General features: G+C 38.6%; 1 protein-coding gene and 1 non-coding gene across 5 annotated transcripts; both read right to left on the bottom strand.

Moving 5' to 3' along the window:
- Window positions 1–10,926: 10,926 nt before the first annotated feature.
- On the bottom strand, window positions 10,927–70,377 carry FOXN2 (forkhead box N2). 4 transcript variants are annotated; one of them, XM_027555205.1, is made up of 7 exons: window positions 70,028–70,196; window positions 66,190–66,240; window positions 36,970–37,520; window positions 27,756–27,880; window positions 25,483–25,547; window positions 16,985–17,053; window positions 10,927–15,542 (listed from the first exon to the last, which is right to left on the bottom strand). In XM_027555205.1, exons 3-7 carry the CDS (start codon window positions 37,504–37,506, stop codon window positions 15,019–15,021), a joined length of 1,320 nt encoding a protein of 439 aa, XP_027411006.1. In that variant the 5' UTR covers window positions 37,507–37,520; window positions 66,190–66,240; window positions 70,028–70,196; the 3' UTR covers window positions 10,927–15,018. The 4 variants fall into 4 exon arrangements, with proteins under 4 accessions (XP_027411006.1, XP_027411007.1, XP_027411004.1 ...); XM_027555206.1 differs by lacking the exons at window positions 66,190–66,240; window positions 70,028–70,196 and adding an exon at window positions 70,353–70,377; XM_027555203.1 differs by lacking the exon at window positions 66,190–66,240 and having other exon boundaries at window positions 70,028–70,228.
- A 48,881-nt stretch (window positions 70,378–119,258) lies between these two features.
- Window positions 119,259–119,330, bottom strand: TRNAC-GCA. Its single transcript has one exon. It is a non-coding gene; the product is annotated as a tRNA-Cys (tRNA).
- Between the last annotated feature and the right edge of the window lie 11,933 nt (window positions 119,331–131,263).

Below are 131,263 nucleotides of genomic sequence, written 5' to 3'. Positions count from 1 at the left end.
CAATGAAGTTAGAACACACCCTCAGAGCATACACAAAAATAAATTCCAAATGGCTTAAAAGTTTAAATGTAAGACATGACACCATAATGCTCCTAGAAGAGAACGCAGGCAAAAAATTCTCTGATATAAATTATATAAAGGTTTTCTTAGTTCAAGACAATAGAAATAAAAGCAAAAATAAACAAATGGGACCTAATCAAACCTATAAGCATTTGTATTTTTGTTTTGTTTATGGTTTCCTTTGCTACCATAAACAAAACAAAAATACAGCATATGGACTAGGAGAAAATACTTGCAAATGATGTGACTGACAAGGGATCAATTTACAAAATATACAAACAGCTCATATAACTCAATAACAAAAACCACAAACAACCCAATCGAAAAATGGACAGAAGACCTAAATAGACATTTCTCCAGAGAAGACAGGAGACGGGTGGCCCATAGGCCCATGAAAAGATGCACAGAATCACTAATTATTAGAGAAATGCAAATCAAGACTACAATGAAGTACCACCTCATACCAATCAGAATGGCCAACATGAAAAAGTCTGCAAATGACAAATACAGGAGAAAATATGGAGAAAAGGGAATCCTCCGACACTGTTGGTGGGAATGCAAATTGGTGCAGCCACTATGGAAAACAGTATGGAGGTTTCTCAAAAAACTAGAAAATAGAGCTACCATATGATCCAGCAATCCCACTCCTGGGCATATATCTGGACAAAACTATAATTCAAAATATGTTCACAGAAATACCATTTGCAATAGCCAAGACACGGGAACGTCTCAAACAACCTAAACGTCCATCGACAGATAAAGAAGATGGTGTGTGTGTGTGTGTGTGTGTATACACACACAACGGAATATATTTACTAAGCCATAAAAAAGAATGGAAAAAATGCCATTTACAGCTACATGGATGAACCCAAAGATTATCATACTAAGTGAAGTAAGTCAGAAAGAAAAAGAGAAAGGCCATGTGATGTCACTTATCTGTGGAATCTAAAAGACAATACAAATGAACTTATCTATGAAACAAAAATAGACTCAGAGACATAGAGAACAGCCCAGGGGGAAGCGGGTAGGGGAGGGTTGGATTGGGAGTTTAGAATTAGCAGATGCAAACTATTACATATAGAATGAATAAACAACAAAGTCCTATTGCACAGTGCAGGAAACTATTAATGTATTCAATATCCTGTAATAAACCATAATGAAAAAGTATATATATATATGTATAACTGAATCACTTTACTGTATAGTAGAAATGATAACACTGTAAATCATACAACACTGTAAATCAACTCTGCTGCTGCTGCTGCTAAGTCGCTTCAGTCGTGTCCGACTCTGTGCGACCCCACAGACGGCAGCCCACCAGGCTCTCCTGTCCCTGGGATTCTCCAGGCAAGAACACTGGAGTGGGTTGCCATTTCCTTCTCCAAAAAGATTTCTCTTCCTAAGGAAATCATTATACTGTATAAAGGGGGCGGGGTGGGGGGGCAGAAAAAATGTTAAACAACTAGAGCTCTCAAATTAACAAAAGATTAGTTTCATGAGAGAAATTAAAAAAGAATTTGCTTGTCTGGGAAGCAGTCTGAACAAGATGATTCTGGAAATCTAGTTTGGAAGCAATACCACCAGTTCACATGTGGGTCTGTCAAGCCCTATGCTGAATTCTCTAGCAGAGTCAAGTGCAAAAGAGGAGCGACAGTCTTGAAGAACTTTCTGTTTGGAGAAATAAGATATACTTGCAAAGTCCCCCACCCAAGAACTCAGAGAGCAACTCTGTGCACATCAGGAAAAAGTACCACTCCAGGCAGACAAATTACAAAATGGCTCCCCTACAGGGCAACAAATCAGATAAAGACTCATTTCTTGAGAATACTTCAACAAGAGTGTGTGCGGACACATGGAGGCTAGGCTGATTTTAGCTCCACTCATTCCCTGGGTTTTGTGTTGGGCACTGACCACACACCTGTGTGACAGCCTGGCTTACAGTGAGCAAGAGAGTATAAAGTCTGAAGACACCAAGGAGATAATCATATGAGTTAAATCATGACCCCTGGGGAAAAAATTCCAAATTTACCAGTCTTTTTAAACCAAGTAAGGTCCTTGGTCTAAATAGGAAGTTTCCTCTCATTGCCCTTAGAGACACAGCTTTTAAAAAAAAGCTGTCATATTCTTATTAGGCCTTTTGTCCAGAGATCATTGCCATATCAGCAACAAGAAGCCCTGACAGCGTGAGGGTTAAGTGTTTGAAAATTCTCTTCCACTGAAGGCTGATCTTGTTGCCTAGTGACTGCTGCGTTGCTTGCTGCTGTCACTCACCTTGTCTCCAGAGAATTATCCCCCACTCTCATAAGGAAGGTTATGATTGGACAAAGCTGACATCATAGCCCAGAGAGGAACGGCGTCTCTTTGTCAAGACAGCACCAATGAGATGACTCAAGAGTTGGTGGCCAAGGGTTTTGGTTCCTTTGTTTTGTTTCTTTAATATAGAGCCAACAAATTGGATGAAACATTTTCCTCTTTTCTTGCCGAGCCAATTTTGCAGGTGTTAGTAGTGAATTTTTACCCATAAAGATATTCCTTGATAGTGTATAGATTATCTTCCCATCCATTTAACCAACACTGTCCCCCCATGAAGTCTTTTCTCCCCCATGCACTTGGTCAGCACTTGAAAAGCTGAACAGATTACAGGCAGAAAATGAGTACCCGGGAGCTCATTATCACACCATTGGTTGCAGTGTGGAATTTCACACAAGGCAGAGTCTTCTGGGTGCTTATCTGAAAAGTACCTGAAGAAGTTTCAAAGCATCAGTTTCAAGGACAGCCCTGTAATACTCCTTCAGCGCACATACACCAGACACCAAAAAAGTTTTTGGAAAGTCGATTAAACTTGAAAGCACACCTACTTTTAAAATCAAGCAGTTGGAAAACTCTCACACATTTTAGATAATAAACAAACATAAGTTCTTTGATCACTTTTAAAAATTTACATCACGCATTTGCACTGCTTTGAAAATCAAGCTTGATAAGTCTTTGTTTTTTGCACTGACTTGAGCTATGTGTGTACTCCTGAATATTTCAGCCATTGAAGACATTAGCTATATGACTGGAGTGTCGGTTGCAGATTCATTATGCCAGACTGCTATATTAAATCATCTGTTAAATGTGTTCTTTTCTTGGTAAATATTTGGTATATAGCATAGTCACAGCTGTTATAATTGGATAATTACTTCCAATTAATGCTCTATTTCGAAAGTTGCAATTCCATATAAAGCTTAGAGTTAAGCTGTAACAAAGGCAAGCCTCTCCTGGGGAAACAGAGAGTGAGAATTCCTTTCTGTAATTCTCCTGGAAAGCAATTAGAGAGAGAGTACTAATAAATTATATATGGTCCTGCTTTTACCTGCGCTGATAAAGAATCTGTAGTGTGTCAGCTAAAATGTGTAAATACACGACTGCCTCTCCCAAGAGCTGTCTGCAAGTATTTGAAGATTGCAATTTCTTATTTGAATAATCAACATTTTTCTTAGAGTGAATTAAAGCTGACCATACATTCCTGGGGAGAATTTATTTAAAAGAAGGGAGAGAGAGTATTTACACAGAATCAGGTTACAAGGAAACACTTCATCTCAGAATTATCATCAAACAATATAAATTCAGGAAAAACCAATTTCATTTGTAATATAATTTTCTCTAAGAATTCAGATTGGTGTGTAAGTGCAAGCAGAAAGTGGGTGGGAGTTCTTGTAAGTGAAATCTTAACAGATCTGAGGAGCAGAGTCTGCTGCAACACAGTTCTTGCTCATTTGACCAGAAAGATACCAAATGTCTGGGTTCTTAGAGTGTTAATTAATGTCTTAGTTCTTAGAGTTTCTTTGCTTGGAAACAATAGTGAGTTAGGTGTTGCAAAAACCCCTCAGACAGGCTGATTCTAAGATTATTCTTCTCTATTCCCTTAATGCCATAAAAAATGTGGATGGTTTAGAACCAATTACACTTAAATCTAGTAAATATATATTTTAATAGACTTTGCAGTAATGTAGCCTGACCTTTATACTAATGAGAAGAAGTAATATTTTTACCCATGAAACTTATTCATAAGATACTGTAATATATGTAGCAGTTTAGAGAAATACCACTTCTTTCTTAACTGCGTAGATTTTATACCCCCTGAATATTCATTGGAAGGACTGATGCTGAAGCTGAAGCTCCTATACTTTGGCCACTTGATGCAAACAGCCAACTCACTGGAAAAGACCCTGATGCTGTGCAAGACTGAAGGCAGGAGGAGAAGGGGATGACAGAGAATGAAATGGTTGGATGGCATCACTGACTCAATGGACATGAATTTGAGCAAACTCCAGCAGATGTGGCAGACAGGGAAGCCTGGCATGCTGCAGTCCATGGGGTCACAAAGAGTCAGGAGCAACTGAACAATAAGGTTATGTACATTTCTTGGTTTTGGAGTTACTTTAGCTGGAAGGGTAACTGTAAAGGGTGATAGTGTAGAGATGTCCTGTTTGTCAGAGATATTTGATTAATAATTTTTTAATTTGTATTGTATTAAAAATTTGCTATGGACACTCTCCAAATCTCAAGGTGTGGTAGCCATCCTTAGAAAATGCAATTTGATTCCACTGCTTCTAGATCTTGGATTCTAAGTTCTTACCATGGTAGCCCCAGAACTCTGTTAAGACCTGGCCCCTGGGACCTAAATACTTTGCAGGCCTCACCTCCTACCAGTCTTTCCTTTGTAAGGGACGCTCCAGGCAAATAGCTATTCTTCTTGCTAATGCTGTAAAAACATCAAAGAGCTGCAGCCTCTAATTTAGCCTTCACTGTTCCTTTCCTCCGGAGACTTGTGTGTGTCACTCCTGCACAGCGTTCTAATCTCTGCTTAGAGCCACCTAGGTAAGAGGTCCTCCCCATCTAAAAGGTGGCCTGCAAGTCCTGGACTTGCCTAGCTTCAAGACTGAAGAGCTCTGAGTCAGCAACAGATACCACTGGTTTAATAGATGGGGAGGTTACCTGTCTGAAACAAGGTCCTGGAGCGACTTCCCACTGTGTGCGGCAGGTGACTAGCTGGACATGGTGGAATTCTTCGCTCCCGGTGGAAGGGTGAGGTTACCAGTTACGGGGTAACTGACATCATGTTGACGCACTGGTTACCAGGGAAACTAGCCAAGGGGCATGCTCCTCTTGCCCCTTTGATAAGCTATCCTAGTGGAGATAATCTGATCTGATGGTTAGAACAATCACTAGCCGTGATTGCACGGGCCGGGGGCAAGTATGTAGGAAGGTCAGTCATGTGACTGGGGCAGGTGAAGCAGGCACTAGTCAAGCAGCAGGATGTACAAGGGAGCAGGAGAATAGCCATCTTAAGGGGCCTGATCATACAGCAATTGTCACCTTGCCCCTTCCTTACCTGTTTTTCTTCATAGCACTTATCACTTTCAGTATTTTATTTCAAGTTTTTATTTTGCTAGTCTCCTCCCACTAGAATGTAAGCTCCATGAGGGCAGAGAGACTTTCATCTGTTTTGCTTACTGCCAAACCATGAGGCCTAGGCAAAGGTTTGTTGAATAAATGAAGAAAAGGCCAAGCATTCTTCTTGTGTGTGATTAGTTCTGTAAACTGGAGGCGGTAAAACCTGCCAGTTAAAGCACAAGTTTAGGAACTACTGCTGCTACTAAGTTGCTTCAGTTGTGTCCGACTCTGTGTGACGCCATAGACGGCAGCCCACCAGGCTCCCCCGTCCCTGGGATTCTCCAGATTCAGTCGTGAATCCCCGTCCCTGGGATTCTCCACTGGAGTGGGGTGTCATTTCCTTCTCCAGTTCATGAAAGTGAAAAGTGAAAGTGAAGTCGCTCAGTCATGTCCAACTCTTTGCGACCCCATGGGCTGTAGCCCACCAGGCTCCTTGTCTTCCCAGGTGGCTCTGTTGTAAAGAATCTGCCTGCCAATGCAGAAGATACAGGAAATACAGGTTCGATCCCTAAGTCGGGAAGATCCCCTGGAGGAGGAAATGGAAACCCACTCCAGTATTCTTGCCTGGAGAATCACACTGGACAGAGCCTGGCGGGCTACAGTTCATGGGGTCACAGAAGAGTTGGATGCAACTTAGCGACTGAACACAGCAACAACAACATTAATCTCATGATGTGATGTAAGAATTAAATGAAATAAGCTATCTAAATGTTTGATTTAGTACTTGCCAAGTCTGTCAAGCAGAAAATAGTAAGTAGTTGTAACATTTCAGGTAATACCCTTCATAGATTACTAAATCAGATTCAGGTAGCTCTTAAAAAAAATTAAAAAGCCATTGAACTCCCAGCAAGTGATTTTCCATACCCACCCAACCCTCCCCAGAGAATATCTTTCTCTCCAATCTATCTCATATTCTGTAGGGGACCCACCTGTCTGATTTGAAGGGTTTTTATTCAACTCTCAGCTCTGAAGCTGTTGAATTTAACTTCTCATTTGCTCCTTACTAACAAATTTTTATTAGCTCCCTTACTCTGCAGTTCAAATAGGACAACTTATTTTTGGTTTGCAAAAAAGAAATTAGAATGTCAAGGAGCTTTTCTCTTGAAACTGTATGTTTCTTAGCTCTCACTCCACCCACCCTGCCTGCCTGCCAGTCGGAGGTATATGGATCTACTTTCTGTCACTATAGATTCCATTGCTATTGTTCAGTCGTGAAGTCGTGTCTGACTCTTTGGCACTCCATGGACTGTAGCCCACCAGGCTTCTCTGTCCATGGAGTTCTGCAGGAAAGAACACTGGAATGGGTTGCATTTCTTTCTCCAGGGGGTCTTCCTGGACCAGAGACTGAAGTCACATCTCCTGTGTTGGCAGGTGGATTCTTTACCACTGAGCCACCAAGGAAGCCAATTACTTTTTTCTAAAGTTCCATGTAAATGGAATCACATAGTGTGTATTCTTTTGAGACTATTTTCATCTACACTGTTACTAGTATCAGCAGTTTGTTTCTTTTTATTTCTGGGTAGTGCTCTATTGCAGGAACTCATACTATATAAATATTTACCTATTGATGGACATTTGCATTGTTTCCCATTTTTGGAGCTATTTTGAATATGACTGCTATGCAAGCTTACTGCCATGAATATTTAGGAAAAAATCTTTTATTTCTCTTGGGGGTAACACCTAAGAACAAAATTTCTGAGTGTTACAGGCTAAACTGGGCCCCCCTCCCAAATTCTTATCTTGAAGCACTAACCCCTAGTACCTCAGAATGACTGTATTTGGACATAGGGTCTTTACAAAGGGAATTAACCTAAAACGAGACCATTGGAGATGGGTCCTAACCCAATCTGACTGGTGTCCTTGTGAGATGAAATTTGGACAAAAAGGGAGAGCCAGGGATTCAAGTGCAAGGAGGAAAGTCCACGTGGGGTACAGTGAGAAGGCAGCATCTGCAGGCCAAGGAGAGGGGCCTCAAAAGGAACCACACCTTGCTCTTGGACTTCCTGCCCACACCTTGATCTTGGACTTCCTGCCTCCAGAATTGTAAGAAAATAAAATTTTGTTTCTAAGCCATCCAGTCAGTGGCATTTTATTGTAGCAAACAGCCCTAGCCGACTAGTACATTGGGCTATATAAGTGTATATTGAACTTTATGAGAAACTGCCAAACTGTTTTTCAAAGTGTTTGTGCCATTTTATACTCCTGCCAGCAACTACGAAGTTTATACTGGTTTTGTATTTTTAAATACACTTGGTGTTGTCCATCCTTCTAATTTTAGACCTTCTATTGGATGTGTAGCAGTATCTCATTGGGGTTTTAGTATGCATTTCTCTTATAGCTAATGATGTTGAGCATGTTTCCATGGTCTTATTGGCTGTTCATATGTATCTTTGGTTAACAGTCTGTTCAAATCTTTACCCATTCTTTACTCTATGTCTCTTTATTTTTCTTCTTCTTTTTTTTTCTCTATGTCTCTTTAATATTAGGTTGTAGGAACTTCTTATATATCCTGAATACAATCCTTTGTCAGATATGCTTGTTGTATCTTCTCCCAGTGTGTTGTTTGCCGTTCCATTTCCTTAATGGTGTCTTTTGGAGAGCAAGTTTTCACTTTTGATGATCAGCCGACTTAGCAGAGCAGAGCAGCAGAGTTTATAAACCTTTCGTCCTCTTGTGGTTTGTATGTTCTAAATCTTTGCTTGTTCTGAGAGGTCAAAAAAGTTTTCTGTTTTAAAAAAAAACACTTCTAAATTTTACACTGTTAGCTTTAACATTTAGGTCAGTAATACTGATTTTAATAGATTTTCATGTATGGTGAGAGATGAGTTGAGATTCACCATTTTCTACGTGTATATCCAACTGTCCAGCACGATTTGTTAAAAAACAATTATCCTTAGTCCTTTCAGCACCTTTGTCAAAAATCAACTGCCCCCTGGATGGGAAGGGAGTCTGGGGGAGAATGGATACGTGTGTAAGTACAGCTGAGTCCCTCCACCGTTGACGTGAAACTATCACAGCATTGTTAATCGGCTTTCCTTGTTTCGCTCAGTCGTGTCCGACTCTCTGTGACCCCATGGACTGTAGCCCGCCATGCCCCCGTCCATGGGATTCTCCGGACAAGAATACTGGAATGGGTATACCCCAATACAAAATAAAATGTTTTTATAAAAAAACCAACTGCCTCTATATATGTGGATTTTGTTTCTGGACTATCCTGTTTCACTGAAATATATTAAAGCATACTCTTTATTATCATACCTTTAAAATCAGGTAGTATAAGCCATTCAACTTTTTAAAATGCATTTGGCTATTCTAAGTTATTTACATTTCCATATATTTTTATAATCAGCTTTCCATTTGCCTCAAAAAAGCCTACTAGATTTTGACTGGTATTGAATTGAATGTATATTGAATGTATAGGTGAATTTGGAGAGAACTGACATCGTAACAATATTTAAGTCTTTGGATCCATAAACACAGTGTATCTATCCACTTATTTAGATGTCCTTAGCTCTCTCAACTTGGCTTTATAGTTTTTATTGCACAGGTGTTGCACATTTCATTACATTTGCTCCTTCATTTCTTGCATACTAATGTAAATAGTATTTTTAAAAACTTCATTTTCCAAAATTTTGTTGCTACTATATTGAAATACAATTGATTTTTATCAATCACTGGACCTAGTATCCTGAGAGCTTGCTCAATTATTAGTTCTAGTAGCCTTTTGCAGATTCTTTAGGAATTTTTACATCTACAATCATGTCTGTACAAAGCTGGCTTCATTTCTTCCTTTCCAAACACTATGCCCTTTATCCCACCTTCTTCTTCCTCCCCCTTATTTCCTCACCTTACCAAATTGGCAGAGGTCCAGTAAAATATAGTAGTAATGAGAGGGGGACGTGCTTGGCTTATGCATAATTAGAGGGGACATGGTTAGCCTCTCACCGTTCAATATGATGTTTGCGGTAAATTTTTCACAGATGCCTTTTATCAGACCCAAGAATGTCAAGAACTGTTAAGGATGGGACTTTCATGGTGATCCAGGGGTTGAGTCCACCTGCCAATGCAGGGGACATGGGTTCCATCCCTGGTCCAGGAAGATTCCAAATACTGCAGGGCAACTAAGCTCGTGTGCCACAGCTATCGAGTCCGTGACCTGCAACTACTGAACCTGCGGGACCTGTAGCCCGTGCTTCCAGAGAAGCCCGTGCACTGCAACTAGAGTAGACCCCACTCGTTGCAACTAGCCCACGCACAGCAATCAAGACCTAGCACAACCAAAAATAAATAAATGGAAAAAAAAAGAATGGATTATTAAAAAAAAAAAAACACAACTGTGAAGGATGTGAGCTTTTACAGTACTTTCATGCCAACAAGCTTGTTTGCTACAGTTTCATGGAAGCTTGCAGAAAACATGACTCCTGGGTTAGAGACAAAGGAATTTATTACTCACAGCAAGCAACATGAGCTTCACACTCAGGGTTTGGGTCTGTTTTCCCATGGGGATGTGCAGAGCAGCCCAGTTGAATGCTGCTTAGGAAACCCTAATATTTTATAAAGGCTGCAAGCAAATGTGTCTGACTTTGCCCCAGAGGGAGCCATTATCTTTATTATACTGGACTGCAAACAAACCTGTCCTCCATTCTGAAGAAAGACACTTTATTTTCCACAGTTATTTACCATACATATATTCTTGAAAATAAAGTCTACAAGAAAATACTGCAATGCCTCTGCTTGCAAGACATGCAAAAGTGTGACACACCCTACTTCACCCCCATTAGGATGATTTAGGATGACTATTATAAAGGGAGAGAGGGAGAAAGGAAGAAAAGAACAAGTGCTGGAAAGGATATGGAGAAATTGGAACATTTGTACATTGCTGTGGCAATGTGCAGCTGCTTTAGAAAACTTTATTGTGGTTCCACAAACACACAAAAAAACCCCAAAACTGAACACAGAATTATCGTTATCATCTGGTAATTTTACTTCTAGGTGTCTACCCAAAAGAACTGAAAGTAGGGATTTAAACAGATACTTGTACACCAATGTTCACAGCACCGTTATGTACAAGACCCAAAGGACAGAAACAACTGAAATGTTTATCAATAGATGAATAGGTAAGCAAAAGAAAAAAAGAAGAACAAACAAAACCCAAAGTCAGTAGAAAAAAAGAAATAAAGATCATAGCACAAATAAATGAAACAGAGACTAAAAAACAATAGAAAAGATCTAAAACTAAGATCTGGTTCTTTGGAAAACAATACTTTCAAAAAATAGCCTTTAAAAACATTCTGAAATTAAAACTTTTATCCTTCATCGGTATGATTCCAGCTTTGTAACACTGGAGGGGAAAGTGTATGTGTGTAGGAGTATGAAACCACCTACATCTGTATTACCAACCCCCAAAAGACAGAGAAAGCACAAAAATGTTATAAAACAACATTTATTCTGTAATACTTTATCAGAGTGAATTGCATCTCTTTGGTAAAAATAAACTTTATAAACAATTTAATAATCAGAGATTAGATACAAAAACTAAACGTTTGTTAAGTTGTTTTTAATATGAGCAAAGACTGGCAACTAAGAAGTGGTTCACATGGACTTGTCATCTACTTACTGGCAGTTATAACTCAAACTCAGGGTGATTTTTATGCTACATTAGAAAAAAGGATAAGGACACAATTTAATAACTCAAATTTCTTAAATCAGAAACCTTCTTACACTTTCACTTAAAAATAAATAATAGTTACAATGAATTGGCAATTACACATTTTTATACACTATTTAATGGCAACATAATACTTTAAAATTAAGCACTTAATAAGAAATGTACAACAATTTTGACATTGGCACTGGCAGTCAGAAGCAAAAAAAATTGTGTGATTTAAGAAAAAATGGCAGGTATAACATCAAAATACTTTGTTTTTCAGAAAATAAATATTCTGACATCATTAACATATTGAAGCAAACTGTTTAAATCAAAGCTATATAACATTTCAAACCAAAAAAAAACTATAATATATATATATATGTAAACCAGAAAGCCTCAAAGTTTCTTAATTAAAAGCTATGGTCTTCACAAAAGGTTGTTAAGCTACTGTAGTATTTAAGACAATAGTCTTTACAGCTTTGTGAAGTATTCACAACCATTGCTTAAATTGCTGAGAAAGGCCTCCTGGTCTACCAAGACACACACACACACACACACACACACACACACACACACACTCTCTCTCTCTCTCTCTCACACTCCCCGCTTAACACTTTTCTCTAGCTTTGAATTTGTGCTAACATATATTTAACTGACCACCTAGTATGATCCTTTACACAATGCCTCAGAGAATAGGAAAAGAAAGAAACATGTATATTCTAAACTTTACTATATACAAAGAAATCAAAGTTAAGAGACGCCATGTTGGTTATAAGGAGGATAGGAAAGGCTCAAGGGTGGAAAAAAGGAGGTGATCCATCAATTCATTTTCCATGTAATATTTTCTTTCTCTGAATTTGAAAAGTAAAATAAAACATGAACTAATTGAGTTATATATTGCACAAATAAATTTCAAAAATATATATTCATGAAACACTGATTATATTTGGGATGGGAAAGATGAAGATAAATTGTTAAAACTTCTACTAGGGATCTGTCATAAACTGAGATTGGCTGTTAACAATTTATATTGATGCAAGGCAAATTATACGTTAGCTTAAGTCACAATTTTAAAAGACAGAACCTTTCCAGGATTTCCAAGTTGTTTTTTATTACAGTAAAATTTGCTAGTAATATATTCTTAGAAATACAATTTCCAGTCCATAGGACTAGAAATGACTTCCCTTAATTGGGTGGTTATTAGCCATGTTTTTATCTCAATACACCTGAGGAATAGGATTATGTCTATGGAAGTAATTAAGGGGGATGGTAATTAAAAAGGTTCTTCCCCTTAAAAATAACTGCCTGGGTAAGTCAGCACATGGAAAGTGATACAGTGAATTCTATATAAGAATTCAATAAAGCATCCTGTAACTTATTCCTGTTAGCATTTAGTGTGAAAGTTCATTGACTTTGCTAGTGATGAATATAACTTTTAAATTTGTGGTAAGAGTACATGAAGAGGGAAAGAAAATCAAGTTTAAAAGTTATTGCTATTTATATTGACAAAAATAACTTTAAAGATCTTTATTTGAACTGAGAATGACTTTCTCCCTTCCTTATATCTTAGATCATTTTCCTTTACTTACAAAGACTAATGATCTAATGGACAAGAACCAGAGAGAACATTTGTAGTACAGAATTTCAGTTAACAAAATAAATTGGAACCAGATCATTAAAACACTGTTAATAAGGTCTATCCAGAGGACCACAGTAAACAGCTTAAAAATATTTTGTTATTAAATGATTTTTATAATCTGTGTACTATTTGTGTGTATGTGTATGTGTCTGTGTGCTAGTCTCTCAGTCGTATTTGACTCTGCAACCCCATGGGCTGTAGCCCACCGGGCTCTTCTGTCCATAGAATTACCCAGGCAAAAATAATGGAGTGGGTAGTCATTCCCTTCTCCAAAGGATTTTCCCAACCCAGGGAGTGAAGCTGGGCCTCCTGCATAGAAGGCAGATTCTTTACCACTGAGCCACCAGGGAAGCCCCGTGTACTATTTATACTGTGATAAAACAATTTAACAATTTTTGGTGTTATATTCACTGTGTATAGTAAAAGATGTTAACTTAGGTTAGCAATTTTATGCAGCAGATGTGATACATATGAAGAACAAAAAATTCAATACCTCATCCTGCATACATATTATCAACAAATTGGAAGATTATTATTTTCAACAGCAGCAATTCTATCATTGTGGCTATCCAGGTTCAACTACAGTTAACATGGAAACAGGACAGATAAAGTTGTTATCCCTGGCTTAATGTCTTGACAACTGAAAAAGACATTTTCATTAGGCTTCTCATTTGACAGTTTTGCTCAAATAAACTCTACAAGTTAAAAGAAAAATGTCTTTTTTTTTTAAATGCTTTATCATCATAGAAACAGCTGAAAGTAACAAACCAAAATCATAAGCTTATGTGTATATGTATATATGAAATCATCAGAAAATAAAAACAAGGTCATTGTCTATGAAACAAGATGCAGCATGAGCTAAGACTGAACTTTTAGAAAGCTGCTTTTGCCATTGTAAAAAATACATTATGAATAAGTTTAACTTTATTAGTATCCTTTGTCCTTTTTGAATGATATAGTCAAGCTATACAAATGATATGAAAAAATGTGTATCATATAAGCAGATTTGTTCAAATACTGAAAAAGGCCTTGGGCAATACACATTTGGAAGAGTAACAAAATCTTTTAGGATGGATTTAATGGCACGTAATTACACTGCCTCCTTAAAAGGATTTATAAAATTTTATACAAATTTTAAAATTCATGAAGGCATTTTGTCTCTATAATTTTGTTAAATCCTTTAACTTAATTGGGTGCACATACAATTTAATTCATACAAAGCTTGAATAGAAGTTTTTTCCTAAATGATCTACCTTTATTTATGATGACATAAATAACACATATTCAAATGTTTATATTAGATTACACTCCATTCATGTAATTTTCAGAATGCAGTACATTTAACAAGCCAATGAAAGATCCTCTTATTGCAAAAGTGTGCCTAAATGGGACTCCATGGCTATATCCTTTCATTGGATACTTTCTCCTCAGCAAAGACAGCTAGTGGCTAAAATCAAAATAATGGTTGCAAAGCACTTTGGCTGCAATAAATGGCTCCAATCAACACTATGGAATATCTCGGAAGTTAAAAAATTTGAAAAAAATAATATTGTAACAAACTGAAGTTCTTAGAATAAATTACATCACAAAATTGCCTTTTCTAAATCTTAGAACTTTTTGCTATCTCTTTGCCGATTATGCAAAAGGAACTTTCTGGACATTTAGGATCTTTTCGAACTTACATTCAACTTTGTTCATGTGTCAACAAAAAATAATTAAAAACAAAAATTAAGACAAAATAAAATATTCAAATCTCATCCTACTGGATTACACGTGTCAAGAGAGGAGTATGGGAGAAAGAAAGCAGCAAAATTTCTAGCTGGATCGGCAACTATAGTTAATTACAGATAGGAAAAGAAAATGAAAAAAAAGTTAGAGTTGCCAGTTCTTGCACTTGGACATATTAACAGAACAAAAGACTTCCCTACAAGTTTAAGACAGAGGCTTGGGACTTTTTTTTTTTTTTTTTAACATAAAATTTCCAATCTTGAAGACACTTATCACAAAAATTATGCATTTAGGATTTCACATCATATTGATGATTGGGCATGATCCTAACAGCAACTATTTAATAAAAATTCAAAAAACAAAAATATTTTGAAATAAACAATTAGCACCCCTCCCCCACCCTAAACCAAAAGAAGTCCATTATGGCTTTGATATCCCTTGTAAAGAATTAAGTAGAAGAGTATTGCCACATTTAAAAATAATTTCACACTAGTAAGTATTTCTATTTTTTCCACTGCTTTTGATTCTGTGTCTTTGCAGTACTTATTAGAGAACCTAGACATGTACGAATACCAGCAAGGTGAAGCAGAGATCCAGCTGCCTCTTTGAGCTCCTCATCAATTTCTTGACATGCTTGTTTTCGCATCTTTTTGTCTGGCTGCCCCTTTTCAGTGGTATCTGCACAAGCCTGCGATGCATAGCCACTGTCTCCAAGTGGATCATCTTCATAATCAACGTCTGTGTCTTCTTCACTGCGAAATCCTTCACTGCCATCACTTCCTACATGGCTACTCTTTGGGATAAATTCATACACCTCATCCACAGAAGACAGAGAAGACACACTAGATCTGGACGCACAACGCTGTGCTGCCATGCTACTTGCACTGTAATTGTGGTCTTCTTTTGGGTCAATGCTGGTGGCTAAAGAATCACTCTCATGTAATCGCATAGCACTGGAATGATTGAATGCATTGCTATAACTCCTCTTTTTTTGCATTGCTGTTTTAAGAGGCAGAGGCTTCTCACCTGTGGAAAATAAAGCTTCCATCAGTAAATCAAATGCATCTGACTGCAGAAACAGGCCATTTAAAACTATTATATCACTCCTGAATAAGTGCTTTAGACTGGTGATGTTTCGTGGGTCTTTAAATTTTATGCAGACCATCATCCTGTAGGAATCAATCTAAAATATTTTTAAACCATTTAATGGTATGTCTTGACCTTCCCATGGAAAATACAATTATTTCAAGCTGCTTGTAGAAAATGCCTCAATATTAATGTGTCACTGGTTAGCTAACAATTTACTTGTTGATATTTAGGTTGTTGCCAGTTTTTAACTATTACAAGTAATACTGCAATGAAAATCCTCTACATGCTTTTTCTTACACATATGGAATTTTTCTAGGAGAGATAAAAAGAAACAGAATTACTAAGTAAAAAATATATACATTTTAAATTTTAGTTGGTGTTTCCAAATTACCTTCCAAAATAGTTGTATTAATTTATATCCTTTGTGTGACAACACCCAGTTCCTATACTTAACCTCTAATATTATCAATCGTTTTAATTTTTCATAATCTCATGACAAAAAGATATTATCTCAATATTGTTTCATTTTGCATCTCCTTGATTTCTAGAGAAGCTGTATCTTTTCAAATGTGTGCTATCCATCTGTATATTTCCTCCTCTGAGGCCTAGCTATTCATATATTTTATTGAACCGTTTCCTTATTTCTTACCTACAGAATCTTTTTATGTTGTGCACATATGTATACTCAACATTATTCCTTTGTCTGCTATATACAGTGAAGAAATATGTCATCCCAGTACTATGCTTGTGTTACTTTTCTTACAGGTATCTGCTGTCGTCAGAACTCTAAATAAGAGTTTGATGTCTAATTAAATTTACACAAGCTTTTATGGATTTTGCACTTTGTATGTCAAAGATAGCTTTTCTCATTTCAAGGTTATAAGCATACTATGTTTTCTTATTCATAGCTTTCATTTTTACTTTTATTCATTTCTTAAAAATATTTATTATTATGTATTTATTTGGCTGCACCAGGTCTTAGCTGCAGAATGTGGGATCTTCAGCCTTTCGTTGTGGCATGTGAGATCTTTTGTTGCAGCATATGGGATCTAGTTCCCTAACCAGGGATTGAACCTGGGTCCCCTGCATTGGGAGCAGAGTCTTGTCCACTGGACCACCAGGGACATCTCCATCTTCACTTTTAAATCTTTAAGCTTAATTTCTAAACATGATATTTATTTCTTCATTTCTTGGTCAATGTAACAAGAAGTATCATAGCATTAACCTCAATTTCACAACTGCTCACATAAATTAAAAGAAAATAAAACAGAAACTAAGTTATTCAGATGAAAATACAACCTAGTTAGAAAGAAGTAATTTTGCCTGTCCTAAATGACATGTGAAAGGTGCTCACAAAAAAGAAAAGCATGATTTCTTACATTCCAAAATTCCTTGTTCTATAGAAGTATTTAAAAGCATCATTGCAGTGGCAGCATCAATATCAGATTCTAAAAAAGGAAAAGAGTGATAATATTAATGTTCTTTATAAAAAAGAGGCTATTATAGTATATGCATGTACCCAAAGGTAACCAACATTAAGGTTTTGGTGTATTTTCTACTTACAAAAAAATGCATAATGTATATAACATATGTAAATTATACACACACATATATATAGATATCATATATATACAAAGACACAAACACATACAAATAAATGTACAAAACAAGACTTATTATTTTGTTATCTACTTTTGTTCATTTAAAATTATGAACAATATTTTATAAAGGAGAATTGAAAGGCACTAGAGATAATGAGAAGGCGATGGCACCCCACTCCAGTACTCTTTCCTGGAAAATCCCATGGACGGAGGAGCCTGGTAGGCTGCAGTCCATGGGGTCGCTAAGACTTGGACACGACTGAGCGACTTCACTTTCACTTTTCACTTTCCTGTATTGGAGAAGGAAATGGCAACCCACTCCAGTGTTCTTGCCTGGAGAATCCCAGGGACAGAGGAGCCTGGTAGGCTGCCATCTCTGGGGTCGCACAGAGTCAGACACGACTGAAGCGACTTAGCAGCAGCAGCAGCAGCAGCAGAGATAATGAAAGTTTTCCTCTTTAATTATTCACAATGAAAATAAGAACCCGACCTGCATTTCAATAAGGACTGCCCTTAAACAGATTAAATTAGCTAAGAACACACATAAATATTAGCACTGTCTTTAGTCATAATCACATGCAAGCCTATAAGTACTACAATTATGGATATTCCATTAGAAAAATGGATTTTAATAGGCTGGTAAAACCAGCAGGTTCTATTCCAGAGGTCATTACACTCTCATATCTACTTTTGCACTAGCAGTTCCTCTACATCCTGGCAATCTGTTAGCCTTTATAACCGTAATCGAATAAAAGTAAAATGGTACAATCTAAAATGTGAAGGAAAAGTTAGAAAATGTTTACAAATTTTAAAAGATAGGTTATAAAGGATAATTTATATAATTTATATATCCTTTAATTATAAAGGATAAGTTTAACACAAGACTCAAAAACATTCCATTTCTGCCTCAAAGTTGGAAAATTTTTATTATCCCCAAATCTTATTTTATTTATAATATCTAATTATAAAATTGTCTTAGATAATAAAGCCATATGGATAGTGACTTGTTTCCTCCTCATCTTGACCACAAACTCTGTAAAGGCAGGAAATGTTATGACCTTAAAAAATAGGTTTAAGTAAATCAGAAGATTGTTGCTATGAGAAAGCACATATTCTTCTCCCTTGAATAAAGTGCAATCTCATTATTCAGAGTTTCTATATGAATTATTTCCAATTAGACTGTCAGCTCCCTTAAGGTAAGAATCATGTCTTATTCTCTATATTCCATAATACCTGGAACAAACAGTAGTTCCCTGATAAATGAGTGAAGAATATATTGTATCTCTGCCAAATCTCCTTTCTTTAGATTAAGCTGATTATCACCAAATTACCAAACCCTTGACATGTTCTAAGTATTATTAACTCATCTCACTCTCATAAGTTTATGATGTGGTACTATTAGTATTTCCATCTTAAAGATGAGAAAATGGACAAAGAGGGATCTCTAGGAACGATAGAGATGGGATTTAAACCTGTGCAGTCTACCTCCAGAATCTAGGCCTTCGATTTGTAATCTCATCATCCCTCAAAATTTACCAAGTATCTATAATTAGAGTAGGAAATTTTGCAGGAAATTATTGAGTATAACGGAAATTCTCTATTTTGTTACTCATTCAATAAATTGAGTGTCCTATCTCACACTCCAGGCTGAAAACAAAACAGGAAAATCCCTGACTCTCAGAACACAAAGAAATACAACTTCTGAGAGATAAACACTAGGGAGAAGAAAATTGGAGGGAAGGAAGACAGAGAATGTGGGGAAAGGTAGTTGCAACTTTAAATACAGAGGTTAGGGAAGGCCTCAAGGAAAGGTAATAGTTGAGCAAAAACCTCAGGAAGGTGAAAGAAAGGAAACCATGAAGATATTCAAAGATAAAGCATTTCAGGCAGAAAAAAAAAAAAAAAAGAAATCAAGTTAAGAAGAACTTGAATCAATTATTCCCACATGCCACAGCCATAGACGCTAATAAAACGAAGACCTCTCCAATTCCCATCTTTTAGAATGAGACTTGATTATGATAGAGTTCAGTATTCTAACATGTCTTTAAAGAAAAAAAGCTAGTAGAGCTCTAGCCCATATTGTATCTCTGTGTGAACTGGAAAAAAAGCAACTGGCCTGCAGGTGAATGCTTCGTAAACCAGGGCACACAGCTTGAGGACTGGGTGTGGTCCAGTCCTTCCGAAATCAGCCCATCACTGTCTCAGCCGGGTGTCCTGTGTGCAGGGCGCAACCTGCCTGGCATGATACTAACAGAGAGACTTCTGCTCCATGGAATGATTTTGTTTTCTTTCAATAAAAAACAAAAAACCTTTTTTTTTTTTTTTTAAAGGGGGAATGGTGGTGAGGGAAAGAATCTAATACTGAAATGCATTATAACAAGTAAACAATTTCAGGAAATTTATTAATCTTGTAAATGAAGCACCTATAAAAGATTTTTAACTTTAAAAATTAGTATATCTTTATAGTGTGTATAGGGGCTTCTCTGGTGGCTCAGAAGGTTAAGAATCTTGCCCACAATGCAGGAGATTGGGTTTCGATCCCTGGGTTGGAAAGATCCCTTGGAGAAGGGAAAGGTAACCCACTCCATATTCTTGCCTGGAGAATTCCATGGACAGAGGAGCCTGGAGGGCGATAGTCCATGGGGTCTCAAAGAGTCAGATACAATTGAGCAACTAATACTTTCACTTTCTGTAACAGTAGAAATGACAGGAAAATTGTTCTTTGAATACAAATTCTTATAGGAATTTGTTAAGCCAAATTAGTCTGAATAGTCCAACATGAAATTACTTCTTTGCGAAAGGATTTTATCTACATCTGACTTTGTTTGATTTAGAACATTCGCTAAATATGCTTCCCACAACATCTTCTCAATTACCTCAAAAAAAGTTTAACTTCAATGTTAAAATAAGCACTAGAGAAATGATTCCATCTGGTAATCAAAAACACCTGATTATCCAACATGGTATTGGAAGTGTGAACCACTTCCAATACCATGAACCACCAGGGAAGTCTCCTATCCAACACTGTAAATCAACTATACTTCAATAAACACCACTACCACCTAATTATCAATGATTTGTCCAAAGTACATTCTTGAACTTCCTGGAACAAAAGCAACAAAACTGTGTAGATTTTACAATTCTTATTTATAGTACCAAATCAGTTTTGGTATTAAAATTAAACTTAAGACTTACTTATTGTCACAGCTGAAAACACTTTATAATGTTTTTCTTATATTGTTTATAATGTTTATGTTTATAATTTTTTTTCATTAATAAGTATAGGGTTGGTTTGTTCAGGTTTTTCCATAACATCTTACTGAAAAATCCAAAAAAACTTTTTGGTCAACTCAATACCTTTTGCGATTTTAAAGATGGCTCTGTGTTCTCAATAAACATATTATTAGCTGTATTATCTAACATATTCAGAATGAAAATTTCATTTTTTTATAAAGTCTTTTGTATATATTTTCTCTGACACTATTTAATCCAATAATTCACTTCCAGCTTAAAGTCATTTGTCATTAGAGCCATGAGAGCCATCCAAACAGTGAGTTAAATAATAACAAAAATAACCTGTTATAAGTCATATTAAACAGCATTAAATAGTTCCCTTTTTATCCTTCATAGTTCTGACTGCTGCTGCTGCTGCTGCTGCTAAGTCACTTCAGTCATGTCCGATTCTGTGCGACCCCAGAGGCGGCAACCCACCAGGCTCCCCCATCCCTGGGATTCTCCAGGCAAGAACACTGGAGTGGGATGCCATTTCCTTCTCCAATGCATGAAAGTGAAAAGTGAAAGTGAAGTTGCTCAGTCATGTCTGACTCTCAGCGACCCCATGGACTGTAGCCCACCAGGCTCCTCCATCCATGGGATTTTCCAGGCAAGAGTACTGGAGTGGGGTGCCATTGCCTTCTCCAATAGTTCTGACTAGAGTTCAAAATATGCTACTGATTTAATAACTGGTTCAAATAAATCTCTGTCAAAACTGTTAACTTGTTCTTCCTAGTTTATATTTTCTTAGCCTTGATGCTAAGAAATTATTAACAATAATTGAGAGAAAATTAAAAAGACATCAGTTTTAACTATGTGAAAGTAAGAGTTATAATAAGACAAGTTTCTATTACCTGATTCTCAGTCCATTTGCTTAAGGAACGATATAAGAACCACAGTGGCAGAATTTAAATGATTATAAGCCAAGTATCAACTACAGCAGGATTTACTGCCTTTATCAAAACCAGTATACACAATTACAGAGCATCCAAACAAGGAAGCTGTTTCTCATGATTCTTAAAAGTAGGAGAGTGATTTCAATAAATTACTAGTACCTGAAGCTATCTGAAGTACCAGTTTACTTTCACTTTAATTAAGATACAAATTGTGCAAATTTGTAAACTTAAATTTGAACTTAGATTTGCATTTAGTTCCTACCTTCATCATTAACTATCTGAATTTTATACTTGCTTGTAATACGCTACATATACTTTAGTGCTTAAGTATAAATACTAAAATTTACTAATTAGAATATGGTTCCATTTTTGTCTTCTTTGTTCACTGATGCATCCTTGGTGCCTAGAGCAGTGACTAGCACACAAGTGCACTCAATAAATATTTTTCAACACATGAATTTACTACAAACCCACACCAAATCAAAATATTGACCAAAAAAAGTTTTGTTCTGCTATCTCAGTATGAGATTTCTCTGCCTCCTGCTGCCTGTTATACAATACTGTAACATTGCTATTGGCCAGATGAGCAAAACAGAGGAGACTTTAAAAAGGATAATTCTATGAAGTGACAGATGAATTTTATATCGACTCTTGGGCTCCAAAGTCACTGTGGACAGTGACTGCAGCCAAGAAATTAAAGGACGCTTGCTCCTTGGAAGAAAAGCTATGACCAACCTAGACAGCATATTAAAAAGCAGAGATATTACTTTGTCGACAAAGGTCCATATAGTCAAAGCTATGGTTTTTCCAGTAGTCATGTACCAATGTGAGAGTTGGACCATAAAGAAGGCTGAGTGCTGAAGAACTGATGCTTTCAAACTGTGGTGTTGGAGAAGACTCTTGAGAATCCCTTGGACTGCAAGGAGATCCAACCAGTCACTCCTAAAGGAAATCAGTCCTGAATTTTCATTGGAAGGACTGACGCTGAAGCTGAAGCTCCAATACTTTGGCCACCTGATGTGAAGAACTGACTCATTTGAAAAGACTCTGATGCTGGGAAATACTGAAGGCAGGAGGAGAAGAGGATGACAGAGGATGAGATGGTTGGATGGCATCACTGACTCAATGAACATGATTTGGGCAAACTCTGAGAAATGGAGAAGGACAGGGAAGCCTAGCATGCAGCAGTCCAGGGGGTCGCAGAGTTGGATATGGCTGAGCAACTGAACAACAACAACAAAGTTAGAGCCAACAGTGAAATTTCAGTGATATTTACAAAACACAAAACTGACAATGTCACCTTATTCTTTAAAGACCTTCAGTAGTTCCCCTAACTCCTCATATCTGGTAGGAGTGCAGGCTCTGAAATCAGAGTTCCTTCTATACCATTTACTAGTTGTGTAACCTTAAGAAAGTTACTTAATCTCTCCAAAGTTCAATTTCTTTATTTGTAAAAGAGGGTAACAAAACCTCAAAGAGTTGTTGTAAGAATTAAATGAAATAATGCAAGCAAAACACCATAGTCAGGAACTCAATGTAAACTAATGTTACAGTTACAGGAAGAAGTTCCAACTCATTATACTAAAGAAGCTCTGCTTGATTTGGCTGCTGTTGCTGCTAAGTCACTTCAGTCGTGTCCGACTCTGTGCAACCCCAAAGATGGCAGCCCACCAGGCTCCGTCGTCCTTGGGATTCTCCAGGCAAGAACAGTGGAGTGGGTTGCCATTTCCTTCTCCATTGATTTGGCTAATGCCTGCTTAAACTTTTTCATTTGCCTTGCCCATGCTAAACGATCACATCTATAGCTACAGGACCAAGGCTACTTAGTCTTCTGTGCTCTTAGGTTTCAGCCATGCTTACCAACCTGCAGTTACTAGCAACTGTCCCAGACCAAACCTCTAACCAAGGTTAAGTATCTGTCCAACTTTTGAGGCCCAGAGCTCAGGCATCACACTTTCTTCTCAAAGAGGCCTTTTCCGTCCTACCTCTAAGCTTAATTTGCCACCCACTTCCTTTTCTCCCAGTGTATTCTGTACAATTCTAATCAATTAAACATGAATTAATTCTTCAATTAGACAGTATATTTTCTGAGACTAGGGCCTGGGTCTCTTTCTGCATATCCCAAGGCACCCAGAATTCAGTGATTAGCAAAATGGATGAATTCAACAAGTACTTGAAAGTTTAATCAATTTATTGCTATATTTTTTCAAACTTTTTCCCTAGAAAAAAGATATCAAGAGTTAAGAAAAAGCAAATTTCCTCAGAGTCTATGTATATGTGCTAAATCAACCTGATTTTAATATAAAATTTCTTAAAGTTTTTGTGTGGTACAGTATTTCATTTTTCTCCTAAAACATTTGTATGAGAGATGATGGATAATACATACAACTCATTAGATGAAAAAATACCTATGCTCTCCTTGTGGAAGCTGATCCCCAAAGGAAGAAGCAGAATTCGGATGGAATAGAACAAGAACCAGAAGAAATTCTAAATAAACCCCAGAATTCAAGACAGAAAATGTTCTCAAAATGTGCATATGAGCTAAAGCTTAAAAGACTAAGGGTCAGAATTTACTGAAGTAATAAAAAGAAAAAGGAAGTATCAGCAATACCAAAACATAAAGAGAGCACATTTACTCATGTAGGTAACAGGAAAATGGGTACTTGCCTTATGTTCAGTCACAATATTATCTGAAGCAGACTAATTCCATTAACTTCTCTGCAGAGTTCTCTTAAGCTTTTCACATTCTTTCCCTCCCTTATTTTTACAGACCATCATCATATGTTTCCTAGGCTTGGCTTAGTGTAGTTTTAAAGAGCCAAAATGTCTCTGATACACAGAGAGGCTTTTCATCTGATAATTTTTATTTTTATAGGTCAGAGTAACATCTGCAAGCTCCAAAGCAGCAATGTGAGGAAAACTTTTGTTAGTATATCACTAACCTATAATATTAACTTTGAGTAGAGGAAAAAACAACTAATTCAAAAGTTTTATCTACTTTTTAAATGTCAGCCAAGTTCAAAAGTTAGTTTTGAAAGCTTACTGCTTTCTTCCTAAATTATAGTTCTTTACACCTAATCTTGGAGAAGGCAATGGCACCCCACTCCAGCACTCTTGCCTGGAAAAATCCCATGGATGGAGGAGCCTGGTGGGCTGCAGTCCATGGGGTCGCTAAGAGTCGGACACGACTGAGCGACTTCACTTTCACTTTTCACTTTCCTGTATTGGAGAAGGAAATGGCAACCCACTCCAGTGTTCTTGCCTGGAGAATCCCAGGGACGGGGAAGCCTGGTGGGCTGCTGTCTCTGGGGTAGCACAGAGTTGGACACGACTGACGCAACTTAGCAGTAGCAGCAGCAGTACACCTAATCTATAAAATAATTATGTAAAGCCATCCCTAACTCCAAGGCCATAACAGAACGAGTGGCAGCCAGACTTGGCCACGGGCCATAGTCTGTCAACTATTCTAGTCCGACAGACTTGAAAAGATGATTTGGTACTTATTGCATTACTAAGAAATATTTCCCTATTTTCAAGGAAAAGTATACAATAAAAGGAAATGAAAACAGGGATATGAAATAGTATACACAGTATAATCCAAGTACCTGGAGAAAGAGTGTGTTTGGGAGGTGGTGGGTGGTATGTGCATGTATGGGCATGCATACAAACATATCTACTCTCGTGTAAGGCATAAAAAGGACCAAAGCAATCATATTAAAAATGTTAACAGCAGAGGGGCAAGATAGATAGGGTAAGAGATTAAGAGGTATAAACTACTATGTAAAAAATAACTAAGCTTCAAGAACATACTGTACAACACACGGAATACAGTCGATATTTTATAATTATAAATGGGGTATAACCTGAAAAACTGTGAATAACTATGTTGTACACCTGAAACATACAATATTGTACATCCAGTATAGCCCAATTAAAAAGTTAACAGCAGAATAAAGGGTAAGTTTTAGTTTCTTTTTTATAAATGTTTTTTATTTTCTAAACCTTCTATAATAAACAGGCAATATTTTTATAATTAAAAAATAATTAAATAAAAATTCTGATTTTAACCTGAGTTCTTATGATTTAAAATACTGATCTTTCACATACCTTTGAGAGTTCGCACCTGGTTCTGCTTGAGTACAGAGCTTAAGTAATGAGGTGATAAAGAACCACTGAAAAAAAAGACAAGCATACTTATTAAAAAAAAACTTTATTTCACATTTTATAAAACTTAGTTACAAATACAACTAGTTTGTACAATAAAAAACAGTTTTTACCTTGTTTTCTTTGCTAATACTATTCAGTTTAGCAAGAGTCTGCCAAAGCAGAAAGAGTATAAGATCCAAGTTTAAATCACAACTATTTGGGCGTTCTTAGGCAAAATAATTAACCCTTTAGTTTCTTCATCTGTAAAACAGGAATAATTAAAACTCCCACATAGGGTTGTTGTGATAATTAAATAAGAACATTAAACTTAAAATGCCCAGAACAACAGACAATACATAATAGTTACTGTTTGATTCTACACTGGATGCCTAAGTTTGATAAGATATTAATATAGGTGTTACTACAGAAATGAAAGTGTTTATCAAAACAATGTTTAAAGAAGACTGTATGGTAATGACAAAAAAAAAAAAGTTCCTGATTTAATTAAAAATATCAATTACAAATCAAAATTTCTATATTTATGAAAAAGAGACCAGCAGTTTCTTTTTTTTAATTTCAAAAATTTTTAAATATTTTTGGAACAAACTTTCCTCTTCTTTGGAATTTGTGATAGTATTTAAAAAAAAAAAAATCTGTTTGGCTAACTAAATTAGTCTATTTCTTAGTCACAGTTTCATATACACTATATAGTTCATTCTCTTCCTCAGACTTAACCAATTATGGCATGAAAGGGCTACACAAAGGCATGTCAGATGGAACTGTCATTCTGTCCAACAATAATAAAGAGAAAATATTTCTAAAAATATTTTAAAGTCAAAGATTACAACCTCTATGCTGCTGTTTACCTGTTTTTAAACCACAAAATCATCTTTAACATTTAAACATATAAAAAATGAAAACATGAAAATATATCATATCAAAGGCACAGAAAAGTGTATTTTTGATGGTATACAAAAAAAGTGTGCCAATTCTCCCATTTAATTTTTAATAAAAAATAGCATTGCTAAATAAAACATAAAAGCAGTATCAACAGAACTTACCATTAATTTCCCAACTACTGTTCTTTTAAACTAGGACATCTCATAAGCACCAATACTAAAGAAAGTATCAACTCCCAAACAATGAGAATATAAACTCTGATAACATCTTTTCAGAGTTTCATTTCATAAGGATAAACTAGTTCTTGTCACAATGATCCTTCTAATCTACTAATATGGTAAATAAGCTTAAATCTCAATAAGTATGTATGTATATATATTGCTGAAATTTCAACTTTAGGCTAATTTTTAAAACTTATCAGCTACAAACACTCCTCTAAAAGTTATATAATTTAATTCCTTAAACACTACATGAAATGTTAGTAACTGCTGCAAATGGGAGTTCACTCTTCTACTTTTGTGAATGTTTCAAATTTTTCAATTATTTTACTAAAAAGCTTTAAAAAACTTTTTATAGACTACCCTTAAAAGTATTTTGACAAAACTGTCATTTTCAACTCAAATGAATATATATAATAGAATTTAAAAATAAAGATTCTAAAGGCTTCTTTCAAAGGCAATAGTCAGATTTAAAGTCATCATTTTCAGATTTGACTTAAAATGGGAAAGCTTTAAGATCAATTTAATGATGACTGAGAAAACAAAAGGCCAAGGAAAAGTATATTTGCCAACAGAAACAAATCAAATAAAAATCCAAAGCATTATTTTACTTGACATTTAAAAATTTGAGACTTGAACATAATTTTCAAATATTAAACATGCTATGAAGGGAAAAAATCTTAAAATAGAAAAATGAATATAAGTGTATATATAAATGCTGCAAACAAACTACCTTATTTTAAAAATTTTAAATATACTTCTATTTTCTTGTGTCTTTAGGTCAGTATTAGTACTGCAGACAATGTAAATGATCTGATCTTTCCAAAAAGGTTTCAGGTTATACCTGAATTCATATTATCACTATCTTCAGAGTTTAGTTAGAATACATTATTAATTATTAATACATTTTGCAGAATTTATGCTCTCAATTACCCAACATCTTGGTTCCTAATAAGTAAAAATGCCCTAGTCTAATGTCTTATCAGTAAATAATTCTCTATGTAATTCGGAAAAAAAAAAAAAAAGATGAAAAAAACCCCACAACTTTAAGTTATTCCATCTCATATAATGAAATCTTACATATTGCCACTGACATTTACATCTTAGATCTTGTACCTTTGTGGTGATGCAGGAGGGCTGTAAAATGTGGATTTTGAGGAGAAAGGTTGCTTCTTCAGTGCCTGCATAAGGTTGGGTTTATATTCTGGATCAACACACCATAAGGAACCTTTTCCATTAACCTAAAATAAATTACATAAGAATTAGTAATCTGGAATCAGACACAAAAAGTGTCTGAATGTCTTTCATAAATGTGTGGGGACACAAAACCCAATAGCACCTTTTGAATACAATGCAAACACTGAAGTAAACTTGCCAGCAATGAACTGTGTGATTAAAAGCCCTGGAGGCAGACAGCCTGGGTTCCTATCTCCAGCTCTGCCATTTACCCGCTGCGTAACTTTAGGAAGGTTAACTAACTTCTATTTCTCTGGGTCATTATTCCCGTATTTGGAAGGTACGGATAATAATAGTAGCTACCTCACAGGGTTGTTCCATAGATTTAATTACACGTAGAGTACTCTGCACAGTGCATGGTGCATAGGGCCACAAGACCACAACACTCTAGGACACACCATTCACATTTGCATCACAGTTTGTGAGAATGATACAACACCAAGCTATGTAGAGAACAGCATGAAGGGCTATGCATGATGGCCCTTCAATTAGGTGGTGTCATTCCCCCCAAAGTGCTAAACAATATGATACTGGGTGATGCATCCAAAAATAATTATTTTTATGGCATTAACACTAGTATTTATTTTCCCATTTAAACTGCTTAAATTCAAAGCAAACAATTTAATGAAGAGATGGCAAAAGTCTCAAAGAGTAAAATAAAAAACTGAGGGATGGAAAAGACTCTTGTAAAAGGTAAAAAAGAGGAATAAGTACCATCCCTATCCTCAATATGGTTAAGTTACAACATTTGAGGGCCTTTTGGATAATAAGGTAAAGGGTACACAAGCCCAGATTTCATGGAAATAGTCATAAGAATCTAAAAATAATAGAAATGTATGCTTATTGGAAACTAGAGAAAATATAAAGAGAAGTGCCCACTAAATGGCAAATGAGAGATGACTCAAAGAATGGCTTGCCTGCTCCACAGTTCCTCTAATATGAAGGAACAGCTCACCAGGAAGGTAAGCAGACAATATACCTGAAGAATATCACTAAAATGATCTAATGTGCAGGGGAAAGGCCAGACCAGGAGATAATTCCTTCAAAGAGGTTTGAAAAATGCTGCATGTTTTACCTCCTTTCTTCTTAGAAGGTCACACTACATATTAGCAGATCGATGGTGGTTTAGTCGCTAAGTCATGTCCGACTCTTGCGACCCCATGGACTGTAGCCTGACAGGGTCCTCTGTCCATGGGGATTCTTCAGGCCAGAACACTGGAGCGGGTTGCCATTTCCTTCTCCAGGGGATCTTCCCAACCCAGGAATCAAACCTGGGTCTCCTGCATTGCAGGCAGATTCTTTACTGATTGAGCTATGAGGGGGTTCTAAATAGTCTTGCTTTATTTAAACCTGTTTTGTATTAAAAACACTGATGTAACTGATGAATTCTTACAGAATATACTTTCCTAATGTTAACACTGAGAAATGTTTTTTTTTTTTTTGGTAGAAAAAACTACAAACATTGATTAGACCATGAAGAAAAATAAATCTTATTTAAAGGTCACTCTAGTGCAAAAAGGAAAAAAAAAAAAAACCCAACTGCAAAATTCTCTGACCACTTGGAAATTTACAAATGCTCTTGAATTTAAAAAGATATCCAAACTATAATTACAAATTGTAAAGGGCATAAGAAAAACATAAAAACTAAGTGGATGTGGTCAAATGCACAGACATTAGTTGAGCTACTTAAATGAAATAACTGAAGGATTTCAGGAGCTGTAACATCACCTGCTAACTCTTCCTTAAGGATACATCTATCCTGTTTCTTTAGCTGAACATCCATCCCTATCTACCAACCTGAACAGTTTGACTAGAAGAACATCCCTACAAATGTACCACATGGACCCACAGCTTACATATAGAAGCCCACAGTCATGCAAGGAGGAGGTTCAACTGCAAACTCATCCCACTTCCCTAGAGCTAAACACCACTTGCACAGAAGTTAAGAGTACAAGCCTTGAAGAAGAGTACAATACCTACCTTTGGAAACCTGGCTCTGTCACTTAACAGCTGTGTAACCTTTAGAAAAATATCTATGGTTCTCTGTGCATTAGTATGCTCAAAATACATATAAAACAGTACCTTCTGGACATAAGCCCTTAATACCAAATACTACTATTGTTATGTTTTATGTTCATTTTCTTTGCAGTTTTAAAAACTGTTCCTCTTTCTTCCAGTCTAATATCATTGTTTTTATTCTCCAATAATTTGTTTTTCTGCTTCTATTCCACTAGATACTGACATTAAATTTTAATAAATATTTTTGAAGATATTTAATCTTTTGAAGATATAAATACCAAAAGTTAAATATAAGGTATAACCTGAACCCTTCTCACCATGGTGTACAAAATTTCCTCACAAGATTAGTGAGATTCAAACTGCTACTAATTTTTGTTTTTACATTACATCTTTTCTATTTCAAAAACCCCTTCTGAAAATTTGAATTATACCTCACAACATTAACAATCATCTAGACAACAGTAAAACTAACCCCTGCTCCTTTCTGCTTGTATAAAATCCCATATGATGTAAGCTATTATGATTGCTGAAGATTTAATATGATGAATTCCAGGGTGCTTCCATTTCCTGAACTGTTTTCAAAGTAACATTAGTCTATTACTGAGGTTTTTTTTAATCTCTGAATATCATGTCATAACTACTATAGCAGAACAGTATAATGAAAGAATGGTTTCACAGGTTTTAAAAGTGAAATATTAAAACACTGCTTACTGACTGGCTACTGACATTGGACTAATAATTTAATCTCTATCTGTCCTCTAATTCATATTTTATCTGTAAAAAAACAGACCACTTCACTGAGTTGTGATGAGATTCAAATAAGAAAATTTTTATGTAAGTGACAGAGCTGCAAAGTAAATGAATACAAGAGGTTATACTGAAAATGGCAGAAAGTCAGTTTATGTTCCTATTCTTTTCTTCTAAGAGATGAAGGACTTTTAAAAACATAAACAATAAGAACAAAAATTAATTAATTTTGAAATGAGACAAAAGTTAGAAATAAACAAGAATTAAACTGATAAGGGAAAAACACTTTCGTGTGAGGAAAAGTATGGTAATTGAGTGTAAGGCAGTTTTTAACATCCCAGCCACTTAAATATATTGGACAAGAAAAACCATGGTGTCATATCATACTGTAATACAGAAAGTAACGTACCATACTATCAGATGAAAGTTTTTCTGGCCTGTGGCAGCAAGATATCACATGAACTACATTGAAATTTTAAGTTTTTTCCAAAGGAAGTCAAATTTCTACCCATGTATTTTAGAATTAAGTGATGGACCATCCCATCTTAAATTAGATGTAATTCCAATCACTTGGCCTAAGTGGTAAGTGTATTCTGAAGATAGAGAAATAAAACTTTAAAAGTGATAGCACCCACAACATCCTTTGTCCCCAAACCACTTCAGTTTCATATAGAAAAGAAATACATAAATTATTTTTCATATATAGACTAAGACAATTATTTTAATGATTCTAACCATGTTCTATCTTGGTATTCCTGAGATTATACTCCCAGAAGCTGTTTGGTTCATAAATCTACTTTTAAAATTCTATTGTGAGAGAACTGCAAATTGTTTTGACCACAGAAGAATTAGTATTTCCTTGAAACAGCAAATTGGAAGCACTAGTACTGAAAACTTGCAGTTCAGGGCATTTAAGTATCTTGAGTAAGGTCTCCAAATAACCGTCTGTTTTGTGTTACCATGGCAGCACTTCCGTTCACTGAGCCTGTTCACAAACTATCAGTAACAAGATAGAATTATGTATTTGCTAATCTATGTTTTAGAGTCTAAAGCAAAAAACTTATTTTTAAATCTAAGTCTCAGTTAAAAACTATGTCTCTTTATTGTTGTGCTTAGATGATAGAACACAAATACTAAAGAGTTTAAGAAGTATTATTTTAAAGTGAATATGACTATTACAAGAAATGTTTTTTTGTGCAGTGGAAACAGGAAATGTGCATTCTCTCATGTACTATTTTGCATTTTGAAACTCTAAGGCTTTTGGACATATTTGGTAAAGAACCACTGAAGGTTCTGAAGAAATAAGGAATATACTGAGACTTGAACTTTTAAGATTTATCTTAATGGAAGTTGTAAAGAACATTGGAAGAAACAAAGTTCACTATTCCTGGAATGTTTTCATGTACCTGCACTGTACATTTTAATATTCCCCCCCCTTGACTACCTTTTTCAGTGGTTTTTAGAACCACTGAATTTAAAAGGGCATTCATAATTCTTGCTCATAGTGTGAACTTTCAATGGTGGCTTGCATGACTTCATTTCTTGGGATTCAGCTATTGAAGCAAATCACACCACGAAAATGTACAGCCTGAAATTGTACAGGCAAAACTTATGATTTCACGTTCCCCAGCTAAATTCTCACATTAAATATTTTAGTCTGGCTTTTATAACAAAGTTTGAAAAGCAGATTTTAAGACTTCAATGTTAATGTTCAAAACATAAAAACAAAACAAAAACACCTTGTCTAGCTTTTCTGATTTTAAAATTCATAAATAACAAGCCAAGATTCTTAGGCCTATCTTTTGAGAGTGGTAACTACGGTATGGATGAGGGCAGGGAGCTAAGCAGCAGCCATAGCAGGTGACTAAGTATCTATATCAACCTGTGGTTTGACCTGGACCTTTGTCATCTTGCTTTCTTTTTTGAGATTATCATCTCCAGACAATTATTCATCAGAAAAAGTGCTTTTCAAGGTTGCCAAACCTAATGGAAGTGAGTATAACTTACTTGCCTTTTGCACGTTGAAAAAGGAAAAAAATCAGTATTTTGAGGTACTGATTCAAGCAGTAGTTTATTAAAAAATAAAATAAAAACGAACCACAAGCACTCCCAATCTCACTTGAATTTATCACTTTTTGTCCAAATTTTGCACTTAATGACATAATGTTGGCAGCTTGAAAATGGCCACGATAGAAATATTTATATCATGGAAATTGGCAAAAGTGATACCTTCACCCTCACCCAATTGTTAAATATTTAGCAATACACCACTGTTCATATATTTTTAATTCTAATCTTTTGGCTGCTACTTGATGCTAATCAAGTTTTTTTCTTCTTTCTTTTGGCTGTGAGATGCAGCACGTGGGATCTTAGTTCCCTGACCCATATCAGACCTGCACTCCCTGCAGTGGAAGTGTGGAGTTTTAACCCCTGGACTGCCAGGGATATCCCCATTTTCAAGTTTTTTTTTTTGCAACATTTGACACTGTTGCTCATTCACACTTAAACTTACCCTCGCTGGCTTCCATTATACCATACTTTCCCTAGACCCTTCTACTAAAAACCAATGCTGATGACTAGTTTCTTTTATATCTTGCCATAAGCATAAATACAATAGGTCTAAAACTAGAAAAGAATTAACTGATACAGTTCAAAAAATAAAATCTAATGATGCATAGTAGAAAGAATACATACAAAATTTTCAACACTTTCAGTCATTTGAAAGGAGAGTCTGACTGATAGGGGAATGCGTTTCCAAAATGACTTACTCATATGCATATTGAGTCTGATTTCCTTGCCATACGGGTCTCTCCATAGGGCTATTTAAATGTCCTTATGATATAGCAGCTGACTTCCCATATAGCTAACTGGCCAAGAACCCAAGATGGAAGCCATGTCTTTTATGACCTGGATTCAAAAGGCACACTCCATTTCCATAATATCCTCTTGGTTACACACACCAGCCAAATTCCGTAGTGAAGGGGGACTCTGCTGCTGCTGCTAAGTTGCTTCAGTCGTGTCCAACTCTGTGCGACCCCATAGACGGCAGCCCATCAGGCTCCCCTATCCCTGGGATTCTCTAGGCGAGAACACTGGAGTGGGTTGCCATTTCTTTCTCCAATGCATGACAGTAAAAAGTGAAAGTGAAATCGCTCAGTCGTGTCCGACTCTTTGCGACCCGATGGACTGCAGCCTACCAGGCTCCTCCATCTGTGGGATTTTCCAGGCAAGAGTACTGGAGTGGGGTGCCATCGCCTTCTCTGAAGGGGGACTCTACAAGGGCACAGATACTGGAAGGCAGGGCTCATTTGGGGGCTACCTTGGAGGCTAGCTATAACAGACTGATCCTTAAAAATTGCTGAGGCTTTTTAATGGCTGAGCACATAGCTGGCCTTCATAAATATTCCATGTGTAGTAAAGAATGTGTTAAATAGCAATTTATTACATAGCAGTAGATAACTAATACAATCTCCTTTAATCGTAAGAAAATGATGTGTCCAAATGCCTTGCTACCCAGGGTGTCTCATGGATTAGAGGCATCAGGATCACCTCAAAGCCTGTTAGAAATTAGAAAGCCTCAGTCTCCATCCTAGATTTGCTGAAGAAGAATGTGTATTTTAACAAGATCCCCAGATGATCAGTAGATACTTTCAAGTCTGAACAGCACTGTCCTATGAAATCCTTCAGTTATCTAAAGATTTAATTACTTGCTTTTTAAACTTTTATTCCAGAATTTTTATATCAGAACTTTCTGCTGCCACTTGGGTTATAGAAAACTACAAAAGAACAACACTCCTAGATTAACAAGAAAAAAACCAAAATAATCTACAAAACCATAATTTTTTATGAGCCTGAGAATTTAGACTGCAAGAAGAATTGATTTTGAGGTGTGACAGGATCTGTGAGGAGGGATGAAACATAAGAGCTGTTTCACTTTTGGTACAGCATGGAAAAAGTGGCAGTTACGATAAAAAGTAAGAAAACAAAATACTCAAGGAGACCTAAGGAAGACACCCTTGGAGATGGAAATAGATGTGTTGAGCCGACTATGGTCTGTGGTTAGAGCAAGGATATCAGGCATAGCTCATTCATGCTCCAGGCCCTGAGTGAGTATAAGGTAAGATCAGGTGTCCCTCTGGGAGAGGCACTAAACCTGCCTAAACCCTGGACAAAGCAAATAAGAAGCAAAAGCTGTCTGCCACTGAGAGAGAGAAAAAGTACCCTCCCTCACCCCAGTCACCAGCAAAAGACAGCTACTGTTGGAAGAAAAGTACAAAACCCAGTTATCCTCACACTTTACTGATACTAGGCAATGCAGTATACATCATGTGGAGAAAGACAGGAAATTAGCTCATGCTCAAATGCTCCAAAGATACAAAGCAGAGATCTGCTGCCACTGGGAAATGGTCACTCACTTGTACCCAGAACTTCCCACTGATATTAGGTAACATTTACTTACCATGATGGGAGTGGACAAGAAACTGGCCTGAATGCTGGAACAGTGCTGTTCAAAAGGAACTTATACAATGACAAAGTATCGTATATTTGTTCTCTCCAGTATACCAACCACTAGCCACATGGAGGTCTCTGGCTATTGATAAGTGCAGCTCTGGACTTCACTGGGTGGATGGGAGTCTGCTCATGGAAGAGACAGGGCGTCCCACACTTGAGGCACGGGCATACAATAAGCCTGCCTGACACTAAAACTGGAGAAGAACCAAGAAACCTATCCTGTTCACACCAAGAACCTTGCACCAAGTAACAAGGAAGAACGATCTACTGCTAAGGGAGGAGTAAGCGTACAGAGAGAAATATTTAACTCCCCTCCCACTTCTAAGCTAAATGTGTCACAAACTGACAGATAAAGGTGGAGCAGAAAAGCTAAGAAAAATCACCTGACATTCCCGGCCTCACACTAAATACAAAGTATCAGCAGTCTCTCCATAGTAATGTAAAGACTATGGTATATCAAAGGTAACTATGACAACCACAAAACCCACCCAACTCAACTATTAACTAGATTGATCAATACCTGTCCATACTAACAACCTGACAGAAGTAGAGTCATATCTATTTCTTGATAGAAATATTTTTTACTCCAGTTTCTACCATTTTTTAACAAGCAATGTCTGATATTTAATGCAAAATTATGTGACACACAAAAGCAGGAAACAAAACAATTAACAAAACCAGACTCAGAGATGGTCCAAATATTGAAATTATCAGACAGACACTGTGACTATGATTAATTTGTTTAACAGACCTAGTGGGAAATTTTTAGCAGAAAGTTGGAGACTTTTTAAAGGAAAATGAAAATACTTAAAAAAAAAATGAAGATTTTATTAGGCTGATCAGCAGAATGGATACAAGAAAGAAAAAAACTGTACAAAGATCAATAGAAATTATCCAAACTGAAACAAAGAAAAAAGAGTAGGAAGAGGGATAGAGCAATCAAGAGGTGAGACAACAGCAAATGGTCTAACATATTTTCATTGTAGGTGGTGAATCACAAGAAATATTTGAAGAGATAATGAGGAAACAAATTTCTAAGTTTAATGAATGACAACAAACCACAGATCCAAGAATGTCAGAATAACCAAGGCAGGATAAAATAAAGAAAAACACACTTAGGCACATCATAGTCAAATTGCTAAAAAGTAGTGATAAAGATAAAAATCTTGAGGACAGTAAGGAAAAAAAACTACAAACAAAAGAACAAAGATAAGAATGCCAACAGACTTCTCATCACAAACTATGCTACCCAGAAGACAAGAGAATAATGTCTTAAAAGTATTTAAATAGAAAACAAATAATGCAATAACAGATTTAAATCCAACTGTATCAATTACACTAATGTAAAAGATCCACATTCCAATTTTAAGGCAGACACTGTCATATTGAACAAATAAGAATTTATAAATACAGCAACAAGAACATTACAGAAACTAAAAACAGAAAGTTGGGATATTAAAAAAACTAATTAATTATAATCGAACCACTTTTTTGTATACCTGAAACTAATGCAACATTGTAAATTAACTATACTTCAATTTTTAAAAGTTAAAGAAAATAAAAAGGAAATAATAAACTCCTAATTTATACCTAATTTGTACCTTTAGTAGACTGAACATAATTCTGCTAGATTTATATCAATACTGAAGAAACTTCAAAACATCTGAGATGAAAGCAGATGGTGAATAAAATTAAGTTCAAACTGAAGTAATCTGACTTGACTATCTTTTGTCTTCCTTTGACTTCCTCATATTTTAAGATCTCCGTCCTATTTTCCCCCACCTCCCTAAATATAGCAACGTTCATAAACACTGACCTTGCCGTGGCTTCTTTCCACTTTCTGAAAACATTTATTCAGGGACAGATTATGTCGAACAGAATTCTTCCAGCCAGTTGGTGCAGTTGCAAAATATGGGAAGCGGTTCAGAATCCAGCTATAAATTTCTTTGACTGGCAAACACTTATTTGGAGAGTGTTCAATAGCCATATAAATGAGAAGACTAAAGGAGTATGGGGGCTTTGAAGTTGCTGATTTTTTTTCTTGGCTCTGATAGCACGACGGTCCAAAGGATGGCACATCATCTCCTTCTATGTCATACAATGGACTAACAATTGGAAGACCTTCGCTTCCAAAGCTGAAGTTTGTTAGGAGATTAGTACTTTCGTGAAGCCAGTTCAAGTTTGTGAGTTCATCATCTGCTGACTCATTGTCCACTAGAGTGGCCTTTGGCCTGGCAGCATCAACAGCTTCAGGCAAGCTTCCCATTTTGTAAATCTGGCTCAATCCTGCAACCTTTTCAGCTCCTGGAGTTTCAGCTCTCTTTTCTGGAGTCATTCCAATTACTGGACCCATTTACTCTTACAGTTCTGTAACAAAAGAAACAATTATCAACCAATGTTATACTTAAGATTCATAAGCACATGGAAAAAGGAAACACAAATTTAAATATCCCCAAATCAGAGAAATTTTATAATCAATATCCCATATAATATTTAAGTATATTTGCATAACAAATGCTAAAGGTTATAATACAGAATTTATTTCATGTTATTTGAAATGGCTATAAATAAAATGCCCCACTATAGCACAATATGTACAGGTGATATTAATAAAGCTGAATGTATTCTGAATACTTATTACAGTCCCTAGCCCATAATAACTGCCTAATAAGTAATGTGTGCTATTACTAAAAATGAATAATTATATCTTTGAATTCTAAAATTCTATAATCTATTCATCTATAATTTCACTATAATTACAGTGAAATTAACAGTCATACATAAGGCTCAAAATAGATAATAAATTTAAAATAAGCTCAAACAGTAATTCCAAATAAACTTTCCTCAAATATGATTATAATACTATAAAGAAATAATTTCTAATATTTTTATAGTATATCATACTAAAAAGATAACATTTCTTAATCACTAAATTCATTACTAGCAAAATCATATTTACTACAGATTTATTATTGTAAATTCCAGTATTTCAGAGAGCTGAAACTCCAGTATTTATTATTGTAAATTCCAGTATTTTAACTCTTCCTTCTATATACTATCTCATCAAGTACTGATGGTGAAAGGTTGACATTCTTAGTCAAGTTTGAACTGTCACTGTATTTTCAAGGGGAGGAAAAAAAGCTGTTTCTAAGCTATCCTTTTTTATTTCTATTCTCTCAATGATTTTTTTTTACTTCTGAAACATACTTCAATTCAAACATCTTACTACGGAAGAATAACTGACCAAAAGGGAAAGTGGCAGAACTGAAGTGCCATTTAATTCATTTTCCATGGTTCATCAAGGTAACTCACTTCCGAATTCTGTGAAAAACCCTCTACGTATACTATTATTCTAGTCAAACTTATATTTATGTAAGTGAAATAAGAGAAGCAACCCCGGGATTTTATTTTATTTAAAACATAGCTGGCAGGTTTCTCTAATTATGAAAACTGGTCAATGTTGGATATAAAACAATCTGGATTCTTGTAGCTATTAGACGTAATCTCAGAATACCCAATTATCAGTAACATCCATCAGCTAATATTTGGGGTGTAAGCCATTGTACTAAATACTACATATTGTATCTTAAATGACTATCAATTAAAATGCATAAATTTTATTTACACTATTACTTAGTTCTACATATGGTCCTTTTCCTCCCACTGTGAATCCCATGATAAGAGTCTTTAATACATCGTAACAAAACATTGGGCATAAGGAAGCACTCAAATTATAATTTCAAATTGAAATGAACTTATAAGCAACAAATACCAAGTGCTGTGCTACCTGCTTTTAAAAGTTACTTTATTTTTGAAACAAACCATTAATGCTAGGAAATATCCCCACTAGTTACAATAAGAAAGTTGAAAATCCCTGTTATGGAAGCCAAGTAAGTAAACTGCCTAATGTTCTAAAGCTAATAAAAAGTGAAGCCAAAATTACAAACTACGCTGAGTTCAAGATTCAAGCTTCTTTGTCCATTCGAGTACACTCAATTTCTTCAGGAACGTTCATTTTTAGCAACACTACTTAAAACAGATACTGTTGACAGTCTCATCAGAAACTAATTCAAATGGTTGCAAATATGTCATCCTCTGAATCACAAGTTTAGAATGAAATCCCATTACTTTAAGATGCAAGACAATACTATGGCAGCAAACGTGCCAAAGATTACATAAAGCATTGCTTGCTTGGTTACTTTGCCTCAGTTGTGTTCAACTCTTTGCCAGCCAGGACTGCACCCTGCCAAGCTCCTCTGTCCATGGGATTCTCCAGGTAAGAATACTGGAGTGGGTTGCCATTTCCTTCTCCAAGGGATCTTCCCCACCCAGGGATTGAACCTGCATTTCTTATGTCTCCTGCATTGGCAGGTCGGTTCTTTACCACTAGCACCACATATAGCCAAGCAAAGTTAAAAAATCAAGTTTAAAGACTGACATCCTCTTAGTTAGGTTTCAGTTGTTACTGTATTTTCAAGGAAAGAAAAAAAGCTGTTTTTAAACTATCCTTGACGAGTCCACCAAGTCCACCAAAATAAATAGGCAAATGATCTTTCCCTACAAATAAGTATATAAATAACAAACATATGTATTAGAAAATATTCAACTTCACTGATTATTAAAAAATACAAAACAAAAATGTGACATTAAGTATGATAATATACTTAGAGTAGTGTCTGATAAACACAAATAATTAGTAACATTATACAAGTTTTGTTGCCTAATGTCAATGGTTTCATGCTAATGCTCAGTTGTTCACTTTTTGTGAACTCGTGGACTGTAGTCCACCAGGCTCCTCTGTCCATGGGATTTTCAGGCAAGAATACTGGAGGAGGTTGCCACTTCCTTCTCCAGAGGATTTTTCCACGACCCAGGGATCAAACTTGCGTCTCCTGCATTGGCAAGTGGATTCTTTACTACTGAGCCACCTGGGAAGCCCTATCACCAACCAATTAAAAAAATTTGTAATAACACAATTTTGGGCAAGGACTTGGGGCCATTTTGAAAAACAAGATGGCAATATGCACCAAGAATCATTAAAAATGTCATATTCTTTGATTCAATGCTTCCACTTATGAGTCACTCCAGTGAAATAATCCTAAATCAGAGAAAATATTCTCTCCTTATCTTTTACACACACACAAACACACGCACGCACACAGATGTTTATCCAGGAATTATGAAAAAGAGGAAAACTATAAAGTTTATATATTTTATTACAGAGAAATAGCTAAGTAAATGAAAGCGCATCTATTTAATCTAATATTTAGCAGTCATTAAAAATGAAAATTATGAAGTAAAAATTGAAGATTGTGAAGTAAACAAAAAAGTTTACTAAAAACTGGCAAAAAAAAGTAGGAAATATACAAGAAGCTAACAGTGGTTTATACAGTGGAAGTGAGAAATAGATTTAAGGGCCTAGATCTGATAGATAGAGTACCTGATCAACTATGGAATGAGGTTTGTGACATTGTACAGGAGACAGGGATCAAGATCATCCCCATGGAAAAGAAATGCAAAAAAGCAAAATGGCTGTCTGGGGAGGCCTTACAAATAGCTGTGAAAAGAAGAGAAGCGAAAAGCAAAGGAGAAAAGGAAAGATATAAACATCTGAATGCAGAGTTCCAAAGAATAGCAAGAAACGATAAGAAAGCCTTCTTCAGTGATCAATGCAAAGAAATAGAGGAAAACAACAGAATGGGAAAGACTAGGGATCTCTTCAAGAAAATCAGAGATACCAAAGGAACATTTCATGCAAAGATGAGCTCGATAAAGGACAGAAATGGTATGGACCTAACAGAAGCAGAAGATATTAAGAAGAGATGGCAAGAATACACAGAAGAACTGTACAAAAAAGATCTTCACGACCCAGATAATCACAATGGTGTGATCACTCACCTAGAGCCAGACATCCTGGAATGTGAAGTCAAGTGGGCCTTAGAAAGCATCACTATGAACAAAGCTAGTGGAGGTGATGGAATTCCAGTTGAGCTATTCCAAATCCTGAAAGATGATGCTATAAAAGTGCTGCACTCAATATGCCAGCAAATTTGGAAAACTCAGCAGTGGCCATAGGACTGGAAAGGTCAGTTTTCATTCCAATCCCAAAGAAAGGCAATGCCAAAGAATGCTCAAACTACCACACAATTGCACTCATCTCACACGCTAGTAAAGTAATGCTCAAAATTCTCCAAGCCAGGCTTCAGCAATATGTGAACCGTGAACTTCCTGATGTTCAAGCTGGTTTTAGAAAAGGCAGAGGAACCAGAGATCAAATTGCCAACATCCACTGGATCATGGAAAAAGCAAGAGAGTTCCAGAAAAACATCTATTTCTGCTTTGACTATGCCAAAGCCTTTGACTGTGTGCATCACAATAAACTGTGGAAAATTCTGAAAGAGATGGGAATACCAGACCACCTGATCTGCCTCTTGAGAAATTTGTATGCAGGTCAGGAAGCAACAGTTAGAACTGGACCTGGAACAACAGACTGGTTCCAAATAGGAAAAGGAGTTCGTCAAGGCTGTATATTGTCACCCTGTTTATTTAACTTACATGCAGAGTACATCATGAGAAACGCTGGACTGGAAGAAACACAAGCTGGAATCAAGATTGCCTGGAGAAATATCAATAACCTCAGATATGCAGATGACACCAGCCTTATGGCAGAAAGTGAAGAGGAACTAAAAAGCCTCCTGATGAAAGTGAAAGTGGAGAGTGAAAAAGTTGGCTTAAAGCTCAACATTCAGAAAACGAAGATCATGGCATCCGGTCCCATCACTTCATTGGAAATAGATGGGGAAACAGTGGAAACAGTGTCAGACTTTATTTTTCTGGGCTCCAAAATCACTACAGATGGTGACTGCAACCATGAAATTAAAAGACACTTACTCCTTGGAAGCGGAGAAGGCAATGGCACCCCACTCCAGTACTCTTGCCTGGAAAATCCCATGGACAGAGGAGCCTGGTGGGCTGCAGTGCAGGGGGTCACTAAGAGTCGGACACGACTGAGCGACTTCACTTTCACGCACTGGAGAAGGAAATGGCAACCCACTCCAGTGTTCTTGCCTGGAGAATCCCAGGGATGGGGGAGCCTGGTGGGCTGCCGTCTATGGGGTCCCACAGAGTCGGACACGACTGAAGTGACTTAGCAGCACTCCTTGAAAGGAAAGTTATGACCAACCTAGATAGCATATTCAAAAGCAGAGACATTACTTTGCCAACAAAGGTTCGTCTAGTCAAGGCTGTGGTTTTTCCTGTGGTCATGTATGGATGTGAGAGTTGGACTGTGAAGAAGGCTGAGCACCGAAGAATTGATGCTTTTGAACTGTGGTGTTGGAGAAGACTCTTGAGAGTCCCTTGGACTGCAAGGAGATCCAACCAGTCCATTCTGAAGGAGATCAGCCCTGGGATTTCTTTGGAAGGAATGATGCTAAAGCTGAAACTCCAGTACTTTGGCCACCTCATGCGAAGAGTTGACTCACTGGAAAAGACTCTCATGCTGGGAGGGATTGGGGGCAGGAGGAGAAGGGGACAACAGAGGATGAGACGGCTGGATGGCATCACTGACTCGATGGACATGAGTCTGAGTGAACTCTGGGAGTTGGTGATGGACAGGGAGGCCTGGCGTGCTGCCATTCATGGGGTCACAAAGAGTCGGACACGACTGAGCGACTGATCTGATCTGAACAGTGGTTTATATAATAACTTGGTAATTTTTTTCTTTGTTATATTTTCCAGTGTTTAAGATGTTTATTACTTTTATAGTTTAAAATTAAAACAATATACTCAAGGCAGAAAAGGTTGTGTTAGATTATTTTTAGTTGTATTTCCATTTCACACAAAACAAAATCACAAAACAGTCAGTCTGATCAAAGGCCTCTAGTCAAAAAACAGAAGCTACCTCTCATATTCTTAGTACAGTTTACTTTGTTACTAAGCTTTTCTGTAACACAATTTAGCTCACTGGTATGTGGGTAAAAGATTTTAGTACAATGTGAGAGTCACACAGGTTTGTACATGATTTTTCTCAGCCTATGTCTTTACACTACTAACTAATAAAAGCTAAACCTGAAATAAGCTAACATAGTGGAAAGCAGTAAGCTGCTGATGATACAGAACTGTACACAATTCTCTTTCAACCCATTTTCCTCCTCTTGGCACAGCTTGGCCACATGCATTTTCTGGAAAATACTTAATGAAATCTCCTCTCCAGATCTTTATGCATTTTACTGCCTCCATAACCCTGTAGCTTCAATCTTTCCTTGCACACCCTTCAATCAGGCTATCTTAGTTTTTTTTTTTTTTTAAATCTCAGGTTGACTGTAATATTTCTTTACTTGTAATAGATTTAATGTATTTTTTAAAATATTCTAGCATTCTTATTAAGATTTACTTCTGTTAGTGTTCTGGTTACAAAGCTTTGCAAGTTTTGGGTGTGACCCATATCACCTGCCCACAGTGTTTTCAGAAATATGTAATATGTAACACTGTAACAAAAGGTCTATATATTCTACACCAAAATCAAGAAAACTTTTAGCTTTAAGTTTTTATGAAACTACTTCTTAAAATGAACTGAAAATATTCAGTAGCAGATAATAATATGCATGGAAGTTTGATTCATAAAGCAAAATAAGTACAGAAATAAAAGGAAATCTGGACTAGTGATGTAATACTTCCTTTCAGTAATCTTTTAAGAACAATACTTCAATCAACCAAATATAATTGTTATACATAATAAATGTCACTCAAAATAGGCAGTTAAGCCTAGAAAATGTGGGATTTGAAAAATATATCCTAGGCTTCCCCTGGTGGCTCAGGGAAAGAGTGGTTAACAGTCTACATGCCAGTGCAGGAGACAAGGGTTTGATCCCTGACCTGGGAGGATCCCACATGTCTTAAGGAGCAACTTAAGGCCGTATGCTGAAACTACTGAGCCTGTGCTCTGGAGTCTTGGAGCTGCCAACTACTGAGCCCATGTGCTGCAGCTACTGAAGCCTGCATGCCCTACAGCCCATGCTCAGCAACAAGAGAAGCCTCTGCAATGAGAAGCCTGCCTGCACACCACACTAGAGAGTAGTCCCTGCTTGCCAAAACTAGAGAAACCCTGCGTGCAGCAATGAAGATGCCGCACAGCCAAAAAGAAAGAAAAATGTATCCTAATTTATTAGGTGTGGAACTAACATAACTCAAATAATGAATACATTCACTATCCGATTTCTAAAACCAAGACACTGCTACAAAAAAAAAAAAAAGGAAGTAAATGTACAAGACAATTTAGCAAAATACACATTTCTGACTCAAAATCTACACTTCAGGAAAGAACAGAATTTTCTCTCACAAGGACAATTTTTAAAGTGGAGAGTTCAAATAATCCCAGTATTATTTGAGCCCCTGCCTAGAGTTTCACTGTGTATCGGTCATGCAGTATCTTGAGAAGAGGGCTCAGTATTAAAATGCACCACATTTTTTTCAACTATGCAGCTCATACATCTCTAAAGGTGTCTAACAGGGAACTGCATGTCTGCATATCGTGTTCAATGATACAGTGATACTCAACTTCAGGGCAAGAAAAATAAGATTTCATATTGAAATTCTTAGATCACATCTCAAAATGTTAGAGGAGAGCACTTTTGCTTAGGTTTGTATTATTAATAATACTTGTCTGAGAGGAAATGCTTGACAGAGAATAAATAAGGGAAACCGAGGCAGTGAATTTTCAGTGTTACAAGGTGCTGAATTAAAGGTATTAGAGATTACACTGAGAGCTTTTTTTTTGCCCAAAATAACTAAGAAACCTCCTAAACGTACAGTGTTGTTTAAAACCACGTAGACTTTTATGACTTAATCTGTTCACATTTTAATTGACTGTATCAAAGACAAAGCAAATGAAATTTTTTTCCTTTATAATTAGAATCCTTGAATATTTATTACTTAGCCCTCTAAATTTTTCACACATCTTACAAAATTGAGTTGTACTGAAGCTTGTTTTCCTGTCCACCAAATTCATTAACATTACTGCAGCAGTAATTCATTCATTTTTTTTACAGATGACTTACATTCTACTTTATGAATATACCACAATTTATTACACTCTTTAGACATTTATGTTTATGTTCGGGGCTATTACAAGTAGTATTGCTATAGACATCCTTGTTTATATCCCTTGGAACACAACTGTAAACAAGTTTTCTGAAATTCTAAAAGCACAATACATGTGAAGCAGCAGAGTCACTGGGTCAGAGTATTCTTTTCTTCAACTTTAACTGCTAAGGACAGATTACTACCAGGAATGTACAAGTATACTGTTTGCTCCATGAACCCATCAAAAAAAATTTTTGCCAACCTGATGACTGTGAATTTGTATCTCCTTGTGGTATAATTTGCATTGCCCATATTATTAATGGAGTTGACTATCTCTTCACATACAAAAGAAACCTAGAAGGCAAACGTGTGTGTGTGTGTGTGTGTGTATATATATATATATAAAATTTTTGTGTGTGTGCCCCTTTCCATTAAGTGTCTACTGAAGCCATTTGTATTGTTTGGATACTAATTTTTATATGTAATGCAAATATCTTTCCCTATTTATATGGCTTGTCTTTTTGTTGCCTATTAATGAAAAGGTTCTCAACTTTAATAGGGTGAATTAACTCTTTTCTTTATATAGTTACTATAGTGTTTCTCATTTAAGAATTTCTTCTGTATACAAAATTTATAGAAGTTTTATCCCATACTGTCTTCTATATGTATTATAGCTTTTACCTTTCACATTTAAGTCTTCAGTTTCACCCCCAAAATGTATGGATGTATTTTTTAAAATTCAATTTCATTTTTTACATATGAATACACAATTGTTCCAGCATCATTTACTAAAAATTTTGTCTTTTCTGTTGGGAGAACCAATCCATCATTGGCTCTTAGCACTCTAACATTCTCACTAGGCATGCCAAGAATGAAAGACCTTTATGTGACCCATTTCTCAGGATTGTGTTTGCCACACGCAAAATTGAGGAATGACTTAACACTTTCTAGACAAAGGGCAGCAAGAGTTCCATTAACATTTCCTTTTTCATATGTAAGTTATTTAACAGAATATATTTTAATTTCCATGGGATTTTTTTTCTTATTGATTTCTAACTTTAATGATTTATAGCATACTAACCCTCTGAAATTTGTTGAAACTTGCTTGATGGTCCAGTAGGTGTTGATTTTCATGATGATTCAGCTGATGTTTCTACAGTGATTGGATGCAATATATGTCCATTGGATCAAGCTTGTTAACTACATTAAGTTTTCTATATTCCTGATTTTTTTTGGGGGGGGGGTGGTTTGCTCTCTTTACCAATTAATGAGTTAGATATATTACAATCTCCCACTACACTGGTGAAATTTGTCAATTTTTCCTTGTGGTATTAATATATTTTATTTGTGGTTTTGAGTATTAGTTGCATACAAATTTAAAACTTCTATATATTGATGGAGAAGTGAAACATATACTGTTGTGTATCAACTCTTTTATCTCTAGTAATTCTACTTGCCTTAAAAGTCTATTTCAAATGACATCCCCGTTTTCATTTCATTAATATTTGCCTGGAGAAGGCAATGGCACCCCACTCCAGTACTCTTGCCTGGAAAATCCCATGGATGGAGGAGCCTGGTGGGCTGCAGTCCATGCGGTCGCTAAGAGTCGGACACGACTGAGCGACTTCACTTTCACTTTTCACTTTCATGCATTTGGAGAAGGAAATGACAACCCACTCCAGTGTTCTTGCCTGGAGAATCCCAGGGATGGGGGAGCCTGGTGGGCTGCCATCTATGGGGCTGCACAGAGTCGGACACGACCGAAGTGACTTAGCAGCAGCAGCAGCAATATTTGCCTGGTATATCTTTTTCCATCATTTTACCTACAACATGTTTTCCTTTTGTTTCTTTGTTGTTTAGTCACTAAGTCATGTCTGATTCTTTGCAACCCCATGGACTGTAGCCCACCAGGCTCCTCTGTCCATGTGTCTCTCCAGGCAAGAATACTGGAGTGGGTTGCCATTTCCTTCTTCATTGTTTCTTTGTAGTCTGTACTAACTCCCATATAGCTAAACATTTTAAAATGTAAGGCACTGATATGAGATTTACTTGTATCATCTTATTATTGCATTCTGTTTCCTTCTCTCTTATCCCGCTTGCCTTCTTTGGGATTATTTTTTTCTGGTTCCACCTTTTCATCATCTACTAGTTTGGAAGTTATGTATTTCTATTACTTAAGTGTTACTTAAAATTTTCTACCACACATACTTATCAAAATCCAAAGTTACTTTTAATCTTCTCCTCAGTAATAAAAAGATCTTTTGAATACTAGCTCAAATCACCTCCTCCCAGTTTATAAAATAACTGGCATTTAGTAGATAACTAAAATAACTGCTATTTTCGTTCTAGCTTTTTTTAACCCCATCAGTTCAGTTCAGTTCAGTCGCTCAGTCGTGTCGACTCTTTGCAATCCCATGAATCGCAGCACGCCAGGCCTCCCTGTCCATCACCAACTCCCGGAGTTCACTGAGACTCAACGTCCATCGAGTCCGTGATGCCATCCAGCCATCTCTTCCTCTGTCGTCCCCTTCTCCTCCTGCCCCCAATCCCTCCCAGCATCAGAGTCTTTTCCAATGAGTCAACTCTTCCCATGAGGTGGCCAAAGTACTGGAGTTTCAGCTTTAGCATCATTCCTTCCAAAGAAATCCCAGGGCTGATTTCCTTCAGAATGGACTGGTTGGATCTCCTTGCAGTCCAAGGGACTCTCAAGAGTCTTCTCCAACACCACAGTTCAAAAGCATTAATTCTTCGGCGCTCAGCCTTCTTCACAGTCCAACTCTCACATCCATACATGACCACAGGAAAAACCACAGCCTTGACTAGACGAACCTTTGTTGGCAAAGTAATGTCTCTGCTTTTGAATATGCTATTTAGGTTGGTCGTAACTTTCCTTCCAAGGAGTAAGCGTCTTTTAAGACACTATTATTGTTGTTTATACAAGTTTTGAAAATTAAATTACACTTCTTTAACATACACTTACCACTGTCCTTTGATCATCATTCCTTCCTGAATCTCAGACTTTCAATGACCATTTTCCTTCTATTTTAAATGGTCTGCTAGGGAGGTGGGGGAGGGACAGCATGAGAGTTTGGAGTTAGCAGACACAAATGATTATATACAGAATGGATAAACAAGGTCCTATTTTATCACACAGGCAACTATATTCAATATCCTTTCATAAACCATAATGGAAAAGAATATGAAAAAGAATATACATATATGTACACCTGAATCACTTTGCTAAATAGCAGAAATTAACACTGAATCAATCATACTTCAATCTAAAAAAAAAAAGCGGTCTGCTAGTGAACTTTCAAATTTCTCTGAGCATGTCTTTACTTGGCCCTTGTTCTCAAAAGTTATTTTTTTTGCTAGCTATAGAATTCTGGGTTGAATTAGAGTAGTTCAATGGCAACCCACTCCAGTATTCTTGCCTGAAGAATCCATGAACAGAGGAGCCTGGCAGGCTACAATCCATGGGGTCGCAAAGAGTTGGAAATAACTGAGGGAGTAACACTTTCACTTCAGAGTAGGTCAGTTTCTAGATTTATTTTCACTGAGTTTATTAGTTTCATGGTCTCTATTTCCATTATTGCTATCGAAAACTGATAATCCTTTCAAAGCGCTCCATGTTTTCTCTTAAATATTTCCCCTTTACTAACCTCTTTTATAATTTTCATTTTCTTGTCTCTCTGTATTTCTTCAGGTTTATCTTTTGTTATACCATTTTTTTCTCCAATGGGGTCTATTTGCTTTTATCTATCCCTTGTATTCTAATTTCAGTTACTATATATTTCCATTTCTAGAACTTCTGATTCTTTTACAAAATGTTTGCTCTTTTCCTCATTGAACATATTAGATATACTTCTTTTATATTTTATATCTGATAACCCCAAGACATGATCTAACTGTAGGTCTGAATACAGATTCTCTTACATTGTGCCCTATTTCCTTAGATGGTTTGTAAACTTTTATTTTAAGCATCTCATTTTTTCATTAAAACTTTACCAACAGGAATTCTTTCACGATTATGATTTGTGCTACTTCTGTCAGGCCCCTGGGAGTAGCAACAATCCAGGATCAGTTAAAATTCTTAGCTTTCGGTCTAATGTGAATTCAAGCTGCAAACAAGTGTCAGGGCTGGTTTGTGGTAACAAATTTTCAGTAGAGATTTATTTTTCCTGTTCACAGCAATATTCTAGAAAGATAACTTTCTTTGTTGGGAAAGAATTTCTAGATCACTCTTATACTTATGGTAAAGCGCTATTACCGGGGAAGACCTAAATGTTTTTACTTTAGCTGGCTCTGGGTTTTGATTCATGATCCCTGAGCCCCCACAAGGCCATGAAAACAGAAGCTCACTTGACTTGGTAAATACCTTCAAGGCAACAGCCAGCTTCAGTACTCAGCTTACCTCACTGGGTTTCCAATTAATATTTGGTTTAAACAGTCTTTACTTTTGGGCATGAGCACTGATGAATTTGATCCAGCATTTTAGGTTGTTTTCAGCAGAAAGGCTGCTCCAGGTACTTAGTTCGCCATGTCGCTGGAAACACATGTTAACATTAGTTTCTGATGGAAATATCTCTGAAGTAAATTATCCCATATTTCAGAGCACTGGTTCTTAAGTTTCTTCTGCTTCCCTACATTTGAGAACTTTGACTTACTATCACTAAGAGTTGCTCGTAATGACAGTGATTGCCAGCTGGTCGTAGGTAGAAGACAGTTCCCTGGAGGTGAAAGGTAGTAATTAAAAGTCAGGTGTACATTTTTTGTTCAAGAGGGTGCTTCTTCTCATCCCCTTTAAAAATCATACTTTTTAAATACAGGAAAAATATTTTGACCCCTTAACTATGATTCACGCTGGGGGCCCGATCCTCGCTGGGGCCCCCACTGGCAGGTCTTGACTCAGTCTACCTTTGTGTCCTTTCCTCTAATGTCTCTCATAGTTGAGGCAGATCTAGAAGCCTTAGGAGTCAAAGGGAAAATGTGGTTCCAAGTGGAAGGTGAGGTTTAAGCCCCACTTCAATGTTTGTATTGTTTCCATGGCAGCAGGTCACAGAACACCAAAGCGAACAGGGGCCAAGAGATATACTCCAACCCTTTCATTTTACTGTGGAAGAAATAGCCTCAGAGCCAGTGATTTTGCCAAAACCATTTCCTGTGAGGCAGTGCATCCAGGACAACACCTGCGTTTTCCGAAGCCCACTCTCTCCATCCCAACCCTGCTCCACTTTCCTCTCACCTCTTCATCCAAGTGCCAGGCTGTCTGGCACATAGCAAAAACACTCAAAGTGTTCAGAAATGCTTGGTGGCTTGCAAGAAAAATCTTAGCCTTCCCAACTCCACTAATGTTTGTGTATCTCCTAGTTGCATATATGAAGGGCTTCTCCCGTGGCTCAGCGGTAAAGAATCTGCCTGCAATGTAGGAGCCACAGAAGATGCAGGTTTGATCCCTGGGTTGGGAGACTCCCTGGAGGAGGGCATGACGACCCACTGCAGTATTTTTGCCTGGAGAATCCCATGGACAGAGGAGCCTGGTGGGCTATAGTCCATAGGGTCACAAAGACTCGGACCCAACTGAAGCTACTTAACACATACATGATTCAGGCTATTGTAAACAAAGATTTGGCAAAGAATAATACTCACAGGGATTGTTCAAGTATATAGGACTATTTGCCACTTTCTCAGTATTTCTCAATTAGTATGTGCCATTGATAAACTCTCGGGGATACAAGTTTTAAAAATTTTCATTTTGTGCTTTCATTTCAGAAGCAATATAAAGGAAAAAAAGACAAAAATAAACTTACTTCAGATACTAAAGTCAGTGATTCTAAAAATGGAATCTATAATTATTTTCTTTACAAGAGATCTATGTATTATTCCAGTTACAAACACTGCTTTACACTGAAAGGTCTCACATTTGCTATGCTTGAGTTACTGGACTAATCTTAGTTCTATATGCTAGTTCTCAGTTGTACTGTAGTCACTGTATCTGATTATACAGGTATATGATCCCTTATCTAATATCCTTGAAGGCAGATATATTTCAGAATTTATAGAGTATTTTGGATTTTAGAAAGAGACTACGATGTATATGTGATATGTTATACGACGTGTCATTGAGGTCTGAGACAGGACCCCATAAGAAAGATGTTAATATTTCTGCAGAAAAATGTATATTCACACTAAGAAGGGAGTAAATAAAGGCCATCAATAGTCTTCTATCAGTTCATATTATGTTTTACCACTCAATGGGTTAAAAGAAAATTTGGCTTTCAGAGCATTCTATTAAAAACATGGAAATACAATTATAGAAACATTATCTGCTATAGACTGGAAAGCCAGCTAAGTTTCATTAGAATTTCATACAGATTTGATAAGGGCAAAGAGTCCACATTAAGGTACATGAATTTAGTGCATAAACTTTGAAAGTTTCTTCCCAACTACTTAGGAGACCCTTTTTGTCTACTTATAATTTAACAGTTGAGGATACAGAATAAATAATCTCCTGTTAAGCAGGAAATATACTATAATATGAACTTTAAAATGCCAGAAATACCTAAATGCATATAGGAATTTTAAATATATTCCAAAGATAACATATTAGCTATATTGGATTATAAGTATAATGTCTTTACATAAAGTAATGTGATAAAAGAGAAAAAGAGAGGTATAAAAGTTATACTATTCAGAATGATCTCTCCTGGTCCTTCAAGAAGAAACCTTTTATTCCTACTACACTCACAGGTCTGTTGTCACAGTTGTTAGTTATATGGTAAAATAGTGTACAACTATACAATGAAAGGCTTCTTCCTTGAGAAAGGAATAAATGTATGTAATACTAGAAAATACTGAATAGAAACGTGAGGAGGCAGTACATTTGAAGTTAAAATTGTGAAAGATAAGACAATTTCATATTATAAGTCATAAAATAGAAATCATTATTATTAATATTAGAATCTGGTGGCAGTGAAGCAGAGGGTTTAAGAGGAAGCATGAGTTGTGAAGAGATACTCCGGGGTTCAAATCCAGCTCTGCTACTCAACAGACTAGAAGACCTATCAATGTAGAATTCTAACAGTACCTACTTTCATAAGATTGTCAGTACAAACTAAATGAGAATATAAAGGACTTAGAACAGAGGTAGAGAGTAAGGACACAATGAATACTAGCTGGTAATTAATACTAGATGCTTTACTGTCTGAGCCACCAGGAAAGTCTAATTATTATTACTATGATTAATTTTTAAACTATTATTAGCTTTCTTTCTAAAGCAGTATATGTATATATAAATGTTGTATCTCTCAAATTTAAAAAGTAGAGTATAAGATCCATAACAATATTTTATGTTCTAAAGTTTAGAAGTTTTAAAAAAGTTCTAGCATTAAGGAGGGCCTCCTTCTAAACTAATGACACCCGCTGGTATGGCACAAATTAGGACTTCTCAGAAGAGTGCTGCAATAACAGTTTCATCATGTTCTTTATGATGTGACTTTCACTTCCTTTTACTGTTTCCATGAACTCTGTTATGTCAATCTTTTACCAATCGTGCTGCATGACAGAATCTTTCTTCAAATCTTTCTAGTTTAATAATCTAAAAGAATTTAAACCATATATAAACTTTCAGAACTTTTTAAAGTTGATTGCTATTAATAGCCCCTGAAGAGTTTACGTTCCTTTATTAACAGCTCTGCCTAATGCTAACATTCTAATACACAATAATTTATATATAAAAACAAACAAACCAAGTACACTACCTATGAAATGAAGTATGCTAAGCTTTCACTAGTAACGACATTCTGAATAATAAAAGAGGCAGTGGCAATATAATGCTATAATCAAACAGGACAATAATATACATACATACATGTCGTTGTTTAGTCGGTAAGTCATGTCCAACTCTTGCGGTCCCGTGGACCATAGCCCATCAGGCTCCTCTGTCCATGGGATTTCCCAGGCAAGAATACTGGAGTGGATTGCCATTTCCTTCTTCAGGTATCTTCCTGACCCAGGGATCAAACCTGGGTCTTCGGTATTGGCAGGTGGATTCTTTATTACTGAGCCACCAGGGAAGCCCCATCTACATACATAGCTTTATTTATATCCAACTAGTTCAGAATCTACTATCCTGAATCGACAGAATTCTCACCAAGTTAAAATATACAAAATAATTTCTTTCAAAATATTACTATATTGTAAGTTTCTGGATAATATCTATAGTACCTTAAAAATATGGACTCATGTATATAAAATTAAACAACCCCCAAAATCAGGCTCTCAGTCCAGCAATTCCCATGAACATAAAAGCTTTTTCATGTATACCTTATTAAAATAAATCCATGGCAAATAAGGAATTAATTGCAATTAATTCAGTTCTATAAATGTGTTTAATAATTTTTAAAAGTCCTTTTCAAATTATTCTAGAGTTTCATGTTACATTTTTCAATTTTAATTAAGTTTTTATCTTACCTATATCATAGTTCTTAGAACCCTATATCTGTAAGTTGTTTGTAAGACAATTTTTTAATTGTAAATTTATATTTAATTCATTATATCATATAATAATTGTTTTTAGGAAATGAAGAGTAGTATTGAAAAAAGATATCAAAAAATAGCTAATTTTTGATGTGCATTTGTGTTAGTTGCTCAGCCATGTCTGACTCTTTGTGACCCCCATGTACTATGCCAGGCTCCTCTGTCCATGGAATTCTCCAGACAAGATAATTGAAGTAGGTAGTCATTCCCTTCTCCAGGGGCTCTTCCTGACCCAGGCATCAAACCTGGGTCTCCTGCATTGCAGGCAGATTCTTTACCATCTGAACCACCAGGAAGCAAATTTATTACAATTTATTTTTTTCTTATACCCCTGAACATCACTGAATATTTCTTTCCTCATTATACAGAAAGGATAAATGAGAAAAATCATTTTGCTGTTTCTAAAAAACTTTTACTACACTGGAGTGAAAAGGAACCACGCCATCTGTTATGTTCTACTAGAAATGGAAAGAAGTTGAAACCCTCTTGAGCAATCATACCGAGAGGCCCTGAAGAAGGCTTCCAGTCAGTCCCATGCTTAAAGCAAGGGATGGATAATCTCAAGCTATATGGCAGCATCTGAACTACAAACAAAGCTGTTTCTCACCATTTTCACCCTACTAGTCTAGCTTCCTATTTAAAATCAGTCTCACTATAAACATTTTAAACATCCAAATTGCTAAAACTTTTGACAAATGAGTATAATATTTGGTTATATTTAATTTTATACACGTACAATCTCTAATTATGTCTTTTTACATGCTCTTAAGACATTTGGAAACATGTCTATTGACTTGTCATTTTACCTCTCACCAAGAACTTATTGTTACCAGTAAATTAAACAATCTTAGAAGTGTCAAAAGAGCAAACAGAGAGTAGGCCCCTTCTCAGACTTGTGGCTTTTCCATCCAATCACCTTAAGGTAACCAATATAAAACATCATCTGACAGGCTATGGTAACCCTAGCAAGGGGAAACAAGCTGTCATTCACTTAGCTCAGATGACTAAACAATGCTTTCCACAGAAAACATCTACCACAGAGTTAAGGTATAACACAGAAATCCAAGATGTTTATGAATTTTATCAGAATTGCCTGGCAGTTACTTCAGTTATTTACTGTGATTTAAGCTTGGTCTCTGATTAAGATATGCTATATAATAAAAGGAATTTCCATTCAATTTCCCCTCCTTTCCTCATCTTCATCTCCTTAGGAATAAACCATTTTTATTAATTAGCTATAAAATGTACCACTACTCAAGACTGGAAGCCATAGTACTACATTTACTAGATTGACTCAGCAATACAATAAGCTTACAACAAGCTCATCATTAAATATTTTAGCAGTTTACAGATACTATTTTCAAAATCTCAAGTTCATCATTTTTAAATCACGAAAACAATTTTTTTGCTAATTTACCACACTGGTAGTAATAATACTGTAACACTTATTGAGCACATACTATTTGCAAGGCATTGTGTAACAAATACAATGCTAAAAACTTTAATATTCTACTAGCTCACAATATCTGATAACTTTGGTAACTCTTAGGTAAGAAAAAAAAATAAGCCATATTGAAGGAACTCACAACCTTTTCCTACAATACATTCTTTGTTTTAAAGGTTCTCTGTTATAAATATGGACAGGGAGGCCTGGCGTGCTGTGATTCATGGGGTCACAAAGAGTCGGATATGACTGAGCGACTGAACTGAACTGATCCTGTAAAATCCAATATTGAGAGTACAGGATAGGTTCAAATCCCTAAAGTACGACTGCAAAAAGACGCATGTTTGATTATAATGCTACGTGATGTCACATATCCAGGACAACTGAAGCATTTCGGTCTCTGAGGGATAAAACTGCCTCTTGGTCATAGATTTAGGTGACACAGCATGTGATCCATTGTCTCTAAACAAAAAATGTGTGCAGCTGCATTTTCCAGTCAAGAAAGGGAAAGGGAGGGGAGGACACAGAATACAAAAGGGTCAAACATTTGTCTCATAGGGAAACTTTTTCAAACAGGGATTAAAAAAAAAAGAAAATTGAATGAGGGAAAAACCTTTGACCAACTCATGCTAAATAAATGGCAGAAAACACTAAAATCGGGGAGGGGAGGGGGAACTGTTGTGGTAATCTTCCACCAAATCCACTTATCCCCTAAATCAACTTGCCCAGATACACTGTGTAAACCATGGTTCAAATGCCACTTCTATCTGAACAATTCTGTGCTATCTGCACACAGTATAGAGTTTCCATACACACTGTTGCAGCACTTATCTTTAAAACATTAAAAAGGGTCTCAGTTGTTCATTTCTTTCTTGGAGATGTTAAAATGAAGCAATAGCTTTATAAGTTAAAAAAAAAAAAGAAAGAAAGGTGTTAGCTTCTAACCAGTAAAGAAACATGATATTCTCTGTATAAAGACCAAATTACCCTTTTTTTTAAACGAACCCTAGCATATAACCCGCCTTTCACAGAGAAACACTGGTTTCAAAAAATAGTTCCACAATTGATCTAACTTGAGTGAAAATTTTCTCTGTTGAGAAAAATAGGTATTTCTAACCCTTGGACTGCAAGGAGATCCAACCAGTCCATTCTAAAGGAGATCAGTCCTGGGTGTTCTTTGGAAAGACTGATGCTAAAGCTGAAACTCCAATACTTTGGCCACCTCATGCGAAGAGTTGACTCAGTGGAAAAGACTCTGATGCTGGGAGGGACTGGGGGCAGGAGGAAAAGGGGACGACAGAGGATGAGATGGCTGGATGGCATCACTGACTCGATGGATATGAGTTTGAGTGAACTCTGGGAGTTGGTGATGGACAGGGAGTCCTGGCGTGCTGCAATTCACAGGGTCGCAAAGAGTCAGACACGACTGAGTGACTGAACTGAACTGAACTGAATAAATGCTTTTAAAGGCTTCCCTGGTGGCTCAGATGGTAAAGAATCTGCCTGCAATGCAGGAGGCCCGGGTTTGACCCCTCATTTGGGAAAATCCCCTGGAGAAGGGAAGGCTACCCACTCCAGAATTCTCACCTGGAGAATTCCATGGACAGTTGGAGCCTGGTGGGACTGTGAGTCCCAGTCCATGGGGTTGAAAAGAATCAGATAAGGTGATGACAAAATAATTTGTAACTTCTATTAGTATCTAAAACACAGCATGAGTGTATCTTACATGTTATGAAACATGATAGAAAAAAAGCACTACTAGCTTTTGGTGTAAATCTAGCTTGGAAGACCCATCTTCTCAACCTTTGAGATGACGATCAATGTCACGTCTGAAGAAAAGTGCATAGAAGCTGAAAAAAACAGTACAGAAAAGTAAATAAAACACAAATGGAAGGAAATACCTTTACCATGTAGAATGAGAAGTAATATCACCATATTGTAACCAGGAAGCCAACAGGCACTTCAGTTTTTCGATAGCACTATAACTGTACTTGAAAAGCTATTTTGAAAGGAACAAAGTTTCAGAAACCTGAAAAATCAACAGATCAAACATCCTAAAGTAAAAAGATAAATTTGGTTGGCATAGGAATACAAACAGGTGGTAATCTTTGTCACCAAAATTTATTTATGGGTAATATGGCTTTCAGTGCTTTGAATATAAGCCATAATTAGTCAGCCATGCAGTAAGTATACAGTAAGTTAAATTGTTCCACTGAAAATAAGCATCTTTTAAAAGCACATTCATGATCAAAATAAATTTAATAAAGGCAAACAGTGATATCTTACATTACTAATGCCCCCATAACAAATTTGGAAAGCAAAATTAGAACTTAAAGACTGTATATGGCTGATTTGATATACTGATTTTTTTATGTAATTCTAAAAACAATACAGGGGCTCCCCTGGCGGTTCAGTGGTAAAGAATTTGCCTACCAGTGCAGGAGACATAGGTTTAATCCCTGATCCAGGAAGATCCCACGCACACAACTAAGCTCGTGTACCACAACTGCCTTAGCCCGTCCTGGAGTGCTGGGAGCCTCAACTACTGAGCCCACATGCAGTAGCTGCTGGTGCTCGGGCTCCCCAGAGCCTGTGCTCCACAAGAGACGCCACTGCAGTAAGAAGCCCGCACACCACAGCCAGAGAGTAGCCCCTGTTTGCCACAACTGAAGAAAAGTCCATGGAGCATTGAAGACCCAGCAGTTAAAAATAAATAGGTAAATAAAAACAAACACCCCCACAAGAGTAATAGTAAGTTAACATAAAATTAAGTCCTCTTTAAAATAGGACTAAACTAAGCTTATATGAACACTTACTAAAGTCAGATATATTTATGCTAAATTATTAAAGATACATATTATTAAATAGAATCTTTCTCTTGCAACATCTGGATTGTTTACCCTCCCTACCACTATTCAGTCAAAACCCTAATATTTATGGCCTCATTTAATGACAATTCCTCCATGTAATTCCCACCTGAACTTCTCTTAGGGATTTTCAGTCTCTCTTACAATGTTCTAAATGTGTGTATACGTCCTCTTTTTACAGTAGTTATTTGTGTCAACAGTGCAAAAGAAATAATCAACATGAAATCCCTTTATAAACACTGAAGTTCTATATTATAAAGTAAATAAAAAACTAATAGAACCCAGAAGAGACTAGGAACTAATGGGCTCAACACACCTAAGAATACTTCAAGCAAGTACAACTTGGTTCTAACTTGCTGCCACTAGACAAGAAACACAAAGCTAAAATTATATTTAAATTATACTGCAATGATAATATTACGTTAGATACTATGTTCCACTATGCTCTGTGATCTTTTCACTTCCTAAATTTCACTTCTCTACTTAAGAAATTTTATCACAAAAGAAAACTTTAAGACATCAATTATTTTAATTCCATGTGAACAATATGCTATTTTGAAGTTGCAATTAAAGGAAGCTTACTGTTAATCCATTTGTATAAAGAACTACCAAAGGAAAAGTCTGACAAAATAGGGAAAATGAGTTATTAAAGGTACTGACACAGCACTAATAAACCCCCATTATAACTATAAAACCCACCTCACTCAATCCCATTCCTTGGGGAAAGTTCTTACTCTGTGTTTCCACAGCACTAGAATCTATGTCTAGAAGCGCATGTCTCATACTGCAATTATTTACTTACATGCATCTGATTCTTAGTATTTAACCCAATTTTTGCTCCATAATTTAAGAATGGTTCTAGGTGTATCACTGTATGGTAACCTAAATGTAGGTTAGCTTTTAAATATTGGAAAAAGCTAAAGCATTAAAAGTCAAAGCACAAACACTTGTACATGTACAACAGAAAGTCAAGCCCATGACCCTGTCACAATTTCCCAAAGGATCTTTAATAGATTCTTAAAGGTTCTCTTAATTACAAAGAAATAATCAGGGCAAAACAACAGGTTCAGAATTTCGTGACATGTACCTACAATCAGTGGACAGTATTAAGTGGCAATAATTTCAGAAGAAATGAAAGTTTTTTGTTAAGATTCGAGGGGAAAAAGACATGTGCACTCCCCAAATTAGGAAAAGGATTTTGAGAAGATGTTAACTTTGGTGGTAACAAATTTTGATTCCTTGAAAATCTTCACATAAAAACAGAGTGAGCAACTAGAGAGCAAACCCCAAACCCACAGGTAATACGGATATCTACAAAACTATGTTTAACAAAGTCTCCCCACCAACCCCAAAATACAAAGGGCCTAAACAAATCACCAACAGTCCACAGTCTTACTTTCTGTCAGTGTCTAGGTGAGAGAAGACAGAGGGAAGCAAGGAGGGACTTGAGAACAAAACAACAAAATAGCCAGTATTTGCTGGAAACTACTGACGGGCAGTTTGTACTGAACGAAAGCTGAAACTATTTCAAAAGTAGGTAAATGCAAGGAGACCACAGTAAGGCTACAGTTCCTATAAGCATGGAACAATCTAGTCCCTTTGAGCATTCAAAACTTGACATTTGGGGCTCTCTTCTAAGACAAACTCTACGCTTAAGAGGAAGTACTAGGAATGGCAAAAAAATTAAGCAGGATAGGGAAAAAAGAGATAAAAGAGAGTCCAGACAGAATACCAGAGTAGAACAGAGCCGGGAAATCTCAGAAAGCCATTCACCATTTTTAAAATCATGAACAACAACAACAAAAAACACAGGACTGTGAAGTTAAAAGAGGTATTAGAACCAAGCCTCCTCCCAGAAGTTCAAGAAAACTAGTTTCATGTAAAGAAATGATGAAAAGCATTGAGAAAGAATATCACACAAAGTTACAATAAGAGAAACAGAAAAATAGTTAAATTCAGAAGCAGGGGGGAAACAGGGACCATGGGTAAAAGTTTCCAGCACACAAGATGAATACGTTCAATACTAGAGATGTGCTGTACAACAGAGTTCCTATAGTTAACAATACTGTATTGTACACTTAAAATTTTAAGACAGTAGATCTCATGTTAAATGTTCTTACTACAATACAAATACAAAAATGAGCTTAAAAAATTACATAAGACATGAAAAAAAACATATCAGAATTAGAAAAGCTCAGAAATAAAACAGAGCTCAAGAATCTGAAATAAAAGAAGGGGAAAAAAAACCTGTTTCAGAAATGAAGTAAAGAAATACGAGAAAAAATAAACAAACAAAGCCTTAAGAGAAACAGAGGATGAAAAGGAAGAAAAGTGAATCAGAAAGAAATAAAGAGGAAGCAGGCTACCCATACTGTATAAGAATACATAGTTGGGAAACTTAAGTGATTTTCAGAAAAGCTAGAATACTGGTTACTCTTTGAAGAAAGAGTTATGCTTTGGAATAGGCATGTAAAAGGGCATCTAAAGTGGCTGGCAAAATTCTATTCCTTAACGTGAAAGATGTTGGCCTTAGAATAATTCACTAAGCTACACATTTCTTTGGTGGTTTTTAGCATGTACATTTCAACAGTAAAAAGCATTAAAAATTTTAGAAAATAAAAAACTATCAGTTCAGTTGCTCAGTCACGTCTCTTTGCGACCCCATGGACCACAGCATGCCAGGCTTCCCTGTCAATCACCATCTCCCAGAGCTTGCTTAAACTCATGTCCATCGAGTCAGTGATTCCATTCAACCATCTCATCCTTTGTCATCCCCTTCTCCTCCTGCCTTCGATCTTTCCCAGCATCAGGGTCTTTTCCAATGAGTCAGTTCTTCACGTCAGGTGGCCGAAGTACTGGAGTTTCAGCTTCAGCATCAGTCTTTCCAATGAACATTTAGGACTGATTTCATTTAGGATGGACTGGTTGGATCTCCTTGGTGTCCGAGGGACTCTCAAGAGTCTTCTCCAACACCACAGTTCAAAAGCATCAATTCTTCGGTGCTCAGCTTTCTTTATGGTCCAACTCTCACATCCATACATGACTACTGGAAAAACCATAGCTTTGACTAGACGGACCTTTGTCAGCAAAGTGATGTCTCTGCTTTTTTTAACATGCTGTCTAGGTTGGTCATAGCTTTTCTTCCAAGGAGCAAGCATCTTTTAATTTCATGGCTGCAGTCGCCATCTGCAGTGATTTTAGAGCCCAAGAAAATAAAGTCTGTCACTGTTTCCACTGTTTCCCCATCTATTTGCCATGAAGTGATGGGACCAGATGCCATGATCCAATGCCATGCATTGGAGAAGGAAATGGCAACCCACTCCAGTGTTCTTGCCTGGAGAATCCCAGGGACGGGGGAGCCTGGTGGGCTACCGTCCATGGGGTCGCACAGATTCGGACACAACTGAAGTGACTTAGCAGCAGCAGCCATAATCTTTGTTTTTATATTACTACTTCTAGCTATCAGTACAAAACATAGTAACAACAACATCTTGGAATAACCTTCAAAATGACTTAATAAAATTACAGGACAAACCAAGAGACAGGCTTCCCAGTGTTTCATCCTGATGTTTGGCAACCAGGACAATGAATTAAAAAGTCCACCATCTTATTATACAGAACTGATGTGATCTGTTTTTTACATGTAACACATGCTCTAAAAGTATTTGACATTTACTCATTCTTAGGATAAACTGCAATACTTAAAACATGCAAAAGATTTTTTCCATTGAGAGATACTCTAAAACTGCCAAGAAAACTCACCTTTGAGAAAAACAAACATGGTAATTTAAAAAATAAACATAATTAAATTCAACAAGCATTCACTCAGCATGTGCTATGTGCGCATGTGTGCTAAGTCACTTCAGTCACGTCTGAATCTTTGTGACCCTATGGACTGTAGCCTGCCCAGCTCCTCGGACCATGGGATTCTCCAGGCAAGAATCCTGGAGTGGGTTGCCATGACCTCTTCCAGGGGATCTTCCCCACCCAGGGATGGAACTAGTGTCTCCTGCATTGGCAGGCAGGTTCTTTACCGTGAGTGCCACCTGGGATGCCCATGTTATGTATGAGGTGTTTACAATTCAGTTGAAGAAATAAGCAACACAGATAAGAGAAAGCTATATACAGTAAGTGCTTTGAGAAAGGTACAAAGTACTATGGAAGAAAAGGACAGAAGAAGAAAAGGACATCCCGCCTGCTTAGTATTTTAACCAGATGCCTCTCATACTCCTCCAATTCATCTTCCCCAATACTGGCAGAATGATCTTTCAAAGACCCCAAATCCTCTTTTTCCCCCTTTTTAAAAGGGATTTCACAAAATAACAGTACACAGCAGACAATTCAAAAGCCTTACAAGAACCAGGCAGGCAACAAACTGTAAAGCTGGTCTTCTGTAAGAAAGATGGAGACTGCCAAAAGAGGGCAGTTACTTATAAGTTTCAGCCAATCAAAACTATGAAACCAATGCTGCCACAATATTCATTTTTTCCAAGGGACAAAAGAACTCTAGATTTTTGTGTGAAATGCATCAACATTTAAATATTGGCAAATAGGCGGGAAAAAGGTTGTTTTTTTTTTTTTTTTAAATATTTCAAGCCCAACAAAACACAGCTGGAGGTAAAGGTTGCAAACTTTGGCTTACAGAAATGATACTAACATTCCAATAAAGGGCCCCTACTGTCCTCAAAATTGAATTATGGTTGTCTTCAAATTCAAAGGAAACAATGAACAATTTTCTCATAACGTTTTCTTCAAACTTTAGCACCTGCTTCCATTAGTCTGCTGGCAATAGCAAAAATGCAAGAAAAAATAGAAAAGGAATGTTTGATAGTCACCTCAAAACTGCTTCACCATTTTTTGGTTGTGATCAACAGTTGTGCTCACACCATTTTATACTATATACCTGTTACATGGTCAAATTTTCTGTTCCTAAAATTGTTTCTAGATTATATGATAGAATCAAATATATTTATCTATCTGTTCTTTAGCAAAAGAATGCCATGAGACTTCAGAAAAACCACAGGCCTAATAAAATCTAAAATCTTTAGCACGGTGGCTGACAATTCCATACAAAATTTGGCTTCTGTCTGCACCTATTTCACACCACCCAAGCTTCCTGAATATCCAGTGTTCTCTTTATTCCTTTATGTCTTAAGATGTATTTCAGGCTCTCCACCCTAAGTTCTCTCTCTAGCAGCCTTCCTTGAATTATTTAATTTTTCCAATCATGCTTCCTCAGCATCCTATTTAGAGTCCTATTACAGAACTTGGGCTTCCCTGGTGGCTCAGACATATAGAACTTACTTGCTACTTCTGATTATTCACCATTATTATTCAGGCACTAGACCAGTTTTCAAACTTTTGATGCTATCCCACAATAAGAAATACATTTTTATAAGAGAACCATGACATGCTTGCATATATAACTGAAACAAAATGAAATAACACTTTTACCCTTACCACATACAACACACTGACATTTTCTATTTGATTGTATTTTTTTAAGAAATATTGGTCACAATTTACTATATTGATTCTCTATCATCCATTTAAGAAATGCTGTACTAGAATATAAATCCTTGGAGGCAGAACAAAAATACATTCATTTTTATGCTCTGCCACACACCATAACATTTAGTAAGCAAATGTTTAAATGAGTAAATAAAGCAGTATTCTGTACTAGAAAAGTAAAAGAGTAATAAGGCTTTGAAGTCAAGCAGACCCATCACCTACCAACTTACTTATGCAGTCTCTGACAAATGACTTCACCCCTTACATCCCAAGGAATAACACTACTTATTTAATTCACTATGAGAACAAAGTAGTGGCCTTCATGTCACAGAATGTGCTAAGTCACTTCATTCCTGTTTGATTCTGTGTGACCCTACGGGCTGTAGCCCACCAGGCTCCTCTGTCCATGGGATTCTCTAGGCAAGAATACTGGAGTGGGTTGCCATGCCCTCCAGGGGCTTTTCGCAATCCAGGGATGGAACCTGTGTCTCCTGCATTGGAAGGCAGGTTCTTTTACCACTGGAGCCACCTGGGCACAGAATAAGCATTGTATAAATATTAGTTTGCCTGTATTCTTCCTTATTTTCCTGGGAAAGAAACATCTATCTCTTCCTGGCAAACATCCATTTTTCAAAGACCTAGGGTCACAGCACAAAGAATATGAAATTTTAAAATCTGACAGACCTGGGTTCAAACACCCAGCTCGGTATTTACTTAACTTCTGTTTCTTTATAAGAATAAAATATGTCCTACCCAGTCAATATGGATAATTATATATTCATGTGTCTAATATAATACCATGTCAGAATATAGCAGGCACTTGATAAAAGGTAGGAACTGTTGCTATGATTATTAGTAAGTGTTGCTCACTCAGCACAGATGAAGAATTTAACCTGAACTTTTACAGAAGAATTGGACAGAAACTTAGGGCAGACAGACAGAACAGTAAAATCTCAATTTACAAAAAATCTCTTCCTTTTTTCCTATATTTCCTCTTTTAAGACAAATAAACCACAAGGATGTAAAGTCCATCAATTTCCTCCATTTTCTACTTCTAAGGTTATATAAAAAATTCAAAATAACTGTACTCTGTGTCAAAATTCTAATTTAAATAATAAATTATACTCAGTCAGCTGAACATTGTAAAATGTGAAAAGTGTAAATGTATTAGCAATGCATTTTAGAGAATTTCAATAATGTAAAAATGCTTTCAGTTAACCCAGTTAAGTAGTAAAAATTAACTGAAATTCTTATTTAACATTATCTTTCAAATCACTTCTGAGAGGGAAAAAAAAAACCTCTAAGTAGCAAAAGCAGCAATTATCTATGAAAATACAATCAAGAAGTCAAGAATTTTCTTATACAATGTGCAAACTTGATAAGATATGAAGATAATGATAATTAAACTATTCTGCTAACTTAACAGTACTACACCTACTTGGAGACAGTCAAAATATTTTTCCATTATTCATGTTGGTAGCAAAAAGATGGGTATTTTAATAGTATACATATTTAACTTTTACAATAGCAGCATATTTCTACATGGCTACTTAGCTTTATTTAGCCGTTTAGGCTTACAATAATACTACGTTTACAACTGTCAATGAAATAAGACCTATATAGGTGAGCAGATATATTCTATTTTATGTTCACATCAGGCTGACTCCAAAAGAGTAGAATGATGTCTCTTGTTCACCACAAGAGATATACTTAAATACAGTAGATGCTCGATATACTTAAATACAGCACTTAAATACAGTAGATGCTCGATAAATATCTGTCCAAATTTAATGTTTATTTATGGACAGGAAAATTAGGCTGAGGGAAATAAAAAAATACACAAATCAAAATTAGGTCAAGGCCTTGAGCATGAGCCTTGCCTGGCAATTTGACTCCAAACAGCAGAGTATAAATGGGTGGGGAATGAAACCTGACAAAGACCTCAAACAAGCAATCAAAGGCTGTTAACATTTTCAATTTTTTGTTGTCAGTATGTACGCTTGATATGCTGTGATGAGAATGGAATGGCACTTCACCTCTGTGGTCTTCCTCCCTAAAACCCATTACCCATGTCTACTCATGAGGAAAACATCAGGTAATTTTCAATTGAGGGATATTCTATAAGATTTCTGACTGGTACTCCTAAAAACTCTCACAATCATCAAAAATAAGAAAAATGTGAGATACTAGAATTCTGAAAGAGAAGAAGGACACTTGGGAAAAACTAATGAAATCTGAATTAAGTATGCAATTTAGTTAATAGTAAAGTAGCAACTTTGTTTCCTTAGTTGTGACAACTGTACCATAGTAATGTAAGAAGTTAACAATAGGGTACACTGGGTGAGATATACTCTACTGTCTGGCTACTTTCTGTAATTGTAAAACTATTCTAAAACCAAAAGTTTATTTAAATTTAAAAAAAGGGCAAGAGAAATAAATATATAAATCAAAATCCTTTGGAAGTGAATGGTGATAAACATTCTTCTGGATCCTTTATATTTGGTAGCACTCTCATACAGTGGGAATTAAGGTTTTGAACAAGTCTACAGTATTAATTATGAAGTCACATATGACCAAAGCAGATGCTCCTTACTTTTGTTTTCCAAAGCATCATTCTTAGGCCTCCATACTTCAATTAGTAACTCTGTAACAAAAAATTGTAACATTAGCTGTCACCTCTATACTGAATGAATTATCTCACACCTTTAATCTCTCGTCATTAAAGGTTATATTCACCTTGATATCCTCTACTCACATTACCCTCTAACTAAACTCACCATCTTCTTGATTATGCTCCCTTTCCAAACCTCATTCTCAAAAGTTATTCCCCTTCTATAGTCAATAACTAGCCTTGCACAACACTGTCAAATGAACCTTCCTCAAATAAGGACTTTATCCCCTCATTCCCAGGCTTAAATGCCATCTTTTTTTGGGGGGGGGGGGGATTAAACCATGTTTAAATTCAGAAGTGATGTTTGCAAGGCCATCCATAATTGGTTATTCTTTCATACCCTTCATGCACACCTTCAATCCATCTCTCTACCTTGTAAGTGCTGCCTTTCCTTTATTCAGAAAATAATCAGATACTCACTAAGCACCCATCTGGGGGCGGTGGGGGGAAGACTCCTCTGGGTGGTCAAAGACTTTGTAATTTTCTTGGGATGAAAAATAGGGAATCTGTTTTGCAAGGCTGTAGCCTTAGTTCCCATAACAGTGCCTGGCAAATGGTAGGTGCTCGAAAACTATTTATTTAAAAAAAGCACACAAGGTAGTATAGAATGCTACAACCCAAGAGAATAAGACTTTTCCGTTGGAGAGGTGGAAGGCAGGTCTAAAATGATTCCAAGGTTCTCAAGACAATTAACATTTTAACCAAGCCTCAAGTTTGAGTAGATTTTCAGTGGTTAAGAGGATGTGTGTAGGTGCATTTCCAACAGAAAAATGTTGCATTAGCCAAGGGAAAAAGAAGTAAATTGTTATACCATGTTGAAGTAGTAAATAATGAACAGTTCCTGTGGAAGATAAGATGGGAGACTAGGTCCAAATTTCAAAAACTCTTGAGAAGAAATTTGATATTACTCTTGATCTAAGAGGTTTTGGTCATTAAAAGTGATATAATCTTCAGGAAGATTAATCTAGGGGGACTAACATGAAGGTAAGGCTTCTGAAAGCAAAAACCTTACTCTATCTAAGAAGTTACTCCTCTGTCTCACTCAAACCTTCTAATTTCCTTCTCAACTCTTACAGTACCTGCCTGCATCATACAATTTAACTCCTAATTATATCATCTCACACTGTAAATTTTTTTTCACATGTATTAATCATGTCTCTTCAACCCAAGAATAAGGATCAAATCCTAGAGCACTTTTTCTTCCCTAAGCAATCAACAAAGAATTGGGCCCTTTATTCCGGAGGACCTTTTTGCAAGTATGCAAAATCCAGTTGCGAAAATGACAACAATCCAAAAGCAAGGCACACATATACAAGCTGCCACAAGAACAAGATTAATCCTTGTTTGGATGGCACTTTGTAAAGTTTTATTTGATAGCTACATCCCATAACTATTAATGTAGTTATCTCCCAGCATATGTTTTCAGTGTTTCCTCCATTATATAAGTACTTTTTCATCTCATTTAGTTTTCTTTCTCAACTATGCATTGGTCTCAGTGGTCACCCCACATATTCACTTCTCAATTGCATTGTCTTTTCTGCACTGAAGCCTCTCCAATCTTTTTAGCTATTAGCTTCCCTGAAAACCATTATTATGGCATATTAAAATTCTAATGAATGGTGCTGCTATAACTTTTCCACATAATTCTAAATTTTTCCTGTGGTTTAGCACTCTTCAAATAAAACTGATGCAAATAAAAATATATGTTACAGAAATAATTCAAATTCGCCAAAACATTTACAAAATTTAACATGATGAAATCAAAGATTGTATGTACTTAAAATTGTATGTATTGATACCTAAATTCTGAAAACTCCAAACTGTCCAAATATCTATCTTCAACATTTTTTAACTTATCTTACTTTAAAATCATTTAATAATATATTTATTTTGCTTTCTGTTATTTTTGATCTTCAGCCCTTGGCCTCTTACTTTTATATATTCTAACAGTTTCATTTCTTTTAAATCTGTTGATGTTAACATCTTTACTAGCTGTTAATACTTTCCTAAAAAAAAAAAGTTCCCATGCACAAATCAAACAAAGTATTTTATCTCTGAACAAGTATTTCCACTAGTAATACATCTTTTCAGGTCATAATGAAATTATCAAAAAGAAATCCTCCAGAATGTTATTACTTTTGATTACATTAGAAATTTATTAACCACTCTGAAATTCAAACGGATTTTTTTCCCCAGAGTTGAGAAACTCCATAATGTACTCTTCTGTTCCCCATCACTCCTTAATGGTACCTAATACTGCTTAGATTTTAAATACAAATCATCAAAACAGGAGAAGGCACCTTACACGGACTGCAGGAAAACAGGGAGAAGTCGACTTGGTTAGAACAGAGATAGAGAAGAACAATTCAGCTTTCTCCACTTCCCCATCTCAGGAAACACCAAAATGTGGGTCCAAAGCAACTGCAGGGCTATAAAGCCCCTGGCTGCCACTGAAGCCTCTGCTCTAGAGGCGCTAGGGCACTCAATGACACTCAGTCGGCCACGTGGCTGTCACAATCAGAAGACAGGATTAACAGTGTAAACTAACCTGGAAATAACAATCGACCTCTTCCCACAACCTCAGAGTTGGGGTGAAAGAAAGAAGTTGTGTGTCATTTCCTTGCACGCTAAGGCTTTTTTTCTATAAACAGAAAACGAAGTACTGGGGCTGCTTTAAAGAGCCTTTAAAGCAGAAATCAGGTCCCAGAAGATTCCCGAGAGTGTGCCCCCAGTGAATTAAGACACGCTAACTCTCGTGAGCGGCGATGGGAACAGAGGCATTCTGCAAAGGGGCAATGGGGTGGAGTTTAGTAAAATGGAGCACTACACACATGGGCGGCTTTCCCCTGACTCCCACCTTCTTCCCGGGTTCCAAACTCTCGGCTTTTGCCGCGGGGCGAACTCAGAAGGGCTGAGGGACCTCGCACACGCCCTCACGACCTCTCGCCTTCCCAGTAAAAAGAAATGAAGGGCAGAGATAGAGAGCCCAAGAGAAGCGGCGAACAGGAAGTGTCCATATTGCAGAGCAGAAACACTCCCACCCCGAGATAGCACCCTCGGCGGACCCCCGGGCGCCCGCTGGAGGAAGGGCCAGAGCGTGCCGAGATCGGCCACCCCCACATCCATGACCCAGCCCTGCCCACCGCAAAGCTCGGCCGCCCGGCTGTTCGGAGTTCACTGCCGGCCGCGCCCGGCGCCTCTCCGGGCTCTACTTGGCACGGCCCAGCCAGTCCGCCCGGGGCCGGACGAGAACTCCACGCCCGGCACGTCTCGCTGCACTTCAAGCCGGGGGAGGGGGGGGTTCCGGCAATGACTCTCGACGGGCTTGGGGCGCTTCCCTCAACAGTAGATTCGCCCCGAGTCGAGCCCGAAGAGTCCTCGGGGCCACCTCCAAGCCTTTCCGAAGTGCCGGCAACACTAGCCGCGGTTTCCGCCGTGGACACCCGCTCCCGGGCCGTCATTACACCCCTCAAGAAAAACTCCTAACTCCTCACCGGGCCGCACTACCCTCAGTTCGCCGCCCCCCGGGAGCCCACAAACCACCCAAGCCACGCGCAAGGGAAGACTCCCCTGGCGGCGCCAATTCATCACGGGACAAAAATGTCCGGGCGCGTCACGGGACAGCCGCCTCCGCGCCCCACGCCCGGCGCCTGCCGCACGCGCTGTCTCCGAGCCCGGGAGCCGCGGCGCGGCTCGGGGCAGGGAGCACGGATGCCGGGCAGCGCCGGCTGGGGAAGGCGCCGCTCCACTCGGGACTCACCGTCAGCTCGGCCGCCGCAGCGGAGGGGCGAGGGATGGGTAGGGGAAGACACAATATGGCAGAGCACCACAGCTGCTCTCGGCCGCTTCCAGTAGCCGCCTCCGGGAAGACGCGGCCCCGAGCAGGCAGCGGCAGCTGCGGTGGCGGCCGCAGCAGTACCACATCCCCCTCCCGTTCGCTTCCTCCCCTCCCTCCGCCCTCCCCCCGCTGCCATGGCAACGAGGCGCCAAGGCGATTAGCCCCGCCCCTCCTTCCAGTCCCCGCCTCCAGCGACTCCTCGGAGGGGGGCTCCGCCCTTCCCTCCCACTCCCCTCCCACCTCCTACCCGAGGTCCAGGCCTGGGAACCGGCAGGCTGCTGAGGCGGCGGGAGGCGGAGGAAGGGGGTTGCGGTGTCCGGAAGGGCGGGGCTCGCACGCTAGGGAGGGCGGTGATGTTGTGAGCCAGTCAGGTTTCGGGCTGTGGAGGGGCTGGAGAAGGCGGGAAAATGGAAAGGCCTCGCCTGTCCGGGAAGGACCTATAGGAGTGAGGCGGGGCGCGGCGCGGCCGCTGAGTGGCCGAGATGGGGAGAGGGCGGGACGCAGCTGGGCGGGGCGAGGATGGACGCCAGGCTGGACAGTCAGAGAAGCGAGTGCTGTGAGTGCATCGACCGCCCTCTGTAACCCGAACTCTGTGTGTTTCCTCAGGAGCTTTCCGCCATTGGCCAGGCTTTAATTGAAAGAGCTCTAGAAACGGTAAAGCACTAATAGAAATTTACAGTAGTATCACCCTCGCTTAACTGAAAGTTTATGTGGAAACTAAGCTCAAAGTGAGATTAAAAAAAAAAAAAAGGGCTTGGGAATCAGACCCAAAATTTAATAAGGAGCTCCAGAACGCGCACTAAGTGCAATGGACTGGGCTAAATTCTTTTCACGGTTACATTGTTGTAACCGTAATGCTAAAATAGTATTGCTAGATAAAATACAAGTGTGTCTAGTTAAAGCCGAATTTCAGCATAAGAATGTTCCATTTGAGAAATACTTCCTACTTTGTTTTGTTTTTATACGAAATCTGCCAACCCTCTCCTAACTCCTAATAATTCCCGCTTTACAGTTAAGGAAACTGAAGCATAGAAAAATAACCTGTCAAAATGGGTAAGTGACATAAGGCTCCATTTTACCGTTACCACTTTGATCCTGATAATTAAAATTATGAATTCCTATACTACATCTTCAAAAACTAGAGTAGCAATACCTACCTCGTAAATGTGTTGAATGCATTTTTTTAGAAGAAGTGAAGTGAAGTCGCTCAGTTGTGTCCGACTCTTTGTGACCCCATGGACTATAGCCTATCAGGCTCCTCCATCCATGGGATTTTCCAGGCAAGAATACTGGAGTGGGTTGTCATTTCCTTCTCCAGGGGATCTTCCCTACCCAGGGATCGAACCCAGGTCTCCTGCATTGTGGGCAGACGCTTTATCCTCTAAGCCACCAGGGAAGCCCAAGGGTATACATGAACAGTAACTGAGGCACAGTAGGTACTAACTGAAGTTCATTTCCTTCCTGAACAATGAATGTTAACAGTATATGAGCCAGGTTCTAAGTATAAAGTGGGCAGAATATAAAACAAGCTGCCTGCTGAAAACAAAACAAGCCAAGCTGTGGGGATGACAGAGATACAGAAGAATTATAGGAATCACCATATATAGTAAAAAATGAAAATGTTCCCCTCATTCCACGGATGAAAACACTTTTTATATGATTTGTTCAGTCATCTACTAGTTCCGCTTGCTTTTGATTACACTGTCCTAGAGGGCCTCTTGGCTGCATTCAGAGTTAAAAGACCACAGGTAAATGTACAGCATGCTTCAGTTGAAGAAATAGTTGCTTCGGTTGCTCCCTTCAGTGCAATCACTGTTGCCCCCTCAAGTGGGCAAATTCAAGGAAGTTTTAGAGGAAGAGTATAGCAGAAAGGGAAGAGAGGTAAGCAGGAAGTTTGAGAGAAAATGGCTTCTGGGGAATGACAATCTTCTCAGACCTCAGTCTTGTTTTATCTCTGCTGGGCATTGTCGTGGTGGCCACTGACATAGGTCTTCATCTCCCTACAGATTATTGTACTAGTGTTTTACTTGAAACATGGGACTTTAGTTTCTCTTTTTCCTTCTAATCTCTTTTAAACCCAGATGACCAAACAATCCTCCTCAACTCCAGGAGAATTACAGAATAAGAACTGGAAGTTATATATACTTTAGAGATATTTCATCTAGGAGCTCAATCTATCATAGATGGGAAAACAAATCCAGAAAAATGATGTAACTTGTTAATGATCAAATAATGAATCTACTGCATCAACATTCAATAAGTTTTCTCTACTTGTCCTCTCTACTGATTGATTCACCCCAGAGAGGCTGGAACATTTAAATAATCTCTGTGGGTGAGGCTCTCTTAGGAACTCTGTCATACTTAGTTCAGAGTCCAGGGACACTTGTATACTTTAGTGGCTATTTTAGAAGGCTTTGAATACCTACCAAGGAAAATCTCTGATTAAAAATAACTATGATTCAGAGTGAGTAGCTTTTCCCCAGGAGCTTACAAGAGTAAAAAGGCTAAGAAACCAGAGCCTAACTCTTTAGGAAAAAGAGAATCTTGGCATTTAAGATCTCCTGGGTGGTGCAGTGGTAACAGGAGACGCAGGCTTGATCCTACCGTCGGGAAGATCCCCTGGAGAAGAAAATGGCAAGCCATTCCAGTATTCTTGCCTGGAAAATTCCATGGACAGAGGAGCCTGGTGGGCTACAGTCCAGGGGGTTGCAAAGAGTTGGGCACAACTGAGCAACTGAGCACACAGCACACACAAAGCTTGTATTCTTCTTTCTCCAAAATATTTTAAAGGAACATAGTCATTAATAAACTTTACTGAAGACAAATTTTAAAAGTATATTGTTTAAAATGTCCTCATGTTTAGGTTAAAAAGTGACAGTGATCTTGGATGGCCTCAGCCTGCAGCAGCTTGAAGTAGGATTTCAGTTGCTAGCCAGAGTTTGAGGTCAGACAGTGTCAGGGAAAATGCTGAATCCTAACCACTAGACCACCAGGGACCAGTTTACAATGACAAGCTGTGTAGAAACGAATTTCCACATAGAAATGGAAAGTAGTGAAGCAAGTAAAGAATTTATTAGGAGAAAAGAGAATACAGTATGCTTGGATAGACACATCAGTGGGCTCAGAGAGAGTCGCACTCTTCTGATGGTTTGACTCACTTCTGTGGGGCATATCTAACAGGTTTCCTTTGACCAGTTTTCTTGCTTTGCCTGGTTCTGAGTCTGTATTTGGTATATATCAAGGTCCTCCCTGTGTGCACACACACATCTCTAAGCCAAGATGGATTCTAGTGAAGAGGCCCATGAGTAGTTGATGTTACTTACTATGAGGTGACACCCTCTCCCTTTTTGACTTCCAAGGAGTCTTTCTGCACATGCGTAGTTAGGGAGTCTCTTCCTCCATCATCCTGCTTTTATAGGTTTCTCCTATTATGGAATTTCTGTCCACAGAGGAGAAACTGTTCAGCCTGGGGCCCATCTATCTCCTGCCTCAATAGAAACTCAAACATACACGTTTATATTTTAAATGCTTCCCTGATAGCTCAGTTGGTAAAGAATCTGCCTGCAGTGCAGGAGACCCTGTTCCTGGGTTAGGAAGATCCCCTGGAGAAGGGATAGGCTACCCACTACAGTATTCGTGGGCTTCCCTTGTGGGTCAGCTGCAATGCGGGAGACCTGGATTTGATCCCTTGGTTGGGAAGAGTCCCCGAAGAAGGGAAGGGCTACCCTCTCCAGTATTCTGGCCTGGAGAATTCCATCATCTGTATAGTCCAGGGGGTCGCAAAGAGTTGGACATGACTAAGCCACTTTCACTTTCTTTCATTATTACATCATGTATATTTAACAAAAGACTTTTTGATCACGAGTTGATGAGTCCAAAAATAACCAGTTTACCAACAAGGGCTCTAGACTTCAAGCCCCTTGAGGTCAGTTATCTTGTCTTCTTCATCCTTACAATGTAATTTCTTAGAATAGCTTTCAGAACAGAGATGATGTTTAGTAGTGTTTGTCAGTAAAAGAAATAACTTTCCTCAAATGATATCAGAACTAGGATACAACATTGATAAATACTGGTCTGCCACTTTGACTCAAAAGTCAAAGTGAGTGAAATTACAATTGTGAGTGAAAGTCTATTTTTTTTTCCTTTAAGGATCTTTTTCAATGTACTTCTAAAAGCAACTACCATGGTGGTCCAGTGGTAAAGACTTAGATCTTCCAGTGCAAGGGTTTGATTACTGGTTGGGAAACAAAGATCCCACATGCTGTGCAGTGTATTCAAAAAAACAAAAGCAACTACCTATGTTTAATTATATCTACATTTGTATAAGCCCTGATATTGGCAGTAATTTGGACCAATCCTTTTACTGAGGACACTAGAAAAACTCAGCAAAGTATTTTAAAAAACCAATTCAAAGGCATCAGAGAGCTCACAAGATAGGAATTACCAGGCTATGAATCTGAAGAATGATGGAGACCCAGGGACATCCATTTATCCATTCCATAGAGTGAAGCTAAGAGGATGAGCAGGGATGAGTCAGGGTGTACTAAGGAGGGAGGAGGAGAGCTCTGTTGAAGCTCCTGTTGGACTAGGAATCCAAATGGCTACATCCTAGAAGTAAAGGGGTGACATCTCATTTTCAAAGCATTTAAATCCTGAGGTTGGATTAAGATAATTCCTTTGCGCTAATGTCCCTAAGCACTTGGTGGAGGCAAACTAAAATCATACTTGGAGTAAAGTAATATGTTAGGCCTGAAGTCATCTCAACAAATAATTTTGCAAATACAGTTTTTAGTACACAATTAAAAGTAAATCATACAAAGAAAGAAAAACAGCAGAAGCAATAAAAAAAAAGTCACAAAAGGGGTTGAGACAGTGAAATTATCAATTAAAAATAACAATGCTTACTATATATAAATAAATAAAACATAAGATTTAAAATTTAGGCAGATAACCAGAAACTTGAAAAAAGAATCAGGAAATACCTGACAGTCCAGTGGCTAGGACTACATGCTCTTATTGTGGAGAACCCAGATTCAATCCCTGGTCGGGGAACTGAAATCCCACAAGCCTGGTTCAGTTCAGTCCAGTCGCTCAGTTGTGTCCAACTCTTTGCGACCCCATGGACTGCAACATATCAGGCTTCCCTGTCCATCACCAGCTCCTGGAGCTGACTCAAACTTATGTCCATTGAGTTGGAGATGCCATCCAACTATCTCATCCTCTGTCATCCCCTTCTCCCAACTTCAATTTTTCCCAGAATCAGGGTCTTTTCAAATGAGTCAGTTCTTCACATCATGTGGCCAAAGTATTGAAGTTTCAGCTTCAGCATCAATCCTTCCAATGAATATTCAGGACTGATTTCATTTAAGATGGACTGGTTGGATCTCCTTGCAGTCCAAGGGACTCTCAAGAATCTTCTCCAACACCACAGTTCAAAAGCATCAGTTCTTCGGCACTCAGCTTTCTTTATAGTCCAGCTCTCACATCCATACGTGACTACTGGAAAAACCATAACTTTGGCTAGATGGGCCTTTGTTTAAAGTAATGTTTCTGCTTTTTAGTATGCTGTCTAGGTTGGTCATAGCTTTTCTTCCAAGGAGCAAGCGTCTTTTAATTTTATGGCTGCAATCACCATCTGCAGTGATTTTGGAGCCCCCAAAAATAATGTCTGACACTGTTTCCATTGTTTCCCCATCTATTTGCCATGAAGTGATGGGACCAGATGCCATGATCTTCATTTTCTGAATGTTGAGCTTTAAGCCAACTTTTTCACTCTCTTTTTTCTCTTTCATCAAAAGGCTCTTTAGTTCTTCTTCTCTTTCTGGCATAAGTGTGGTGTCATCTGCCTATCTGAGATTATTGATATTTCTCCCAGCAGTCTTGATTCCAGCTTGTGCTTCGTCCAGCCCAGCATTTCTCATGATTTGAAATAGCTCAACTGGAATTCCATCACCTCCACTAGTTTTGTTCATAGTGATGCTTTCTAAGGCCCACTTGACTTCGCATTTCAGGATGTCTGGCTCTAGGTGAGTGTGAGTGATCACACCATCATGATTATCTGGGTCGTGAAGATCTTTTTTGTACAGTTCTTCTGTGTATTCTTGCCACCTCTTCTTAATATCTTCTGCATCTATAGGTCCATACCATTTCTATCCTTTATTGTGCCCATCTTTGCATGAAATGTTCCCCTGGTATATCTAATTTTCTTGAAGAGATCTCTAGTCTTTCCCATTCTATTGTTTTCCTCTGTCTTTTTGCATTGATCACTGAGGAAGGCTTTCTTATCTCTCCTTGCTATTCTTTGGAACTCTGCATTCAAATGGATATATCTTTCCTTTTTTCCTTTGCCTGGTAGCGTGACATAAAAAAAAAAGCAGATGAAAATTTTAGAACCCCCAAATTACCCACTCCAGTACTCCTGCCTGGAAAATCCCATGGATGGAGGAGCCTGATAGGCTGCAGTCCATGGGGTTTCCAGGAGTCTGATACAACTGAGCGACTTCACTTTCACTTTCATGCATTGGAGAAGGAAATGACAACCCACTCCAGTCTTCTTGGCTGGAGAATCCCAGGGACGGGGGAGCCTTGTGGGCTGCTCTCTATGGGGTCGCACGGAGTCAGACACGACTGAAGCGACTTAGTAGCAGCAGTAGAAGCAGCATATTAGCAGAGATATAAAATTAGTGAACTAGAAGATAAGTCAGAAAAAAATATTCATTATGAAGCACAAAGAAAAATAAGAAAGGAAAATGTAAAACACAGAGGAAGAACATAGAAGATACCATAATGAAGTTTAATAAGCACGGAAATGGAATTCTAGAAGGAACAAAAAGACAATATTGAGCACAAATAATATTTCAATGAACGAATCCCTAGCAGGATAAAAAATATTTTTAATTGACACACAAACACATCATGAAAATGTGTGTTTATGTGAGCATTCAAAGACAAATAAAAATCTTAACTGCAGCTAGAGAAAATAAGAATTAACCTTTAAAGAAACAAATTAGACTTATAACTAACTCTTTAATAGAACTATCTTAATCCAGAAAATGATAGAATGATAACTTCCAAGGATTAAAAGCAAATATTTTAAGAACAAAGTGAAATTAAGAGTTTTTCAAAATAGAATATTTGTCTCTATAGAGTATCTGTCTCCAGCAGGTTGAAAATGGCATTCTTCAGGCAGAAGGAAGTGATCCCAGTTGTTAACCAAGAGATACATGAGGAAATAAACATCAACCAAAATAGTAAATATATGGTTAAATCTATCTGAATATTGATATTGACTATTTATATCGATTGTAGTAATGTCTTCTGTATTTAAACGTACACAAATGGTAAATGAACTTCCCAGGTGGTTCATGGCAAAGAATTCACCTGTCAATGCAGGAGATGTGGGTTCAATTCCTGCGTCAGGAAGATCCCCTGGAGAGGAAAATGGCAACTCATTCCAGTATTCTTGCCTGGGCAATCCCATGGACAGAGAAGCCTGGCAGGCTGTAGTCCATGGGCTCACAAAAGAGTAGAACATGGCTAAATGACATAAAATCAGGAGAGGGGAAATGGAATCAAGTGTTCTAAAATCTGTGCATTGTCTAGGTGAATGGGAAAAGGTAAAATTAATAATAGACTAAGTTAAGAATACATTTTGCTATCACTAGAATAATCACTAAGAGAATAAAGAGAATAATACATACTATGTGTATTAGTCAAGTTTCTCCAGAGAGAAAGAACTAACAGAATGTGGGTGGTGGGGAGCGGAGAGAGAGAAAAAGAGAGATATTTATTTTAAGGAACTGGCTCAAGTGATTATGGAGGGGTTTGGAAGTCCAAAATCTGCTGGGTATTCTGGCAGGCTGGAAGCCAAGGATGAGTTGCAGTTTGAGTCCAAAAGCAGTGTGCTGGCAGAATTCCTTCTTGCTCAGAGATCAGTCTTTGTTTTATTAAGGCCTTCAGCTGAATGGATGAAGCTCACCCTTGTTATGGAGGGTAATCTGCTTTACTCAAAGTGCATTAATTTGAATGTTGGTCTTATCCAAGAAACACCTTCACAGAAGCATCTAGAATAATGTTTGATCAACTATCTGGACACTATAGTACAGCCAAAATGACACATAAAATTAATCATCACATCATACAATTTCCAACCTAAAAGGAGAGAGAGAATGGAGTAATAAAAGGTAATCAATCTAAGTGTGAGAAAGGAGAAACATGGTATTATGTTATAGGCACGACAAATAGAAAGTACTTAATAAGATGGTGGATTTAAACTCAAATATCTCACTGATTACATTAAGTGAAAAGAGCTCATAATTTAATGAAAAAGTTTTTTTTGGTTACCTATTGCTGTGTGACAAACTACCCCCAAATTTAGTAACTTTAAACTACCACCATTTTATTATATTTTGTGATTCTATGGGTTGGGATCATGGATAGAACACAAAGGGAATGGCTCATCTCATCTGTGGGTGATTTCTACTGGGGCTAAAACAGCCCAGATAGCTTCACTCTCATGTCTGGTACCTCAGTTAGGACGGACCAGCTTAACTTAGATCATATGTATAGGATACCGGTTCTCACTGTTGATTGGATTCTTTGATTTTTGTATAGTTTCATGACTTCCTTTCCATGTGCTTCTCCAAATAGTCTCTCCTGGGAGAGAGGCAGACTTCTTATATACAAACTCAGGGCTTCCAGAAGGATTAGGCTTGGAACTAGCACACTGGCACTTCTGCCACATTCTACTGGATAAAGTAAATTACAGGTTTATACCAGAGTCAAGGGGAGAGAAATAGTTAAGGACATAAATATTAGGAGGTATGATGAATCTGGGTCCACTGGTCCTTGTAACCAGCTAGCACAGACTGTCAGCCTCAACAAAAATTCAAAATCCACCTATGTGCTGTTTAGAAGGGATATATCTAGACTCTAAAAATGCAAAAGAAAAGGGATGGAAAAAAACTAAACTATGAAATACTACCAAAAGAAAGCTAGAATAGATTAAGTAGACTAAAAAAAAAGTAGTAGTAGAGATAACGGGAGAGTCTTCATAATGATAAAGATTTAATTGGCCAGGAAGATTTTTTTTAATTCTAAGTTTGTGTTGTTCTAGTAACGTAACCTCATGGCACATAAAGCAAAAATTACAGAATAACAAGGAAGAATAAAAATTTACAATTTTGGTGGAAAAGGGTAACATATTCAGTTACTGATAAAATAGGCAGACAAAAATTTCAGTAAGAGTTTAGATTTGAACACTTTTAGCAAAACTGAGTGTAAGAACATATTGAGGCCATTTCTATAATCCTTTGCATATGAACAAATTCATCACTTACATTATTTCTGTTTGGGCTCCTGAAGCTGGAATGGACATCCAAGGATCCTAAGCCTTTAGACTGATTGGAACGTATCTATATTTTACATATCTGTGTACCAGTGTGTACCTTTACCTCATTCATTAAGTCAACATATAAAGTTGACTTATAAAGTTCTTGGTTGTCGTATATATATAAAGTTCCTACTATATGCCAGGCACCACGCTTAGCACAGAGATGAAAGCTATAGTTAAAATTACAGACAAGCAAATCAAAAAATATGATTTGGTACTAATAAGTGCAGTGATAGAGCTGCACATAAGGAGTAATGGAACTGAGTCCTAACTCAGCCACAGATGATGCCTAAGCAAAGTGACACAAGAAAAGAATATAGAGTAGAAGTGACAGTGTGGGGGTGGCAGTGGCAAACCTGGTTGTACGAGAGATGACTGTGCAAGTCAGAGAATTGCCAGTCATTTGGAATGTCTAGAGTATAAAAGACTGATGGAGTTAAGGGTTATCTAGTTGCAAGAAACAGAAATTCATGCCAGCTGGCTAAAGGAAAGGAGGAATGAATATAAAAATAGGCAGGGATTATATGAGACACAACTGTGGGGAGCACAGCCAACTTTGCAAGAACTCTCCTTCCCCACTGCTCTCTCTCATGGTGGTGTTTCTTCACTTGTCTGCTTCTCTCCACAGATTGGCTTCTCTGCTTGTTTTCTGCTTGCATGTGTCCCATGACTGTCTCAAATAGTGATCCCAGTTCTCCAACCCTGGCCCCTTCCCAGTTTGCCCAACTTTACTGCTTAACAACCCAGTTATTACTTAACTCAGCCGCAGGGTTCCAACTCCAAATTCCCAGGGACTGTAATCTGACTGGTAATATCAACAAGCATGTAGATCAGGGGTCAGCAAGCTACAGTCTGAGGCGGGGTTGGGATGGGACGAATCTGTCCTGTCTTGGGCTTTTAAAATATATATATATTTAATTAATATATTTATTCAGGCTGTGCAGGGTCTTATCACTGTGCCTGGGCTTTCCCTAGTTATGACGAGCAGGGGCTACTCTCAAGTTGTGGTGCGAGGGCTTCTCATTGCAGTGACTTCTCTTGTTGTACAGCACAGGCTCTAAGGGATGCAAGCTTCACTATTTGTGGTGCATGGGCTCAGGAATTGTGGCTCTGAGGCTCTAGAACTTGGGCTCAGTAGTTGTGGTGCACCGGCTTAAGCTGCTCCAAGATATATGGGATCTTCCTGGACAAAGGATCAGACCCCTGTCCCCTGCATTGCAAGGTGGATTCTTAACCACTAGACCACTAGCGAAGCCCCTGTCTTCTGCTTTTAGAACACAGCCAAACATATTCATTTACATGTTGTCTGTGACTGCTTTGGCATTTACAAGGACAGTGTTGGGTAGTTGCAACAGAGAACCTATGGACCACAAATCCCAAAGTGGATACTATCTAATCCTTTCAAGAAAAACTTCTCTGACCTCTGCATCAAACAGTTGGATGTGGAGATACAGGGCTATATAGCGGCTCGAGTGGCACATGGTAGGCGGGGGCGGTCAGCTCTGGTAACAAAGTTCTTCTGAGAGGGGATAATCACCCCCCCACTCCCCACCCCACATGTAGAAAAAGGATAATGTGGAGAAAAAGTAGTCTAAGAAAAATTTGAGAAAAGGACTGTTTAAATGTTCTAGCACAGGAAAGAAAATAATCAGTCTAAGTATGTGCTAAATTTTTTACACAAAGGATGGGAGAGTGCAAGACAGTTACTCCTTAATCTGGAGAAGTTCATTAAGATGCTAAATTTAGAAGAGCATGTCACAGTAACTACCTATATATAACTGGCTTGTGGCAAATTTCCCAGACCCTCCATAGTTAGCTCTTCTTGAGATGAACTGGTTGAGGCACAGTGTGTACATATAAAGATTTTAAAATGCATGTCCACAAGGTTATATATTTACCTTTCAAAAGGAGAAAGAGAGAGAAGAGGCACGGAGAGAATGAGACCAATAAATGTAAAGACAGAGGCAGATGGACTGAAACTTTCAGGGGAGGGGAAGATGAAATCTAGAAAATCAAAATTTACCATTTTGGGAAATGATCTTAAATTTACCATTTAAGATCATTGTGGGGAAAATCTTTCCTAAGCAGTCTTTTGGGTTGAATAGAAAAATTATTTAATATTAGAGGTTAAACCATCTTAGAACTAATTCTAGTCCTTGCAACTCAAAGTGTGATCTGAGCTCACTCAGTATCATTGGCATCACCAGGGAGTTTATAGAAATGGAGAATCTTAAGGTCCCACCCCAGGCCCACTGATTAAGATTATGCATTTTTAAAATATTGCCCAGATGGTTCATCTACCTGTTGAAGTATGAGAAGCATTGAATTAGAACAGTAGTTTTTAGACCATTCAAAGAAGAGCAGTTGTAGTTTTGGTTTTTTTTTTTTTTTTTTTTTTGAGTGAAATCTTACATGGAGCCCAACTCTATCAAATGATCAAAGTATACCTTCTCTGGTTGAAGATGGGTGAATACTGACATGCAGAGAAGGACCAAAAAAGCTCAGGCATTTCCAGCCAATGTACCCCCAGTACACAATTTGAAAACCCACTGATCTAACATAATGAATGGAAGTAATATCCGAATCCTCGGGGCCAAGCTCTGTTAAACTCCCAGGCCCTCTTCCACTTCCACCTCACTGAGAACTTCTACTACAATGAATCCCTGTTAGTGATGGAATATGTCCTGCCTTGAGAGAGTTGGAATTTTTAAAGACTTTAAAAATCACTGACCTAGATTCCTTCTCTCAGATTAAAGATGGGGAGACTCAGGCTCAGAATATGACCAATGAAACTTCATTAAAATACGGCCACATTTAAAACTACACTGATTGCTAACAAGGTAGCTCTTGTAGGCAGACGGTAAAGCATCTGCCTACAATGCGGGAGACCTGGGTTTGATCCCTGGGTCGGGAAGATCTTCTGGAGAAGGAAATGGCAACTCACTCCAGTACTCTTGCCTGGAAAATCCCACGGATGGAAGAGCCTGGTAGGCTACAGTCCGTGGGGTCGTAAAGAGTCGGACACGACTGAGCGATTTCACCTACCTACCTACCTACCTACCTATGGGCTGATATCTGTGTCCCCTCGAATTAATCTGATTGATTTCTAATGCCTAAAGTAATAGTTTTAGGAAGTAAGAAGTTTGGAAAGTGATTAGGTCATGAGAGTAGAATCCTAAGGAATGAAATTAGTGCCCTTATAAAAAAGACCTCTCTGGGCTTCCCTGGTGCCTCAGATGGTAAAGAATCTACCTGCAATGCAAGAGACCTGGATTTGGTCCCTGGGTTGTGAAGATCCCCTGGAGAAGGGAATGGCTACCCACGCCAGTGTTCTTGCCTGGAGAATTCCATGGACAGAGGAGCCTGGTGGGCTACAGTCCATGGGGTTGCAAAGAGTCAGACACGACTAGCAACCAACACTAGAAAACCTCTCAGAGTTCCCTTACCCCTTCCACCATGTCAGATTACAGCAAGAAGATGGTAATCTATGAACCAGGAACCAGATTCTAACCAGACACCGAACTGTGGGAATCTCCAGACTCCTGAACTGTAAGAAATAAATGTTGTTTGTAAGTCATCCAGTTTATTATATTTTGTTGGAGCATCCGAAATGAAGAAAGACAGAGATAGTTCTGAAGCTTCAGTCATTCTCAGAATTAAGAAAGTGCTAAAATGCCATTTTCTTTTTATGTAGCAATGAAGTAGAGAGACAGTGTGTGCAGTTTTTAAAGCCCTAGATTTAGACAGGCTCAGGTTTGAATCTGGATCTGCTACTTCCTAGCCCAGGCAAAATAGTTCAACGTTTTCTAAATCTCTTTATGTCTGATATTATTTTTAAATAAACAACTGAAAAGTCAACCTACTTCAGCTTTAGAAATTGCCTAAAATGATTGCACGTGTAAAGGCAAATAAAACCATTTTCCACTGCTAGAAGAGTAAAGCAAATTTATCTGCAGTAAATAGAGTTTCTTCAAAATTAAATTCTGCAGTTGTGGAAATAGTTCTTGATAAATGAAGCATATGTTTAAAGAAGGCAGAGAGTATTAAAGAGATTCCAAATCATAGTATATGCAACTTTTAGATCCATAGCAGTGTTGCATTTAGAGTCAGGCATTTTTAGTAACTATGGTCCATTTTCACTCTGGTGCCTCTATTTCTTTCATAACTTCAAAATATCTCTAGACTCTGACCCCTTCTCCCCACCTCTACTGCCACCACCTTGGTCAAAACCACAATCACCCCTCACCAAATGACTTAGCCTCCCAACCCTCTACACCTACTCATGTCCCCGTGCAGTATTTTCCTACCACAGCAGTCAGATTAATCCTCTCAAAAACTGGCAGTTCATATTACTCCTCAGCTCAAAACTATTCAATGGCTTCCCCATTTCACTTAGAAGAACGCTGAAGTCCTAATAGTCCACCAAGTCTTTCATAATCTCGCCTCATCACTACCACCACCATTGCCTTCCCTGCTTTTTCTTGACAATGCCAGGCACACCCTGCCCTATGACCTTTACTCTTTGCCTGAGATGTTCTCCCAGATTATCTATTTAGGTAACTCTCTCACCTTCTTTAAGTCTTTGCTTGAATTTTACTTTCTCACTGAGACTTGCCTTGACCTTCTAATTTTATAAAAAAATTACCCCAACCTCATCCCAGGAATCCCAATCCCCTTTCCCTGGTTGTATTGTACTTTATTTTGCAACACATTAGATAGCTGATTTCTTATATCTTGCTTAAATCTGCACCCCCTCCACCACACACACACATACACACACACACACACACACACGAATGTAAGCTCCAGAGAGGCAGCAGCCTCTGTTTTGTTCATTGATGTGTTCTAAGTATCTAGAACACTGACATATATACACACTCAACAAATATTTGTCAAATTAATTAGTTTTGTAGTTACCGGTTTTGTGTGTGTTTGTTGCACTGCCTTATTTTGAAAAGACTAAATTAAACTGACAATAACAAATCTAATAACTGCACAAGTTGGGGGTTTTCCATTTTCTTTTCATTTCTCTTTGTTTCAATTTCTTCTTCATGCTGTGATTAAAAAAAACAAACAAATAAACAAACCCAGAAGTTTCAAATACAACTCTATTTTAAGCTGATGTGCTTGTTTCTTCACCTAAGAATCCATGTTCCTCAGGTTGTATCAATGCCATTTCTATTTTCTCTCTAGTCTTCAGCCACACCCTGCTGCTGCTGCTGCTAAGTCACTTCAGTCGTGTCTGACTCTGTGTGACCCCAGAGATGGCAGCCCACCAGGCTCCCCTGTCCCTGGGATTCTCCAGGCAAGAACAGTGGAGTGGGTTGCCATTTCCTTCTCCATCAGCCACACCCTATCAATGCACAAAACAGAAATTATGTGTCTAAAGATCCATTATTTTTAGGACCTCCTGGTCTAATGTATTGGCTAAGAGACACTCATCCTCAGACCAGTAATCTGGGTTGAGACTACAGCTATAAAGAATGGATATAGGATGATAACTGATAATAGGAGCAGTGGTATGTAGAGGAAGATCTGGAGGCTGGCCCCTCTGTGGGAAAATGTTGACTCTCTGTTAGCCCTTCCCCTATAGGACAAGAGAAAGAAGACAAATTGGAGTGGGGACATTAATAAAATTGTGTGCTCTATGCCATGGTTTATAAAACCCTCCCTTGGCTCCTTTACAAAATCTTCAGAATAATCTAAATTGCTTTTAAGTATTTGAAGGGTGGGTTTTCTTTGGAAGGGACTTGAATATATTCTGATTCCTACTTTAAAGTTGACATGGGGCCAAAATGGAGGCTTTCTGGACAGGGTTACATAAGGAAAGTTTTAAGGAGTATGATTAGCAGAACTAATAAAGACGTGTTCAAGTAACTTAGAGATGTGTTGGGAAAGGGACCATAAAAATGACAAAAATTCATATAATTAGAGCCCTCCTTTTGGCTTAGGAGACTGTCTCTTCAAAATATCTGTTTCAAATGTCTAAATGTTGACTAGAAAGGGAGATATTAGTAGGGTCTACCCCATTTTACACTTACACACTTGAGGTTAGTTAGCTTCTTCAATTAAAAGGGAACAAAGCCTTCAGAGAAAAGTAAAAGGAAAGTATTTGTAGTTTTGATGGAACAGGCATTTCAGAAATGTTTGTTTGTTTGGAGGCAAAGCATACTGCCAACAGGTTTAAACAAACATTGGTACCACAGTGTACACCCTGACAGTGAGGAGAGGGCATGGTTAAGGTGCTGTTCCTTTGTGTGACAGGCTGGTCATACTCTACTCAATTTCATCACATTTTTGCCTAATGTAATTCTTGGCCTACCCTTTTATGATCATGGATATCCTCATCTCCCATTGTATGTTATTTCCGATGAAAATTTTGATCTCATTTAAGTAAGTTCTCAATAGTTTGGAGCCCTATTTTTTAAATTGTTGATTAGACTTATATAATATAAGGCCAATTATTAAGCCATGACTAGGAAGAAGGCAATGGCACCCCACTCCAGTACTCTTGCCTGAAAAATCCCATGGATGGAGGAGCCTGGTAGGCTGCAGTCCATGGGGTTGCTGAGGGTCGGACACGACCGAGCAACTTCACTTTCACTTTTCACTTTCATCCACTGGAGAAGGAAATGGCAACCCACTCCAGTGTTCTTGCCTGGAGAATCCCAGGGACGGGGGAGCCTGGTGGGCTGCCGTCTCTGGGGTCGCACAGAGTCGGACATGACTGAAGCGACTTAGCAGCAGCAGCAGCAGCAGGAAGATAAAGAAATAAAAAACACAGGTGCCTAGAGTGGCACCTGGGTCATGGGGGAATGTAGAAGGTTGCATTCTACCAGCATCCTCCAGCAGGAACATGGGTCCCCGTCGAGTAGGGGTTGGAGGTCAGTCCGGCACATACCTGCAGCATCTTGGGGCAGGCATGACAGTGGCCCATCTCTGCCCTGAGCTGGCAGCATCACAGTGCATTTGATGGATGTCTTAACAGGGGCAAGCTCTTACTCCCCTATCTGGGTACCTGGAGTGGAGGTTGCAATCCTTTGGGGATTGCCCCTCTGCCATGGGTTTGGGTGGCATGCCATGGGAAGGAAGGTTGACTTCTGCTCCTGCCCAGGACTCAGCTCCTAACTCCTACACCTGTGAGAGGTGAACTTAGCAGCTGGTGAATGGTGAGTACACACATTTGTGGAATGGTGCCCCAGGGTGCTTTTGAGTGGTGCCTTGAAAGTATCCCTGTGCAAGGAAGCAGGACATTAAGTGGCTAATAAAAATACACCATGATGAGGTGAAAGAGAAGAAAAATTAAAAATGTTTTATATTTTGGTATCTTTAATATTATAGTGAGTTGGCACTTTTTCTACTTTTTGAACAAGGCACTGTATTTTCACTTTTCACTGGCCCCTGCAAATAATGTGGCCGGTCCTGTCTGTATGCATTTTGCAATTTTCTTTTCTAAGTAACAGGTTATAACATCAGACATGGTGATGTGTCTTCCATTAGTGAAAATAAGCCAATTTTTACAATCTTCAATTACCTTTGATGGGTTTAGTAAAGAGGAAGCAATTTTTCCATACTCATACGAATTGCTCTATTGTTAAATTCATTTTATTGTATGAGTTAAAATTAATAAACAGGGAAGGAAATTTAGTAGTTGTCAGCAGAATTTCATTTTAAATTGTAGTAATTTCTTTTCTGGATGTTCTTGATATCCAGCAATCATGATATAAAATGCTGCTTCTGTATAGATATTATATTACATAGGAGAATTTATTTTCAGTTCTGAGGCAGACAAGTCTTCTAAGAATAAAATAATCCTCAAAAATAATTGAATCTTTGATATGCGCATTTACTGTCTCTTCTTTTGTTAGGGAAGTAGTATGGTTTAGTCGAAAGAACCCAGGATACTGAAATAGAAGAAGAAAATGGGTGAGTTATTTAATTTTCTGGTTCTCAATTTTGTCTTTGTTAAATAAAGACCTTCAAGTAACTAGAAAATTTCTCAGGTTTCTTCCAGCCCTGGAATCCAGTGAAGTTTGAATAGCATGTTTAAACACACAGACACACACACACACACGCTATTTGAGTGAATACTACTACTATGAAACTATCTTTAGTAACTATGGGTCTTGAAACATATTTGCATGAATAAATAGAAACATACTGAATTTACTCAAGTAAAAATTTGTTTTTTCTATTTGAGAAATTGTGTCATATAGAACAAGAAGGCACAAAATAACATGTATGAGTACATATTCAAAATAACTATAACAGGGAGGCCTGGCTTGCTGCGATTCATGGGTTCGCAAAGAGTTGGACACGACTGAGCGACTGAACTGAACTGAACCACCACCCAGACTAAGAAATAGAAAACTGCCATATCCTGCTGCTGCTAAGTCACTTCAGTTGTGTCCGACTCTGTGCGACCCCATAGACGACAGTTCACCAGACTCCCCCGTCCCTGGGATTCTCCAGGCAAGAACACTGGAGTGGGTTGCCATTTCCTTCTCCAATGCATGAAAGGGAAAAGTGAAAGTGAAGTCACTCAGTCGTGTCCGACTCTTAGCGACCCCATGGACTGCAGCCTACCAGGCTCCTGCGTCCATGGGATTCTCCAGGCAAGAGTACTGGAGTGGGCCATATCTTAGAAGCTCCTTATCTGCACCTCTCTGAACACACACTTGCAGAGGTAACTGTTACACTGCTTGTAAAAATATATTTATTTATTTGGCTGCCCCAGGTCTTAGTTGCAGCATGTGGGATCTTTAGCTGTGGCATGTGAACTCTTAGTTGCGGCATGTGGGATCTAGTTCCCTGACCAGGGCTGGAACCCAGGGCCCCTGCATTGTGAGTGTGGAGTCTTAGCCACTGGACCACCAGGGAAGTCCTATACTGTTCTTTTGAGATAATCATTCTCTTGTTATTCTTTATAGATTTTACCATCTGTACAGGTGGTGTTAAATAATATGTAATTTTTAAAGGAGTTGTTAAAATAACACTTTGCATGAGATAGAAAATCTTACTGGCCAAAATGGCTTATTTTTCCTTAGTCGGATGTCTACCTCTGATCTAGTCAATTGTGGCAGAGGTAGAAAAACAGCCACAACAGTTCCAGTCAGCATTTATTCAAAGGTTACATACATTGTTCAGGAAATAGCGAGATGCAATGTGTAATTCAACCAATGATGTCATTTTAAACAAGTCTGAACTACCACTGGCTTTATTTTCACATTAATAAATACTGTATTTTACATTCTGTTAAAAAAAACTTCAGATCTCTAAAAGAAAAAAATGCTAACCTTAATTCAGTTGACTGGTCATAGAAAATAATTCTCCCCTTTCTTTATTTTATTTAATTATTACTGGATGTTTCTTGGGTGTCTGTGTTGTCAATTAATGGAGAAATTCACTGAATCTCACCCATTGCTACCCTGCCATTGGTCTTATGTTCTCAAGCCAGGCCCATATCTTCTTCCTTTTCTAAGCCAATTAAGAATATCAAATGCCACTTGTTGAATAATTAACATAATGGAATGAAATGCATTCTTTTCTTTTTACTGCATAATTTTAGGCATAAATTGTGTGTTAGAGACGCAGATCATTGATTCTACCCATCCTCTATTCTAAAAGATCCTGACCCTTGCCTCCATCACAACAGAGCCCTTGCTGGCCTGTTTGTGCTATGTGATCCCACCTCCCCTCTGGACTTCGGCAAGTAAGTAATGAGCAGACACTTGGTTGGCCCAAGGAGATGCACCCTACCTTGCAGTTAAACTGATCAAATTCTCCTTTTTGAACATTTGAGAGTGAATGCACAGAAACCTAGAGAGTGGTTAGCTGCATCATTTTTCACAGGGGAGCTAGAAAGAGCGACCACCCTGCTTCCACCCCTCGATTTCTCCTTGAATTCCATAAGATCAATATTTCTTAAATAACAGATCAAGAGAATGATAAACACTTGAACTAACTTGAGTAGGCTATTTGAAATAAACTTGCTCTAAAACAAATGGAAAAAATTTTTTTAAAATATTTTTCCTTAAAACAACAACAACAACAAAGTTATTCCCTAAAAACAGTAGTTCTCAAACTTCACCACTCCTTGAGAAACAATGCCTGAGGAATAATTATCTAAGATGACCATAACTAACATAACTTTTTTTTAAAACCAAAAATTGAGATTCCTCAGAAGAGTATAATAATTATGAGATCATATCTTGGATGAAGCCAGATAACCTAGGTCTAAACTCTGGCTCTGCCACTTACAAAGTGGGTGAACTTGGACAAAAATCTTAAGTTTTCTGTGTCTCTTCATCTGTAAAGTAGATAGTCTAATAGATAGTATCTTTAGGCAGCCTAGCACTATTTAATTCCGGGGATCCCATTGTTACAGACCACAGTGTCAATGGCATCCCCTAAAATTGTGCAAAAGTTTATCTTGTTATGAGTAGTTACCTCCTGGAGTTGTGATTAAGATCATTGTAAGGATTAAATGAAATGAAATACATGTGAAGGGTTTAGAACAGTGCCAGCCATGGTGAGGGTTCATTAGGTGCTGACTATTAGAAAATGGTCCATGTCTTGGCTAGGCAAAGGAAATACTGAACACATTGTTGAGGTAACTGTATCCTTAGCTAAGAAATAAAGGCGTACAGGTACCACTGTGCAGGTATAGTAGATTTTTGGAGAGCACGGAAGTGACAAAAGAAAATATGCTCCTAATTCTCCCAGGGTACAAAACTACCCTTTACCCTATATCTAGGGTATGCTAAAATTAAAGTAAACAAATAGTCACTGCTATCCCTAAATTATATTTTAATTCCTACAACATTAAATACTCTATCAAGAGACAGTACTCTGTACAGATTGACCCTAATTTTTTTTTTTTTTTTAATCAAGTCTATTTATTCTCCTGGAGAAGGCAATGGCAACCCACTCCAGTACTCTTGCCTGGAAAATCCCATGGACAGAGGAGCCTGGTAGGCTATAGTCCATGGGGTCGCTTAGAGTCGGACACTACTGAGTGGCTTCACTTTCCCTATTCACTTTCATGCACTGGAGAAGGAAATGGCAACCCACTCCAGTGTTCTTGCCTGGAGAATCCCAGAGACGGGGGAGCCTGGTGAGCTGCCGTCTAGGGGGTCACACAGAGTCGGACATGACTGAAGCGACTTAGCAACAGCAGCAGCAATTTATTCTCCAACATACTGTGTTCTGATTTAAAATATTACTGAAGGATGTAGGTGGTAAATTGCACAATTTTATTTGACAGGATAAGAAACTGTTTTAAGCAAGGAAATGGTTAAAAAACCAAAGTTGTATTTGAAACTGTAGGAATAGTAAAAGCTGAGTGAACTTGGTGCCATAAGAAAAGTCCTTTGAGACATGTGTATGTGAATGTTCACAGCGGTATTATTCGTAAGAGCCAAAACCTAGAAACAGTCCAAATGTCCATCAACTGGTGAATGGATAAACAAAATGTGGTTTATTTGTTATATTGCTATGACACCAAATCACCCCAACATGTAGTGGCTGAAAACAACAAACGTTTATTTTCTTACCATCCCTGTGAGAGATCAAAGGGTCAGGAATATGTACCTTGCTTAGTTGGGTAACTCTACTTTATTCTCTCCTAAAGCTGCAGTCAAGGTGCTGGCCAGGGCTATAGCCTCATCTGAAGCCTGGACTGAAGAGTGGGGTGTATCTGCTTCCATTATCACTCACATGGTGTTAGCAGACCTTAGGCTTTCATTGGCTACTGGCCAGAAACATCCGTTCCTTGCCATGTGGATCTCCCTACAGGGCTGCTCAAAAATTGGCAGCGATAGAATGAGAGCCTCCAAGATGGAAACCATAGTCTTTTTATTTTTAATTTTAACCTTATTAGTGAAAATGAAAGTTGCTCAGTCATGTCCGACTCTTTGTGACCCCAAGCACTATACAGTCCATGGAATTCTCCAGGCCACAATACTGAAGTGGGTAGCCTTTCCCTTCTCCAGGGGATCTTCCCATTCCAGGGATCAAACCCAGGTCTCCCACATTGCAGGTGGATTCTTTACCAGCTGAGCCACAATGGAAGCCAAGAATACTGGAGTGGGTTAGCCTATCCCTTCTCTAGTGGATCTTCCTGACCCAGGCATTGAACTGGGGTCTTCTGCATTGCAGGTAGATTCTTTACCAACTAAACTATCAAGATTTTAACCTAATCTCAGGATGACAGCCCACTACATTCTGTTCATTAAGAGTGAGTCATTAGATCTAGCCTAGACTCAGTAGGAAGGAATGACATCGGGGCATGACTGCCAGGAGGCAGGAATCATTGAACATCATCTTAGAAGCTGCAACCAATGTGGTACATCCATCAGTGGTACTATTCATCCATAAAAAAGAACAAACTTCAGGGCTTTGCTACAAATGTATGAAACTCAAAAACATTAGGCTAAATAGAAGAAGTCAGGCATAAAAGACCACATTCTGTATGTTTCTATTATTAGACATTCTGAAAAGGCAAAATTATAGAAACAGAAAGTAGATTAGGGGTTACTTAAGGTTAAGGGGGTGGGTGGAGAAAAGGGAATTTTTTAGAGATGATGGACATATTTATAAAAATGGATTGTAGTGATGGCTACAGAACTCTCTATAATTATTAAAAATCAGTAAATAAATACAAAAAAAGACAGCATGGGATACAAAACAACTGTACTTTTCAAAAAATGTCATTATTCTGCCTTTCATGAAAGGCAGAGGTATTATGTCAGATTAAAAGAAACCAAAAAGTCATGCCAACCAACTGTAATGCATGATCCTGGATTGGCTACTGAATATAGTGGGGAGGGCATGGAAGAGATGTCATACAGACTTCATCAGGAAATTTGGAGAAATTACATATGGACTGTAGATTACATAATATTATTGTATAAATATTAAACTTTCCAAATAAGTATCCTATGGTTATGTAGGAGAATGCCCTTGTTCTTAAGAAATATTTGCTTTCCAGGGGTAGAGTCACATTTTTTCTGCAACTATGGATGATGAGGTCCCACCTCCAGGTTGTTACCAGGGCATGGACGTTTTAAAAGTTCCTAGGTGGTTGTAATGTACAGCTCAGGTCAAGAACCAATGTTCCATGTGTGGCCATTATGGTTTTACCAGTAGTCATGTATGGATGTGAGAGATGGACTATAAGGAAAGCCGAGCACCAAAGAATTGATGCTTTTGAACTGCAGTGTTGGAGAAGACTCTTGAGAATCCCTTGGACTGCAAGGAGATCCAGTCAGTCCATCCTAAAGGAAATCAGTCCTGAATATTCATTGGAAGGACTGATGTTGAAGCCGAAACTCCAATATTTAGGCCACCTGATGCAAAGAGCTGACTCATTTGAAAAGACCCTGATGCTGAGAAAGATTGAAGGCAGGAGGAGAAGGGAGCGACAGAGGATGAGGTGGTTGGATGGCATCACCGACTCAATGGGCATGAGTTTGAGTAAACTCCGGGAGTTGGTGATGGACAGGGAGGCCTGGCGTGCTGCAGTCCATGGGGTCTCAAAGAATAGGACATGACTGAGCTACTGAACTGAACTGAACTGAACCTCTTAACTTGTTTAGGTGGGGAAAATGCGTGTATAAGCAAAATGCGGAGGAGTGATAGAGCAAATATAATTAATTGTTAACAACTGGTGAATCTGAAGGACCTATAAAAATTCTTCATATGTTCTTGCAACTCTTTTGTAAGTTTAAAATTATTTCAAACTAAAAAGTTTTAAAAACCCATACATCTTTGAATGAAATTCTCCTTCTGTCTCTTAGCTTCCAGCCAGGATAGAATACAGCTACTAACACAAACAGAAAAAGCAACCTTAGAAAAAAGAAAACAAATGATTTTTTATCTATTACTTACCAGGTACTATTTTTGTTTTATTTAATTCTTTTCACACATGGAACACTGGTTCTTGACCTCAGCTGTACATTACAACCACCTAGGAATTTTTAAAACTTCTCTGCCCTGGCAACAACCTGGAGGTGGGACCTCATCATCCATATTTTTAAAGTTCTCCAGGTGATTTCCATTGTACAGTCAAGATTGAGATCTCTGCCTTGGACCTAAAGCTTTGTCACCTCCTTCTTAGAACTGTCAAAGTTGAGGCCCAGTGAGATTCTGTAATCTGCTCAGCTTGCAGAAATTGCAGAAAGGGTAGATGGAAATGGGTACACAGAAAAGTAGGATCCATGTGACCTCATTTTTAGGCTCTTATCACCACACCTTTTGGCCCTCTTGGGTCTTCACCCTACTTTCCTGAGCTTGGTCTGCAGAAAAGTAGCTGAATTGGATGCTGCAAAATATAATCATACTTGTTTTGAATTTTAAGGACCTTACAGAATGAATACAAATGTATAAAAGATGAGTCTTTATAGAAAAAATTCTATAAAAGCACATAACTTCTTTGTGAGAGGCTGAAATCTATCTGGTGATGGGAGTAGGTTCAATCCAGAAAGTCTTCTTTGATAAATAGTCAAGAAAGAGAAATGCACATATCTAGAGACGCTTTCTCATGATAACATAACTCCTTTCAAAGCAGACAAAACAGATCTTTTAATTTTGATTGTTAAATAAGAGCTTTCTAAAAGATTTCACTCCAAATTTAGAATAGTAAAATATGCTTCTTTTAAGCCATGCTTCTCAATAACTAATCACTAGAAAGAATTATGTCTCATTTTAATTCAGTCCCATCTATTAATCTTTCATATTGTTGAACAGATAATATTCATGTGCGTGCGTGCTAAGTCATTTCAGTCGTGTCCGACTCTTTGGACCCTGCCAGGCTCCTCTGTCCATGGGATTCTCCAAGCAAGAATACTGGAGTGGGTTGCCTCTTCCTTCTCTAGAGTATCTTCCCAACCCGGGGATCAAACTCACATCTCTTACGTCTCCTTTGTTGGCAGGTATGTTCTTTACCACTAACGCCCCTGGGATACCTGGGATATTCATGTAATAAACTTTAATTGTTGCTGCTCCTAGGTTTCCCAGACACTTAGAAAATAAGGATTTTTCAAGTGATGTTTAGGCTGAGGAAGAGGAAAATTGACCCACGGTTTATCATTTAGCTTATTAGCATACTGATATGACTACAATTTGTATTTGACTAGAGGGTTGTTTTTTTACTCTTGTAATCTTTGTTGGCAGAATACTATGGTTTGGTTGATTTTTAAAACAAATTGACTATTTACACTAGGGAAATAAGATGGTGTTAATGCAAGAAGTGAATTAATTGCTCTGAAACAATTCCATGTTGGCTTAGCCTCTTAGGTGGTATTTGCACGGCTCTAGTGGCTAATGATCAGTTCGCCTCGGCATTTAAACAAAATCAACCCTAAGACATTTCTCACACTTCCTAATGAATGATTCTTTTCTTAGTCTCAAGTTATCTAGTCCTACGGTGATTTAGGATAGCTCTTTTATTTGATAAGTAAAAGATTTTTCAGGTCACTAATTCAGAATGAACTAGCTATTCTCTAGCTGCTTACCCTTCAAAGAATTTACTTTGATGTAGATTCACATAAGAAAGAAATTAACTGGACTATGTTGAGTCGATCTTACTGGTATTGAGATTTTTATTATTTTAAAAAAGTAATTAAATATTCTAAGTAATAACATTATTCTAAAATAGTCTAAGAATATTTTAGAGGGCCTGTAGTAAAAAGCACGTTCACTGTTGAGAAAGGCAGACCATCTCTGGTGTATTGATGCTGTTTTCTGTATGTCCCAAAGACTGAATGTTTGTGTTCCCTGAAAATTCATAGACAGAAACCTAACCCCCTAATATGATAATATTCTGGAGTGGGGACTTAAGGAGGTAATTAGGTAATGAGGGTGTTCAGTTCAGTTCAGTCCAGTCGCTCAGTCATGTCCAATTCTTTGCAACCCCATGAACCGCAGCACACCAGGCCTCCCTGTCCATCACCAGCTCCTGGAGTTCACTCAAATTCACGTCCATTGAGTCAGTGATGCCATCCAGCCATCTCATCCTCTGTCACCCACTTCTGCCCCTAATTTTTCCCAGCATCAGGGTCTTTTCAAATGAGTCAGCTCTTCGCATCAGGTGGCCAAAGTATTGGAGTTTCAGTTTCAACATCAGTCCTTCCAATGAACACCAGGTCTGATCTCCTTTGGGATGGACTGGTTGGATCTCCTTGCAGTCCAAGGGACTCTCAAGAGTCTTCTCCAACACCACAGTTCAGAAGCATCAATTCTTCTGCACTCAGCTTGCTTTATAGTCCAACTCTCAAATCCATACATGACCACTGGAAAAACCATAGTTTTCACTACACGGACCTTTGTTGGCAAAGTAATATCTGCTTTTGAATATGCTATCTAGATTGGTCATAACTTTCCTTCCAAGGAGTGTCTTTTAATTTCATGGCTGCAATCACCATCTGCAGTGATTTTGGAGCCCCCCAAAATAAAGTCTGACACTGTTTCCACTGTTTCCCCATCTATTTGCCATGAAGTGATGGGACCAGATGCCATGATCTTAGTTTTCTGAATGTTGAGCTTTAAGCCAACTTTTTCACTCTCCACTTTCACTTTCATCAAGAGGCTCTTTAGTTTTTCTTCACTTTCTGCCATAAGGGTGGTGTCATCTGCATATCTGCGGTTATTGATATTTCTCCCGGCAATCTTGATTCTAGCTTGTGCTTCTTCCAGCCCAGTGTTTCTCATGATGTACTCTGCATAGAAGTTAAATAAGCAGGGTGACAATATGCAACCTTGACGTATTCCTTTTCCTATTTGGAATCAGTCTGTTGTTCCATGTCCAGTTCTAACTTTTGCTTCCTGACCTGCACATAGGTTTCTCAAGAGGCAGGTCAGGTGGTCTGATATTCCTATCTCTTGAAGAAGTTTCCACAGTTTGTTGTGATCCACACAGTTAAAGGTTTTGGCATAGTCAATAAAGCATAAATAGATGTTTTTCTGGAACTCTCTTGCTTTTTCGATGATCCAGTGGATGTTGGCAATTTGATCTCTGGTTCCTCTGCCTTTTCTAAAACCAGCTTGAACATCTGGAAGTTCACTGTTCATGTGTTGCTGAAGCCTGAGGCTGAAGCCCTTATTAATGGGATTAGTGCTTTTATAAAAGAGACTTCCTTAGGGCTGCCTACCTTCTTTGGCCATGTGAAGACACAAGAATAGAATGGTGGTCTATGAAACAGCAAGTAGACTATCACCAGACACTGAATCTGTGAGCACCTAGATTTTGGAGTTTCCAGCTCAGAATCATGAAAGTAAATTTCTGTTGTTTAAGCTCCCTAGTCAATGGCGTTCTGTTATAGCAGCCTGAGTGGATTAAGACAGTATGTGTATCAGATATCTAGTGTAAGGAGATATAGATACAGGTATAGATATATATGGGCTTCCCTGGTAGCTCAGCTGGTAAAGAATCAGCCTGCAGTGCAGGAGGGAGAAGGCAATGGCAACCCACTCCAGTACTCTTGCCTGGAAAATCCCATGGATGGAGGAGCCTGGTGTGCTGCAGTCCATGGGGTCGCTAAGAGTGGGACACAACTGAGTGACTTCACTTTCACTTTTCACTTTCATGCATTGGAGAAGGAAATGGAAACCCACTCCAGTGTTCTTGCCTGAAGAATCCCAGGGACGGGGGAGCCTGGTGAGCTGCCATCTGTGTCCGCACAGAGTCAGACACGACTGAAGCGACTTAGCAGCAGCAGCAGCAGCAGCAAGGTAGACCCCAGTTCAATTCCTGTGTTGGGAAGATCCCCTGGAGAAGAGCATGGCAACCCACTCCAGTATTCTTGCCTGGAGAATCCCCATGGATAGAGGAGGCTGGCAGGCTACAGTCCATGGGGTTGCAAAGAGTTGGACATGAATGAGTGACTAAGAACAGCACATAGGTATATACAGGTGTATTTATTGGACACATATGTATTTATTGGATATTTTTATATATGGGGAAAAACATTTCATTCCTTTTAGGAGACAATCAAATACTCAGTAGGTCCCTTAGCCCAGCAGGTAAGATTGTCTTGTCTATTGAAAAAGTGTCCCTTTCAATGCCTCATTATATATAAGGTTGGCCAAAAACTTCGTTTGGGTTTTTCTGTAAGATTGTGCAGAAAACTCAAACAAACTTTTTGGCTGACTCAATATTTACCTTGGTAACAAGTTTGTATCAGATTTCTCTGTCCTGGGACAAAGTGCCTAATCAACTTCTTTATGGTGGACAAGGGACTTACAATAGCTGTCAATTAGAAGTCTAAATTAATTAGTAGTGGTAGAACTCTGAGATGAAGACAAAAGGGAGAAAGGAGAATGAAATAAGAATAATACTAAGAGTTACCAAAGCACACACTATATGCAGGACACTATGGTAAATACATTTAAGCCATGTTGACCTATTTCATTCTCTCAGCCACTGTGAGAGAGGTACCAAATTCCTCACCTGAAAAATGGTGAAGGTTTAATAACTTGCTGAACACGATAAAGTGATAGAGTGGAGATTCAAACACACTTTGAAGTTCTATCCATTTCAAACCTGTTTTCTTTTTATAATACCATGCTGCTGTCAAAATGAAAGAGTTTTCAGCAAATTCTGACAAGAAAATAAATCTGAAAATTTGATGCACTATGGGGGGAAACACAAGTTTTGGGGGTAAATTTGGCCCAGGGGCATAAGGCACAAGGGCATGTTGCTCAGGACATGGGAAAAGAGACTAGAAGATAGCTAGAAATAGATAACAGAAAGAGAGTGAATACTTCTCAAGGACCTAGGACTTAGAATAGAATGTGCTTGGGTAACTGACCAGGCTAAAGACTCTCAGTATAGATTTTTTCTAAGTTGATCAAAGATGAACTGTGAGTGTGACAGTGTATGTATAATATATATTTAAAAAGCATGTATAATATATGTAAAAATTATATGTAAAAAAGTATGTATAATATATGTAAAAAGTATACATATAATATATATTAAAAAGCATGTAGAATATATATGCTGTATAAAAAAGTGAAAGTCAGTCAGTTGTGTCCCAGTCTTTGCAACCCATGGAATTCTCCAGGCCAGAAAATTGGAGTGGGTAGCCTATCCCTTCTCCAACAGATCTTCCCCACCCAGGAATCGAACTGAGCTCTCCTGCATTATAGGTGGATTCTTTACCAACTGAGCTATCAGGGAAGCCCTTTATATATGCTTTATATTCTGACCTATATGTAACTATAGTTTTCAAAGAATACTTTATCACTTACAGTGGCTTCAAGAAGATTAGCTTGTACTTGTTGCTGTTGCTGAGAATTTACTAAGAGGAGGATTATAAGAAAAATGAAGGCATTTCTCTAAGATATATACAGGGGAATGAAATTACTAGAGCAATGAGTGTGCAGATCTGGATCTTTTTTTTTTTTTTTTAATCTCCATTTTAACTAGATATTACCAAAATTGGGGGAGGGTAGCTATTCCTTGGAAGTCACTCCAAGAATATGATCTGACCTCTCTGGGGAGGAAAAAATGTTATTTTTAAAAATAATTATTTGTTTATTTGGCTGTGTTCTGCCTGGGCTACTCTCTAGTTGTGGTTCACGTGCTTCTCACTGCGGTGGCTTCTCTTGTTGCAGAGTACAGGCCCCAGAGTAAACTGGCTTCAGTAGTTGCAGCGCATGGACTTAGTTGTTGCAGTTTCCAGGTTCTAGACCACAGGCTCAGTAACAAGATGTTACAGTGAACTTACGCATCAGTTTATAGGAAAATGAGTAGATGAATTGCAACATATTCATCCACTGGAATATCTATGAAACAACAGTTAAAATCAGTGAAGTGGAGCTATAAACATGAATAAAACTCAAAAACAATGATAAGGGGCAAATTGCAGAGTATATTCAGAATGATATTCTTATAAAGTTTTAAAAACATGCAGAACAGTGTTATATATAGCATATATAAAGTAAAAATATACTACAATATTACATGTCAATGTGATAAAAAAATAACACTCACAGTAGTGACAGTGACACTGACCCTGACAGGGACAAAGTTGAGTACAAGTGGGACAGGGCCTTCAACAGTTTGTGTAATAATTTATTTTTAAAATGGTGTAATGGATCCATGGGGGCTTATTTTGTCAATTTCTAACATTTTTTATGGGTTTCCCTGGTGGCTTAGAGGTAAGGAATCTGCCTGCCAATGCAGGAGATGCGGGTTTGATTCCTGGGTCAGGAAGATTCCCCTGGAGAAGGAAATGGCAACCCATTCCAGTATTCTTGCCTGGGAAATCCCATGGACAGAGGAGCCTGGTCGGCTACAGTCCATGGAGTTGCAAAGAGTCATACACAATTTAGTGACTAAACAACAACAACATTTTGTATGCCTGTAATGTTTCAACTTAAAAGTACTAGAAAAGGTAAAAAGAAGATCAAAAAGACACACAGTGGAAAAAAAAAGACACACAGTGAAATGCTTAATAGTATTTGTTGAGGATTATAAAGCAGATTAAATTTTCTTCTTTATTCTCTATATTTTCCAAAATAAACATATCATTTTCAAGTTTTATAAATGAAAAAAAAATTTTAAAGCAGAGTACATTACAGAGCCATGCTATTTTGCAAGAGCTTAGAATAGTAACTGGAGTATATTAAAGTATCAGTAAATATTTACAGAGTGAATGAATGAATGAAATACGTGGATGAATAATTGAGGCTTTACCAATACAGGCCAGTGGAGGAAGAGGAAGTAGGAATCATGGAAGCAGGCTATTGCCTGAAGCAGATAATTCTATATGGTACAATGTACAATGGTCATAATTCTTGTTTCTAAGTGAAACCAACTCAGGTATAATGAGGCTGGGCAAGGGCAAAAATATAAACCCAATCACTTTTCCCCAGTCTTAACCAACTATTTCTACCTTCCTTCTCTTTGCCACCTACCTGTGTTGCTGAGACTCATTCCTTGCACCTAAGCGTGCCTATCACCATTTGTAGGACAAAAGGAAATGTCTAAATACAAATAGTATCCATGGTTGAAACAACTAGCCTAGGTAACTTGAGTTGTATCCAGACATGGAATGGATAAAAACTAGTCAAAATTTGCACTAGCATTGTCTTAGTTTGGGCTGCTGTAACAATGTATCAAAGATTGGGTGGCTTATAAACAACAGAAACTTATTTCTCACAGTTTTGGAGTCTGTAACTCCAAAATCAGCCTGCCAGTGTGTCAGGTTCTGGTGAGAGCCCTCATCAGGGTTGCAGACTGTTGACTTATTGTATCTTCATACAGCAGAAGGGGCCAGGGAGCTCTTTGGGGTCTCATTTACAAGGGCACCGATCTCATTCATGAAAGCTCCACCTTCATGACCTAATTATCTCCCAAAGGCCCCGCTGCCTAATCTTATCACACGAGGGGTTAGCATTTCAACATGAATTTGGGTGGTGGTGATGGTATAAATATTCAGTCCATAATAAGCATTAAACTCCCAAAATATCATCTCAAATATTTCACTAAATGGGCTGAGGCACCACAGGCAGATTATACGCATCCAGCAATACATTCCCTTGCTTTAAATGAGTGCATATTTATATTTGTACCAAGAATTATAGACCACTTCATAAGAGTCTACTTATTAAACTGATGAACAAGGTAGTTCTTTGGGCCTAGGTGATTTGAGAAAGACAGAGCATGAATCTGCACAGAAAAATAGCAGTAATCTTCTAAATGCAGCCAAGTCAATTGTATTTGTTGTGCACTAACAGAAAGACTCCTGGGTTTTAGTAGATAGCCCGCTATGCAATCATCCTGACTGAATAGCCTCAGATACTTTGTTTTGAAGAGAGTGCAGAAATCCTGCAGGTTTAATTGCCAATAAATCAGCATGAACTCCACTCCCTGGCATTCTTTTTCTACAATGATCTTTTCAACCAGAAAATGAAGAGATGGATTTTACAGTGTGTGTGTACTGCGTTTGGTAAGATAACAGAATTACACTTGCCATTTTCTCCATTTCAGGCTACACTAGATAATGAAGGACTCTATTAATGACATGTTCTGTTCGCTTTTAGGTTATTTTCATCTTGTATTATAGTCATTCCTTTTTGTTATTATGGAGAGCTGTCTTTCTTTTTAAAAAAGATCCATCTATCATCAGTGAGTTCAATATTTTACTGTTACCAGAGATTTTATTTCCGAGTTAATTCACAAGAATTTGCATTAAAATATTCTGGCTCACTCAAAAAGCTATTTATGAACTGATTGAATTGGGTGTTACTCTTAGCTGATTTTCAGATTTGGTTTAAAAAATAGCTATTTTAATTAATATTTCCAATTCATGACTGTAACTAATACAAACATTTTATCACTCATCCATATCCAAATGTAACATAAACCTGCTGTTTGTACTGTTGAATTGTTTGTATTTAATATGTTGATATTTATTTTAATTTGAATGACTAGTATTTTGCAGTATATATTTAGATTTTTATATGAATACTATAAAAAAGCATCAAAATTTAAAACTACAATTAAATTGTAGTTCTACTTTCTGCTTAATTTCAGAGTGCTACTGCTACCTATTCTAAATTTAGGATGATACTTTCCTTACCTGACCACAGAGTGCTGGACAGATGATTCCTTGAGGTTCTGTGCAGCTCTAAGATCTCTGATGTGACCTGCTGGGTCAGGAAGCCATCTTCTTATGGACTGTTTGCTGGACAATGTTGTTGTGCTTTAAGTATACATTTAAAAATCTTTTAGGATTGAGAAAATTCTAGGATGATGGCAATAGTGACATAGTTTTTTAATCTTTTCAAATCCGCATATAACACTAGAGTCATTAGGTAGCATTTCCCGTAAAATTAGGTGATAAGGTATCCCCATAAAACTGAGACTTCCCTGGTGGTACAGTGGATAAGAGTCTGCTTGCCAATAGACGAGGGGACGAGGATTCAATTCCTGGTCCAGGAAGATTCCACATGCCACAGAGCAACTAAGCCCGTGCACCAAGACTACTGAAGCCTCTGTGCCTAGAGCCTGCGCTAGGTAGGCTCTAGAGAGAAGCCACCACAATGAGAAGCCTGTGTACCACAATGAAGAATAGTCCTTGCTTACCACAACTAGAGAAATCCCGTGCCCAGCAACTAAGACCCAGTGCAACCAAAAAAATAAATAAATTTTAAAAAGAGAAAACAAGTCACCAAAATTCACAAGACCTTCCATTTGTGTGGGAGAAAGCAGAGGAAAGCAGTAGGACCTCGGATGAACCTGAAAACTGTGAATAGATATTTACTGGAAAGGCAAAAATTTATTTTCAGAATAGCAGCTGAGGTATTTCCCTTAGCAGATGAATATGAGAGGCCTACAGGGAGGGTAGAAGGGACTAGAACAATAAACTCATGAAGCTACCAGCTAAGGCTCCCTTCCATAATAGAACCTGACCAAGACTTCTGAGAGTAGAATCAAAATTGGTCAGGATAAAGACAATATAGACAAAGGAGAGAGAAGATCCACAGCTAAGAAATCTCAGACAGCAAGAAGTTAATTTTTTAACACTTCATGGAAACAAAAGAGGGAGCTCTGTGAAGTTAGCAAAGCTACCCTGAACCATGCCTCGTTCTTAAAATTCAGAAATCTCTTTTTACATAAAAATGGACAATAAATCAGTTACAATACTAAAACAACAACAACAATGGTGCTTCTCTGATCCCTAGGTTGGGAAGATCTCCTGGAGGAGGCAGTGGCAACCCTCTCCAACATTCTTGCCTGGAAAATCCTATGGACAGAGGAGCCTGATGGGCTACAGTCCATGGGGTTGTGAGTTGGACACGACTGAGTGACTATCACACACATACTAAAAAAGGAGAGTGGAGAGCTAAGAAGCAGAATGACATCACTTCAAATGATGAAAGCACATCACAAACATGTGTTCACAGAATGCCTCAAGATCATAACCCTTTTTTTGACATGATACTGCTATATTTATTTTTTTCAATTTATTTATTTTTGGCCGCTCTGACTCTTTGTTGCTGCCTGCGAACTTTCTCTAGATACAGGGAGTGGGCACCACTCTCCAGCTGTGGTGCACGGGCTTCTCATTGTATTGACTTCTGTTTTTGTGGAACACAGATTCTAGGCACATGGACTTCAGTAATTGCAGCATGCAGGCTCTGTGGTTGCAATTTGCTGGCTTTAGGGTACTTAGGCTTCAGTAGTTATGGCATAGGGACTCATTAATTGTGGCTCATGGACCCTACAGCATTCAGGCTTCAGTCCTTATTTATTTATTTGGCTGCCTCTGGTCTTATTTGTGGCACATGGTATCTTCATTGCATCATGTGGGGTCTTTTTGTTGCGGCACATGGACTCTCTAGTTGTGGCTTGCAGGTTCGGTAGTTGTAGCACATGTGCTTAGTTACCCCAATGAGTGTGAGATATCATTTCCCTGATTAGTTTTTCTGACTCATTGGAAAAGACCCTGATGCTGGGAAAGATTGAAGGCAGGAGGAGAAGGGGACAATAGAGGATGAGACAGCTGGATGGCATTGGTGACTTCATGGACATGAGTTTGAGCAAGCTCCAGGAGTTGGTGATGGACAGACAAGCCTGGCATGCTGCAGTCCATGGGGTCACAAAGAGTCGGACACAACTGAACGGCTGAACTGACTGATCAGGGATCAAACTCATGTGCTCTGCACTGCAAGGCAAATTCTTAACCACTGGACCACCAGAGAAGTCCCAAGACCATAATCTTTAATTTCACAATAATCTAAAAAGCATTAAAAAAAATAATCTACAAGATACTGACATTTAAAAAAATCACATTTTATCTTAAACTTATAATAAAAATAAAAGGAAAATCATTTTAGAAATGAAGTCTTAACTAAAAAGAATACATGAGAACATATAAATAATATCTTAAGAGAAATAAAAGATAAAAAGAGCAAGAATTTTTAAAATGAAAAAGAAGTTAAAAGATTTAGAAACAATTTAAGATAGAGTGACAAATTAAAGGCAAAGAAGATTCAACACATAGATAGTAGGAAGTCCTCAAAAAAGAAATCAAAGTGAAAGAACAAATCAAATACTAAAAAAAACATAATTCAAGAAAACTTTGCTGAAATAAAAAAGAAAAAATAACTTAAATTACATGTTGAAAGATTACACTGTGTACCTGAGAATATTCACCAGGACAATCCCAAGACATAGTTTTATAAAATTATTGGACTTTTAAAGAAAAAAGGAAAAAAAAAAAAAACTTTTAGGTATCTAGGCAAAAGGAATGTGTGATTTATATGACAAACACAATGAGATTATCATCAAACTTGTCAACACTTTATGCCAGACAGAAGTGGAGTAATGTATTTGAAAGTGAAAGTGAAGTTGCTCAGTCATGTCCAACTCTTTGCAACCTCATGGACTGTGACCTACCAGGCTCCTCCGTCCATGGGATTTTCCAAGCAAGAATACTGGAGTGGGTTGACATTTCCTTCTCCAGGAGGTCTTCCCTACCCAGGGACTGAACCTGGGTTTCCTGCATTGTAGGCAGATGCCTTACTGTCTGAGCCACCAGGGAGCTCTAAGGCACTCAGAGAAAACAAATGTGAATCAGGATAAGCTGCAAAGCTTACCACCAAGTATGAAAAGCACAGATAAGAGTTTATCAACATCAAGCACTCTGGGAATATCAATTCTCATCTCCCCTCTAAGGAGTCTATTAGACAATAAATTTAATAATCAAAATTACTAAAGAGACACTTCTATTAGGCCTGCTCATGAGCATTAAATAAATAATTACATAAATAATTAAATAATTACATGTAGGACTAAGATTATATAAGGATTAAAAGGGAGAGTAGGGTATGTAATGGCTCTCTGACAGTGTAGATACAGTACAATTATTAAAACTGGGAGGAGAATGGGAGAGGAATATGGGAAAAATTTTTGTCTGTTCTCAGGAATTCTATTTGTATTTTTCTGAGCCTGTGATGTGTATAATACAGGGTAACATGAACAGCAGTTATAGAATATTCAAATTCTGTTTTACCCTTTGCCCTTGAGTACCAGGATTTCCAGTGTGGAAGACTAAATATAGGAGGGGTTACATAAAAAGCCTATTGTCCTGAATTTGAGTTAAAAATATCAGTATTAACTTAGAAATATTATGTTTAAAATGTATGTTTTTCCATAGCTGTGTATTGTCTTATACTAGAAAAGTTGTTTTTTTTTTTTAATTTTCTTTTTACGTTTTCATGTCTTCATCTATTGAAGAGGTCATAAAACAGTGACAAATCCTGTTGTTTGTTTAGTTGCTAAGTCATGTCTGAGTCTTTTGTGACCCCATGGACTGTAGCCTGCCAGGTTCCTCTGTCCATGGGATTTCCCAGGCAAGAATACTGGTTGTCTTGCCATTTCCTTTTCTAGACAAACCCTGTAGTCATGAGTGTTTCTAGAAACCAGACTGTGGTCTTGAAAATATCATTTCTCCTAAAAGAAGCCCAAGATTCTTAGGGAAATGGTTCCGCTGCTGCTGCAGTAGCAGCAGCAGCAGCAGGACTGCTGCAACAAAATGCCACAACTGAGTGACTTCAATGACAGAAATTTATTGTCTCACAGTTCTGGAGGCTAGAAATCAAAAATCAAGGTATTGGCAGGACTGGTTCGTTCTGAGGATCTAGAGGGAAGGATCTATTCCAGGCCTCTCTTCTTGGCTTGTGGATGGCCATCTTTCCCTTATTTCTTCACATTATCTTCTCCTTGCATGTATCTGTGTGTCCAAATTTCCCCTATTTTTCATAAGGACACAGTCACAGTAGATTAGGGTCTACTTGAATGAACTCACTTTAACTTAATCACCCCTATAAAGCCCCTACATCCAAATAGAGTCACATTCTGAGGTACTGGGTGTGGAGTATGTGTGGTTAGGACTTCAACATATAAATTTGGGGTGTGGGGCAGTGGTGGTTTACAATTCAACCTATTGCACGTGTGCATGCTAAGTCGCTTCATTCGTGTCCAACTCTTTGCAGCCATAGACTGTAGCCCGCCAGGCTCCTCTGCCCATGGGATTCTCCAGGCAAAAATACTGGAGTGGGTTGCCGTGTCCTCCTTCAGGGGATCTTCTTGACCCAGGAATAGATCTCCTGAATTGGCAGGTGGGTTCTTTACCACTAGCACCACCTGGGAAGCCCAACTCAACCTACAGTAGGCAGTAAATATACTGGATAAATGTCAAACGCCTTGTTATACCAGATAGTGAGGAAGTTATTAAGACTTACCAAGGTCATACCCAAAGGCCTGGTAGCCAAACTAAAGAAAAAAATAGGACAATTACAATTTTAAGACAATCACAAATTTACAATAAAATTATAATTTTTCATTTCTATTAAAGTTGTCTCCTTTAAGGGTTGATTGGAAAGTAATTCCCTGTCTTGAAAATTGACAAAAACAACTATTTATCTTTCTTTTCCTATATGAACAGTACCACTGTGTTACTTAAAAGGTAAATGAGGAGAACCATCTTTTTATAAAGGCATTTTATATAATCTAAAAAGAAATAACAGATTCAGAGTATCACCATTTTTCAACCCTCAACAAATAAATGGGTATAGTCACTGAGTATCAACACATTGCTGACATCACACAAGGAGAGCTAACAAGACAAGAGCTAACAAGCTAACAAGAGCTAACTAAACTCCTAGTTTAGTTCAGTTTAGTCATTCAGTCATGTCCAGTTCTTTGCAACCCCATGGACTGCAGCATGCCAGGTCTCCCTGTCCATCACCAGCTCCTGGAGTTTACCCAAACTCATGTCCATTAAGTCGGTGATGCCTTCCAACCATCTCATCCTCTGTTGTCCCCTTCTTCTTCTGCCTTCAATCTTTCCCAGCCTCAGGGTCTTTTCAAATGAGTCAGCTCTTCACATCAAGTGGCCAAAGTATTAGAGTTTCAGCTTCAACATCAGTCCTTCCAATGAACACTCAGTACTGATCTCCTTTAGGATGGACTGGTTGGATCTCCTTGCAGTCCAAGGGACTCTCAAGAGTCTTCTCCAATACCACATTTCAAAAGCATTAATTCTTTGGTGCTCAGCTTTCTTTATAGTCCAACTCTCACATCCATACATGACTACTGGAAAAACCATAACTGACTAGACGGACCCCAGCAAGATGGTAGAAGGGGCGAATTCACATTTAGAATCAAACCCCATTCCCACCAGAGACTCTAAGAGGGCTCAAACAAACCTTGTGCACACCAGGACCCAGGGACCCCCTCAGAGACTGAGACAGAACTGTGTCTGAGCATCTCCTGTGGAGGTATGGGTCAGCAGTGGGACAGGGGCTCTGGGTGCAGCAGACTTGGGTATGGCATAAGCCCTCTTGGAGAAGGTTGTCATTAACCCCACCATAGAGCTGCCAGAACTTACACAGGACTGGGAAAAAGACTCTTGGAGGGCACAAACAGAACATTGTGCACTAGGACCCAGGAGAAAGGAGCAGTGACCCCACAAGAGTCTGACCCAGACTTGCCTGTGAGTGTCCAGGAGTCTCCAGTGGAGGCGTAGGTTGGTGGCGGCCTGCTGCAGGGTTGGGGACACTGACTGTAGCAGTAAATGTGTGGGATCTTTTGAAAGAGGTCACCATTACCTTCATTACCTCCACCAGAGTTTGGCCCCAGGTAAATAGCCAAATTCAGACTTAAATTGAAGAAAGTGGGGAAAACCACTAGACCATTCAGGTATGACCTAAATCAAATCCCTTATGATTATACAGTGGAAGTGAGAAATAGCTTTAAGGGACTAGATCTGATAGACAGAGTGCCTGATGAACTATGGACGGAGGTTTGTGACATTGTACAGGAGAGAGGAATCAAGACCATCCCCATGGAAAAGAAATGCAAAAAAGTGAAATGGCTGTCTGAAGAGGCCTTACAAATAGCTGTGAAAAGAAGAGAATCGAAAAGCAAAGGAGAAAAGGAAAGATATAAGCATCTGAATGCAGAGTTTCAAAGAACAGTGAGGAAAGATAAGAAAGCCTTCCTCAGTGATCAATGCAAAGAAATAGAGGAAAACAACAGAATGGGAAAGACTAGAGATCTCTTCAAGAAAATTAGAGATACCAAGGGAACATTTCATGCAAAGATGGGCTCAATAAAGGACAGAAATGGTATGGACCTAACAGAAGCAGAAGATATTAAGAAGAGGTGGCAAGAATACACAGAAGAACTGTACAAAAAAAAGGTTCACGACCCAGATAATCACAATGGTGTGATCACTCACCTAGAGCCAGACATCCTGGAATGTGAAGTCAAGTGGGCCTTAGAAAGCATCTACAAGAAATAAATGTTGGAGAGGGTGTGGAGAAAAGGGAACCCTCTTACACTGTTGGTGGGAATGCAAACTAGTGCAGCCACTATGGAGAACAGTGTGGAGATTCCTTAAAAAACTGGAAATAGAACTGCCTTATAACCCAGCAATCCCACTGCTGGGCATACACACTGAGGAAACCAGAATTGAAAGAGACACGTGTACCCCAATGTTCATCGCAGCACTGTTTATAATAGCCAGTACATGGAAGCAACCTAGGTGTCCATCAGCCGATGAATGGATAAGAAAGCTGTAGTACATATACACAATGGAGTATTACTCAGCCATTAAAAAGAATACATTTGAATCAGTTCTAATGAGGTGGATGAAACTGGAGCCTATTATACAGAGTGAAGTAACCCAGAAAGAAAAACACCAATACAGTATACTAATGCATATATATGGACTTTAGAAAGATGGTAACAATAACCTTGTATGCGAGATAGCAAAAGAGACACAGATGTATAAAACAATCTTTTGGACTCTGTGGGAGAGGGAGATGGTGGGATGATTTGGGAGAATGGCACTGAAACATGTATAATATCATATAAGAAACGAATCGCCAGTCCAGGTTCGATGCAGGATACAGGATGCTTGGGGCTGGTGCACTGGGATGACCCAGAGGGATGGTACAGAAAGGGAGGTGGGAGGGGGGGTTCAGCATTGGGAACATGTGTACACCTGTGGTGGATTCATGTTGATGTATGGCAAAACCCATATAATATTGTAAAGTAAAGCCTCCAATTAAAATAAATAAATTAAAAAAAAGAAAGCTTCGAACAAAGCTAGTGGAGGCGATGGAATTCCAGTTGAGCTATTTCAAATCCTGAAAGATGATGCTATAAAAGTGCTGCACTCAATATGCCAGCAAATTTGGAAAACTCAGCAGTGGCCACAGGACTGGAAAAGGTCAGTTTTCATTCCAATCCCAAAGAAAGGCAATGCCAAAGAATACTCAAACTACCACACAATTGCACTCATCTCACACACTAGTAAAATAATGCTTAAAATTCTCCAAGTCAGGCTTCAGCAATACGTGAATCATGAACTTCCTGATGTTCAAGCTGGTTTTAGAAAAGGCAGAGGAACCAGAGATCAAATTACCAACATCCACTGGATCATCGAAAAAGCAAGAGAGTTCCAAAAAACATCTATTTCTGCTTTATTGACTATGCCAAAGCCTTTGACTGTGTGGATCACAATAAACTGTGGAAATTTTTGAAAGAGATGGGAATACCAGACCACCTGACCTGCCTCTTGAGAAACCTGTATGCAGGTCAGGAAACAACAGTTAGAACTGGACATGGAACAGACTGGTTCCAAATAGGAAAAGGAGTTCGTCAAGGCTGTATATTGTCACCCTGCCTATTTAACTTACATGCAGAGTACATCATGAGAAACACTGGGCTGGAAAAAGCACAAGCTGGAATTAAGATTGCCGGAAGAAATATCAATCACCTCAGATATGCAGATGACACCACCCTTATGGTAGAAAGTGAAGAGGAACTAAAAAGCCTCTTGATGAAAGTGAAAGAGGAGAGTGAAAAATTTGGCTTAAAGCTCAACATTCAGAAAATGAAGATCATGACATTTGGTCCCATCACTTCATGGGAAATAGATGGGGAAACAGTGGAAACAGTGTCAGACTTTTTTTTTTTGGACTCCAAAATCACTGCAGATGGTGACTGCAGCCATGAAGTTGGAAGACGCTTACTCCTTGGAAGGAAAGTTATAACCGACCTAGATAAGCAGAGATATTACTTTGCCAACAAAGGTTCGTCTAGTCAAGGCTATGGTTTTTCCAGTAGTCATGTACGGATGTGAGAGTTGGACTGTGAAGAAAGCTGAGCACCAAAGAATTGATGCTTTTGAACTGTGGTGTTGGAGAAGACTCTTGAGAGTCCCTTGGACTGCAAGGAGATCCAACCAGTCCATTCTAAAGGAGATCAGTCCTGGGTGTTCGTTGGAAGGACTGATGCTAAAGCTGAAACTCCAATACTTTGGCCACCTGATGTGAAGAGCTGACTCACTGGAAAAGACCCTAATGCTGGGAGGGATTGGGGGCTGGAGGAGAAGGGGACGACAGAGGATGTGATGGCTGGATGGCATCACCGACTCGATGGACATGAGTTTGAGTGAACGCCAGGAGTTGGTGATGCACAGGGAGGCCTGGTGTGCTGTGATTCACGGGGTCGCAAAGATTCAGACACGACTGAGCGACTGAACTGAACTGAACTGAACTGAAATAGCAGGGAGGGAACACAGCCCCACCCATCAATAGAAAATTGGATTAAAGATTTACTGAGCATGGCCCCACCCACCAGAACAAGACCTAGTTTCACCCTCAGTCAGTCTCTCCCATCAGGAAGCTTCTGTAGGCCTCTTATCCTTCTCCAACAGAGGGCAGACAGACTGAAAATCACAATCACAGAAAACTAACCAATCTAATCATATGGACCACAGTCTTGTCTAAATCAATGAAACTATGAGCCATGCTGTGTAGAGCCACCCAAGACGGATGGGTCAAGGTGGAGAGTTCTGACAAAATGTAGCCCACTGGAAAAGGGAATGGCAAACCACTTCAATATTCTTGCCTTGAGAGCCCCATGAACAGTATGTGCCTTCCTGTGAAAGAAAATGTCATCACGTATTGTCTTAGTCCACTAGGGTACTGTAACAAAATATCATAGACTGGGTGGCTTATAAACGTCAGAAATTTAGCTCTCACAGTTCTAGAGGCTGTCAGTGTGGTGGGTGAGGGCCAATTTCTGGGTCACGGACTTACTGTTGTGCTTTCATGTGGTGGAAGGGACTAGGGAGCTCTGTGGGATCTCTTTTAGAAGTTATAATTCCACTCATGAAGGTTTCCTCCCTTGACCTAATCACCTTCCTAAAGCTTCATCTGTCAATACCATCATTTTAGGGGGTTAGAATTTCAACATATGAATTTGGGGAGCGAGACACAAATCTTCAGACCATAGCACCTAGTCTTCCCAAAGAAAGCTTGAATCTAATCATGTCTCTGGATCCAGTAGCCAATATAAGGGAAATGAAGAAGACAAAACCTTGTTGAACCATGGGTGTACAGTCAGTAATGTTTAGAGTGTAAGTGAGTGTACAGGTTAAGTGATCTGGGTTCCTTAACAGATAGGGTGTAAAGGAAAGGATTGGAGGAGGACCCTATAGATTAAAAGAGACTTAAAAGAAGAAAATTTCTCAGCAGATAAGACTAAATAATGGTCCAGGAATGTACACTTGGATGTCTTTTAAGACTTGAGTGATGATACAGTAAAGAAAGAAAACATTGCTTTAATACTCAGAATATTGGCCACTTTTGTTGGGAGGGGAGGTTATTATTAGCAAGGGTATATGGAGGGGCTTTGGTGGGGGTTGGAATTGGCAGAGTTTTATCAATATTTCTTGGCTTGAATTGTGGTTACACAAGCGTTTACCTTGTAATAACTCATTAAGCTATATATTTGTTTTATGTGTTTTTCTGTAGCTGTTTTGTTTTTTCAATAAAAAGTTTGTCCTCTTTTTGTTTTTTTCGTAAGAGTAATGCAAAACATGAAGAGCTTCAGGAGAGACTTGTGCTGTGTGGTGCTTTCATTTCAGGACACTTGTCAATGTCTTCCAAAAATCCTAGAGACCACATTTTCCCATTAAATTCAGCAAAACCTGTTCTTGGCATAATAAACAAACGCACATTTCTGTCTACAATCTGATTTAAGAACAAGATAAGAAGAAAGCAGTGAAAGGCCAGCAAAGTTAAAAAGAAAAATGTTTTGCCATCCAAACATCATTTCTGCAAAACACAATATTAAGCAAAACTGGGAAAGCATAGGTAGGCACAGGCATGGCAGCATTAGCAGGAGGGCATCACAAAACCTCTCTGAGAAGCTGTGGAGTCCCTCACTGTTCAAATGTACAGCCTCACTCCATTCAGTTTAGACAAAAGGGCTTTTATCCATTTGATCCACTGAGTTTTTGACTTGAAGCTACAGAGGAGAGAAGTTTGCAGCCCAAATCAGTCTTTAAGTTGTCAACAAAGATCTCTCTGAACAGTTTCTTGAAGTACTAATTAAAGCAAAGAACAGGAGTCAACTGTACAGTCAATGACACATTCCTTGTGACAAGTGAGAAGTGGGCCAGGAAATCTGTATCAGACAGGGTCCAAGTGTGCACTGAGCAGAGGTTTTTCTATGGAATCCCAATTTCACATACGGGGTTGGAGCTCCAAATATATGGACACTACACCCGTTTTACAAAATCATTCTTTGTCTTCCTTCCTCTGCTCTTAACGAAAATCGTGCTGCACCTGCAAGTAGATCTGACAGATGAATTTAACACATCCTTAAAAATTTAAATTATTGGAACCAGCCCAAGAAGTTTCGAGAATATACCTCAGAACCCCTAAGATACCAATGGAGTAGGAGGATTGATAAGCAAGCAGTTATTTAAACCTTATTAATTATTTAAGCCCCAGCTCAGCATCATCCTGCAATGCAGGAGACCTGGGTTTGATCCCTGGGTTGGGAAGATCCCCTGGAGAAGGGAAAGGCTACCCACTCCAGTATTCTGGCCTGGAGAATTCCATTGGGTTGCAAAGCATAGGTCACGATTGAGCCACCTTCACTTTCACTTTCAGCATCATCTCTGTTTTCCAAACCACTTAAGAACATTATAGGCTGAACCACTCATAAGCTAGCTTTCAAGATTGTTTTGCCGAAACAATAGTGGTTTTATTGCCACTATTGCATATTGTCCTCCAACTACTTTATGACTAACTTTGTGTCTCTATCTGATTATAAAGCATCCTAAAGGCAGCAATTATGTCTTATATTTTTCTGTATTCTCCACCACATAGAGAAAACAGTTATTACTCATTGATCTCATTCACTGATCCTTTAATTCACACATTTATTCAATTAACAATATTTTTTAAGGACCAACTTGTGCTGACCTTTCTGCGAGGTTTATAGCTTTGAAGTGAAACTTCCATTTTAATAGTTGGCATAAGGAAAACCCCAGGTATTCCCCCCAACTCTGCACCCAAACTTCAGACTCCAAAATGACTAACTTTCCAGTAGTAGCAGGGACTAAATTCCCTATGTCCAAAAAGAATTCCTAGCCCATTCTGCTGCTCAGTAGTAGGCAAAGTAAAAGAAAGGAAAAAACAAAACAGGTTTAGCAGGTGTGAATTCTTCCTCACTGCTCTCCCCTTCACTGAGGCGCATTCTTCAAAAGCCAAGTAGAAGTTTTCAAAATTCTGGAGTAGGAGGAGATTCACAGAGTTTCTCTTTGACTGCTGGACTTCTCCCCATTACTTTCCCTCAAACATACACTATTTTATATAATATATACATATATGTGTGTTTACATGTGTATCTATGTATATACATACATATGTAGGCATATAAGCATATGTATACATGTATCTCTCAGTTCAGTTCAGTCACTCAGTCATGTCCGACTCTTTGCAACCCCATGAATCGCAGCACGCCAGGCCTCCCTGTCCATCACCAGCTCCCGGAGTTCACTCAAACTCACATCCATCGAGTTGGTGATGCCATCCAGCTATCTCATCCTCTGTCGTCCCCTTCTCCTCCTGCCCCCAATCCCTCCCAGCATGAGTCTTTTCCAATGAGTCAACTCTTCGCATGAGGTGGCCAAAGTACTAGACTTTCAGCTTTAGCACCATTCCTTCCAAAGAAATCCTGGGGCTAATCTCCTCCAGAATGAACTGGTTGGATCTCCTTGCAGTCCAAGGGACTCTCAAGAGTCTTCTCCAACACCACAGTTCAAAAGCATCAATTCTTCGGCACTCAGCCTTCTTCAGAGTCCAACTCTCATCCATACATGACCACAGGAAAAACCACAGCCTTGATTGGACGAAACTTTGTTGGGAAAGTAATATCTTTGCTTTTGAATATGCTATCTAGGTTGCTCTATGTGTGTGTATAATGAAGGTTGTCCCTCATCCCCCCTTCATAGTGTTTCAGGGTGACTTTTAATTTTAAAGCAGTAATCACCCTAGTGCCCTTTGCCCTCTAGAGTGATTTCTCAAAGGCAGGGCAGTGCCAAAACTAAACCTTTGCCTTGCCTTTGTTCTTTTTTTTTTTTATGCTGGGGCTTTCTCACCTTTTTGTTTAAGCAATTCCCAGGCTTCTACAATTCTGGGAATCTGGCAACTACTTAACCATTGTCATTTATTTCATCAGTAGTGTTGAGGTGGCAACTTGTATACTACTGTGACAACAGTAACATTGATTCTCAAAGTAGGTGTTTTCCTGACTTTAATTGTTTTGATAAAATAATCTTAGACTGAAAAGAGAACTAAATACATTTGCCCTAGGCCAACTGTCCAAGATTTATAATACATAAAATATAAAAATGATAAAACTCTGCCCTTAAAAATAATTATAGTGCAGGTTGATATAATGCTGCAGACTATGGTAAAACTTAATTGATAGACACATAGATATAAGTACTTTTCTGAAGGAAGAAAAAAGTGAAAAACTCACAGGATCTAACTTCAATAAATAGAAAATCACCCCTATATCCCACTGCTATATATCCCAGGCCAACAAATAGTGAGCACAGTAAAACTTGTTGAATGAAGGATTTCAGTTCACTTCTTCTATCTACCATTCCCAGATCCCTGATACTTAAAGTGGATTAACTATGAGGATAAGCAAACTTGTTATGAATGTAAAGAATGATAAGATTATAACAAATCATGCTTTTAAACCAGTACATTGTTGTTCAGTCACTGACTCGTGTCCAACTCTTTGTGACCCCCATGGACTGCAGCACATCAGGCTTCCCTTTCACTATCTCCTGGAGTTTGCTCAAACTTATGTCCATTGAGTCAGCGATGCCATCCAACCATCTCACCCTCTGTTGTCCCCTTCTCCTTTTGTCTTTAATCCTTCCTAGCCTCAGGGTTTTTTTCAATGAGTTGGCTCTTCGTATCAGGTGGCCAAAGTTTTGGAGCTTCAGCTTCAGCATCAGTCCTTCCAATGAGTATTCTGGGTTGATTTTTTTTTTTTTAGTATTAACTGGTTTGATCTCCTTGCTGTCCAAGGGACTCTCAGAAGTCTTCTCCAGCACCACAGTTTAAAAGCATCAATTTTTCAGTGTTCAGCCTTGTTTATGGTCCAACTCTCACATCTGTACATGACTATTGGAAAAATCATAGCTTTGGCTATACAGATCTTTGTCAGCAAATTGACACCTCTGCTTTTTAATATGCTGTCTAGGTTTGTCATAGCTTTTCTTCCAAGGAGCAAGCTTCTTTTAATTTCATTGTTACAGTCACGGTCTGCAGTGATTTTGGAGCCCAAGAAAATAAAGTCTGCCACTATTTCCATTTACCATGAAGTGATGGGACTGTATGCCATGATCTTAGTTTTTTGAACATTGAGTTTTAAACCAACCTTTTCATTCTCCTCTTTCACATCCATCAAGAGGTTCTTTAGTTCTTCTTGCTTTCTGCCATTAGGGTGGTATTATGTGCATATCTGAGGTTATTTATATTTCTCCTGGCAATCTTGATCCCAGCTTGTGATTCATCCAGCCCAGCATTTCACATGATGTACTCTGCATGGAAGTTAAATAAGCACGGTGACAATATACAGCCTTGATGTACTCCTTTCCCAATTTGGAACCAGTTTGATGTTCCATGTCTGGTTCTAACTGTTGCTTCTTGACTTGCGTAAAGGTTTCTTAGGAGACAGGTAAGGTAGTTAGTCTTGTATTCCCATTTCTTTAAGAATTTTCCACAGTTTGTTGTGATCCACACAAAGAGTTTAGCGGTAAAGCGTCTGTCTACAATGCAGGAGACCCAGGTTCAATCTCTGGGTCGGGAAGATCTCCTGGAGAAGAAAATGGCAACCCACTCCAGTGTTCTTGCCTGGAAAATCCCATGGACCAAGGAGCCTGGTAGGCTACAGTCTGTGGGGTTGCAAAGAGCTGGACACGACTGAGCGACTTCACTTTCACTTTAATGAAACAGAAGGAGTTGTTTTTCTGAAATTCCCTTGCTTTCTCTATGAGCCAATGGATGTTGGCAATTTGCTCTCTGGTTCCTCTGCCTTTTCTAAATCCAGCTTTTACATCTGAAAGTTCTAAGTTCATATACTGTTGAAGCCTTGCCTGAAGAATTTTGAGCATTACTTTCCTAGCATGCAAAATAAGCACAATTGTACAATAGTTTAAACATTCTTTGGCATTGCCCTTCTTTGTGATTGAATGAAAACTGACCTTTTCCAGTCCTGTGGCCACTGCTGAGTTTTCCAAATTTGCTGGCACACTGAGTGCAGCCCTTTAACAGCATCATCTTTTAAGATTTGAAATAGCTCAGCTGGAATTCCATCACCTCCACTATCTTTGTAGTATTGCTTCCTAAGGCCCACTTGATTTCAACTCCAGGATGTCTGGCTCTAGGTGAGTGATCACACCTTTGTGGTTATTCAAGTCATTAAGAGTTTTTTTTGTATAGTTCTTCTGTGTATTCTCGCCACATCTTAATCTAAACCCGTATCTCTATGGTCAAAACTTCATGCTATAAGCTAAGGCTCTTGTAAATAATTGTTCACTCTTTGTACATTTGTTTGAATAATCCAATTATAAACATATGGGAAGATAAAAGTCTACAGAAAAGCAACCAGGAGTATTTTTCTTGTGAAAATGCACAGACATTCTAAATACTTCCAAGGTTTGCTTTAGGTGATCCATTCTTAATACCATTCTTAATTCTCAAAGAATTGCTGTCAGGAGTGTTGCTGTTCCAAGGTGGGGCTAAGTGTCTTTAAGAAGTATGAATTAATGGGTTTTCGTGTGGGGTGATTGTTTTTATTTGTCCAAGTAGAAAGTGCATGTGGGCAGCAGATGGTTGTCATTGGGTACAGAATGGCTCCAGATGACTGTACTGTTCCCAAGTTGAGCTCTGAGGAAGCGCAAACCAAGCTGCTGTGGACAGCCAATCAATGAAACTTGTGGTAACTGAGGAGAGTCTTTCCTACATGGACTCCGACCTGAACTTCGTGCTGCCAGTATCTCTTTGTGTAAGAGAAATTTGTTTACCTCTCAGGAGGCTTTTGAAATGATTCAAAGTCCTAAATAACTAAAGGATTCTAGTCAAACAAGTACAATTTGTGTCTCTTTTTCATACCAGAAGTGACAGAGAAGATACCGAAATTCTTTAGGTTTCCTCTGTATTTGTACAAATGGAATGACAGTAATGCAGTGACCCTGTAGAGCCTTAGGTTGAGTTAAACAGGTTGTCTTATCAAAGCAGTTTCTCTAACAATAGATCATTAGGGGTGAGGGAGCATATTTCTACCCTTGACCATTAGAGCTTACAATCCTTGAAGTAAGTATAGGACAATTAATACTACATTAATATGTTACTACTGACCTGTGAACTCAAGCTATAATTTTTTCATATAACATTTTGAAAAAGCCAACTTGGCCTCTCTCCACAACCTACAAAGCTAGAATACTTTTTCTGATTTGTCTAACAAGTGAGTGGAGCCTAAAGTTTGGGGACAAGAAGAATTTGTAGCCTGGTGAGATGCATAATGCACACTGATTACTGAATTATCAGGGAGATCAATAAAAGACTGTGTAAATCAAAAGTGTTTAACTTGAGAAATAAATATGCATACTCTTAAATAATAGGTGTCTCTAGATTTGCCCCTACTTTTTGAGCTATGTTGAGTCATATTCTTTCATGTAAATAAATGTGTTTAGCAAATATTTATCAAGCTCCTACAATGTGCTCAGCACTGAGGTAGGTACTTGGAATATCACAGTCATTGAAACAGATAAAAACTATGAAGTTTATCCTCTAGGGTATTTAAGGATAGTGATTCAGTATATGAGCTGCATTCACAGAATTAGGTCCAAGATTGCTCCAACTGACTCATTTTATTTTAGTCTGTCTCTGACCACTGTTGGCTCTCAATTGTTTTTCAGGTTTTTTTCTGCCTAATCATTTTAGTTTAGCACACTGATTGACAAACTTCCACTTTGTACTTCATATTCTTTAATTTATTCTTAGTCTTTCAAAATCTGTCTTTTTCTTCTGATATGTCCCCCTTGAGAGCAAATGCCCAGTGATAAGCCTCCTTGTATGCAACTCTCAGAGCCTACCACCTTTCTGTCAGCTCACACCAGAGATGGCCTGGGCCGTGAACAGATGCTAGACAACAGACCTGTGTTTTGCTCTGAGTTGCAGAGTGTGTGGTTGCGCACAGTAAGGAATATTTCTGAACAGAGCTTCTACTTAACTCGCTCAGTCGTGTCCGACTCTTTGCAACCCCGCAGACTGTAGCCCGCCAGGCTCCTCTGTCCATGGGATTCTCCAGGCAAGAATACTGGAGTGGGTTACCATTTCCTTCTCCAGGGGATCTTCCCAACCCAGGGATCGAACCTGGGTCTCCTGCACTGCAGGCAGATGCTTTATCCTCTGAGCCACCAGGGAAAGCCACCAGGGAAGCCCACTAGGGAAGCCCTCTACTTAACCTGGTGGATACTAAAAATAAACAAGGTAGTACCTGGCAAAGTTAAGAAGCAGAAAAAATTATTCCACCACTCTGTGTTTTTTTTTCCTCTTTTTTCTACTTAGTAAAATTTTTCTATCTTTTAACATCTGCTTTAGTCACTTTAGGAGCCAGCCACAAAGAATGTCTCTCTTGTAGATCTGTCCCTCCTCTCACAGAAGGAACCCTGGCTGCAGCAATTTAAGGACTTGTACCCAAGAGCTACTAGAAGTGGGGAAAGTTGCCTCGGGGTTTCCTTCCCTGAACCCCTAACTGTACGTCTTCATTCATTATACTATGCCCTGAGCCTCCCAGACACCAACTATCCTATGTTTCTTTTTTCTTTTTTGTTTTTGGCCACACTGTGTGTCTTTTCAGATCTTAGTTCCCACCAGGGATTGAACTCAGGCCCTCAGTAGTGAAATCATGGAGTCCTAACCACTGGACCTCCAGGGAAGTCCCTTGTAATTTCTGCATAATAGTGATGACTAGCATTGGTTGAGTGCTTACCATGTGCTAGGCTCACACTAAGTAGTTTACAATGTATTATCCTCCTGAATCCTCCCAACCTAATCAGATAGGCACTGCTATTACCACAGGGTAAACTCAGAGCAGACATTTCTTTCTACTGCTAGGCAGGAATAAAGTGCAGACTCTGGGGGCTGAGGTTCAAGAGAGAGAAAGCATTTGGTATTAGTTATGTATTGCTGTATAAACCCAGAGATACCTCAAACTTAGCAACTTGAAACAACATACCTTTATTATCTTATACTTTCTGCGGATTAGGAATCTGGGAGCAGCTTAGATGGAATGGTTCTGATTAGGGTCTATCACGAGGTTGCAGATTAGATGTTGGTCAGGGCAGCAGTCACCTGAATGCTTGACTAGGACTGAAGGATCCACTTCCAAGATAGCTGACACACATGGCTCTTGGCAAGAAGCTTCAGTTCCCTGCCTGATCCGTCTCCTCACATGGCTGCCTCAAGCCACGGCAGCTGGCATCCTCCATAAAGACCGATCAGTGAGACAGCAAGGCAGAAGCCACGATGTTTTTTCATAACCTAGAAAATCCCATGGATGGAGGAGCCTGGTGTGCTGCAGTCCATGGGGTCGCTAAGAGTCGGACACGACTGAGCGACTTCACTTTCACTTTTCACTTTCATCCACTGGAGAAGGAAATGGCAACCCACTCCAGCGTTCTTGCCTGGAGAATCCCAGGGACAGGGGAGCCTGGTGGGCTGCCGTCCATGGGGTCGCAAAGAGTCGGACACAACTGAGCGACTTCACTTTCACCACATCTTTTGAGCTTCCCAGGTGGCGCTAGTAGTGGTAAAGAACACCCCTGCCGATGCAGGAAACATAATGAGACACGAGTTCAATCCCTAATTTGGAAAGATCCCCTGGAAGAGGGCATGGCAACCCATTCTTGCCTAGAGAATCCCATCGACAGAAGAACCTGGTGGGCTGTAGTTCGTAGGGTCGCAAAGAGTTAGACCCAATTGAGATGACGTAGCATGCATGCAAGCACCACATCTTTTAAAGCTAAAAACCACAAACCAGCTTTCTTCTGTATTAAGAAAACAAAGACTTGAAGTGTCTCTGTTTGGCGAGCACTATCTGGCCTTAATAATTGGGTGTTGTATAAGTGTTGGGCTGGCTGGCAGTGGCTTCTGCCCACTTAAGTGAAGTGACTACTCAGGATTAGAGCTATTGGTTGTCTTTGCTGTGTACATGAGATACCAACTAGGGATTATTGTATCTGTTGTTATTTTAGCAGAAGTCAAGTCTGTACCACTGTCAGCTGGCCATGTCAAGGGTTTGTGACCCCCATTTTACAGGTGTTGGGAACTGAGACATTTGCTCAAGGTAATACTATTAGTCAAGGGGGCAAGGGTTCTGATGCAGGTTGTCAGACTGCAGAGGCCACCTTCATAACCAGAATTCCATAGGGCCCTATCCTCAAAGGGTAGGATATGCTCTCATAGTCCCTTCCAGCCACCAGCCTAAACCCAAGGAACAGAAAGAAGAGGAGCTAGGACAGGAAATGGGGTACAGCCAGAGTGCTACTCAAGTTTCCCTTGAGGATGCATAGATAGGGCATCCTAGAAGATTCAAAGGAACCTGTGTAGTGAGATCCAAAGAATACCCAGATCTGGAGATGGAGTTAGAGGGTTGATAAAAAAGGATCTCCTGCTTCTAATGGGCTGATATAGGTCTTTATTTTTGAATAATGTGTAAAAATGACATAAGAAATCTGGTATTAGCAAAAAGTATCACAAGGATGCTTTTCATTAGTGCTCAGTAATTGACAGAATGAAAGGAAGAGATACAGACGCTTGCCTTGGCAAGGTAAAAGGAACACAAATTAGTCATCACCATGAAATGTTTGCCATTTGTGTCTTGCTAATATAATCACACTGAGGAATACATGCCAGGAAATCATGGTTTCTGAAGTACAGCTTAGGAGATGCTAAGAAAGTCTTCCACTGGATATTTCTCTTGGGACTGGCTCTGCCCTACCTTCTCCTTTCAAACTTTAAATAGAAAGTAACTATTCTGTTTGAAAAAATGATATTTTCCCTGAAGATGCCATGAGTGCTCACCCAGAAGACTGCAATCATATAAGAATTCTCTTACAGATGACAGAAAATTAAGAAGCTCATATGTGGCTCCTTCTGCAAAGCCTTCCTTGATTTTGCCATGGAGGTCCACTCCTTCTTCCTCTTGTCCAAATGGGAGTTTGGACTAAGGATGAGGAAAGAAAGGACATTTGAAAACATAGAGCACTAGTAGGGGACAGGCACTGGAAGGAGGAGGATTACTGGGGACTCTATAGCTCTCTTCTCAGTTAGATTCTCCATAACCCAGTGCCTTGAACCTCTTTTCTCCTCATTGATCTGAGAAATTCAGTTTGCTTTCTTTTCTTTTCCACGTTGTTAGCATCTACTCTCTTTCTTAGGTCTCATTTTTTTCCAAGAGTGGTTGGATATGGAGTGGGATGGATGCCTATCTTGCTGTGCCCCAAAATAAGTACATAGCAAAGGCTTTCTTGGGGGTCACTGTGGGGAAACAGAAGGGGAAAAAATTAATAACATGAGGAAGTTATAAAGTCTCAAAAACCTCCAACTTTATCCTTATCTGAAGTGTTGGTGGCTCCCCTTCTGATCCTGAGGGTGGAGCTCTCAGCTGAGCTCCTCCTTTCTGGACAGCTTCCCTCTCCCTTATCTTTCCCCACAGACTCACCCCTCCTTCCAATAGGGCCTGTCTTTCAAGATGTGTAAGTACAGTTGGGTGTGGACACATAGACTTTCAAATACTTCCAGAGCCAAGGAATCATTTACTGTCAGAGTCACTCCACCGTGGTTTTCTTCATTGCTCTCAAATGACTTCTTCAGGCCATCTCAGGAGTTCTTCACTAGAGCTAAGAGCATGAATGGGAGGAACAAACCTGTAGGTTTTGGGGAGGTGACAAAGACACATGATAGCGACTTTGCTGAGGACTCCTGATAGCTGAGTCCTCAGCAAAGTCCTGATAGACACACGATAGCTCTGAGTGCTCCTAGGACATCATTTCTTAGGGAAGCATTTAATAGAATGCTCTGAGTGTTTTCTTGTAAATGCAAATCTAGAAACTGCAGGTGTTAAAGAGTATGAATCAGAAGAATTCAACCTGGTGTAACCAGGAAGTCAGTGCTCTGTGGGAGAGACCAGTGATGACTCCCACAACTTGATAGGATCACATGTATTGTCATACAAGGACAAAATTGAGCTACCTTGATTTGCTAAATGAGAATCAAAAATACTAGTTATTCCCTATAGCAGAAGAGAGAGTGCATTCAAAGTTAACTCTTTAAAATACCTCCAATTGTTGGGTGCTTAAAATGTTTTCAACAAAAACTTTAACAAAATGTGGAAACTGGAATATTGGTGTTACTTCAAAGGACTCAGAAATAGTTAAGTAACTTAGATTAGTTTAATCTTTAGTGAAATGAAATATACTTTATGTGAGTCACCTATTGAAGGTTGCTCATATAGCTTATATTCTCACTTACGTTTGAATAACACAGTCATTCTGCTGAGTGACTCTTGACAGCATCATGATAACTCAGACTGGTTTCTTAATTTCTTGCTCCTCAATGTGGGGGCAGTTATATTCTGTCTGCATCCAGCCTTAGAAGAGGAAACAGAGGTAAGTTCAGAGACCAAAAGGATTCATAATAATAAATAAACTATATTGAAAGCACTCTCTCTCTCTCTCTCTCTCTCTCTATATATATATATATAACTATGCATCTTTAAAGCTATTTAATTTGGGGCATATTTTTATGAGATAAAACTTTTATATGATATATATTTTTAAATAAAAAATTATTTTAAAAAACCTAATTGGAGAAGGCAGCTGATGACATGATTGTTTGGAGAAGTTAAAAAAAATTTAAAAACTACAAAAAGAAAACCCACTGAAGGAATTTGAGAAACTCCAGATGGATTCGGACATGGAGGCAATAGACAGCAATATGACAGAATAGGCCTGACTTGTGTACCTGAAATTTTCAAATGAAAGCTTGAAATCCTCAGATAAGCTAAATTTGCTGAAAGAGAAAAACTCTAGAATTCATAATTCTCTCTCCATGAATTTTGAAGAACTATTTATGAGTATGGAATAGCCTAAGGGCAAACTGGGAGCAGTGGGCTTGTTGCCCTGTCCAAGACAGCTAGACCTTCCCTTCCTATCCATATGAAAGTGGTTATAGGTCCCTGGATCTATAACCATCCTGTGAGCCCTCCCCCCACATTCTTGTCCCTGTTTTTTAATAGACTTTTTTAAACAGCAGTTTTAGTTTCATTGTATCCTTTTTGTATCCATCCTTTATTTTAAAATCTAGTTTATAATTTTATTTATTTATACATTTATTTATTCCCTGTGCTGGGCCTTCATTGCTGAACAGGCTTTTTCTCTAGTTGCAGCACACGGGCTTCGTATTGTGGTGACTTCTCTTGTTGCTAAGCAAGGTTTATAGGGTGCACGGGCTTCAGTAGTTGCAGCTCCCAGACTCCAGAGCATAGGCTCCATAGTTGCTGTGCATGGGCTGAGATGCCGTAAGGCATGTGGGATCTTCCTGGACCAGGGATTGAAACCACGTCTCCTGCAACTCCTGTGTTGGCAGGCAGATTCTTTACTACTGAGCCATCAGGGAAGCCCCCTGTCCTGTCTGAACTCTGTTGGGTTCCCATGGCACCTTATACTTTCCTTTCATGGCAATTAACACAGTTTGTAATTAGATATTTATTTGTTTGATAATTTGATTGCCCGATTTCATCATATTGCAAACTTCAAGAACAAGGACAAGCTTCAATAACTATTTTGTTCAGAAATGTATCCCCAGTGCTTGCTTAGTACAAGAGATCTGGTAGTAATCAATAAATATTTTAACAGATGAATAAATGATTCTTTTTTGTCTGCTTGGAATGTCTTCCCTCTTCCTGTTTGGCTGGTATTCTCATATTTATGTTTTTTTCATAACCTAGCTTGTATCACCACTCCAAAATACTGCTCCTGCAGAGGAAATTATAGCCTCCTTTCTCTCTACATCTTCAAGCACGTGGGTTGCTGTACTCACAACACTGTCTTGCAGTTATTTGTTTACATGAGCTTCTTCTCCAGCGCCACAGTTCAAAAGCATCAATTCTTCTGCACTCAGCTTTCTTTGTAGTCCAACTCTCACATCCATACATGACCACTGGAAAAACCATAGCTTTCACCACATGGACCTTTGTTGGCAAAGTAATGTCTCTGCTTTTTAATACACTGTCTAGGTTGGTCATAGCTTTCCTTTCAATGAGTAAGTGTCTTTTAATTTCATGGCTGCAATCACCATCTGCAGTGATTTTGGAGTTCAAAAAAAAAATAAAGTCTCTCACTGTTTCCATTGTTTCCCCATCTATTTGCCATGAAGTGATGGGATTGGATGCCATGATCTTAGTTTTCTGAACGTTGAGCTTTAAACCAACTTTTTCACTCTCCTATTTCACTTTAATCAAGGGGCTCTTTAGTTATTCTTTGTTTTCTGCCATAAGGATGGTGTCATTTGCATATCTGAAGTTATTGATATTTCTCCCAGCAATCTTGATTCCAGCTTGTGCTCCATCCAGCCTGGCATTTCTCATGATGTACTCTGCATGTAAGTTAAATAGGCAGGGTGATAATATACAGCGTTGACATACTCCTTTCCCTATTTGGAACCAGTCTGTTGTTCCATGTCCAGTTCTAACTGTTGCTTCCTGACCTGCATACAGATTTTTCAAAAGGCAGGTAAGGTGGTCTGGTATTCCCATCTCTCTGAATTTTCCACGGTTTGTTGTGATCCACACAAAAGCTTTGGCATAGTCAATAAAGCAGAAGTAGATGTTTTTCTGGAACTCTCTTGCTTTTTAAATGATCCAATGGATGTTGGCAATATGATCTCTGGTTCCTCTGTCTTTTCTAAATCCAGCTTAAACATCTGGAAATTCATGGTTCACATACTGTTGAAACCTGGCTTGGAGAATTTTGAGCATTACTTAGCTAGAGTGTGAGATGCATGCAATTGTGCAGTAGTTTGAACATTCTTTGGCATTGCCCTTCTTTGGGATTGAATTAAAACTGACCTTTTCCAGTCCTGTGGCCACTGCTGAGTTTTCCAAATTTGCTGGAATATTGAGTGCAGCACTTTCACAGCATCATCTTTTAGGATTTGAAACAGCTCAACTGGAATTCCATTACCTCCACTAGCTTTGTTTGTAGTGATGTTTCCTAAGGCCCATTTGACTTCGCATTCAAGGATGTCTGGCTCTAGGTGAGTGATCACACCATCGTGGTTATCTGGGTCATGGTGAAGAAGACTCTTGAGAGTCACTTGGACTGCAAAGAGATCTAACCAGTCTATCCTAAAGGAAATCAGTCTTGAATATTCTTTGGAAGGACTGATGCTGAAGCTGAAACTTCAGTACTTTGACCACTTGATGCAAAGAACTGACTCACTAGAAAAGACCCTGATGCTGGGAAAGATTGAAGGCCAGAAGAGAAGGGATTGACAGAGGATGAGATGGTTGGATGGCATCACTGACTCGATGGACATGAGTTTGAGTAAGCTCCGGGAGTTGGTGATGGACAGGGAAGCCTGGTATGCTGCAGTCCAAGGGATTGCAAAGAGTCAGAGACGACTGAGTGACTGAACTGACTGAACTTATGAGTTTCTTGACACAGTTTCTTGACTGAGCTCCCTGAGATCAAAGACTGGATCTTATTCATCTTTTTATTTCCAGTATCCAGAAGAATATAGTAGGCACCCAAAGATGTTTTGGAAAGAAGTGAGGTAATAAATCAACCTTGTGTTCTAGCTACCTTGACAAAGGAGAAGCCCATTTAGGAGCAATGGTGAGTTGCAGGTCAACAGTTCAGTGAATGTACAGGACACCAGTGAAGCCCTCAGGGAACACTGGTATTGCTTCTCCTACCTTTAGACCTTTACCTTTTTTCTTCTCATTTCTTCCAGTGGAGCTTCCCAGGCCACTATGGGACAAGTCCATGATATAGCAGGAACAAAGAATTTCTCTTGGTATTTTCTTCTAATAGTTGAGTAATAGGTAGCAGTTCTTTCCTCTCTGTTGGTGCTAATATCAGATCATTCCCCATCACTTGTTGCTCTTTCTCTCTCACAAAGTTCTTCACACTTATATGTACTTCTGTTGTCTCTCTGCCACGTTGAGCAAAGTTCTGCCCAATTCTCACGACCTAGGCCACTGTCTGGCACAGAGTAGGTCCCTAGTAAATGCTGAGTAAGTGAAAAGAGTTATAAAAAAGACATTTCTACTAAATAAAAGTTTAAAAATGCAAGTTGTGTCAAGTCAGGTTTTTAAGGCCTTTACATTACAACAGAGGTATGCCATTCACTGAAAGCTTTCATCCATCCCTGGCAGCAGCCTCATCACCACAAGGCTGGTCCCACCTGTGTGCCTTACTCTATTACATTTAAGCATCCGTTATGCTATATGTTGGAGAAGGAAATGGCAACCCACTCCAGTGTTCTTGCCTGGAGAATCCCAGGGACAGCGGAGCCTGGTGGGCTGCCGTCTATGGCGTCGTACAGAGTCGGACACGACTGAAGTGACTTAGCAGTAGCAGTATGCTATATGTTACTCTCTACTGTGTATCTTTTTGTTTTCTTGTCTGTATCTCGCCCCCCCCCCCCCCCCCCCCCGCCAGAATATGCCTTGAGGGCAAGATCCCTATATCTCTGCATCTTAGATTCAAGAGATAGTGGTTAAATAAGTAAGCTTCCTTTTCCTGAAATTGTTAAAACCGAATCCATTTCTTAAACATGCTGTAGGCGGGATTAATCAGGAGCAAAAATTTATAACATTTTGATAAGATTTCCCTCAATGAATATTTGTTGAAGACTGTTAAAGTATTCATCCGTTGCAATTAGTGTTTTCAAAGGTCTCTAAGAGCCCATTTCCTGTTCTGAGTAAACTCTATTATCTTCTGAGATCTAACTAAGCCTTATTTCACAGGAAAATGAGGCAGACTCTTTCTGATGGCTCATTGAATAGTGGTGGTGAGTTTCAGTGAGAGGATTGTTTTCCTGTTCTCTGAGCCCACCTTCCAATTTTTCCCTCTAGTACTCTGTCAGGATTCTACACCATTCAATAATCCCTCACTTCGTCATGGCCTCACTTCCCTGCTCTCTCACCCTTTTTACCTGGTCCCACCCTACATTTCAGTTCAGTTCAGTTCAGTCGCTCAGTCTTGTCCAACTGTTTGTGACCCCATGAATCGCAGCATGCCATGCCTCCCTGTCCATCACCAACTCCCGGAGTTCACCCAGACTCACGTCCATCGAGTCTGATGCCATCCAGCCATCTCACCCTCTGTCATCCCCTTCTCCTCCTGCCCCCAATCCCTCCCAGCATCAGACTATTTTCCAGTGAGTCAACTCTTCACATGAGGTGGCCAAAGTACTGGAGTTTCAGCTTTAACATCATTCCTTCCAAAGAAATTCCAGGGCTGATCTCCTTCAGGATGGACTGGTTAGATCTCCTTGCAGTCCAAGGGACTCTCAAGAGTCTTCTCCAACACCACAGTTCAAAAGCATCAATTCTTCAGTGCTCAGCCTTCTTCACAGTCCAACTCTCACATCCATACATGACCACAGGAAAAACCGTAGCCTTGACTAGACGAACCTTTGTTGGCAAAGTAATGTCTCTGCTTTTGAATATGCTATCTAGGTTGGTCATAACTTTCCTTCCAAGGAGTAAGCGTCTTTTAATTTCATGGCTGCAGTCACCATGGGCAGTGATTTTGGAGCTGAAAAAAATAAAGTCTGACACCGTTTCCACTGTTTCCCCATCTACTTGCCATGAAGTGATGGGACCGGATGCCATGATTTTCGTTTTCTGAAGGTTGAGCGTTAAGCCAACTTTTTCACTCTACTCTTTCATTTTCATCAAGAGGCTTTTTAGTTCCTCTTCACTTTCTGCCATAAGGGTGGTGTCATCTGCATATCTGAGGTTATTGATATTTCTCCTGGCAATCTTGATTCCAGCTTGTGCTTCTTCCAGTCCAGCGTTTCTCATGATGTACTCTGCATATACGTTAAATAAGCAGGATGACAATATACAGCCTTGACGTGCTCCTTTTCCTATTTGGAACCAGTCTGTTGTTCCATGTCCAGTTCTAACTGTTGCTTCCTGACCTGCATACAAATTTCTCAAGAGGCAGATCAGGTGGTCTGGTATTCCCATCTCTTTCAGAATTTTCCACAGTTTATTGTGATCCACACAAAGTCAAAGGCTTTGGCATAGTCAATAAAGCAGAAATAGATGTTTTTCTGGAACTCTCTTGCTTTTTCCATGATCCAGCAGATGTTGGCAATTTGATCTCTGGTTCCTCTGCCTTTTCTAAAACCAACTTGAACATCAGGAAGTTCACAGTTCACATATTGCTGAAGCCTGGCTTGGAGAATTTTGAGCATTACTTTACTAGCGTGTGAGATGAGTGCAATTGTGCGGTAGTTTGAGCATTCTTTGGCATTGCCTTTCTTTGGGATTGGAATGAAAACTGATCTTTTCCAGTCCTGTGGCCACTGCTGAGTTTTCCAAATTTGCTGGAATCTTGAGTCTTCTGTGAAAGATGCACTTTCACAGCATCATCATTCAGGATTTGGAATAGCTCAACTGGAATTCCATCATCTCCACTAGCTTTGTTCATAGTGATGCCCTCTAAGGCCCACTTGACTTCACATTCCAGGATGTCTGGCTCTAGGTCAGTGATCACACCATCATGATTATCTGGGTCGTGAAGATCTTTTTTGTACAGTTCTTCTGTGTATTCTTACCATCTCTTCTTAATATCTTCTGCTTCTGTTAGGTCCATACCATTTCTGTCCTTTATCGAGCTCATCTTTGCATGAAATGTTCCCTTGGTATCTCTAATTTTCTTGAAGAGATCTCTAGTCTTTCCCATTCTGTTGTTTTCCTCTATTTCTTTGCATTGATCACTGAAGAAGGCTTTCTTATCTCTTCTTGCTATTCTTTGGAACTCCGCATTCAGATGCTTATATCTTTCCTTTTCTCCTTTGCTTTTTGCTTCTCTTCTTTTCATAGCTATTTGTAAGGCCTCCCCAGACAGCCATTTTGCTTTTTTGCATTTCTTTTCCATGGGGATGGTCTTGATCCCTGTTTCCTGTACAATGTCACGAACCTCATGCAATAGTTCATCAGGCACTCTATCTCTCAGATCTAGTCCCTTAAATCTATTTCTCACTTCCACTGTATAATCATAAGGGATTTGATTTAGGTCATACCTGAATGGTCTAGTGGTTTTCCCTACTTTCTTCAATTTAAGTCTGAATTTGGCAATAAGGAGTTCATGATCTGAGCCACAGTCAGCTCCTGGTCTTGTTTTTGCTGACTGTATAGAGCTTCTCCATCTTTTGCTGCAAAGAATATAATTACCCTCTGCATATCCGTAGTACTGCTCTCGCCTTTCACTGTATTCACCTAACAAATCCCCAACTCTGATACTGTCGATTTCCCACCTTCTTTTGTGAGATGTGTCCTTCCCACCATCCACACATAAACCCATGCTGACTAGTTTCACTTTAAATTGTTCATCATGCATGCATGCATTTGCTAAGCCACATCAGTTATGTCCGACTCTTTGCGACCCTATGGACTATAGCTACCAGGCTCCTCTGTCCAAGGGATTCTCTAGGAAAGAATACTGGAGTGGGTTTTCATGCCATCTTCTAGGGAATCTTCTGATCTAGGGATCGAACTCAAGTCTCTTTAAGTCTCCTGCATTGGCAAGTGGGTTCTTTACCACCACTTATGGAACCTAGGAACTGGAACCTAGGAAGCCCAAAATTCTTCACCGTGAACCTTAATTAGGCCCTCAGTACCCCCACTGTCTACATCTATATAGTCACCTACATCTATACCTGCAGACTCTGCAATGAATTGTCTACATTCCGAAGGCCAAGTTCTGCACTTGGGCACCAGATCCCACTCTTTTCCTCTCAAAGACATCCCCTTCCTTTCTTGTATCATTAAATTTTCCTTCTTGATTAGATCATTTTCTCTACCATCCATAGCTATTTCTCTCATCTTAAAAAGCAAGCTAAAACAAAAATACTCTCTAATAGCTTTCCGTTTTTTCTCTCCTTTTTGTTTGTATCTCTCTCCAATTCCTCTCCTCCCATCTTTTTTTTTTTTTTTTGTATTTGCCTGTATGTGTGTGTTTGACTATGCCAAAGCCTTTGACTGTGTGGATCACAATAAACTGTGGAAAATTCTGAAAGAGATGGGAATACCAGACCACCTGATCTGCCTCTTG

The sequence above is a fragment of the Bos indicus x Bos taurus genome, chromosome 11 (assembly GCF_003369695.1).
Source record: "Bos indicus x Bos taurus breed Angus x Brahman F1 hybrid chromosome 11, Bos_hybrid_MaternalHap_v2.0, whole genome shotgun sequence".
Lineage (NCBI taxonomy): Eukaryota > Metazoa > Chordata > Mammalia > Artiodactyla > Bovidae > Bos > Bos indicus x Bos taurus.
Note: the sequence above shows the minus strand (reverse complement) of the source record. Positions and strands in the feature narration are given on the sequence as shown.

What these genes read in the sequence shown, in the direction of transcription:
- FOXN2 (XM_027555206.1), bottom strand. Translation starts at nt 37,506, where the DNA reads ATGGGTCCAGTAATTGGAATGACTCCAGAAAAGAGAGCTGAAACTCCA. An exon ending in TGGAAAGAAGCCACGGCAAG is followed by an intron (nt 27,881 to 36,969) that starts GTCAGTGTTTAT and finishes AATTTATTTTAG; the next exon opens with GTTAATGGAAAAGGTTCCTT. An exon ending in CCTCCTGCATCACCACAAAG is followed by an intron (nt 25,548 to 27,755) that starts GTACAAGATCTA and finishes CTTTTTTTTCAG; the next exon opens with TGGTTCTTTATCACCTCATT.